At 39.7% G+C, this 121,896-nt stretch overlaps 1 protein-coding gene, 2 long non-coding RNA genes and 1 pseudogene across 4 annotated transcripts; 2 read left to right on the forward strand and 2 right to left on the reverse strand.

Annotated features, from left to right (window-relative positions):
- Nucleotides 1-11,931: 11,931 nt before the first annotated feature.
- LOC148118236 (uncharacterized) lies at nt 11,932-31,255 on the reverse strand. 2 transcript variants are annotated; one of them, XR_015736402.1, is made up of 3 exons: nt 31,176-31,255; nt 13,106-13,238; nt 11,932-12,093 (listed from the first exon to the last, which is right to left on the reverse strand). It is a non-coding gene; the product is annotated as an uncharacterized LOC148118236 (long non-coding RNA). The 2 variants fall into 2 exon arrangements; XR_015736403.1 differs by lacking the exon at nt 31,176-31,255 and adding an exon at nt 24,501-24,579.
- A 34-nt stretch (nt 31,256-31,289) lies between these two features.
- Nucleotides 31,290-87,561, forward strand: LOC148118237 (uncharacterized). Its single transcript, XM_087901367.1, has 16 exons — nt 31,290-31,356; nt 31,409-31,679; nt 33,814-33,928; nt 34,080-34,253; nt 40,226-40,332; nt 55,879-56,016; nt 57,946-58,007; nt 70,270-70,300; nt 73,809-73,881; nt 80,619-80,709; nt 82,589-82,617; nt 82,708-82,768; nt 84,004-84,032; nt 84,123-84,183; nt 86,078-86,172; nt 87,544-87,561. Exons 1-16 carry the CDS (start codon nt 31,290-31,292, stop codon nt 87,559-87,561), a joined length of 1,422 nt encoding a protein of 473 aa, XP_087757493.1.
- A 2,874-nt stretch (nt 87,562-90,435) lies between these two features.
- On the forward strand, nt 90,436-99,441 carry LOC148118238 (uncharacterized). Its single transcript, XR_015736401.1, has 2 exons — nt 90,436-90,627; nt 91,430-99,441. It is a non-coding gene; the product is annotated as an uncharacterized LOC148118238 (long non-coding RNA).
- Nucleotides 99,442-116,361: 16,920 nt separating this feature from the next.
- LOC148118239 (high mobility group protein HMG-I/HMG-Y-like) lies at nt 116,362-116,971 on the reverse strand (annotated as a pseudogene).
- Between the last annotated feature and the right edge of the window lie 4,925 nt (nt 116,972-121,896).

The following is a 121,896-nucleotide window of genomic DNA, read 5'->3' on the forward strand; positions in this document are numbered from 1 at the left end:
ACCCCAGGAGATGTCCCCCTACCCCTGACTACTTGTAGCAGGTGAGAGGGTTGACTCTGAGGTCTTGAATCCTGTGAGATAGTCATGCACCTCACTACCTGCAATAGTCAGGAGAGAAGGACCTGCATCTCTCCTAGGTAACCCAGTAGTAATGACACTGCTGATGGGGACACAGGTGAGTGGGCCCCCAAGGACATAAGCATAAAGAGCTGGCCCTTGTACCCATCTGTCATCAACAGACTTGGGTGGGAGAGAGATGCCACCCTTTGTCCTTTACCTCTCATTTCCTGTGGCAGATGGGAAAGCAGGACCCTGATCATGAGAATAGAAGACCTGGCTCTGCCCCTCAGCAGCTACAGAACTCAAGAGAACAGTTGCTGGACCGCACCTGGGTAGCACAGAAAGCTGGGCCTGGTGGTGTAAATTTAGATGAGCTGTCCCTAAGCAAATGAGAGCAGAGGAACCCACCCTGCCTCTTATGGTTTACTGTATGTGGGTGGGAGCCAGTAGAGGACAGTACTGGAGAGCTTACCCTGGTGTTAAGAATGAGGGAGGGTTGACGATCTGACTAATCCAGCAACCACCTAGGCCACAACAGTGGTTATGAGTTGGCCCATACCAATATCCAACCCATTTATAAACTACTGCAGCTTGTGAAGGGGCCAGTCCCAAAGAAACAATTTGCAAGATCTCCAAGACACAGGACAACAACAGGACATCCAAGAGGAGTCCAAGTGAGGGCCCAGGATCAACAGTGGAGCAGAAACAAGAGCCCTCAGTCCAGACCAATGATTCATTGCTATGAACACTTGCAAGTAAAGATGTATGGACTGAAGGGTATATTGTTAGTCAGTGTGTCACAGTAGATCTTCCATGACAAATTTTCTCTTAACTTCAGTTTTGTTTTATCTGAAGTGGGGCTTGAAAAGGCAGAAAGTGGATGTAAAGGAAAAGGTAGATGAATGGGATTGAGATGTGTGATGTGAAATTCACAAGGAATTAATAAAAAAAATTTTATTACAAAATTGTACAAAATACAATTTACTCATCCAATGTGAATCATGTCTCACAGACTACATTTCAATTGTTAATTACTGGATGGAAATGACATGTCTTCCAACCTTTTGCATACCCAATTTCAAAAATTTCTAACATGCTTCCAAAGTGTCATTAGATTTAAAAATGTGATAATAAGTGTGTGCTTTTCACTACAATTTCTTCAGTATAGTGAAGAATGCATCATTCATAAATTTCTGTCTTGGAAAAGAACAGTGTTTCATTTTTCTTCTATCATATATACATATATATGTGAGATACACACACACATCATATATCCAATGTGGTTACTATTTCTCCACAGAGTGAAAATCCACATAGACCATCCTTCTTGTTCATGAATTGTGCATCCTAAAATGCGAGTAAAGTATCTTGTCACATCAAAGAGAATATATTCATTTATGGTTAAGTTTAAACATAAAAAGTTTTGTCAGGAAATGAAAAAATAAAAGCACACCATGGAAATGGATGTTTTCTAGTCACAATGAGACTGATGCACAAGTGAATTCACAGAGACTGAGCCAGACTACAACAACCATACATAGGTACAAGCTACATGAGGTATCAGGAATGTGTGGCAAATGGACATGGGTTCCTATCTCTAACAAAGACGGTATCTGTAATTTACACCTGTCAGAAAGGGAAAACCTGTTTCCTGTAATGGAGTGAATCTATGTATACAAAAACTCCAATGTTTATGAGTAGCTGGCCAACATAAAATAAATTCAAGGTTTTTTATGATGTTTCAGAGATAATTTTGAATTTTTTCACTTTTTCTTATTTGTTTTTATGGTATTTTTGAGAAAAATAGAGAGAAAAGATAAAATCTAAACTTGGACGCATCACATAGAAGAGAAGATCTGGAATGATTTGGGGATGAGAAAACATGATCAAAATATCTTGCATGAAACTTTGATGACTATTGTAATTGTTAACAAAAAATAATATGATTCTGAAGAATCAAATATTTTAAACATTGAAGAATAAAACATGGGGGCTGTCTGAGAAGCCATTGATAATGGTACTGGGACTTGTTTCGTCTGCATGTACTGGATTTTGGGATCCTAGTCTGTTTGGATGCTCACCTTCCTAGACCTGGAGGGATGGGGGAGGAACTTGAACTTCCCACAGGGCAGGAAACCCTTTCTGCTCTTAGGACTGGAGAGGGAGGAAGATAGGGAGTGGGGGGAGTGGGAGGGTATTGGGAGGAGGGGAGGAAGTGGAAATTTTTCTAAATTAATAATAATAGTAAAACAAGAAAAGAAGAAGAAGAAGAAATGAATGATAGACAGCTAACAACTATTGAAAGAGAAAAAATTCGGTCATGCAACAGAAAGTAATCACACGCTCGGCACAGACAGACATCCCTCCTCCTTCTGAAGGGTCTGTCTCATTCAGTTTCTCATGACCTTCCCTTACATACCTTCCCTCATCCATGCCTTCTCAATCATGTTCATTCCTACTCTTCACACAATAGCTAGAAAATGGAAACAACCATAAAGTAGTTCAACTGATGAATGGATGATGAAAATGTGGTACAGACATAGAAATGCAATATGAAATGGCCTCAGCAGGTTTCATTAATCTCTGTATGTCTCTCTCACTCCTCTCTGCATATAACAGTAATACTTTCAAAAAGAGGCTATCACTTTAAGAGGTAATGGAAAGGCATAATTGTGACGGTGGAAACATTGGGCGATATCATGTAAAGAAAGAAAGGGGTAAAGTGATGTAATTTATATGTTAATTAAAATATAAAATGGAATTTTAAAAATCTGTATATTGAGAACTGGGGATATTTTGCTATGGTTAAAGTGTTACTTACTCTTGATCAGAACTAAAGTTTAGTTCCCAGAATGCAGTTCAAGTCAGTCAGAGCTGCCTATTATTCCAACTCCAGGGAACACAACCCCTTGTTCTAGTCACCCCAAGCACCTTTAGATCCTAACAAATAGAAACACACACAGAGAGAGAAATTTAAATTTTGTCAGAATAACTGTTACAAAAATAAATTTTAAAATAATTAGAAATGAAACATCCATTGCTTCAATGAAGACACACAAAATAGCTGAATATATAAGGAAAAGGACCCAGAATTTGGATGTGAAATACAGGAGAACTAATGTGAAAACTTGCTGTAATTTTTCCAATATAATATTTTTATGGATAATCTTGAAATCTCATACAATGCATCCCAATCAAACTAACTTCCCAAAGTTCCTAGGTTCACTCTCCCACACTTGTGCCAACCCTCCAAATACACCAAAGATAATTTGTGTTGTTATGTACTTGTTCAGGTGGCTGACCATTGGGAGTTTGATTTTTGCAGTTTTTAATATGGAAATCTATCTCTATATACAAAGCATAGAAATTCTGTCAAAAGCATCAACAGTAGAGAGAATCCAGTAGACAGGGTTGGATACTAAGGTACATGTATTATTACATTAAGACACTAATAACTTAAAAGTAATAACTGCATCTTTCAAGATCTCTGGGATGCTGGTATTCAAAGACTGTATTTGTCAATTTTCTGTTTCTGTGATAAAACATAATTGCCAGAAGCAACTTGTAGAAGAAAGTGTATTTGGGCCTCCAATTCTAGAAACACAGGCATTGCCATGTTGCGGAGACTCAGCAACAAATGGCATACACGGAGCCAAGATAAGTAAACTTAGAGATTCCATCTCAACCACAGTCAGGAAGCAGAGAGCAAACAGTGGGCAGAGATTGTGAACATTCAAGACCTGCCTGCATGGATAGATGTCATTTTTTTCAAAGCTCCATTTCCCAGATGTTCCACAATCTTCCCAAATAGCACCACAACCTGGAACCAAGTGTTCAAATATCAGAATCTGTAGGGGAAATTCTCATTAAAATCACCTCAGATCCCAAATATAAATATCTGAGTTGCAGAGAGTGTGGAGATACTCAGTACATAGGAAGCATGTTCTTTGAAATAAGAGCAAAAATCTCCCCATATCTAGAGAAATATATCAACTTAGGTGTATAGAAAATATTCAGAATCATAGCAGCCACGGCTGGACAATAATTTCTTCACATAGAGTTGTAATAATATTAAATTTAATTTTTTATATCTATTTTAGAGGACATTGTTACTATGCAGCTCTGGCTCAGTAGACCATGCTTATCTCAAGCTTACAGAAATCTTTATGTCTCTGCCTCCTAAAGGTGTGTACCATAATTCATGAGCTCAGAAAAGTTTCACTACGTTGAAAATTCCAAGAGCACAGAACCAAAACACCAGAGAGAAACGTCAAGAAAGAAGTTCAATTTCCCTACTAAGGAATCCCCACCCGTGACCTCTTTGTGAAAATGCAAACAAAAACAAACAAGCAAAAATTAACAACAGCAACAAACTCAAGAAAAGGATTTTATAATGAATAATTGCATCCCTGCATCCCAAAGAAGCATCAAGCAAGATACTGTGTAGAAAAACAGGAATCTACCAACCCTGAGGGATCAATGTAGACATTGCAGGATATGCATATAATAAACCCAAGGAAGACCACAACACTTATCGCATATGTGCGCAGTGAGCATGATTTGCTCAATGAACCATCAGTTATGCCTGAGGAAGAACGAACATGCTTTTGTTTACCAATGTTACTTAGCAATGGCGGTTCCATAACTGAATGCTTCTATTTGACTGGTCAAACCAGAGTCTCGCAGTTGGGACAGTGGTGGAGTTTGACTCTGGTTGTTAGGCGGTCAGTGGTTAAAAGTTCATTTTGTAAAATTATTTCGAGTTGAGCTGACAGGAGGGTGGTCACAGCGGTGTTCTCCACTCTGAGGAAGCTCTTCTGCTTTAAGAAGGAGCCGAAAACCCCCTTGGGGTTTTGTGATGGCCCAAGTGGTGAGAGAGAGACCTTGTTCTGCGGTAACTGCAGAATTAACCAATGCCAACAGCCATATGGGGCAGAGAATAAATTCCATCAAGCAGTGTGCGCAGGAAACCTCAAAGTGGCGCTGCGTCTCCATGCGAAGGAGGGTTTTCAAGTGAATGATGAGGACCCAAGGAAACGGTGAGAACATATGGGCTAAAGATGAGGGGCCTGATGAAATCGGGTGATGGGAGAACCCCAGCTTTCCCAGCTTTATGGCCAACGGGGTGAGGCGAGCTCAGCTATGCTTTCTGTGCTCCCGGCTCCTTGGCACTTGTGCTCACACAGATGTCCATGTCCGGATCCTCTGGAGCAGGAGGAATGTAAGACCAAAGCTTCAGCAAGTTTGTTGTCAACCCATCATTGCTCCATCGGGCATTTTCTTAAGTAACATTTAATACGGAATAGAATAAAAACAAAATATAAAGAAATGAGATTTAATTTCTATATACATAACACAATGTTACATAAACGATAGAAAGTGCAGAACTCAGATAATCTTCCTCAAAATTTTTCTTCCACCAAAAATATCCAAAAGATATTTGATATGTATTTTTAATCAGTGTGCACTAACGTTTATATTTAACAATATTAAATCAAGATCAGACAAACAATTTAAATAGCACAATGTCACCTAAGGAAATAGATATAGTCCCTTCCCCACAAAAAGGAGTCTAGGGACAGAATGTTTGAATGCAGAATTCTACCAGACTTTCAAGGAAGAATTAATAATACTCTTCAAATTATTCCACAAAATTGAAACAGAGCGAACATTGTGAAATTCCTTCTATGAGGCCAGAGTTACCCGGATTACCAAACGACTCAAAGACTTACCAAAGAAAGAGAATTACAGACTAATTTCACACAAGAATAATGATGAAAAAATACTCAGTAAAACACTGGCAATCTGAATCCAAGAATGCATCAAAAAGATCATCCAATAGATTTCATCAAAGGCATGCAGGGATGCTTCAACATAAACAGTCTGTCAAAGTAATCCACCATAGCAACAACTGAAAGGAAAAAGCCACATGATTATCTCTTTGGATGCTGAAAAAACCTTTGAAAATATCTAACATGTTTGCCTGATAATTGACTTGTAGAGATCAGAGATCCAAGGGACATACCTAAACATAAAAAAAGAAACTATAGAAAGCAAAATACCAGCTTCAAATTAAACAAAGAGAAATTCAGAGGAATTCCATCAAAATCAGAAAAGAGACAAGACTGTTCACTCTCCCCATGCCTATTCAATATATTACTTGAAATTCTAGCTAGATAAATATGACAATTAAAGGAAAATAAGGGGATACAAATTAGAATGGAAGAAGTCAAAGTATCACTATTACCAGATGACATGATAGTATACCTAAGCTAGACCAAAACTGCCAGGGAACTCCTAACGTTGAGAAACACCTTTAGTCAAGTGGCTGGATATAAAATTAATTTGAAAAAAACTCAGTAATCCTCCTAGAAACAAATAATAAAAGGACTGAGATAGAAATCAGGGAATCAACAACCTTTAAAATAGTCTCAGTGATAAAAAAACCCACTGGTTATAATCTAACTAAGGAATGAAAGACATGTATGACAAGAACTTCAAGTTTTTGATGAAAGGAGTTGGAGAAGATATCAGAAGATGGTAAATTCTCCCATGCTAAGGGATTGGTGAGATTAACAAAGTAAAAATGGCCATTTTACCCAAAGTAATCTACAGATTCAATGCAATCACCAATAAAATTCAAAATAATTCTTTATAGACCTTGAAAGAACAATATTCAACTTCATATGAAAAATTCCACAGATAGCTAAAACAACTCTGTACAATAAAAGAACTTTCAGAGGTATCACCATCCCTGATTTCAAGCTCTACTACAGTGCTATAGTAATAAAAATCACATGGTTTTGGCATAAACACAGACTGGTAGACTGAGGGAATTGAATCAAAGGCTCTGTCATAAATCCACAAACCTATGGACACCTGATAATGATAAAGAAGCTAAAATTATACATAGAAAAAAGAAACCATCTTCAATAAACAGTGATGGAATAACTGGATTGTTAGCTACTGTTAATATTGTTATTAACAGTATTGTTAGCATACTGAAGAGCACAAATAGGTCCATATCTATCACTAGGTACAAATATCAAGTCCAAGTGGGTTAAAGATCTCAACATAAATGCAGACATCCTGAACCAGAGATAATAAAAAGTGGGAAGTAGCTGTAGTGCAACAGGTCCATCTGTGCTCTATGTGCTACCATACAGTTCGTGAACTGGGCAAGGGGCTGGAGATTGAAACACACAAAGACACATAAACAGAGACATGGGTCATCCTTGAAACAGAAATGCCCCCTTTATTGTATCCTGGAGTAGCTTATATAGGGATCCTTAACTGATAGCCACTCCCCAGCCAAACCACCAAAAACCATTCCCCTGACATCAGGAACTCCTGAGGGGCTCATGCTCAGAGCATCTGCAAGCATTACAAGTTGTTTACCAGAAATTCAACATCTGGGGGTTCACAGCTCCCAACAAGTAGCCTTGAACACACTGACACAGGAGACAACCTCCAGAACAAGACACCAATAGCGCAGAATCTAAGATCAACACTTAATAAATGGGACCCCATGAAACTGAAAAGGTTTGTAAAGCAAAGGACGCTGCCAATAGGAAAAACAGCAACCTGCAGAATGGGAAAAGACATTCACCAACTCCACATAAGACAGTGAACTAATTTTCAAAGTATATAAAAAACTCAAGAATCTAGATAACAACAAATCAAATAATCCAATTAAAATGGGGTACAGATCTAAACAGAGAATTCTCAACAGAAGGATTTCAGGTGTATGAGAAACACTTAAGGAGAATTTCAACATTCTTAGCCATCAGGGAAGGGCAAATCAGAATGACACTGAGATTCCAGCCTATGCCTGTCAGAAGGGCTAAGATAAAAAACACAAGTGACAGCTCATGCTGGAGAGGGTATGAGCAAGCATAACACTCCTCCATTGCTGATGGGAGTGTAAACTTGTATAGTCACTTTGGAAGTCAGTGTGGCAGTTTCTCAGCAAACTGGGAATCAATCTACCAGAAGACACAGCAGTAAACTCTTGGGCATATACTTCATTCATATCACAAAGACACTTGCTCAACTATGTTCATAGCATCTTTTTTGCAGCTTTATTTGTAATAGCCAAAACCTGAAACAACCTTGATGTCCATTAAGTGAGGCATGAATAAAGAAAATGTAAAATATTTACACAATGGAATACAATCGAGTTTTAAAACCAATAACACCAGCAAATTTGAAGCAAAAAGGTTGGAAATGGAAAAAAATGTCCTGAGTGATGTAACTCAGGCTAAGAAAGACACATTGTATATACTCACCCATAAATCGTGATATAAGCTATAAAATAAAGGATAACTATGCTATAATCCACTAACCAGAGAGGCTGAGTAATAAGGAGGGCTCATAACAGTATGCCTAGATGTCCCTGAGAAGGGGAAAATAGAGGAGATTTCATGAGTAGACCAAAGGCAGATTGGCATGGGAAAAAGAGTGAGTAGGTTGTGGGAAACAAAATCTGAGAGTATTGAAAGAGACTATAGAATAGGGGGTATTTGGGAGCCAGTTAATAATCTGGCACAAGGGAATCTCCCAGGTAACTACAGGGATGGCCACAGCTAACACTGCTAACAATAGAGATATGTAGCCTGAGCTGGCTCTCTCTGTGTCCAGGCAAGACTTCAAGTGGAGGAAGTGGGAAACCAACCCAGTCACATAACTTTCCTGTCCTGCCTATGAAATATGTTGGAATAAGGGTGGCTTAGAGATTGAGGAAGGGGCCAATCTGTTATACACAGATTATTGCTTAGCTCAACTGTCATCAGAGAGGTTTGACCCAACAACTAATCAAAACAGAGGCAGACCCATGGCCAAGCATTAGGCAGAATTTAGGGAAACCTGCAGAGGAGGATAAAAGATTGTAGAAGCCAGAGGGGTGAAGACAAAGCAAGGATACTCACAGAATCAACTAAACTCAACTAATAGTGGCTCACAGAGACTGAACCAACAACCAGGGAGTCTGCAAGGGACTGACTTAAACATTCTGCATACATGTTACAGTTGTATAGCTTGGTCCTCTGGTGGGACCCGTAATTTGTCTAAACTCATGTCGTTTCTAGCTGTATTCTAAGTACTTATCTTAGATACACAACCACACCCACAGACAGGTGGGTGACATCATCAGAGAAGCTTTTTGGCAGAGACAGAGAGTCACAACTGTTAAAATGAAAGAGTAAGTAACTACTGCATGCTCACCACCAACTGCTACCGCACTTCTACACAAGACATTGAGAAAAGTGCAGTTGTGGAGAACATATATTGCAAGAGCCAGAGTACAAGAATGCCTGCTGCTCTATTGTATCTTCTAGGCAGGATAAGAATGTAGTCCATCGAACCTGATGAAGATTATTTAGCTATCCGCCAGGAGGTAGGAAATAGTCAAGAGTCCCAGGTAACCTTGGGTGCATGGTGGGGGGGAGGGTTGTTGGAAGGGGAGAGGGTTAGAGAGAAGGGAGTAGGGGAGGAATGGAGAAAGCTCGGTTGACCGGGATGGGGGGAAGGGAGGAAGGATGAATATGGGATCAGGGAAGAATATATTTCAACTAAGGGAGTCATTTTAGAGTTTACAGGAAACTTGATTATATATGGGATCCCAGGTCCAAGGAGAGATCCCCAGATTGTTCTCTGGACAGAGGAGAGGGTGCCTGAACCGGCCTTGGCCCATAACCATACTGATGAATATTTTGCTTATCACCATAGATCCTTCATCTGGCGTTGGATGGCGATACAGACGGAGACCCACATTGGAGCACCGGACTGAGCCCCCCAAGATCCAAATGAGGAGCAGAAGGAGGAAGAAAATGACGAAGGACTGCGAGGGATGCTATCACCCACTGATACAAGGGGTCGGATCTAATGAGAATTTACCAAGGCCAGTTGGACTGCGACTGAACGAGCACGTGATCCAACCAGATTCTCTGAATGTGGCCGGATTCTCTGAATGTGGCTGGCCTGGAGTCTTTCTGAGAACCCATTGACAATGACACTGGGACTAGTTTCCTCTGCATATACTGGATTTTTGGGATCCAGTCTGTTTGGATACTCACCTTCCTGGACCTGGAGGGAGGGGGGGGGAGCTTGAACTTCCCACAGGGCAGGAAACCCTGACTGCCCTTAGGGACGAAGAGGGAGGAGGAGAGGGAGGGGGGGAGTGGGAGGGCATTGGGAAGAGGGTTGTAAGTGGAAACTTTTTATAATTTAATAAAATTACTTTCAAAAGAAAAAAAAAAGAATGTAGTCCATAAAAATTTCAACAGTACCTAAACAGGACCTGCATAAAGACATTTGCACAAGTTGACATACCTAAGTTTGGGTGGCACAGTCTCTAGTTAAAGAACTGCAGGCGATTCATGGCTGATGAGGGAGTGTGAAGCAGTGTTTAGAAGGGATGAGCTCCCAAAAAGGTTTCCAATCCCAGGTGATCAGTTATAAACATGCAACAGGAAACGGACTTTTGTGTTTCTGTAATAATAATGAGAAGTTGTAAATTTGAGAGGGAATAGGGAATGTGGGGAGTTGGAAATGAGGAGAGCCAAATATATCTACATATATGTGTATGTAAATGTATACATGTATATATGTGTATACACGTGTGTATATGTGTATATATACACATGCATATACATACACACATACATATAGATATAGACAGGGGGCAGAAAGATGAGAGAGAGAGAGGTGGGGGAAGTGAGAGAGAACATAACTCATTTCATTGACAATCTCAGTTTAACTGTTAGATAAAAGTTGTTCTGGCTTCCTTAGTGCTACTTCACTTACATCTTAATTGCTAGGCGTTTACCAGATAATTTTATTTTATTTGGCTGGTGTACCTGGGATAATGTTGTAATCAAATATCTGTCTAATGGTCTTGTAAATAAATCATTCATATCACTGTTTGTTTCTATTATACTTTCAACTGTGCATGCTTGTTTCTATTATATCTTAAAATCCATGCTTTGATGCTACAGTTATATTAAAAGCACAATTTCTTGAATACTTTCAGAAGCATCCAGCAAAAATTAATAGTAGAATCTAATATTAAGAACAGAGTAGGATTCTCTAATTATAATTGAATTAAACATAAACATCAGAGAACAAGTAAAAATTAATTGCATCGATAACCCAACCATACTCTTGAGGTAAACACTAACTCTTACCTTCATGAATCATATGTGCAGAAACCAAGCCTAGAAATTTAAATGGAAAATGATCAACTACAGATTTTGACAAATGAACTAGTTTATACTATGAAACTTATTCTTCATCAAAACTGAAGTGTGAGTTTTAAAAATGTATATTTACATAGACACTTATTAGTATACTTGCTACTCTAATGCCCTGTTTCTAAAAGATTTCTATTGAAAACAATCCTTTTATATTTGAATAAGACATTTGATTTGCCAAGAGAATACAGATTATATAAAATACAGAATGATTAAAGTAGTTTAGAATCAGCTTTGTTTAGGAAAGACTTACAAAGTGTATTGAATGTACTGATACAAATGCCAATCTCAATCTGGGAATATTCATATTCACTTATTGAAATCCAGTCATTATAAATGTTAAATCATTTTTCAAACCCCTAATTCTGATTTAACATTTATAATGACTGGATTTCAATAAGTGAATATGAATATTCCCAGATTGAGATTGGCATTTGTATCAGTACATTCAATACAATGACGATACAGACGGAGACCCACACTGGAGCACCGGACTGAGCCCCCCAAGGTCCAAATGAGGAGCAGAAGGAGGAAGAACATGAAAAAGGAAATCAGGACCGCGAGGGGTGCGTTCACCCACTGATACAAGAGGACTGATCAAATGAGAGCTCACCAAGGCCAGCTGGATTGGGACTGAACGAGCATGTGATCAAACCGGATTCTCTGACTGTGGCTGACATGGGGGCTGACTGAGAAGCGATTGACAATGGCACTGGGTCTTGTTTCATCTGCATGTACTGGCTGTTTGGGATCCTAGTATGTTTGGATGCTCACCGTCCTTGGCCTGGAGGGAGGGGGGAAGAACTTGAACTTCCCACAGGGCACGAAACCCTGACTGCTCTTTGGACTGGAGAGGGAGGAGGAGAGGAAGTTGGGGGGGAGGAGAGGGAGTGGGGGGAATGGGAGGGTATGGAGAGGAGGGGAGGAAGTGGAAATTTTTATAAACAAATAAAAATAAATAAAAGTGTTTATTCAAATGAAAAAAAAGAAAAAAATATAATGTCAGAAACTGTAAAGATGGCTTAACAGTTAAGAGCACATTTTGCTCTCAGAGAGGACCAGGACAGAAATTATCAGCACACACATAATGGTTCATAGCCATGCATAACTTCAGTTCCAGTGCCTACAATGTGTCCTTCTGGGGTCTGAGAGCCACATATGCATATCTATATGCATATACAAAGGTAGAAAAGACACACATACACATAAATAATAGGTATTAACCATGGTATACTGTGTCTACTGAGAAAATACATAACATACCAAGTTCTTCAGAAAATTTTTCAGTACACTAAAACATGTAGTGAGCAGGATGGAAGCAGGATATTTTCCATTCCAACTTGCTAATAAAAATAATTTATGCAAAAATCTAAGATTTAAGATGTTTTTAAAACTATACATGTGAGAATCAAAGGAATATTTGGAAAAATGAATACATGACACCAATTCTCTCCCACACATGGGGCTGATTTGGAATAAAATGGAAAATGCTGTATCTTTCAAAGGTTAAAGATGTCAAAGCTTCAGAACAGAAGCTAAGGAGGCAATTCAGTGGTAGAACACTTGCCTAATATGTTAATGTCCCTGGCATTGATTTTGGAATCACCATAAATTAGTCCTGAGACATTTATCCTTCACCCATGGCTGCTTCCCATGGACTTCCCTTTTGCTTGCTCTTTGGCCAAAAGGAGTTGAATAAAACCCTTTCACTTCACTCTCACCTTGTGTAAATACAACAGCTGTAAGTATTCTGTGCACAATTTTGTCTTCATTAGCACTGTGATGTGTATACTTACATTGTGATTTCCTGCTAGCATAGTGCAGTGCACTTCATCCAAATGCACTCCATAAGAAGTGAGCCATGCCTTGTTTCAATAGAAGTTCAACAACACCTTTAGAATCCCATTTATCTCCACATGTAGTGTTGTTCTGGAATGACAGACCAATGGAATAACTGATTAAAATGTTCAGTGAACGTATTTTACCACTCAAATGGCTGGTCTGTTTGTGTATAATTGATCAGTTTTTAACAGACTTAAGTATCTTGAAGGCATGAGTGCAATTTAATGTGGGAATTTGTGTGCTTATGATATCATTTATTAGATTTATTCAAAGATTTACATAAGAAACATTCCATTCCTTCCTGTCAAGTAAGAAATAGCCATTTGTATGATTAAAGCAATGCTAGTGATTTTATAAAAATAATACACTTTGTTTAAAAGAATCCATAGAGATTTCAAATATTGACACTAATAAGCACAATGCTGACACTCATTCAGCATTGGACTGTGTGCTATATAAGTAAATTTGCCACTTTTCTTCTCCGCACATTCAAAAGCACATGTGGTGATTAAATCATGTTCAGGGCTTGCACACCTCGAAAGTGGGGAAATAGGAACGAACACCACTGTGTCACTCCAAAGCTTCTCTACAACTCACCTAGTTTCATCTTCAGTAAAGTTTATGTAGTTAAAGATGACTTGCTGTCCTTAGCAGAAGTGAGACTTAAAGAAGAATTATTGGGACGGGACCCCTCCCTCCCCCCACTGCTGCGGGTCCTTTGTCTCCCGGGTCCTGGGAAGACCAGCTAGCCCTGTTGCACTGCTGAGGAGCTCTTCCCAGAGAGGTGAGTGGGTGCTCGCCTGGGCAGCCTGCCTGTCCGGGAAGAGAGCACAGCCCCTCCCCCCTCAGCTTCTACGACAGGGTCTTCGGTGTTCCACAGGACCCCTCCCTCCCCCCACTGCTGCGGGCCCTTTCTCTCCCTGGTCCTGGGAAGACCAGCTAGCCCTGTTGCACTGCTGAGGAGCTCTTCCCAGAGAGGGCTGAGGAGCTCTATCCAGAGAGTGCTGAGAAATCCTACCCAGAGAGTGTTGAAGAGTTCTATCCAGAAAGTGCTGAGGAGTTTCATCCAAAGTGGAGGAGATGGGCAGGCGCCAATGCAAGAATTCCTCCAACAACCTGAAAGGCAACATGACATCTCCAGAATCCAGGGAGCTCGAAACTAGAAGAATTGAACACCCTACTCCAGAAGAAATAGAAGAAATTGACTCAAAGCGCTTCTTTATGAAAATAATAGAGGAACTTGAACAGAGGTGAAAATCTGCCATAAAGAAATGGAAGATAAGTATAACAAAAAGATTGAGGAAATGAGTAAAGAAATGGAAGAGAGATATACCAAAAAGTTTGAAGAAATGAGTAAATCCGTAAATGAAATTCTGGGAAACCAAGAAAAAAACAATCAAACAGGTAATAGAAACAGTTCAAGATTTGAAAACTGAAATGGAGTCAATGAAGAAATCACAAACCGAGGGCCGGCTGGCTATGGAAAATCTAGGTAAACGAACAGAGACTTCAGAAACAAGCATAATCAATAGAATACAAGAGATAGAAGAAAGAATCTAAGACTCTGAAGACACCATAGAGAAATTAAACACTCTGACCAAAGAAAACAGCAAATCCAACAAATTCTCATCACAAAACATTCAGGAAATGTGGGACACAATAAAAAAAACCAAATCTAAGAATAATAAGAGTAGAAGAAGGAGAAGAAATGCATTTCAAAGGTACAGAAAATATACTCAACAAAATTATAGAAGAAAACTTTCCCATCCTAAAGAACGAAATTCCTATGAAGGTTCAAGAAGCATACAGAACACCGAATAGACTGGATCAGAAAAAAACATCCCCTCACCATATAATAATCAAAACACAAAGCATTCAGACTAAAGAAAGGATATTGAGAGCTGCAAAAGAAAAAGGTCAAGTAACTTATAAAGGTAAACCTATCAGACTTACACCAGACTTCTCTATGGAAACCATGAAAGCCAGAAGGTCCTGGATAGAGGTACTGCAGAAACTAAGAGACCATGGATGCAAGCCAAGACTACTTTACTCAGCCAAGTTATTGTTCACTATCAACGGAGAAAACAAAATATTCCAGGATAAAAACAAATTTAAACAATACATAGCTACTAATCCAGCCTTACAGAGAATATTAGAAGGAAAATCACAACCCACAGAATCCAACATTCCCAACACTGCCTACATTAATTCAGACATCTAGCGACCATTCACAAGCAGAACTCAAAGAAGGAAAACACATACACTCTACTACCCAAAAAAATGACCGGAGTCATCAATCACTGGTCATTAATATCACTTAATATCAATGAACTCAACTCACCTATAAAGAGGCACAGCCTTAGTGATTGGATACGAAAACAGGATCCAACATTCTGCTGTTTATAAGAAACACACCTCAACCACAAAGACAGACACCTACTCAGAGTAAAGGGTTGGGAAAAGATTTTCCAAGCAAATGGACCAAGAAACAAGTGGGTGTGGCCATTCTAATATCTAACAAAATTGACTTCAAACTAAAATCAATCAGAAGAGATGGAGATGAACATTTCATACTCATAACAGGAACAATTCATCAGGAGGAAATCACAACCCTGAATATCTATGCCCCTAATATAAAAGCACCCACTTATGTAAAAGAAAAACTTTTAGAACTCAAGGCAGTCATCAAACCACACACACTAATAGTAGGAGACTTCAACACTCCTCTCTCACCAATGGACAGGTCAATCAGACAGAAACCTAGCAGAGAAATAAAAGATATATTGGAGGTACTGAAACAAATGGACTTAACAGACATCTATAGAACACTCCACCCAAATAGGAAAGAATATACCTTCTTCTCTGCAGCTCATGGAACCTTCTGGAAAATTGACCACATACTTGGTAACAAAGAAAACTTCCACAGATACAAAAAAATATTAGTAACCACCTGTGTCTTGTCAGATCACCATGGATTAAAATTAGAATTCAACAACAATGGTACCCCCAGGAAGCCAACAAACTCATGGAAGTTGAACAGTCAACTACTAAATCACCCCTGGGTCAAGGAAAAAATAAAGAAAGAAATTAAACTCTTCCTTGAATTTAATGAAAACAAAGACACAACGTATTCAAATCTATGGGACACTATGAAAACAGTGCTAAGAGGAAAGTTCATAGCACTAAGTGCCCAATTAAAGAAAACGGAGAAAGCACACATTGGAGACTTAACAGCACACTTGAAAGTTCTAGAAAAAAAAGGAGCTGATTTACCCAGGAGGAGTAGAAGACTGGAAATACTCAAACTGAGGGCTGAAATCAACAAAATAGAAACACAGAAAACAATCCAAAGAAACAATGAAGCAAAAAGCTGGATCTTGGAGAAAATCAACAAGATTGACAAGCCCCTATCCAAACTAATCAACTGGCAGACAGAGAACTTGCAAATTAATAGGATCAGAAATGAAAAGGGGGACATAACCACAGACACAGAGGAAATTCAGAGAATCATCAGATCTTACTACGAAAGTTTATATGCCAGAAAGTTGGAAAATGTAAAAGAAATGGACATTTTTTTAGATGAGTACCATATACCAAAGTTGAACCAAGACCAGGTGAACAATCTAAATAGACCTGTTAGTCGTGAAGAATTAGAAGCTGTTATCAAAAATCTCCCTACCAAAAAAAAGCCCAGGACCAGATGGTTTCAATGCAGAATTCTACCAGAACTTCCAGGAAGAGCTAATACCTATACTCCTTAATGTATTCCACAATATAGAAACAGAAGAGTCACTGCCAAACTCCTTTTACGAAGCTACAATCACCCTAATACCAAAACCACACAAAGACACAACCAAGAAAGAGAATTAGAGGCCAATCTCACTCATGAACATCGATGCGAAAATTCTCAATAAAATCCTGGCAAACCGAATCCAAGAACACATTAGAAAAAGTATCCATTATGATCAAGTAGGCTTCATCCCAGAGATGCAGGGATGGTTCAAAATACGCAAATCTATCAATGTAATCCATCATATAAATAAACTGAAAGAAAAAAAACCATATGATCATTTCATTGGATGCTGAAAAAGCATTTGACAAAATTCAACACCCATTTATGATAAAGGTGTTGGAGAGACTGGGGATACAAGGATCATACCTAAATATAATAAAAGCAATATACAGCAAGCCTACAGCTAACATCAAATTGAATGGAGAGAAACTCAAAGCCTTTCCACTAAAATCAGGAACACAACAAGGCTGTCCACTCTCTCCATACCTCTTCAATATAGTGCTTGAAGTTCTAGCAATAGCAATAAGACAACATCAGGAGATCAAGGGGATTTGAATTGGAAAGGATGAAGTTAAACTTTCGTTATTTGCTGATGATATGATAGTGTACATAAGAGACCCCAAAAACTCTACCAAAGAACTCCTACAGCTGATAAACACCTTTAGTAACGTGGCAGGATACAAGATCAACTCCAAAAAAACAGTGGCCCTCCTATACACAAAGGATAAAGAAGCAGAGAGGGAAATCAGAGAAACATCACCTTTCACGATAGTCACAAATAGCATAAAATATCTTGGGGTTACTCTAAACAAGGAAGTGAAAGACCTATTTGAAAAGAACTTTAAGCCTTTGAAAAGAGAAATTGAGGAGGATACCAGAAAATGGAAAGACCTCTCCTGCTCTTGGATTGGGAGAATCAACATAGTAAAAATGGCAATTCTACCAAAAGCAATCTATAGATTCAATGCAATCCCCATCAAAATCCCATCAAACTTCTTCACAGACCTTGAGAGAACAATAATCAAGTTTATATGGCAAAACAAAAAACCCAGGATAGCCAAAACAATCTTATACAATAAAGGAACTTCTGGAGGGATTACTATCCCTGACTTCAAACTCTATTACAGAGCTACAGTATTGAAAACAGCTTGGTATTGGCATAAGAACAGAGAAGTAGACCTATGGAATCGAATAGAAGACCCGTATACTAACCCTCAAACCTATGAACATCTAATTTTCGACAAGGGAGCTAAAGGTATACAATGGAAGAAGGAAAGCGTCTTTAACAAATGGTGCTGGCATAACTGAATGTCAACCTGTAGAAGAATGAAAATAGATCCATATCTATCACCATGCACAAAACTCAAGTCCAAATGGATTAAAGACATCAACATCAATCTGTCCACTTTGAACCTGATAGAAGAGAAAGTGGGAAGTAGTCTACAAGATATAGGCACAGGAGGCCACTTCCTAAGTAGGACCCCAGTAGCACAGACAATAAGAGAATCAATGAATAAATGGGACCTGCTGAAACTGAGAAGCTTCTGTAAAGCAAAGGACACTGTCAGTAAGACAAAAAGGCTGCCTTCTGACTGGGAGAAGATCTTCACCAACCCCTCATCAGACAAAGGTCTGATCTCCAGAATATACAAACAACTCAGGAAACTAGACACTAAAACTCTAATTAACCCAATTAAAAATTGGGGTCTGAACTGAACAGAGAATTCACAACAGATGAACTTCGAATGGCCAGAAGACACTTAAGGTCATGCTCAACCTCCTTAGCGATCAGGGAAATGCAAATCAAAACAACCTTGAGATACCATCTTACACCTGTCAGAATAGCTAAAGTCAAGAACTCCAATGATAGCCTATGCTGGAGAGGATGTGGAATGAGGGGAACACTCATCCATTGTTGGTGGGAATGCAAACTTGTGCAGCCACTGTGGAAATCAGTGTGGCGGTTTCTCAGGAAACTGGGAGTCAACCTCCCTCAGGACCCAGCAATTCCACTCTTGGGAATATACCCAAGAGATGCCCTATCATACTACAAAAGTATTTGTTCAACTATGTTCATAGCTGCACTATTTGTAATAGCCAGAACCTGGAAACAACCTAGGTGCCCCTCAATAGAAGAATGGTTAAAGAAGGTGTGGAACATATATACATTAGAGTTTTACTCAGCGGTAAAGAACAATGACATCTTGAATTTTGCATGCAAATGGATGGAAATAGAAAACGCTTTACTGAGTGAGGTAAGCCAGACCCAAAAAGAGGAATATGGTATGTACTCACTCATAAGTGGATTCTAGCCATAGTTAAAGGTCTTTGGGTCTATAATTTGTGATCCTAGAGAAGCTAGATAAGAAAGTGAACCTGAAGAAAATTTATATAGTTATCCTCCTGGATAATAGAACTAGGCAAGATTGCCAAGCAAAGTCGGGTGCATGGGGGGTGGGGGGTGGAAGTAAGGGAAGATGGTTAGGGAGAGGGGAGAGGGCGAGAATAGGGAATGGCTTGGGGGAATGGGAGGGGGGAGGGAGGAAGGATGGTTATGGGAGCAGGGAAGAATATATCTCAACTATATATATATACATATATACATATATACATATATATATATATATATATATATATATATATCGCAACTAAGAGAGCCATTCTAGGGTTTGCAGGAGACTTGATTCTTGAGGGGTTCCCAGTAAAAATTAAATAAATAAATAAATAAATAAATAAATAAATAAATAAATAAAAAAGAAAAATAAAAAAAAGAAAAAGAAAACGCTTTACTGAGTCAGGTAAGCCAGACCCAAAAAGAGGAATAAGGTATGTATTCACTCATAAGTGGATTCTAGCCATAATTAATGGTCTTTGAGCCTATTATTCGTGATCCTAGAGAAGCTAAATAAGAAGGTGAACCTGAAGAAAATTCAGGTAGTTTTCCTCCTGGAGATTGGAAATAGACAAGAGTTCCAGGTAACCAAAGGTGCATGGGGGGTTGGGAGGGTAGTTGGAAGGGGAGGAGGTTAGAGAGAAGGGAGCAGGGGAGGAATGGGAAATGCTCGGGGGACTGGGAGGGGGTGGGAGGAAGGATAGATATGGGTTCAGGGAAGAATATATCTCAACTATGGAAGTCAGTTTAGGGTTTACTAGAGACTTGACTGTAAATGGGATCCCAGGTCCAAGGAGAGATCCCCAGATTGTTCTCTGGACAGAGGAGAGGGTGCCTGAACTGGCCTTGGCCCATAACCATACTGATGAATATTTTGCTTATCACCATAGATCCTTCATCTGGCAATAGATGGAGATAGAGACGGGGACCCACGTTGGAACACTGGACTTAACTCCCTAGGTCCAACTGAGAAGCAGAAGGAAGTAGAACGTGAGCAGGGAGGGCAAGATCAGAGGGAACCTTCATCCGGCGATGGATGGCAATGCAGACGGAGACCCACATTGGAGCACCGGACTGAGCCCCCCAAGGTCCAAAGGAGGAGCAGAAGGAGGAAGAACATGAAAAAGGAAATCAGAACCGCAAGGGGAGCGATCACCCACTGATACAAGGGGGACTGATCTAATGAGAGTTCACCAAGGCCAGTTGACTGAGACTGAAGGAGCGCTTGATCCAACCAGATTCTCTGGAGGAGGCTGGATTCTCTGAATGTGGCTGGCCCGAAATCTTTCTAAAAAGCCATTGACAATGACTCTGGTACTTGTTTCCTCTGCAAATTCTGGATTTTTGTGGATCCAGTCTGATTGGATACTCACCTTCCTGGTCCTGGAGGGAGCGGGGAGGAACTTGAACTACCCACAGGGCAGGAGACCCTGACTGCTCTTAGGGATGGAGAGGGAAGAGGAGAGGGAGTGGGGTGAGTGGGAGGGTGTTGGGAGGAGGGGCGAAAATGGAAACTTTTATATTTTAATAAACTAAAAAAAAAGTTTGAACTCCCACTAGAAATGGAGGAGTGTTCTCCTTACTCCACATCTTCTCCAGCATAAACTGACATTAGTGGTTTTGATCTTAACCATTCTGCCTGGTGTAAGATGGTATCTCAGAGTTGTTTTAGTTTACATTTCCCTGATGGCAAAGGATGTTGAACAATTCCTTAAACATTTTTCAGCTATTTGAGATGTTGGGCATGTTGGGGGAAAACCACAGAGACAGGTGGCTGGAGCTAGTGGGAGTTCATTGATAATGGACTGACAGCTGGGGAACCTGCATGGGACCAACTAGACCCACTGAAACGTGGGTGATAGTGGCTAGATCTGTTTAGGCGGGGGGGGGGATGAAAGTGGCACCAGGACCTATCCCAGGAGAATGAACTGGTATTTTGGAACACATTCCCTTTGGTGGGATACCTTGCTCTGCATTGATATGGGAGGGGAGGCTTGGAAGGGGTCAGAAGAGTGTGAGGTGCTGGATGGGAGGAGAGGAAAGGGAAACTGGGATTGGTATGTAAAATGAAAAGCATTTTTAATAATAAAATGAAAAAGTAAAACAATAAAAAAAAGAATTATTGGGTAACAACCTGAGCAGTATCTGGTAAAGAGTAATAGTCACTCAGGAAAACATGACATCATGTTTTTGTGTTCAAAGAAGGCAATTTAAAATAAAGAGTCACACTACAGCCTACAACTTTAAGTTCTATCCATGCTTAACATACTTAAATATGAGGAATACATTATTTAGTGTTTAAGAATTTCATGATCAGTCAGTAAATAAAAAGCTCATAATTTTCAAAATACTAATATGATATCTATCAGCTCCTGGAAGATCATATGACAGACAAAATAATATTCTAAATTAGAAAGTCCTCTCAATATTATTAGGAACATTAATCTGATTATGTATCATTCTTTCCTATATTCATTTCATATAAAATATATATTTTTTGGTTTTTGACATAGGGCTGCTCTGGTAACAACTCTGGCTATCCAGGAACGTGCTTTGTAGACATAACTGGTATCAAACTCACAGAGATATGCCTTCCTTTGCCTTCCAAGTGTTGTAATAACAGTTTGTGCCGCCACCCAGGCATAATAGATACTTTTAAAGTAACTGATGCCTTGCTAACATTTTCTAGTATATTCCTATGATATTTTTATTTGAGTGACTCCTACTGTTCTAGACCACAATTAGTGGTTAGAAAGTACATTACCTCAGATAATCTTGAGAGGTATGCCTATTCACAGAATGAATTGTTCTGCCATGAGGCACTTCCTTTCTCATAGTGCAAGAAACTGAAGTGCAAAACCATCCTGCAGTGCTATCAATTATTAATTTACAATACTGTCTATTCCACAACTAAACTGAAAACCACATAGCTAGTCCTGTGAATAGAATTTTTACCGTAGTCCAATGAGCAGTAGAATTTTACTCCTCAGCCGACTGCACATTGTCATGTTTCTAAGCATTGCAATGTTTCGATCCTGTCTTCAGTTGTCACAAGACTTCTCATTTTAAACTTATTCTATACTTCACTGGCCATCTTATCAAAGCAATCTACAGATTCAATGCAATCCCCATCAAAATTCCAACACAATTCCTGTTTTTATTTTATTTTATTTTATTTTATTTTATTTTCCTCTCATACACTACAACCATAGCCTGGGATAGCCAAGATAAGTGTCCCACTACTGAGCTAGGTAGACAAAGAAAAAGAATGTGACTATTGCGCTGAACTCCTAATGAATATGTATCCTGTTCTAGGATCCATTCTCAGCTATTGACTTCTCACTCAGCCTTTCTGTGTTGTGGTTTCTTTGTCCATAAGTTGGGAGTAAAAGGGATTATATCTCTGCTGACAAATTAGGATGCATTAATATGAACCTTTGCAATGACTGGGAAAAATATACTTGAACAACAGTTGAACATCTTTTAGATATTTAAGTTATTGGTGGTAACACTGCAATAAACACAATTAAAGTCAATATTAGTCCCATTGTTTCTAATTCAGCAGTATATTAAGGAATGTATATTTCACAAAGTCTATGAGAATCATTTTAATTTTGGAGAAACAGTCTGCTTTAAATTTATGCTCCTCCTTCTTCAGCCTTCAGGTAGTTGGAATTGTGGATACACAATGTGGATACACAATTCTTTTGTCACATTTTAACTCATCTAAAATTGCAATGTCATTTACAACTCATAATGTACTAAATGATTGTCAACACTTAAAATCAATCAATACACAAGGAAGAATGTCATCATGTAACTCATGATGCCTTGCACTAATTGAAATGTGACATACATGCATGGAATTCCTAGTCTTTATTCTGGATTTTGAAAAATGCTAGCTATGCAAGAAGCACTAGGGGTAAAAACTGTGAAAACTATCAACAGCAAAATCTAAATACACATAAAATTTTAGATTGATTTTTAAGGATTTTTAAGTCAAAAAAATCTTGGAGGTGAAATGACCAAATATGGATCACTTTGACAACAGTTAAAATCACAGAATATATAGAAATCTCTAGCTAAGTGAAATGAGAAAGCAAAATGACTTTATTGATTTGCAAACCATGAAACCCCCAGCAAACTCTATTTGCTCAATCAGAAAGAAAGATGTCAAAAGCAACTTGCAGAGAACTTGGAGCTTGTCAGCAAATTGTTATGAAAATAGTGGCTGAACAAGGTGGTGCTGAGTTCCTCCTCAGAACAATACGAAGTGGAGGAGCTTAAGTGACACACGGGAATCTGCTGAGATGAGAATGATTTCCCCAGGGCACCACTGAGAAGTGAAAACATGAAAGAGGACGAGGGCGAGGAGCACACAGACACCTTTTCAAATTAGGATTTTTCTATTACTGTTCAGTAAGGGATGGAAATGTTAGTACACATTAATGTAAAATTTATATTGAATTATATTTGTATAGTTTTAAGTGAGAAGAGGACACATTATAAGGAACGGGCCTTGCATTCTGCTCTTTTTAATTTTTACACCCTGTATTTATTATGAACATTTAAATTAAACTTCATTGTTTTATATTTGTTGTATTATTCTATTGCATATTTAATGCTCTCAATAAGAAAATACTCCATATGGGGATTAGGGGGTGACAGCTAGCCTGCTGGAGGTTTGGTCTTACAGTACTCCTGCTCCAGAAAATGATACAGACACTGGAATTCTGTGATCACATGTGCCAAGCAGACTGTAATACAGAAAGCATAGCTGGGCTCGCCTCACCTCTGTGGCCCTCAATGGAGCTAGGAGAGGTACGCTTCTCCCATCACCTGATTTCCTCAAGGCCCCACACCCTTAGCTTCCAAGTTTCTCACCGTTTCTCTTCGTCCTCATTATTTACATGAAACTTCTTGTTATGGATTAGACAAAGCGTCACTTCAATGTTTCCCATGCACATTGCTTCATGAAATTCATTTTCTGGGTCATAAGAGTTAGGGTTACAGGGTTTTCAGCTCTTTCAAAAAGCAGAAGAATTTCCTCAGGATGGAGAACATCGCTATGGTCAGGTTACTCTCAGCTCAACACTAAATATCTTTTGAAAAGCAATGTGAACTTTAAACCACAAACAAAATCCTTCCAAAATGTACACCCTACCTCTGCAGGGTCCAGAAGTAACGAGCCCTCCTTTGCTCAGTTTGACCAGTACAAACGGATGGGGCTTGTTATGGAACAGCCATTGCTAAGCAACACGATCGCATGAAAGCGTGCTCACTGCGCATGTGCAGTGTTACCTCTTGGTCTTCCTTGGCTTTAGTTTATGTTTATCCTGCAATGTCTCTGTATTGCTTCTTCAAGGTTGATGGATTCCGTTATTCTGTACAGGAATCTTGCTTGACGTTTGTTCTGTTTGACAGCTGCAATACTTCATTCTAAAATTCTGTCTCTCTCTCCCCCACGTCTATCTGTCTCTGTGTCTGACTATCTATCTATCCTTACTAAGTGGTCATGAATCGGCTTGCCTTTGTAGGAAAACTAATTCTCTCTTGAAGCTTCTATCTGGGAGATTTTCTTCTGTGTTCTTGGATTTTCAGTGTAGTACAAAGGCTTGATGTATTTTTTGTGAGGCAAGGAGTAGCAGCAATGCCTTTAAGTCCAGCACCAGGAAGGGCATAGGGATATGTACATCTCTGGAAGCTTGAGGTCAGTCTGGTGTTCACAGTGAGGCAGAGGTACATAGTGTCCCAAGAATAAAAATGTGAAATAGTTTTAAATTTTTAACATAACTACAATGCTATGCAGAGAGATTATTATCCAACCGTGACTGTTGTGGTCTATAGATGAGTTCACGAATTTCCCTTGATATGAGGAAATTTCTGCTATTATTTCATAAAAAATGTTTCCTGTTTCCTGCGTATCTCCAGACTATGTCAGACCTTTATATTGGTCTCTGTGGTGCTTTTAATGAGACTGTCTCCCACAGGTTCAGATATTTGAAAAGTTAGTCCCAGGTGGTGGTGCTTACTGGGGAGGATGTGGAACATCTGGGAAATGGGGCTATGATAGATGACATCTGTCCCTGGAGGCAAGCCTTGAATGGTTATAGTCTCTGCCCACTGTGTTTTCTCTCTGCTTCCAGCCTGTGCTAGAGATGGAATCTCTAGGTATCCTCGTCTACCCACTTGTGCTGAGTCTCCCCACCATGATAGACCCTTTTGCCTCTGGAATTGGAAGCCCAAAGACACTATTTTGTAAGAAGCTTCTGGTCATTATATATTATCACAGACATAAAAAGCAAAAACCCTAGTTACAGACAACCCCAAAGCTTAATTTGCTATGGTAACAGGTTGACTATGATAATTTCAAGGAAATTAATAATTTGGTCTCACGTATCAAGAAAAATGAATCCACCAGTTAAAACCATCAGACAAATGTATTAGCAGATATAAATGGGAATCATAGAAATCACACATTTAACATCGTATTTTGAAAAAAATTATGTTTTTTATTCATCATGTTTGTCCCAACTCCTTCTTACAATATTCAGTCATGATAGAAATTTGACCTTAACAAGCAAACAAACAACCTAACTAGGGAACAGTAGGCATAGAAAAATATTAAAGTGTATGACCTTGTGTTTGCATCTAGGAAAACTAGTGCATTCTGGACCTTGTAATCCTTTTCCAGATTCCAAGATATAGGACATATAGAAATGTTACAATATACATTATTTATATATTCCTATTTGTATTTCCAATTCCTTACATAAATCACATATTATAAGACACACTCTCAAAACATTTATATGCGAGGAACGGAAGGGGAGAGTTGGGGAGAGATTGAGGGAATGGGATAGTTGAGATGGAGGAAGGACAGATATGAGAGCAAGGAAAGAGATATCTTGATTGAGGGAGCCATTTTGGGATTAGCAAGAAATCTGGCTCTAGAAAATTTCCTAAGAATCCACAAGGATGACCCCAGCTAAGACCCTAAGCAATAGAGGAGAGGGTGCCTGATCTGGCCTTGCCCTGTAGTCAGATTGATGATTATTTTAAATATCACCATAGAACCTTCGTCCAACAACAGATGGAAACAGAGGCAGAGACCCACATTAGAGCACTGGACTGAGTTTTCAAAGTCGAGTTAAAGAGTAGAATGAGGGAGAGTATGAGCAAGGAAGTCAAGACCATGAGGGGTTCACCCACTGAGACAATGTGTCTGAGCTAATGGGAGCTCACCAACTCCAACTGGGCTGAGAATTAAAGAGCATGGAATCAAAAGAGTCCCTCTGAATGTGGTTCACAGTTGGGGCAGACTAAGGGGCCAATGACACTGGCACTGAGATTTATCTCTAATACATGTACTGGCTTTGGGGGCTCATATTCTCTTTGTATGTATACCATGCTCAACCTTGATATAGTAGGGAGAACCTTGGACTTTCCACAGGGCAGGGTGCCTTGCTCTTTTTCAAGATTGGAGAGAGTTGGGGGTGGGTGTGGGGAGGGAGTGGGAGGGGAGTGGGTGGAGGGGAGGAAGTGGGAATTTGGATTGGTATTTTTTAAAGTAATAAAATAAAAAACATTTATATGCATATAATTTATATATCCTATATTTGAATTTTAACATTAAAGAGAAAAGTAACAATATGGAATATTTTATCTTAAAAGTATTAATCTAGAAAAAAAGAAAAAAATGTATTAATCTAGGTTCTTCTGTTGGCACAGCTTCTGGAAAGTTTATGGATAAGGCACTGAGAAACCGTTACTTTACAGTGGTTAGGAATCCGGGTCTGTCATCTCCTGATCCTGTGCAGACATAGCCGAAGTTGCCATGCTGAAGCAAGTATCACCAGGAGTCAGCCACCTGTTGTAAAGTCTGTCAACAGAGGAAAAGGCACCTACCAGGACAGTAACAAGCTGCCACAGATCCAGTTGATAAACATTTCTACGGCCAAAGTGGTTGCTGATGCCAACTAAGCAAGCCTTGGTCCCAAAAGAATGGACCAAATGGTTCAAACTAGAAAAGACAATGTGACCATTACAGTTTTTTAACAGCTTGCAAACCTAAAGCTCAAAGTCTTACTAAAGTATGGTTGTTCCTGATCTTGAAGATGCTACAGGTTGAACTTCAAATGTTATTGTGCTGCCAGTCATGTTTGCAAATTCCCTGAATTAGATAAGGTTTTGTTTGCTAAAGAAAATACCCTGAAAAAATGAAAGTTGAAGAGTAAAGGGTATGTTTGACTTACACTTCCATATTGATGTTTATCCTTGAAGGAAGTCAGGACAGCAACTCAAACTGGGCAGGAACCTGGAGTCAATGAACTGATTCAGAGGACATTGATTGGTGCTGCTTACTGGCTTTTTCTCCATGGCTTGCTCAGTCTGCTCTCTTACAGAACCCAGGAACACCCAGGATCAACACCCACAATGGGCTGGCTCCTTGCCATCTGTCACTATTTAAGAAAATGACAATACCTATATTCTTCAAAGTGTTCCACATAGTAGAAACAGAAGGAACACTGCCAAACTCTTTTTATGAGGCTACAGTTATCCTGATACCGAAACCAACTCAGAATTACAGACCAATTTTACTCATGAATATAGATGCCTAAGTACTCAGTAAAATACTGACAAACTGAATCCAAGAATACATCAAAGACTCAGAATTTCAGACCAATCTTACTCATGAATATTGATGCAAAAATACTCAATAAAATGCTGACAAACTAAATCCAAGAATACATCAAAAAAATCATTCACCATGATCAAGTCAGCTTCATCCTAGAGATGCAGGGGTGGTTCAACATATGAAAATCTATCAATGTAATCTATCTTAGAAATAAACTGAAAGAAAAAACATATGATCATCTTATTTGCTGAGAAATCATTCAAAAATTCCAATACCCCTTCATGATAAAGGTCTTGGGGAGACCAGTGATGCAAGGAATATATCTAAACATAATAAAAACAATATATAGCAAACCAACAGCCAGCATCAAATTAAATGGAGAGAGACTCAAAGTGATTCCAATAAAATCAGAAACAAAACAAGGCTGTCCACTTTCTCTATATATCTATTCAACATAGTTCTTGAAGTTCTGGCTAGAGCAATAAGACAACAAAAATGAGATCAAGGAGATTCAATTGGAAAGAAAGAAGTAAACTTTCATATTTGCAGTTGATATGATAGTATACAAAGTGACCAAACCCCTCTACTAGGGAGCTCCTACAGCTGATAAACACCTTTAGTAAAGTGACAGGATACAAGATCAACCCAAAAAAAAAATATCAGTAGCCCTCCTATATACAAATGAGAAAGAAACTGAGAAAGAAATCAGAGAAACCTCACCCTTCACAATAGCCACAAATAACATAAAATATCCTCTGATAATACTAACTGAAGAAGTGAACAACCTTTTTGACAAGAATTTTAAGTCTTTGATGAAAGAAATTGAAAAATATGCCAGAAAATGGAAAGATCTCCCATACTCTTGGATAGGAAGGATCAACATAGTAAAAATAATCAATTTCATATGGAAAAACAAAAATCCCAGGATACTCAAAACAATCCTGTACAATAAAGGAACTTCCAGTGGCATCACCATCCCTGACATCAAGCTCTATTATAGAGCTACAGTAATGAAAACAGCTTGGTGTTGGCATAAAAAGAGAGGTTGACCAAATCAAATCCAAGACCTGGATATTAATGCCCACACATATGAGCACCTGATTTTTTCTGAAAACTAAAATTATACAATGAAAAAAGAAAGCATCTCCAAAAATGTTAGGATATACCTGAATATCAACACGTAGAAGAATGAAAGTAGATCCATATCTATCCCCATGCACAAAATCAAGTTCAAATGGATTAAAAACCTCAATACAAAGTTCTCCACTTGGAACCTGATAGAAGAGAAAGTGGGAAGTAGTCTTCAATGCATGGCTATAGGAGACCATTTCCTACATAAAACCCCAGTAGATCAGACACTGAGAGCAACAATAAATAAATGGCACCTCCTGAAACTGAGAAGCTTCTGTAAAGCAAAAGACACAGTCAATAAGACAAAAGCAGCCTACTGAATGGGAAAAGGTCCTCACTCACTCCACATTACACAAAGGCCTGATCTCCAAAATATATAAAGAACTCAAGAAATTGGACATCAAAAGTCCAAATAATCCAATTAAAAATGGGGTACACAAGTAAATAGAGAATTCTCAACAGAAGAATCACAAGTGGCCAAAAGACACTTAAGTAAATGTTCAACACCCTTAGCCTTCAGAGAAATGAAAATCAAAACAACTCTGAGATACAATATTACAATAGTCAGAATGGCTAAGATCAAAAACACTAATGATAACTCATGCTGGAGAGGATGTGGAGTAAGGGAAGCACTCCTACATTGCTGGTGGGGATGCAAATTTGCATACCACTTTGGAAATCAGTATGGCAGTTTCTCAGAAAATTTGGAATCAACCTGCCCCAGGACCCAGCAATACCACTCTTAAGCATATCCCCAAAAGATGCTCAATCTTACCAAAAGGACACTTGCTCAGTTCTGTTTATAGCACCATTATTTGTAATAGCCAGAAACTGGAAACAACCTAGATGCCCCTCAACCATAGAACAAATATAGAAAATGTGGCATATTTGCACCTTAGAGTACTACTCAGCAGTACAAAAACAATGCCATCTTGAAATTTGCATGTAAATGTATGAAACTAGAAAAAAAAACATCCTGAGTGAGGTAGTCCAGACCCAGAAAAATGAACATGGTGTGTGCTTACTCATAAGTAGATACGAGTTGTAAAGCAAAGGACAGTGAGCCTATATATAGTTCATGATCCTAGAGAAGCTAAGTAACAAGGTGAACCCTAAGAAAAACATACATAGATTCACCTGGAAGGGGGAAATAGATAGACCACCTGACAAAATTGGGAGGTTGGGGTGGGAGAAATAAGGAGGATGGAAGAGGAAGACAAGGAGAGAAGGAGAAGGGGGAGGAGAACTTGAGGGACTGGATAGTTTAGATGGAGAAAGAAAAGAGATGAGAGCAAGGAAAGAGATATTTTGATTGAGGGAGATATTATTGGGCTAGCAAGAAACCTAGCACTAGAGAAATTCCCAGGAATCCACAAGGATGACCCCACCTAAGACTCTAAACAATAGAGTAGAGGGTTCCTGGACTGGACCTGGCCTGTAATCAGACTGATGAATATCTTAAACATCACCATAGAACCTTCATCCAGAAACTGATGGAAACAGACACAGAGACCTGCATCGGAGCACTGAACTGAGCTCCCAAATCCAACTGAATAGTGGGAGGAGTGAGAATATGAGCAAAGAGGTCAGGACCATGATGGGTACACCCACTTAAACAGTTTACATGAACTAATGGAAGCTCACCAACTCCAGTCAGAAAGGGAAGGAAACCACATAGTTCCAAACTAGTCCCTCTGAATGTGGGTGACAGTTGTATGGTGGGGCAGACTGAGGGGCCACTGGCAGTAGCCCCAGGTTTTATCCCTACTGCTCGTACTGGCTTTTTGGGAACCTGTTCTTTTTAGATGGATACCTTGCTCAGCCTAAATATAATAGGGGGGCCTTGGACCTTCCCCAAAGCAATGTGCCTTATTCTCTCTGAGGAGTGGATGGCGGGTGGAGTGAAGGAGTAGATGGAGGGAATGGAAGGAGGGGAGGGAGTGGGGGAGGTAGGGAGGGGGAGGAAAAAGGTAGGCGGGGAAGAGGTGGAAATTTTTAATAAATAATAATAATAAGAAGAAATATGTCAAAAAATAAAAAAATAAATCTAAAGAAAACCGCAACACTTACCGCACACGTGCGCAGTGAGCATGATTTGCTCAATGAACTGTCAGTTATGCCTGAGGAAGAACGAGCATGCCTTTGTTTACCAGTGTTACTTAGCAACGGCGGTTCCATAACTGAATGCTTCTGTTTGACCGGTCAAACCAGAGTCTAACAGTTGGGAGAGTCGTGGAGGTTGACTCTAACTGTTAGGCGGTCAGTGGTTAAAAGTTCATTTTATAAAATTATTTCGAGTTGAGCTGACGGGAGGGTGGTCACAGCGGTGTTCTCCACCCTCAGAAAGCTCTTCTTCTCTAAGAAGGAGCCGAAAACCCCCTTGGGGTTTTGTGACGGCCCAAGTGGTGAGAGAGAGACCTTGTTCTGCGGTAACTGCAGAATTAACCACTACCAACAGCCATATGGGGCAGAGAATAAATTTCATCAAGCAGTGTGCGCAGGAAACCTCAAAGTGGCGCTGCGTCTCCTTGCGAAGGAGGGTTTTCAAGTGAATGATGAGGACCCGAGGAAACGGTGAGAACATATGGGCTAAAGATGAGGGGCCTGATGAAATCGAGTGATGGGAGAACCCCAGCTTTCCCAGCTCTGTGGCCAACGGGGTGAGGCGAGCTCAGCTATGCTTTCTGTGCTCCCGGCTCCTTGGCACCTGTGCTCACACAGATGTCCATGTCCGGATCTTCTGGAGCAGGAGGAATGTAAAACCAAAGCTTCAGCAAGTTTATTGTCAACCCATAATTGCTCCATCGGGCATTTTCTTAAGGAACATTTAATATGGAATAGAATAAAAAACAAAATATAAAGAAATGAGATTTAATTTCTATATACATAACACAATGTTACATAAACGGTAGAAAGTGCAGAACTCAAATAATCTTCCTCATAATTTTTCTTCCACCTAAAATAGCCAAAATACATTTGAAATGTATTTTTATCAGTGTGCACTAACGTTTATATTCCTTACTGAAGAATAAAAAAATCAAAATTTGAAAGTTGCCTATATGCTCTCCCTTCCCCTCCTCTTCTCTCATGTTCTTGTTTTCTTCCCACTAGATACCTGGGATCTCACTCTCCCATCTCACTAGATTTTCCTGATTTCTCTTAAGTTTCTTCCCTCTTCACTACATGTTTTCCTGAAGGCTAATTCAGCTTTGTTCTGATCAGTCACCATTTTTCATAACACAATGTGGTGATGAGCTCCAAGTTCTTGGAGAGTTACTTCTGACATCTTTGCATATTTCTGATAGAGGCGAGTAGAGCTTGCTGAGAATTGCATGATTTACAAATCAACAAACTATCTTGCTTTCCCAGTTTTTGCTTAACTTGGAAGACCACAGTATCCTAAACCTCCCTTGTGAAATTCATATTAGATACTGACATTAGGCAGAGAAACATTGAATTTCTATATATTCAATGAATTTAACTATTGTCAAACATGAACCATACTTACTTATTTGACTTGAAGCTCCATACTTAGTTTCTTTGACTTGAAGTTATAAAGTTTGCTTATAAATCAAAGCAAATTTGCTAGGCATTTAGATTTTGCTGTTGATACTTTTCAGTTTTAAGCAATAGTACTTTACATAACCATCTTTAAAACATTCTATAAAGACTAGGATATACATATGTGTGTGTGTGTGTGTGTGTGTGTGTGTGTGTATATATATATAAAATATGTATACAGTATAAAGACTGGGAATGAATACATATAATAAACATAATAAATTATATTTAATTTAATAAATATAAATTTATATAATATATAAATTATAATAAATATAAAAATATATAAATATTTGTGTATATATAAAACCACACTTCACTTAGAATAGATACCATGGATGGTATGATGACTTTATGTACCAAGAATTGCTTCTAAGTGTTGGTAATGTTTTTTGTACATTATGAATTGCAAATGACATTTTAATTTTAGGTAAATTAAAATGTGACTAACACAAAATCTCAATCTTAGTACTGTGTCATATATACAGTCCAGGCTACCTGGACACTGAGGCAGCAGGAGCTTAAATTTAAAGCAGAATATGTCTCAAGTTTTAAAGATTGTCTTAAAATTTGTGAAATACATACTCCATAATATACTTACAAAATAGATATAACACTGACTTGAAATGCATTTATTTGGGTGTTACTGTTAATAACAAATTTCTAAAAGATGTTCAGCTGTTGTTTCAGAATATTTTCTGAATAATTGCAAAGTGTTCTAACTGATGCATCTTAATTTAATAAAAGTATTCTTCAACTCATTTTATGGAGAAGAAATCACAGCACAGTAAGACTGAGAAGTAGTTGTAGTGGAGTCTAGAATAGGATACAAAATCAAAAGGAGTACAACCCAACAGTCATATTCCTTTTCTTCAAATAGTCTGCTCTTGACTACACAGCTCAGTGATGGAGCATTTACTGAGGCTGCAATGGCTGTGGGTTTTATTCAAACTGCAGTAATAGCTCTGTATAGTACAGTTTTAATATAGCAAGTTATTAAAAAAAAATACAAGTTTAGAATGAAGTTAAATATTTGTTTATGGGTCAGGGGACTTAAATGTTACAAACTATTTATAATTACATGTGAGATTATGAATGTTGGCATACTGCCCTAGAGTTTTCATTAAAACACCTCTCATTCTCACAGAACTGCGCTCCACTTTGCCTGCTTTCATGGTCATCTACATTTGGTTTATTTTCTCCTATTCAATAAATGCGAGATAAACGTCCTGGATGATGAAAACTCCACACCACTAATGAAGGTAAGTCAAAGATTCAATTTCAGTAATTAAGTTGATATAAGAGGTTAGAATGAAAGTAAATTCAATATCTCTTAAGTATAAATCGTGGTGAAGGGGGAAGTTTATGTTGATCTCTGAATTTACAATGTTTTCCTTGTTACAACATCCACAGGCTGTGCAGAGTTTGGAGACAGAGATTGTCTCTCTCCTGCTTGATAAAGGAGCAGATCCCAATATTAAGAACTGCAATGTACAAACTGCAATACATCTCGCAGTCTATGGAGACAGCCTAGAAATTGCCAGCAGTCTTCTTGAATTTGGGGGAAATATTGAAGAAACTACAGAGGTAAAGAATTTTCAAAGTGAATTCCCAAGTATTTGACAACTGTGCTTTCACAGTGTTGTGTCCAGGGACAGTTTCCATGCTTAGAAGTTCAAGGATTCCTTGACTGATGGTTTGAAGTAAACTGAGTGGTGTTCAGTTAAATATTGATAATTTGGTATTGTTTATTTGCTTTTTAACCCTTTCAGTCATATTTATGCTGCCCATATACTCTTGGGTGTAGATGATCCAGGGGAACTTGTTCAGTCCACTCAGGCCACACCTTTAAATGAAATGACCACCCCCTCTCAGCAGCTATCAGCTGTCACTAAGACCTCAGCTAAGAGAGGAACTTCATGATAAATTCCTGTTTGCATAATAAAATCTTGTATCACTTGAGCTTCCATAGGTCTTGTGAATACTTTCACAGTGACTATGACATCATATGAACGTCTACTCTCTTGTACCCAGGAAACACTGTTTCTTCTTTGTCATGCAGTTTTCCTAACTCTTACAGACTTTACCCTGATCTTCCAGAGTGACCCCAGAGACCTGAGAGGAGAGTTTTAGGAACAAGGAAGGAAGATGTGTGGGTACAGAAGTGGAGTACATTTGAAAAGTAGTTGAGGGAAATGGGCAAACATGTTCCAATAATACTAAATGGAGCTCTCAAAAATGGTTTCACATGGGGGGAGACTTAAATGTTGATTTATTGAAAGAAGTATTAGAGAAATTAGCTTTCTTGTATAAAGCCATGGCAAATATTTGTAAAAATATCTAAGGGACTGAAAGTTTTATTTGACTTACAATTCCAGGTTACTTTATATTGCTGGAAAAAGCACAGGTGCAGGATCTTGAGAGAGCTATTCACCATTGTCTATCCTCAAGAGAGGGAAAAACGTATGAGCCTAGGCTGCTAGTTTTCTTAGTACTCTGCCATCTTCCTAAAACCTTACAGTCATCTTCCCAAACCAGGCTATGGTACCACCCACCAGGTCCTGGGCTCTGTTCATCACTTAGCCATCAAGGTAACTTCCCACAGGCATGTCCATGGATTAAACAGAGGTAGACTATTCTTCAATAGAAAATCTCTTTCTAGCTCACACTGGTTGCTTTCTCTGGTCATTAAAAATAATCGCCATGATGGTTTTATTACATTTGGGAAATCATGTTAGTCACTTTTCTCATTAATGCTCAAAAAGGAATGTAGAAGTAGCATAAGTCAGAAAGAATTTGCTCTGGTTCAGAGCATAGAGTCTTTTCTTGGCTGTGAAACACAGCAGCTGGATATAGCTTTATCCATGATATCAGGAACTTGTAACCCTTCCTCTTTATCTCTTCACAGAATGAGAATCAGTAACCTTTTGAGAAACTCATAACAGGTGCACCCCAAAACTGCCTACACACCAATAGCTCACCCAGCAAGTTTCTATATTCACAGGTTGAACAACTACGAAAAACTATTACTAGTTGTTCGAGGATATAAATGGCTTGAGACTGTGGGTGATATTTCACCTTCAAAGTGCTATCATGACTGCTATCATGGGCTGAATTTGTGCAACTAAAGCATGGTAGATTCCCCTATCAACACTTGATTTACACACATCCCTTGGGAAGCATGCAGCAAAGGCTAACTTTTAATGAATTAACCAAAGGCCCATGGAAAAGCACAGTCCATTCATATGTTGAAGGGAGAGGGCCCTTTTGTTTTGGCTGCCCGGCTAGCTGACACCCAAAATAATCACACAGAAACTGTATTCATTTAAACACTGCCTGGTCCATTAGCTCTAGTTTCTTATTGGCTAATTCTTACATCTTAATTTAACCCATTTCTATTCATCTGTATGTCACCACGAGGCCATGGCTTACCGGGAAAGATTCAACATGTCGGACCTGGCATCTCCATGGCGGCTCTCTGTCTACCCTTTTCCCCAGCGTTCAGTTCTGTCTACTCCTCCTACCTAGGCTCTGCCCTATCAAAAGGCCAAGGCAGTTTCTTTACTCAACCAATGAAAGCAACACATAAAGTGATGATGGAGAGATCAGATGATGGAGTAGGCAAGTAGTCGCTAACTATACACCTTCCCGCAGCATTCATACCCTAAATTTCTTTCACAAATCCAGTGCATACAAAATCTCCAGGAGAATTTAAAATCCCTGGCTTCATCCTGATTCTAAGTAATCAAATCCTTTCTCTATTGAGCCCCTCTGATGGAATTGTTCCCTGTAGGAAGCACTTTCATGATCCAACATCCAAGTGCTTTCTGTTTACTCACAAACAAGAGCAGTATTTTCCCATTTCACCTGCTTTGCCTATATAAGTGTTTCAGTGTACTTGACACAGACCCTGGAGACCAGTCCCCAGATCTGCCTGAGGGTAGTAAAAAGAAGACCTCAGAGTAGCAAGGACTTAGAAAAATTTTTGCTTACCTCAAAAGGCCTTTAGGAAAAAACAGGCTCACATGATCTGAAGATTACTTTCATTATAACTGTTTCTTGAAAAATTCTTATCTATCTGAGTTTGAGGTTTTTTCTATTTGAGGAGAAAAGTAACAAAACACACACTTTCCTGGTGGTAAACTTTTCCTTTACTTCAACTTAATCTCTCTTGACAATCTCTCTACACAGTTCTATCCCTTTACATACAGCTACATATACATACACTATCTCCTGCACAGTTAAATATTTCTATATTCAGATACATCTTTTTCACATGACTACACATCTTTCTTTTACACACATTCCTCTTCTACATCTCTTTTTGATACAGGTTCCTTTTTCTTGTTTCCGCACAGTTACAAATCTCCCCAGAGCCATAGCTATACATCTCATTTACATAGCTCTCTCACCATACAGCACTTTACACAGTTCTTAGGCACGGCTCCTCCACATAGCAGCAGCTCTTTCACACTACTCTCTCTGTGTCACACTCACTCACTCACTCTCTCACACTCTCTCTTACACTTCTCTCTCTCCACACTCACCCTCTTCATAGCTCTACACACTACTCCCCTACAGTGCCGCTGCTCCTCTCCCAGCCAAACTCTGGACAATAGAAATTACATTTTCAGGGCCTGATGCATTCTCATAACACAGGATAAGTCACATAGCTTCTCTTATTCTTGTAATGTCAATATGTCCATGCCTGGACATGCCATAGCTCAAATGGTTATGGTTCCCAGACAGAAAATGACATTGAAATTCAAGACTTAACAATAACAGTTAGTTATCTGGATTTTGAGTGATAAGAAGTACATTCACACTAAAGTTGCTTCAAACTCTGACTTTGAATCAACAACAAACAACACCTGGGAAAATTACTTCATGTATTTGTCTCTATGGGAAACCAGATATTCTTCTCCACAGGTAACCAGCCTGCTTGGAATTTGTTTGATAGTCTAAAATTAGCTGTCTATGTAAAAGGCTGTCTTTGTGCCTGAGAATCTTATGTCAGTCTGAATAATGCAAAATATCCTAGTATTATTATTTCTATTCATTAAAATTTACAGCTTTGGCAGAAATCATATTGCTGTCCATACACAGCTATATTTGTGCCCAAAAGATGGAATATTTTCATGACAAACACACAATCGGTGGGCAAAACCCAAAACTGCTTTTATGGAAGAAATGAAGTGGCTCATGAGAGAAATTACAGACAGCCAGTAACCCATGACCTCTCCAGGTGTGGCTCCCCAACAGGAAACCACTCATCTGTTGGGGTGATGTGTACTCCATGGCTCTCTTCATCTAATAGTCTTGTTTCTTAGTGCTTTTGATAGAAATTTAGGATTTTTGAAGATCCCTTTTCTTCCTTCACAATTTTCAGTACACCCTCCGATGCTTTGGGAGATAGTCTTTGGTAAAAATTCTTGGTTTGGTTCCAGTTTTATTCTTTCCAATCCTTTCTATAAATTATTTGCTGTATTTAGTAACAAGATCTTACACTTAGGTGCTTGGAAGAAACCAAAAGCAGTGTTAATACCTTATAACACTGGAACTCCAAATTTTTCCAAGGAAGTTTTCCCTTTTCTTGCTCTAGGTACTTTGTTAATTGTGGAGTTGTGGAAGGTTTTCAAACCCTTGTGTCAAACTCCATGTAAACTATAGTATTTTGTTTTAATTTCACAGATAATGATTATCCTAAAACCATGATAGATAACCAAAATTAGTTTTTTAGCTATAGTCTCAGTATGTAGCCAAGACTTACATAGAAATCATGAGTCTCTTTAAAAACCTTCATCTTTTTAATGGAACTGCAATTGTGCCTTCATTCTGAATCATCTAACACTTGAAATACTTTTACATTATTGTTCCATTTTAATTTAAAGTTGTTTTCTAAGAAAAATACAAATCAGGAATAAAGCAATGCCTTGCTTATTTCTAAAACCTCAATTACATTGATCTCTATGCACTGGCTATAGTACAGTACAGTCAGTAGCATGGACTTAGATGCAATGCTGATTAAAAGTTGGCAAGTACAGAATATAACAGAAATCTACAACTGGAGAAAAAGCAGAAAGCAAAGCCCCATGGGTGCCTGACCATAAGAGGTTCATCTAGAATATAACGTCCAAAGTTAAGGTTCAGGCGCCATTGAGAAAAAAGACTCTACATAACTCTCAGATCTAGTGACCGGGATGATTTTGCAAGTTAGTGCCTTCTGATACGAAACGGATATTGCATCTATGAAATCTCAGTAATATGGGTGTTTAAACAAGATCTGCACAATGAAAACACCACACCAGTTGACATGCAAACACTAATGGGGGATACTTCAAAACTCTACTTCTAAGTCTATTCTTTGTCTACTATTAATGAGGGATGGAAGAAGTCAGTTTTCTTCAGGGTTAAATTCTAAACTCCCCAGTAGGTTATCCAACCATGATGACCAGCCATACACACACACACACACACACACACACACACACACACACACACATATGTGAAAACACAGAGAGAGAGAGAGACAGATGGGAGAGGCAAAGAAACAAAGAGAGACAGGTACATATAGAAATAGACAGGTAAATTAGCAACAAAAATTTGTTCATTGACATGTATGTGTGTTACAGTAATGAAGATGTCCTAAATTTGAGAGGGAATTGGGTCACATGGGATAGTTGAAGGAGTGAGGGCTTAGACTATGTCTTATGTAGGAAATTAATCCAACAAATAATTTAAATAAAAATATTTTGTAAATGATGTATTTGATTTTCTAAATGCTAAGACGGTTTTCTACTATAAAAGGAGAGAGTCCATTTCAAGTAAACAGTCAAACTTTGTTTGAGGTCTTGCTCATTTTAAGTTTGTTACATTGGTAACCTGTTCTGGTCAAGAGGCTGACATTGCTACCCTGGTCCCTTCTTCAATGGAGAATCAAGAGAGCTTCCTCTGTGTCCTCAGCAAATTCCATGTCATTACAATGCTCTGAGATTTACATCTCTTCAACAACTTCTGCCATTGCTAATCGTTGCCCCACAGAAGATTTGACAAAAACTCCTTCAGAAACAAGTTTTAAAATACTGGACAATTCCATTTTTATCATAATTCTGAACCAAATTTTTCTGTTGGGAAATGGTACATCTTCCCCATAAGTGTCTGGAAATGTAGGAGAACTTCTGACTTAGAGAATAATGTTTTCCTCATTTATGCAACTAAGGTTTGAACATCTTTGCTACTGTGTGTTGGTTTAGGTCTCTTCAGATCAATCTCTGGGGCCATTTTATGACCCCAAAATACCATGATAAATTCCATGACAAAAACCAAAATTTCATGGGTTTCACATGAACTTTGGAATGGACTGGAGGATGTGTGACATCTGTAGGCAGGGCTGGAGTATTGCAATCTTGAGGAACATGAGAATGTGCATAAAACTGAGGAGGAAAAGAGAATTGTTGTCAAGTCTGTGGTAAACATTATGTTCCCAGGGTTACATACATGATTTTTAGTTCAGTTATGGAATATGAAATATTGTGAATGATTAATTGATATCATTACAGGATGGACTTACCCCTCTGATGCTAGCACTCCAAGAAAGGAAACTCCTTATTGCAGAATTCCTAATCACACATGGGGCAAATATTCATGTACGTGATGGTCATCAAAGGTACTGTATTTTGATTTTTGTAAAACAATATCTATGTTTTAAAATAGTCTAGAATAGTAAAAATCATTGACTTCAAAAGTATTAAAAGAATATACCAGAAAATGTCAACAAAAAAATCAGTTGCTTATTTGAAAAATATGTATTTCATAAATAATTATAGGAAAAAATGATATATAGTCAGGTTCATATTACCTGTTGTAATGAAATGTTTTTTAACTTAATTTTTTTAACTTTTCAAAAGTTCTTTATTTATTTCACTATTTTAACCACTGTCAGTTAATTTTGAGGCCAGTTAATATACTAAGTTCAATATTCCCCCTTGAAGTACAAAATCAGACTTTACAGTACTACACATGTAGACAGACAACATAGTCACCTCTAGTACACTGTGGGAATCACTTCTAGGACCACTCTGGGTACAACAAACAATACGCAGATGCTCCAGGTCCTTCTGTAAGATGTGCAAAATTTGCATGTAACCTGTACACATCTTCCCACACACTCAAGAGCTGCAGACTACTTCCAACACCTGAAGGAATGTGAGCTTTATGCAAACCATTGCTATACTGTAAGCTTTAGGGAACAGTGATGAGAAATATAAGTCTGTACGTGTTCACTGGAGATGCAAAGTTTTTCTCGATTATCTCTTAATGAAGTTTGGTTGGATCCTAGGAAACAAGCTTCTTAGAGCTCAAAGGCCCAACAACTAAACTTGATAAACAACTACAGACAGAGTGCAAGCTGTTTTAGTCTTCCTCAGCCTCTGAGGTTTGGATTTAGTTACTACCTTTCTAAGAAGTGTCTGTGTGCGCTTGCACTCCCAGTATAACAGAGTGAGTGGATTATCCCAATGAGGTAGTACGGCTGTTACAAAATAAGAAAAATCAAACTTAAAAAATAGGCGTGAATAATGATGTCTCGGGATGTCCAGCTGTTCACCTTAGCCTTACATTCACTCTTCATAGTTCGACGTCTGCTACAATGAAGCAGGTATCCCACTAAGGGAAAGTTCTCCTTTCATCCCTTTCCTCCACTCATTTCTGCAATGATCGAATGTATCAAGGGAATGTTTGGGAAAATAATGTAGGCCAACCCCACACTATTTACTCACACTTCCTACTCTGCTACACTCCTGTTGATATCTAGGCAGTAATAACACTCGAGATGAGAAATGATAAAACTTGGCCAATCTTTTTTTTAAGATTAGGTTCCTGAATAGCTGTGTCAAGCAGAGCACTCATCTGGCCCTGCTAAACAATTAGGGTGAGTGAGTCACAGGCTATTTTGGTAAATGTTATCTGGGTTCATTTATTCTCTAGTCTACCTTTTATACCACTTACTACTAAGAAGATTCATACCTTGTATCTTCAAGGGTCTGTGCATGAGAAATAAGAATGATTTAGTCATAGGTAGATTTTTGTTATAAGATATGGCAACAATTTTCAGTATCCCCCAAAGAAATGTGATTAGTTCAAAATTTAAAAAGGAATTAAAATTCATTCTAATTCTAATTTATGGGCACCTGCCCATAAACCCAGTACCTGGAAAAATGAGGAGTTCAAGATTAGTACTGGCTATCTATTTAGTGAATTTAAGACTAGTCTTGGCTGCATGAGACAATTTTGCAAACTGAACAAAACTGAAAACAAATTAAAAAATAAATACTGTGGAAATATGAAGTGGAGCTACATTGGAAGATGAGGAAATCAGATGGATGGTTCATGTTCAACTACAGGAATTCTAGGCTATTCAAATAACAAGGTCTAGCTGCAGTCTACGCAAGCAAGTGCTCAGTCTTTCACAAGCCAGGGCCTGCCACAGCTCTGAGTGGAACAATGGGGTGAGTGCCGTATAAACTTTCCTCAACTTTGAACTCAACCCATTTCTTTCCCAGGTCCTGGAGCAACTATTTTATGGAGAGGACTTTGCGGAAAATGACCACATAGGATGTCCACAGTCTTGAATTTAATACTGTATATTAGTGACCTTTCTTCTCTCTGAAGCTTCCCCAGTGTCTTCTTTAGAAGCCTGAATGTGGGGATGCAAATACTATTATGATTACACTGACAAGCCAAGTTAAACAACAAACTCTGAAGAGAATTGTAAGCCCTTCACCAAGGAGATTTTATATGGACTGTAGATTATATAGTAGAATTGCAGCAATTTAAGAGTCTCTGTGTTTGACGTGGTTGACACACAGTAATGTGCTTGGGCCTGTGGTTAGAATGTATGTAACTGAAGTGTTGGAAGGAGACTTGATAACCTTGGCTTTTTTAAATACAGGGTTTTGCTCAATCTGTACGATAAACTGACCTGAGACTTTCTGGGTAGCTTATACTGGTCTTTTCATCCCTCTGCTTCATTCTCTCAGATGCAGAGATTATGAGTGTCTGTCCCTGGGCCTGCCTTGTATTTGACTGCTACACTCTCACACCGCACAGTAGTTACATTTGGAAATGTACACAAAGACGAATTAATTCCATTTTATTCTCAGTCCTTCAAAAACCGAGATGTGATGGGGCTAGAGAAAGAGAGAGAGAAGATGAGAGGGAAATGAAAAGGAAGCAAAATACTGGTACTGTATTCCTACACTAGTTAGGATTTAAAGGGGTAATTATTTTAGGGGTAAAACCTACAAAAACACCAACCGACAAGAAAGGAGTCTAGTTGCTGGAGCAGGAGCCGGAACCAAGATAGCGAGTTGAGGCTTGCCACTCTTTTTTAAAGAGAACTAGACTATGCCCCAGTGGGCTGGTATTTCAGTGGCTATTGGCTGAAGGAGCGGAAGGTGCTCCCGCAGCACACAGAAACAAAAATTTGAGGCAAGAATAAGCAAATGGAATAATATATTGATCACTGGGTAATCCTGGTGAAAATCCTGCAGTATTTCTGCCTTGGCCCTTGTAACTTATCTATACACCTTGCAGAAGACGGAGCAGAAGGACTGTAAGAACCAGAAGATTGGGGATTTGCTGTGAGATTGTGTCTCCTAGTTATGTCAGAAGCTACACCCATAAAATGCCACCAACATGACTGCCCAAACATGAAGTAAACAAGGATAACAGTAGTAGACATGCCAAAACTGGATGGGGGAAATCCCACGGGGCCTCAATAGTACACAAAGCTCAATAGGCAACTGAGAAAAGCTGGGAATGGGAGGGGCGACCTTTTCCAGGAAAGAGTATATCAGGTTGTCTAGTGCCAAGTGGACAACATGAGAACTTATATACAATTACAATATAATATACAATTGACAGTATATAGACTGAACAGCTTGTATTTAGGAATATATAGGTATATACAAGTACATAGAAACATGCAAAAGCAATCAGTGAAAAGAGAGACCATGAATATGAAAAAGAGTGGAGGAAGATGTATGGGAGGGGTTTGTAGAGAGGAAAGGAAAAGAAAATTTTGTAATTAAAATTTTTTAAAAAAAGAAGAGCAGAGATGCCATTGTCTAGACTGCTTTTGCTGTTGGAGGAAATGACTGAAAACTTTAGAATTACTGTTGAAGACAGTAACTAATGTTTCAGTGCCTGATCCAACTCACTTGGACACCTGTGACTGTTGTGAAGCTTCAGGTGACCAGCTGTGACATTCTGTATTGCTTTAACCCCAAAGTTCCATTAACTGTTACAAAGGTGCGTGTGGGTGGACCTACCCCATAGGTATCTAGAGTGAGGTAGTTTCTAGCAAGGAAACCATCTTAACCAAGAGTGTGAAAAGATCACCTGGAACTGAGGGAATGCTGATGTACACTTCCTTATTGTTAGCTCTTTCTTCCCTCCACAGGGCTTCACATTCTGGTATCATTAACCTCTCTCCCCACAGTTTATTTATATCAGTTTCTTCACATCACAAATAAGAACAAGGGTTTACTGATACACAACACCCTGTAGCTATTATTTTATTTTTCTCCTCTCACCGTCAGCAACCCATGGTCAAAATTTCGCGTGGAGTCTTTGCTCCATTTTCTTCCTCACACAACACAGTCTGATTAGTGGGTGCCTTCCCAGACCTCTGCTTTGACCACTGACAAATGTGCACATGAACATAAAATATATCCAGGTGCTCGGCAGAAGGCTCAGTGGTAAAGTAGTTTCTGTGCAACCAGTGCACAGATAAAAAGAGCTCTCTGTAATCCCAGGGTTAGATGGACATAGGTGAATCCTGACCAGACAGACTAGCTAACTGCTGAGCTCCAGGTTCAGTGAGAACCTTTGTCTCCAGGATACATGTTGGAGAGAAATAAAAGAAACCACCCAGCATTAACCTCTAGTCTCCACGTGCACACACATGTGCATACAACATACATGCACACACACAATCAACAACAAGCAAATAAATACAGCTAGATGAATACATCGATCAAGGAATATTGCTCTCTCGGCATAAGTTATCAACAGTGTCTTTCATGTGGCTCATTTTATTGTCTAAATGGCTGGTTTTATAATATATGAAGGTAGATGGGAGGTATTCTCATGATGAATGCTACCCATCCATTTTTCCTTCACCATTAAAATTCTGAACATGTTAAATATGATGATTATAGTCACAGTCATAAAGATGTCTGGTAACTTCTGGAGGTTTAAGTCTCTGTGGTAGTCTCTAAAGTTAGGTTGAATTTCTTTTGAATAGTAAGTGCTTTCACACAGATGGAAGGGACCCTGGTGAAGTTCCAAAGCAAAATGTGTAATAGACTCTTGCTAAATTAATTCTTAAATGGAGCGATTTTCCTCCACAAATATAGGCTAGCCTTGGGCGGTCTTAATGCACTACTTATTCTTAAGTGATTAAAGGTAACTCTCACCAAATCAATAGAAGAGGTGATACCAAAGAGAGAACATTAAAATTGAAACTACCATTGACTGGGAGAAGACATAAAAATAGCATGAGATCATGTTTTTCTTTCAAGCGCAGCAAAATTATTGGAGGTTACAGAAAAAGAAATGAGAAGATGAAAATGTAATTGGATTGGCAAATGTCCTCCCTTACAAATGCCTCTTAGAAGAAATTACCATCTTCCGCAAATTGTCTAAAAGACATGCATGTTAACCCCAACACAAGTGAAGCTCCAATGTCTGGGCAGAAGAACTGTGAGTGACTCTCAGCTGGCAATTTAAAGAGCAAATATTGCATGAGATCAAGAATCAGGACTACATCTCTTGGGGATGGCACAAAAGAAGATGCAAATTACTACACTTCACATTTTCTGAAATGTTATCCTCATTAGGGCAGCTTGAATGGAAACACAAGGGCAGATGAATCCATACCCTTGACACAGAAGATCTGAAAGGAATACATGAGGGACTTCACACCCCATTTCCCACTTACGGCTTATAGTAGATGGAGATGCATTTAAAATGAACTAAACATGGGCAGGCAAGATGGTAAAGGCACCCACTGCCATGACTGATGGTCTGGGTTCAAGCCACAGGTTGGACGTGGTTAGAAAAAGAAATAATTTCCACAAGTTGTCCTCTGACTTGCTGTGTGCACACTGTAGCAGATGAAGTCCATCTTCTTGCCTGCTCCTCAGACCTCCATCAATGGAATAAACTGACTAGGATAAGCATGAAACCTTTACAAATGATTTTCGTTTTGGAACAAGTGGGTATCATGCCTGTGGAACGCAATATCAAAAATCTAAATAATCCTTTATATTAGAGATTAATTTTTTTGAATGAAGTTTGAAGCAATCTTTAATTCAATACTGGCCAGGATGATGGGCTCTAGCCAGGTCTATTCTGGTGTTCCCAGAAAATGACCCAGAGATTCATTTTAGACAACCTTGTTGACAGATGAGAACTAACAAACAAAAGCAAAGTACATTAAGAGCTAACATAAAAGAGAGAGAAGTTTCACAAGGCATGGCTTATAGAAGTCCCTGTGAACTAACTATGTGAGATTAAAGAAAATCCAGTGGAAATAGCGAGGGATAGAAAAATGGAGAAGAGAGCATCTATTGTCCAAGATACAGTATGTCCTCCATCAGCAATGCAAAGATGGGCTCCACTGTTCCTAGTTAGAGAGCTGGCAGGAACCTTCATCCTCTACTCCACTAAAAGAAATTCTGCTAAGCCTAGGATGAAGACACCAGCTACCTGTGTCTGTCTCTCTTCGGTTCGTCACAGCCATCCTATTTAAGTGTCTTGCTATGGGAGTACCTTCCGCTCCTTCAGCCAATAGTCGCTGAAGTACAAGCCCACGGTGCTGCGGAGCGCCTTCCGCTCCTTAGCCGCTGAAATACCAGCCCACTGGGGTGTGGTATATTTCTATTTAAAAAAGAGTGGCAAGCCTCGGCCTGCACTTTTGCTTCCAGCGCGTGGTTCAGGATCCTGCTCCAGTGATCACGCTCCTTTCCTGAGAGTCTGCGTCTTGTAAGTTTTACCCCCCAAAATAAATACCCCTTTAAAACCTAACTGGTGTGGGATTATTTCGCGCATTAGTGCCTCAGAGGAAATATCTTGCCATTTGAGTTTGAAGCTTGTGGTTCTTCTTCTTTCTCCTTTCTGAGTATTGTGAGAGAAAACCATATAGATCAATCCTAAAAACATTTTTCTGAGCTTAAAATAGCCTTGATTATAGATTACTTATCTCGTGCTTTTAACAAAATATTCCGTGACTCAAGTATCAGTTACCAACTATCTACAGAGGTTAAAATCATAACCAGAGCTAAAATATGATATCAATATAAACTCCAGGGAATTCTCTATTTGAACCGTTCTCAATCCTGATCAAAATAATTCTGAGATATGTAAACACCTACGTAGTTCTGTCTACACAGAAGAAAAGTAAGAAAATCAACTTAATGCATTTGTTGTTGCAGCTTTCCTAAATAAGGGGGAACCATGCTTCTTAATGGAAGTGGGGTAAACATAGAAACCTAACCTGGAAACCATATGTCATAAAAGGAAAATACCTCTTTCTTCAATACATAAATCATCTACTTGCCAGATTGTAGTGGGAGAAAAAAACCCCAACAAGTCCTGTCAACCTCCAATGAGTCTTAGTAATTAGAGGCCAATTAGTCTCAAATGCTTACTGCTTTGCTGACAACATATATTTCTCTTACCAATTTGTCTTAGGTTTGCTCATAAAACCATTCTTTTTTTGTGCTTATGAATGTCACACAAAAAAATCTCTTTTTAACAACATCATAAAAAGAAAAGTGTCATGCACCTACCTGTCTCCCCGGTGGGATGTGTGTTTTAGCCTTGTACATGTTACCCTGGCAACTCAAGCGGGTGACCAAAAGGCTCTCAAGTTGACATTTACTGTAAACTTCTTGTCAGACATCATAACATCAACATAAATGAATAAAACGCATAAATCATTCATTGGATACCAGGGTGGCAGAGAATAGTGATGTGCTCTTCATGCAATATTGTGCAGGCTCTGAAAGTGCTTCTAGACAGGTAATTGCTTCACTTCTTTAAGCCTGGTCTTGCATCTATCAAGAAGTACTAGTGCTAATATTTGATTCCTCTGCTTCCTAAAGGGATGCAGTAAGACAGAACAAATGACACTGTGCACTTTAACTTAATTTTTTATATTTTGATTGCCATCTGATCTTATATGAGTTGATAGAGGTTGCATCTGATTTTACATTTACAACATCAGTTGCGAATTTTTCCATTTTGCAATCACAAAACCTTGTGAACACTTTTAAAATTCCAAATGCTTTTTGGTGGTGAGCAACATGAATTGTAGTTATAAAGTTATGTGACATGATATTAGTGTCAGTATTTGAAAACACTCATTATTTTTACCATTAAAGTTACTTGATAATTGTATTGCTATTTTCATGCAAGTGGAAATTCCTTATTGGACAGTGAATTAGACTAAGAAAGGAAATGACATTCGTCATATAAATCTTTCTATTTTTCTTTTTTTGTTTTATTTTTTTGTTTTTTTTAAAGTTTATTAAATTATAAAAGTTTTCATTTCCGCCCGTCCTCCCAACACCCTCCCACTTCCCCCACTCCCTCTCCTCCTCCCTCACCATCCCTAAGAGTAGTCAGGGTTTCCTGCCCTGTGGGAAGTTCAAGTTCCTCCCCCCTCCCTCCAGGTCCAGGAAGGTGAGTATCCAAACAGACTGGATCCCAAAAATCCAGAATATGCAGAGGAAACAAGTACCAGAGTCATTGTCAATGGCTTTTCAGAAAGACTGCGGGCCCGCCACATCCAGGGAATCCGGCCACATTCAGAGAATCTGGTTAGATCACGTGCTCATTCAGTTCCAGTCCAGCTGGCCTTGGTGAACTCTCATTAGATCAGTCTCCTTGTATCAGTGGGTGATGGTGCGTGTCGCAGTCCTGATTTCTTTTTTCATTTTCTTCATCCTTCTGCTACTCATTTGGACCGTAGAGGGTTCCGTCCGGTGCTCCAATATGGGTCTCCATCTGTATCGCCATCCAACGTCGGATGAAGGTTTCCTCTCCTCTTGCCCTCCTTGTTCACGTTCTCCTTCCTTCTGCCTCTCGTTTGGACCTAGGGAGCAAAATGTTCATCAGTATGGTTGTGGGCCAAGGCCGGTTCAGGCACCCTCTCCTCTCTCCAGAGAACAATCTGGGGATCTCTCCTTGGACCTGGGATACCCTTTATACTCAAGTCTCTTGTAAACCATCAAAATGACTCCCTTAGATGAGGTATATACTTCCCTGATCCCATATCTATCCATTCTCCCTCCCCCCGATCCCAGTCCCCCGATCTTTCCCCATTCCTCCCCTACTCCCTTCTCTCTAACCCTCTCCCCTTCCCACAGCCTCCCCACCCCCCCATGCACCGGAGGTTACCTGGCACTCTTGTCTATTTCCAATCTCCAGGAGGATAGCTACATGATTTTCGTCAGGTTCACCTTCTTATTTAGCTTCTCTAGGATCACGAATAATAGGCTCAAAGACCTTTAATTACGGTTAGAATCCACTTATGAGTGAATACATACCATAATCCTCTTTTTGGGTCTGGCTTACCTCACTCAGTAAAGCGTTTTCTATTTCCATCCATTTGCATGCAAAATTCAAGATGTCATTGCTTTTTACCGCTGAGTAAAACTCTAATGTATATATGCTCCACACCTTTTTTAACGATTCTTCTATTGAGGGGCACCTAGGTTGTTTCCAGGTTCTGGCTATTACAAATAGTGCTGCTATGAACATAGTTGAACAAATGCTTTTGTAGTATGTTAGGGCATCTCTTGGGTATATTCCCAAGAGTGGAATTGCTGGGTCCTGAGGGAGGCTGACTCCCAGTTTCCCGAGAAACCGCCACACTGATTTCCACAGTGGCTGCACAAGTTTGCATTCCCACCAACAATGGATGAGTGTTCCCCTCATTCCACATCCTCTCCAGCATAGGCTATCATTGGTGTTTTTGAGTTTGGCTATTCTGACAGGTGTAAGATGATACCTGAAAGTTGTTTTGATTTGCATTTCCCTGATCGCTAAGGAGGTTGAGCATGACCTTAAGTGCTTTTTAGCCATTCGAAGTTCATCTGTTGTGAATTCTCTGTTCAGTTCAGTACCCCATTTTTTAATTGGGTTAATTAGAGTTTTAGTGTCTAGTTTCTTGAGTTGTTTGTATATTTTGGAGATCAGACCTTTGTCTGTTGAGGGGTTTATGAAGATCTTCTCCCAGTCAGAAGGTAGCCTTTTTGTCTTACTGACAGTGTCCTTTGCTTTACAGAAGCTTCTCAGTTTCAGTAGGTCCCATTTATTTATTGTTTCTCTTATTGTCTGCGCTCCTGGGGATCTGCTTAGGAAGTGGTCTCCTGTGCCTATGTCTTGTAGACTACTTCCTACTTTCTCTTCTATCAGGTTCAAAGTGGTCGGATTAATGTTGATGTCTTTAATCCATTTGGACCTGAGTTTTGTGCATGGTGATAGATATGGATCTATTTTCATTCTTCTACAGGTTGACATCCAGTTATGCCAGCACCATTTGTTAAAGATGCTATCCTTCTTCCATTGTATAGCTTTAGCTCCCTTGTCAAAAATCAGGTGTTCATACATTTGTGGGTTAATACCTGGGTCTTCTATTCGATTCCATAGGTCTACTTCTCTGTTGTTATGCCAATACCAAGCTGTTTTCAATACTGTTGCTCTGTAATAGAGTTTGAAGTCAGGGATGGTAATGCCTCCTGAAGTTCCTTTATTGTATAAGATTGTTTTGGCTATCCTGGGTTTTTTGTTTTGCCATATAAACTTGATTATTGTTCTCTCCAGGTCTGTGAAGAAGTTTGATGGGATTTTGATGGGAATTGCATTGAATCTATAGATTGCTTTTGGTAGAACTGCCATTTTTACTATGTTGATTCTCCCAATCCAAGAGCAGGGGAGGCCTTTCCATTTTCTGGTATCCTCCTCAATTTCTTTCTTCAAAGACTTAAAGTTCTTATCAAATAGGTCATTCACTTCCTTGGTTAGAGTTACCCCAAGATACTTTATGCTATTTGTGGCTATCATGAAAGGTGATGTTTCTCTGATTTCCCTCTCTGCTCCTTTATCCTCTGTGTATAGGAGGGCTACCGATTTTTTGGAGTTGATCTTGTATCCTGCCACATTACTAAAGGTGTTTATCAGCTGTAGGAGTTCTTTGGTAGAGTTTTTGGGATCGCTTATGTACACTATCATATCGTCTGCAAATAATGAAAGTTTAACTTATCCTTCCCAATTCGTATCCCCTTGATCCCCTTATGTTGTCTTATTGCTATTGCTAGAACTTCAAGCACTATATTGAAGAGGTATGGAGAGAGTGGACAGCCTTGTCGTGTTCCTGATTTTAGAGGAAAGGCTTTGAGTTTCTCTCCATTCAATTTGATGTTAGCTGACGGCTGGCTGTATATTGCTTTTATTATATTTAGGTATGATCCTTGTATCCCCTGTCTCTCCAATACCTTTATCATAAATGGGTGTTGAATTTTGTCAAATGCTTTTTCAGCATCCAATGAAATGATCATATGGTTTTTTTCTTTCAGTTTATTTATATGATGGATTACATTGATAGATTTGCGTATGTTGAACCAGCCCTGCATCTCTGGGATAAAGCCCACTTGATCATAATGGATAATTTTTCTAATGTGTTCTTGGATTCGGTTTGCCAGTATTTTATTGAGTATTTTTGCGTCAATGTTCATGAGTGAGATTGGTCTGTAATTCTCTTTCTTGGTCGTGTCTTTGTGTGGTTTTGGTATCAGGGTAACTGTAGCCTCATAAAAAGAGTTTGGCAATGATTCTTCTGTTTCTATATTGTGAAATACATTAAGGAGTATAGGTATTAGCTCTTCCTGGAAGTTCTGGTAGAATTCTGCATTGAAACCATCTGGCCCTAGGCTTTTTTTGGTAGGGAGATTTTTAATAACAGCTTCTAATTCTTCACGACTGACAGGTCTGTTTAGATTGTTCACCTGGTCTTGGTTCAACTTTGGTATATGGTACTTATCTAAAAAAATGTCCATTTCTTGTACATTTTCCAACTTTGTGGCATATAAATTTTCGTAGTAAGATCTAATGATTCTCTGAATTTCCTCAGCGTCTGTGGTTATGTCCCCTTTTTCATTTCTGATCTTATTAATTTGCATGTTCTCTCTCTGCCGTTTGATTAATTTGGATAGGGGCTTGTCGATCTTGTTGATTTTCTCCAAGAACCAGCTTTTTGATTCATTGATTCTTTGGATTGTTTTCTGTGTTTCTATTTTGTTGATTTCAGCCCTCAGTTTGATTATTTCCAGTCTTCTACTCCTCCTGGGTAAATCAGCTTCTTTTTTTTCGAAAGCTTTCAAGTGTGCTGTTAAGTCTCCAATGTGTGCTTTCTCCGTTTTCTTTAATTGGGCACTTAGTGCTATGAACTTTCCTCTTAGCACTGCTTTCATAGTGTCCCATAGGTTTGAGTATGTTGTGTCTTTATTTTCATTAAATTCAAGGAAGACTTTAATTTCTTTCTTTATTTCTTCCTTGACCCAGGGGTGATTCAGTAGTTGACTGTTCAACTTCCATGTATTTGTTGGCTTCCTGGGGGTAGCACTGTTGTTGAATTCTAACTTTAGTCCATGGTGGTCTGACAAGACACAGGTGGTTACTAATATTTTTTTTGTATCTGTGGAAGTTTGCTTTGTTACCGAGTATGTGGTCAATTTTCGAGAAGGTTCCATGAGCAGCAGAGAAGAAGGTATATTCTTTTCTATTTGGGTGGAACGTTCTATAGATGTCTGTTAAGTCCATTTGATTCAATACCTCCAATAATTCTCTTATTTCTCTGTTAGGTTTCTGTCTGATTGACCTGTCCATTGTTGAGAGAGGAGTGTTGAAGTCTCCTACTATTAGTGTGTGTGGTTTGATGACTGCCTTGAGATCTAGAAGTGTTTCTTTTACATAAGTCGGAGGCTTTATATTAGGGGCGTAGATATTCAGGATTGAGACTTCCTCCTGATGAATTGTTCCTGTTATGAGTATAAAATGTCCATCTCCATCTCTTCTGATTGATTTTAGTTTGAAGTCAATTTTGTTGGAAATTAAAATGGCCACACCTGCTTGTTTCTTAAGTCCGTTTGCTTGAAAAACCTTTTCCCAGCCCTTTACTCTGAGTAGATGTCTATCTTTGTGTTTGAGGTGCGTTTCTTGTAAACAGCAGAATGTTGGATCCTGTTTTCGTATCCAATCTCTTAGTCTGTGCCTTTTTATAGGTGAATTGAGTCCATTAATATTAAGTGATATTAATGACCAGTGATTGTTGACTCCGGTTATTATTATTTTTTGTTTATTTGTTTAATAGAGTTTGTATGTGTCCCTTTTTTGAGTTAAGCTTGTGAAGGGTCGCTAGATGTCTGAGTTATTGTAGGTAATGTTGGCAATGTTGGATTCCTTGGGTTGCGATTTTCCTTCTATTACTTTCATTAAGGCTGGGTTTGTGGCTACGAATTGTTTAAATTTGTTCTTATCTTGGAATATTTTGTTTTCTCCATTGATAGCGAACGATAGCTTGGCTGGGTATAGTAGTCTGGGTTTGCATCCATGCTCTCTTAGTTTCTGCAGTACCTCTATCCACGACCTTCTGGCTTTCATGGTTTCCATAGAGAAGTCTGGTGTAAGTCTGATAGGTTTACCTTTATAAGTTACTTGCCCTTTTTCCTTTGCAGCTCTTAATATTCTTTCTTTAATCTGTATGTTTTGTGTTTTGATTATTATATGGCGAGGGGATTTTTTTTTATCAAGTCTATTCGGTGTTCTGTATGCTTCTTGAACCTTCATAGGAATATCATTCTTTATGTTGGGAAAGTTTTCTTCTATAATTTTGTTGAATATATTTTCTGGCCCTTTGATCTGCAGTTCTTCTCCTTCTTCGATCCCTATTATTCTTAGATTTGGTTTTTTAATTGTGTCCCAGATTTCTTGAATGTTTTGTGATGAGAATTTATTGAATTTGCTGTTTTCTTTGATCAGAGCATTTATTTTCTCTATGGTATATTCAGACTCTGAGATTCGTTCTTCCATCTCTTGTATCCTATTGGTTATGCTTGATTCTGTAGTCTCTGTTCGTTTACCTAGATTTTCTATATCCAGCCAGCCCTCGCTTTGTGTTTTCTTCATTGACTCCATTTCAGTTTTCAATTCTTGAACTGTTTCCATTACCTGTTTGATTGTTTTTTTCTTGGTTTCCCAGTGTATCATTCATGGATCTACTCATTTCTTCGAACTTTTTGTTATATTTCTCATCCATTTCTTTACTCATATCTTCAATCTTTTTGTTGTACTTCTCATCCAGTTCTTTAAGGGAGTTATTCATATCCTGTTTAAGGGACTCTATTGCTTTCATAATGGCATTTTTGTCCACTTCTTCTGAATTAAGAGGTTCAAGACCTTCTATTGTAGGGTCATTGGTATCTGGTGTTTTCATGTTGTTTTTTAGATTGTTGGAGAAGTTCTTGCCTTGGCATCTGCCCATCTCTTCCTTCAAATGCTCTCTATTGGATCTTCTGGTCAGGTTCCCTTGTTGGGCAGGGACTTCACTGACAGAAGGTCTACCTTTCGGCAGGTAGTCTATTGAAACACAGGCACTCCCTCCTGCCGAGTTGCACTCACAGCCCCGGCGCAGCGCGCAAGGGAGCTGCTCTGGGGAGATCTTGTGGCCCCAGAGGGAAGGGGGGAAGAGAGGAAGGTGTGCCTGGATAAAGACTGGGACAGGATTCGGGAGAGCTCGCAGGGAGGAGCCTCCTCTGCCTGGTGACCAGAAAGTCGAGGGGGGCGGGGGAAGTATGAATTCCTCCTAGCCAAAGCCCTCGGGACAGGAGAAAACTCACCCCTCCTCCAATGGATGACTGCTAGAAGATCACTGTCTCTTGCTGACCAGAAGCGTGGCTGAGCTGAGACAGAACTTACCTGTCTTCAGGCAGGCTCTCAAAGCAAAGGAAATGCCCCTGCCGGCCTGAGCCCACAGCCCAGGCCCAGCGTGCAAGGGAGCAGCTCTGGGGAGATCTTGTGGCCCCAGAGGGGAGGGGGAAGAGAGGAAGGTGTACCTGGATATAGGCTGGGATAGGATTCGGGAGAGCTCCGCAGGGAGGACCCGCCTCTGCCTGGTGATCAGAAAGTCGAGGGGGGCGGGGAAAGTCTGAATTCCTCCCAGCCAAAGCCCTCGGGATAGGAGAAAACTCACCCCTCCTCCAATGGATGTCTGCTAGAAGATCACTGTCTCTTGCTGGCCAGGAGTGTGGCTGAGCTGAGACAGAGCTTGCCTGTCCTCAGGCAGGCTCTCAAAGCAAAGGAAATGCCCCTGCCGGCCTGAGCCCACAGTCCAGGCCCAGCGTGCAAGGGAGCAGCTCTGGGAAGATCTTGTGGCCTCAGAGGGTAGGGGGGAAGAGAGGAAGGTGTACCTGGATAAAGGCTAGGACAGGATTCGGGAGAGCTCGCAGGGAGGGCCCGCCTCTGCCAGGTGACCAGAAAGTCGAGGGGGGCGGGGAAAGTCTGAATTCCTCCTAGCCAAAGCCCTCTGGACAGGAGAAAACTCACCCCTCCTCCAATGGCTGTCTGCTAGAAGATTACTGTCTCTTGCTGACCAGGAGTGTGGCTGAGCTGAGACAGAGCTTACCTGTCCTCAGGCAGGCTCTCAAAGCAAAGGAAATGCCCCTGCCGGCCTGAGCCCACAGTCCAGGCCCAGCGTGCAAGGGAGCAGCTCTGGGAAGATCTTGTGGCCCCAGAGGGTAGGGGGGAAGAGAGGAAGGTGTACCTGGATAAAGGCTAGGACAGGATTCGGGAGAACTCCGCAGGGAGGGCCCGCCTCTCTAAATCTTTCTATTTTTCTGAGAAATGGTCTCCACACAGTTATTCATCACAAACAACTTAAAATAGGAATCCTGCTGTATAAATTACCAGAAGGGGGCAACAAATTTTCATGCTTGTTTTCTTCTTTTAGCTTTGGAAATACTTTATGAGTCTTAACTCTGTGCTTTCATGGTGCTTAAATATACTTAGTTAATGGTCAGTCTTATAGAGATTTGGTAAAATATATAAAGTCACTGTTTAAATAATTTAATCATCTCTGTCATTCTAGAACAACACTCATGTATGGAGTTAAGTGGGATTGTCAAGACATTGTTGAGCTTTTATTGAAGAGAGGTGTTGATCACACCTTAAGGGATGAATTCAGATGGAGTGCAATGCAGTATGCTGTTGAGGGGAAACGCAAAGTGTAAGTAAGAAAGTTAAAGTGCTAATTGAAGCTATATGTAGGCATGAAATATATACCAATGTCATATTTTAACCAGGTATGAGTTCATTATTTTAATTCTTTTGAAATGGAAGCATTTTAGTCAACTCGAATTCCCATGGGAAGGGAAAAGGGATGGATTGGTCAGAAAAAGCAATGGATGCAGGAGACTATCTCAGGGCTGATCTGTGATGATGATCATAGTGCCCAACAACCCAACATGGTCCCTCAGTACAAGAAAGTAAAAACTCTTACATATATCAGTTGGGTGTGGCAGACATGAGGAAAACTTAGAAAGCACCTATTCATGGGAATTAGGTGATTATGTCTGTGCTTCAGTCTGTTGTTTATGAAACTTCACTATCAGGTTTCACCTACTGATTATGATCTCTGTGTCTCTATCATAATAATCATGGAGCCGTGAGAGCTGTGTAGTCCACATGCTCATGTGTTTGTAAATTCAGGCTTTCTCCTAATATAACAGGTGGCAGGTGGGATTCTTAAGATTCCCAAAGCCATTGCTAGTTATCTGAACCTTATTATGTATCCAAAACATTCCAGTATCTCCAGCATGGTACTTTGGAGAAGTCTTTCTTTGAAACCATCAAACAGGTTTATGGATATACTAATTATCACACGAGTTCAAACACTTGCAGCAGAAGACAGAGTCTTTCTCTCTCTTTTTAGTACTCTGTATGCAAGGGCGCCCTCACATCAGCCTCTGTCCACAATCTGTGTGTGTGACACAGCTCTAGCTCCCTCCTTAGGGAATGTGAAAGGGAGTGATTGGTACCAAGTGCTTCTTCCCTACCAAGGAACAATTTAAAACCCTGAGTTTGTACCTCAAGAGTTCAGGATATACCACAATTCTTCCTCAGAAGATAGACACTGAGTATAACTCTCTGAATCTAAATTGTATTAACTCTATTTAATAACTAAATCTCATTACAGCTCATGAGTATACTGAATACATTTATTAAAGATTATTTTTTATTCTCTTCTGTATGTGACTTGTGAAAATGTGATTTGTATGAGTTTTTACTCAACATAGCATTAAATCATTTTATGCCTTCCTTTCCTAAGTATGTCATTTAAGGAAATGTTTGCTTTTATGCATTTTACATAAGTATAATTAGATCATTTCCCCACCTCCCCATCTTCCCTCCCGCACTCCCCACGCTCAAGCATCTTTCAGGTTCCCTTAAATCTCAAATTGATAAAATTGATAGTCTCTTCCTCCCATGTTCTGTAAGCATGGAGATTCAGGATCATTATGACAAAACTCAACTCCGTGTTTCTCTTCTTGACTAAAAGAAGACCAGCAAAAGAACTGTATCTTGGAATTCATTAGTCTTCTCACGTTGGGTCTACTTTTCAGTTCAGTAATACCAATTTCTGAATTCAGCAGCATTTGATAATAGGGCCATTCATGAATTATATAATGGTTTTCATTTAGGATTCTAATGAGTTCAAGATTGAGAAGTAAATAGAATACTACTTTACTAGTTCCGTGTATGTTTTTAGTTGGTGAAATTTTCATAGTTACCTGGTAAACTAAAGTAGTAAAATCCTGAGTTTTGGAAGCCCAAGTTGAAGCTTAAGTAAACACTGTCCCTGAACAAGCCGACTTAGGACTTTTTCCAATATCAGGGCACTTTTCATCCTGTCGAGACAATCTAGATGGTTTGAACTATAATGCTCTTGACTCAACACCATTTCACTTTGTACTTTCCCTCAAAAATGTGAAACTTTATAAAAAACCTTTTAAAACTCAAATATATGAAGTATATGTCCAAATGACCTGACACAATCGCTCATAATTTATGAAATATTCTTGAGTATTCACTATTCTGATTAATAGCTTCCTATCCATATTTACCTTTTTTCTACACCCATTTCTGTATGTGGCAGAAAGAGGCTGATTTTCAACCATGTGGACTCACTCCTCTCAAGGACACACAACACCTTCATAGGTAAGTATTCTTGTAGTTTTCTTCTCTGTAGTCATTTCTTAGATTAAAAGTGTTGGATTCAGAATTTTTGATTCTCTGTAAATTAGCATTGTTTGTATATGTCCAATAGTGGTTTAATTGGACCTTGAGGTAGATCTTTAAACAGCTTCCTGAATAACATATATGGAAAGCCATATAGCTTTCCATAATGGCTCTATATAAATTTGTATTTCCAGCACCAGTGGATGAGTGATCCCCTTACCCTATATCTTCAAAGAGCAGATTTTATTTACCAAATGCATTTTAATTATGATATAATTATTTCATGGTCTCCTTTCCTTTCTTCTTTCCAGCTATTCCTAGGCATTTTTTAAAACCGGTGTCTATTGAAGTCTGAATTATTTAGGAAATAGTTATATGAAAATGTGTTTTATACTACATTTATCAGTTTTGCACTGGAATTATATACTCATGTGTAGAAATATTTTTAAATTACCATTTTGTGATGAGAAGCCTGCCTCTATCCAACACCAGCACATTTTAGTATACATTATACATTTTTATTATAAAAATATTGACATAGTGTATATGTCCTTAATAGTACACTATATTAGAATTCTTCATTTTATTTATTGATTTAATCTTATGTGTGAGGGTTTGCCTGCAGGTACATCAGGCATGTATACCATGTTCATGTCTGGTTCTTATGACACTGAGAACATGCTGTTGTATTCTGTGGAAATGGAGTCACAGATGAATGTAAAATACTGCATAGATTCTGGGAACTAAACCCAGGTTCTTTCAAAGAGCAACATGTGCTGTTAACTTCTAAGTTGTCTTTTCAGCCACTCACACACATTATACTCCTATAAAGAACACATTTTTGTTTCACAGTTTGAATGAGTTTATTGCAGTAAGTGAGCATGACTGTTCTGTTATACATATCACAGAAAATCTGATTTGCACAAGTAAAATAACACAAAATATTAAATCATCTAATGACTTTCTTTCCTATGTATGTTATTTAAAGGAAAGTTTTATTCTATGCATTTTAACTAAAGTATAATTACGTCACTTTCCCACTTCCTCTTCTTCCCTCCAGCACTCACCATGCACAGGCTTCTTCCATGTTCTCTCAAATCTCAGATTGATAAAATTGATAGTCTCTTATTCCCTTGTTCTTGGTAAGTGTACACACACACACATGAACACACACACACACACACACACACACACACACTTTGTCTCTGTTGAACTCTGTTTTATATCCACTTGTACATTCTGGTGATGGTCTGTTTGCTATAAAGAAGAAAAGATTCTTGTGAGTGAGTCTGTGGATCATCTTTATCTTCTTAGAAAAACAGCTCTTGGTTCTTTGCATTGTTTTCTTTGCTTTTATTTACTTTATTTCTGCTTTATTTTTGATTATTTTTTGCCATCTTCTGTTTAAGGGCTTGTTTGTTCTTGTTTTTCCAAATTCTTGAGTTGCATCACTAGGCCATTTATTTGTATAAATGCATACTAGAGTTTCATTTGTTGTCAATTTTAACTTTTATTATCCAATGATCATAAGGGATACATGGCATTTTTCAATTTTATGCACTTTTTAAGGTTTCCTTTGTCTCTAGACATATGTTGTATTTAAAACAACCCTCTATGAGCTGCTGGGTGAATTAAATATTATTTGATGTTTAGGTGGAATTTTAAGTATCTGTTAGGTTCTTGAATGAGGATATCATTTAGTTCTGAGGTTTATTCATTTATATTTTCTCTTTATACCCATTTATTGAAAAAAATGACATTTGAAATAATCTGCTATTATGGAATCTGTATTGATCTGTACCTTTCATTCCATTAGATTTTTCTTATGAAATTGGGTGCACCCAAATTTGATGAGTGTATATATATATATATATGTTAAGTATTCTAATTTTTCTTAATTGGCACTTTAATGAGTATGAAGTACACATTTGTCTTTCCTGATTCATTTTAGTATGATAACTATAGTCCAGATATTAGGACAGCAATACCTGCTTGCTTCCTGATATTATTTACTTATGAAACTTTTTCTGTACATTCATTATAAGATAGTACCTGATTGTAAAACTAAGATGAGCTTTTGTGTAGACAATAGATATTTGGATTTTGTTTCTTAATTTGTTTAGGTAACCTTTGTCTTTTGATAGGAGTGATTGGAGTGTTGAGGCCATTAATATTTGAAAGCTGTGCCTCAACTGGAATATTTTCTTTCCTTTCTGTTTTGTGATGCTCAGTGTCTTTTGTATTTCCTTAAATTATCCCTTTGTTTGTTTCCTTTCTGAAAGTCTCCTCTTACACTTCTTCCTCTCTTCAGTTAGAAGCAGACTCGGTAGTCTGTTTAGAATTTTTTATTTGATATGTGTATTTTAAGTTGCTGGTATCATGTAAAATTTTTGTTTCTCCTTCAGCTAAGGCAGACAGTTTCACTGGGCACATGAGTACTGGTTGCCATACATGGTCCTTTAATATTTAATGTTCATTACTTCAGGCTCTTCTGGTTTTCAGAGTTCCATTTGATAAATCAGAGGTTGTGACGCGCTCCCTGACCAGCAGGAATGGACGGTCACAAAATCAAGAATCCTTCTCAATCACAATTTATTAGAGCTCCTTGCTTGAAAGGGGGAATGGGGAACAGGGATGACGAGAGAGAGCGAAAAATCCAAAGACAGCCGCTTTTCTAGGGTGAGAGGCTCGAATGCTGATTGGTTGATGCCATTCTACTAGGATCCAAGGCCACGGGACAGGTCAGGAGACCGAGTCTCTTGAAATGCAAAACAAGGCTCCAGCACACCGGCCTAAGGCGGCAACATCAAAGGATATGTATACCTCCAGGCTGTAGGAGTGCTGGCACTATCTGGCCAAGGCCACATCCAGGCGGCTCCCTACAGCTCCTCCTTTTATTGTCTTTTAGAGCAATAAGGCAAAACTATTTTCCAATCTGGTCCCCACCTCATGATGTGTGGACTGATTAAAGAAAAGAAAAGCAAGACACACCCTTCCCGTGCAATGGGACAATTACTTCCCTGGGAGTGCTAGGGCTGTGTCTGCACACCCTCCGCCTATGCATACCTTCCTCTGTGCCGTGGGACTATCTGGTCCCTAGAGGGTGCAAAGGCTATGCATGGCTAATTGCCTGTGAGCTCTTTTGAGGCTGAGAGCCAAACCTGGGGTGAGGATACACATTCCAAGACTGCCAAGGCTTGTGCCACAAAGACCTTGTCCCTCCTCACTTGGGCTAGCAGGTAGCACACCAATCAAAGACATACAGCACTTCCACCTAGACACAGCATGCCAAGGATATCTCTGCTCCCACCCATCCCCAAGGAGGGAGAAAGGCAGAATAGAGTCAGTCAGAAAATTGTTAAGAGATAAGAGGTTGCACAGGGTGCTGCTCAAGGTGATAACGTGAAACAGTTGCTCTTGACACCGCCCAGAGGGTCATCACTGCTGCCTCCGCACGAATCTTCCACAGCAGGACACTCAGCATCCACTGGATCATCTTTCTTCTTTATTTCTCTTGTCAGTCTCGTTGGCACCCAGATTGGATCTTCACGATTCTGAGGGAAAATGCAAATTGCTCCCCTGGATCTGGTAATTACCTGATCCGGTCCACACCATTTATTAATCAATACATCCTTCCACATGACCAAATCTCGCTCTGTAGAGCTTTCAAACAGGGCATGCCTGTCTGCTGCTGTTTTTCCAGCAATATTTTGAATTAAAAAATTAAGTGTAAAGAGTGCAAGAGAAATCCTTTCTCTGGGGGAAGCTGCTATAGCTATTCCCCCTTTTTGCTTTCGCAAAATTTCCTTTAAATTTCTATTTGCTCTTTCTACGATACCCTGGCTTTGAGGATTGTATGGTAGGCCAGTGGTATGTTCAACTTGTAATTGCTTGCAAAAGGCTTTAAAGCCCTGTGAGGCATATGCTGGGCCATTGTCGGTTTTTAAACGACTTGGCTTTCCCCAAGCTGCCCAGGCCTCTAAGCAATGCATTTTTACATGAGTTACCTTTTCCCCTGCCAGTGGGGTGGCATGAATTATTCCAGAGCATGTGTCCACCGACACATGAACATACTTTTGTCTGCCAAACTCCGAGATGTGAGTCACATCCATTTGCCAGAGTGAGTTTGGCTTTAACCCCCTGGGATTTACCCCAATATGTGGGGGATGTAACATGGTCACGCAGGAGGGACAGGCTTTTACTATCCTCCTGGCATTTTCCCTAGAGATCTTAAACTTTAAGCGAAGTGTATTCGCTGGAACATGATAAAGCTGATGGAAATCTCTAGCTAGCTGGAGTGAATCTGTAGCCACAAGGGCGAGTGCTCGAGTAGCACCATCAGCTTGAGCATTAGCCTCTGCCATAGGTCCTGGCAAGAGAGAATGGGCTCGAATATGAGCAACATAAAAGGGATTTTCTCTTTTTAAAATATGTTTTTGTATTTGTAAAAGAATATTAGACACTGTACTTGAGCTGCGAATTGAGGCTGCAACCTCAAGAGAGGCCACAGCATTGACCACATATTGTGAATCTGAAATTAAATTAAATGGCTCAAGAAATCTCTGAAACACCTCCAAAACCACCAAGCACTCAGTGACTTGGGGGGAATCAGGCCGAAATTGAAAGACCACAGGTTTAGCATTTCCTGCCACCAGAGCCCCTTTTCCGGTCTTTGAGCCATCTGTATAGATAGTTAAGGCTCCTTCTAATGGGTGGGGTGAGGTAATCCTGGGAAAATACACCAAATTTTTCTCCACAAAATTTATTAAGGGGTGCCTTGGCACATGATTGTCAATAACATTAGGGAATGCACAAAGCAGGATAGCCCAGCCATCTACTGTGGCTGTCAAAACTTTTACCTGTTCCCTCGTATAGGGAATTATCAACTTGCTAGGCATTCTCGCAAAGTGGGCTAAGCAAAGCTTTATTCCCATTAATGCTTGGCCAGCCACCAATTCTGGATAATATTGAACAGATCTTGCTCCTATGGAATTTCCATGCATCCACCAGAGGGGTCCATCTTGCCATAACACTCCAGTGGGATAATTTTTTGTTTTGAGAATGCATAGCAAAATTGGTAAGGATGGATTCACTCGCTGTAATTGAGCTGTAGTAATAGCAGATTCTACCCTCTTAAGGGTCTGCATTGCAGCCGGGGTCATGGCTCTAGGTGAACAGATATCAGGATTGCCTTCTAAGATGGAAAATAAAGGCAAGAGCTCAGATCGAGGTATATTTAGATATCCTCTAATCCAATTTATATCTCCCAGCAACTGCTGGAAATCATTAAGAGTTTTAAGGTGATGGGTGCGAATAAGCACTTTCTGAGGCCTGATGCTTTCAGGGGTGATTATAGTCCCCAAAAATTTCACCATCGAAGATGTTTGTACTTTATTTGAGGCTATGTGGAGTCCTTGCTCCTCCAAAAGGGATGTAACCTTTTGGAAAACTTCCTTCAGGGTCTCCTGATGTGGGGCAGATAATAATAAATCATCCATGTAGTGAACAATTTTTACCGTAGGAAATTGTCTCCTAACAGGACTCAATGCTGCATCTACATATAACTGACATATGAGGGCGCTATTGGCCATTCCCTGAGGCAAAGTTTTCCATTGAAACCGAGCATTGGGTTGCTCATTGTTAACAGATGGAAGAGTAAATGCAAACCTTTCCCGGTCCTGGGGACACACGGGAATTGAAAAGAAACAGTCCTTGATGTCCAAGGAAATTACAGGCCAATTCTTTGGTATTGCTGAAAGCAATGGAAGACCCTGCTGGGCTGGGCCCATGACCTGCATCTGAGCATTGACTGCCCTAAGGTCATGCAGTAACCTCCAACCTCCAGAAGCCTTTTTAATCACAAAAATAGGCGTATTCCAACGCGATACAGAATGTTCTAAATGTCCTAGTTCTAACTGTTCTTGTACTAATTGTCTTGCAGCTTCCAGCTTTTCCAAGGAAAGGGGCCACTGAGGGACCCATACCGGCTTATCTACTAGCCAAGGGATGGGCAATGTCTTTTGTGTGGAAGCTACAGCTTCAGTGGCCCCTATGAAAAACCCAAGCCTTTTCTATCTAACTTGGAGACAGTCTCAATAGGATTCTGTCTACCTTGGAGACATTTACCAAGTCCCTTATTGGGAACATAGCCCTGACGTGCCATCATTTGCTTACTGGTATCAGAATAATCATTTGTAAGTCTCAATCTCATTTGAGACTGCACATCCCTGCCCCATAGGTTGATGGGCAAATCAACCACAAAAGGCTGAAAAGTCCCTCTCTGATCTTCTGTTCTCCAGACTAACTCCTTAGCACTTATATGCGGTGTTTGTGCATACCCCAGCCCTTGAAGGGACTGGGAGGCCTGTTGTAAGGGCCAGCGTTTTGGCCATGCTTGGGATCTGATGATACTTTTATCTGCTCCAGTATCCACTAGGCCTGAAAAAATCTTTCCTTCTATTTCTAAATTTAAGATTGGTCGCTGATCAAGCTCCAAGGATAAACAAGCCAAATCTACTCCCATGGGAGCAAGGCTTTTGTCCTTTAAGACAAGCCCCTCCGCTGGAAGCTTATTACGCCCTGAAGGCAGAACTAAGAGTTGAGCTATTCTGTCTCCTGGGGCGATGGAAACTACCCCGTATGGAGAACGGCAAAGAATTTTAATGCAACCTTCATAGGCAGGGTCTATGACTCCAGGATGGACTATCAGGCCTTTCATAATTGAGGATGAATGTCCCAAGACTATGCCAACAGTATCTTTTTCTAATGGCCCAAACACGTCAGTTTCTATGACCTGAACTCCCATATCCTGAGTTAATAGCAGTTCGGAGGTGGCACAGAGGTCCAGCCCTCCGGAGCCTTTGGCTGCCCTTCTTGTTGGGACGATGGAGTCATCTCGGGGACTGCCATCGTGTTCTGAATTGCCCCAAATATTTTTGGGCCCTGGGTGCATGGGCCCCTCAATCCGTTTTTTGACAATGACTGAATAGGCATAGGAATAAGTTGTCCATTTATATCCCTAGCTGATCTGCACTCATTAGCCCAATGTTTCCCTTTCTTGCATCTGGGACAAATGTCTGGCTGCCTCTGCGATGTTGCAGCTGAGAGCCCTGAAGAATCTGAGGCATTATGACTATTGGGACATTGTTTTTTGAAATGCCCCAACTGTCCACATTTAAAGCATGCCTTTCCCTTATCTCCTCTGACACCTCTGGCAGCAGCAAGCACAGCAGCCGCCAGCCCTGCATTGGTTAGAGGCCCCCCAACTTCACGGCAGGCTTTGATCCAGGCTTCTAATCCCTTTCCCTTTACTGGACCTATTGCTCTTTGACATTCCTTGGTGCTCTGCTCAAATATTATTTGCTGGACAAAAGGCAATGAAATATCTAAATTCCCAAACATTCTTTCAGCTGCCTCTGTCATCCTAGCCACATAATCAGAGAATGGCTCTGCAGCACCTTGAATAATCTTGGTTAGGTTACCAGCTGTTTCACCTTTATTAGGGAGTGATTTCCATGCTCTATAATGAATCTCACTAACCTGCCTATAAACCTCCCAAGGATAATGATTCTGATTTCCAGCAAATGCCCCCTGTCCAAGAAGCATATCAGCCGTCCACTCTGGGTGGCCACTTTGTATGTTAATGCGCTCTTGGGTCTGAGCCTTGTCCTGGACTATAGATTTAAAATCCAGGAACTGCCCTGCTGGAAGAGCTGCTCTTGCAATCTCCTGCCAGTCTGTAGGAGTCAGTGCTACTGTAACAATCCTTCTCAATAATGCGATTGTATAACTGGCATTTGCTCCATAATTTCTCGCAGCTTCAACCAAATCCTTCAGCTGTCTGTATGGGATTGGTTCATACCACCTATTGTAATTCTGTGGCTCCTCAAAAACAGGAAAGGCAGCAGCCAGTTGCGACCAAGTTTGCCTTCCTATGAAGCTGTGACCTTCTGTAGCTACCTGCTGGTACATGGGTGGAGGGGCGGATGGGGGGAGGGCAGCAGGAACTGGCGCCTCGTCTCTTCTGCCCTTTGTAGTAAACACATCAACATCGCCCCGCCTCCGGCTACCTTGCTGCTCTTTCTCGGATTTAGCAGCCGTTCCCTCTAGTTGTTCTTCCTCCTCTGATAAATCTAAATCTACAAATTCTTTCACTACTAAAGCTATGGGGCTTCTCTTCCCCTTTTCTCCTTTTTTTATTTCCGGATCCTTATCTTTTAATTTTTCCTTTTTCTTTCTAGGCCTACACTCTTGTTCCTCCTTCTGATCTGATTCTGAAAAGCTGTCCTGATGTTTCTGTAATGCCTTGCGACCCTGTTTTAATATCTCTATATTACGTTCTTCCTTCAAGCAGTCCCGCACCATCCTCCAAAAAGGAAGTGTGCCTCTCCCAATATTTCCTTCTGCTTGTTCCAAATCCCTGCCTAGCTTATTCCAAGATGGTAAAGTTAGGTCACCTGAAGCTGCAAACCAAGGTGAGACATCAATAATGTCTTTTACAATGTTAGCGACAGTGCTAGAAGAGATCTTTAAATCACGCTGTCGCAAAAGTGCCTGGATTGAGCGATAAATCTCCCTGGGGTTCGAACTGGCTCCATAAGAATTGCCCATGGTGCGCACTTACCCCCTGGGCTAAAGAAAAAAACCTCCTTTTTACTTACAAGGAAGTCCTTTTAGAAAAATGCCGCTTGATCTACTGCGGACTTATTTTTACTTTTGACTAGAGCTGTAGTCGCAGCAGCAAAGGCACTCACCACCTGGTTAATCACAGCGCAACCCAAAGCAACAGAGAAGAACAAATGCACACATTACCACTCTGGACCAGCCTTAGCAATCAGCTTACATCTGGAGGATTTCCTGACGTCAGTCACCGCTCTTTGTGTTGAGTTCTGAATTCTGCTCCCTCCTTGGCTTGTTCAAATCCGGCGTCCCGGGTTTCGGCACCAAAATGTGACGCGCTCCCTGACCAGCAGGAATGGACGGTCACAAAATCAAGAATCCTTCTCAATCACAATTTATTAGAGCTCCTTGCTTGAAAGGGGGAATGGGGAACAGGGATGACGAGAGAGAGCGAAAAATCCAAAGACAGCCGCTTTTCTAGGGTGAGAGGCTCGAATGCTGATTGGTTGATGCCATTCTACTAGGATCCAAGGCCACGGGACAGGTCAGGAGACCGAGTCTCTTGAAATGCAAAACAAGGCTCCAGCACACCGGCCTAAGGCGGCAACATCAAAGGATATGTATACCTCCAGGCTGTAGGAGTGCTGGCACTATCTGGCCAAGGCCACATCCAGGCGGCTCCCTACAAGAGGTTGCTCAGGTCACTTTTCATTTCTCAATGATTTGCATGCTCTCTTTACTTGTATCTTTCAATATTTTTACTAGTCCCGTATTTTGGAGGTTTTATTACTATATGTTTTGTAGTCTTCTTTTCTGATCTTGTCTGATTGGGATTTTGTTTAATTCTCATTTCAGTATGTGTATATCTTGCCTTACCTGGGTGAAAAAGCCCTCTATGATATTTTCATAGATCAGGTCTATGATATTGATATAGAATTCTTTTTCCTCTTTTATGCATATATAATTCAAAGATTTGATCCTTTGAACATATCTCAAATTTTGTGCCTGATCCTTTAGTGTGCCTTTTTATTTTTTCATATTTTTTGATAATTTTGTCTAAATTTTCTACTTTTTACTCACATCCTCATATTCTGTCTTTTATTTGATTCATTAGATTGGTAAGACTTTCCTCTGATCTTTCTAATTGGGATATTGAAGCTTTCAGTAATATCTTTATTTCAGCCAGTGTTCTGGATCTAGTTCTTTGTGTATGATGATGAACCCAAAGGGAAAGTGTTAGGGGACAGAAAGGGGAATAAGTGACTTAGCCATCCAAGATCATGATCAAATAGAGGGTCACAGCATTGGGTCTGGAACAAGCTTGTTGGCTTCTAGAGAAAATAAAGTAACAATCTAGTCAGCAAAGGTATATGGGAAAAAATGGAAACCATGCTTCTTGAATGTCTAAAGCAAGACATGTGGGGTCAAAGACAGAAGTAAGGCATAGTGGAGTGGGACAAGGAAGAAGAGACTTACCCAGCAATGGAGACTCACAAACCCAGAGGGTTGTAAGCTGGGATCTGGGTTTATAGATGGCGTTGTTTGGGGCAAACGTGTAGAGAGACTTAATCAAGAAAGGTGGCAAACAAACCTAAAACTATTGCAATTCTGTATTTAGACAAACATATCATTTATTATTACTAAAATGTTTAAAAACATGGTAATTACCCCTTGCTCTTCTATACGGTAGTGATAGGGTTCCTAAATGTATAACTAAAAAATTAATATTTCTATCTGTGAGGCATTGAACCCAAGGTTTCATTTTTAAGAGGAAGGGGTTCTATGCATCTGCTACTCCAATGACACTATTTTCCTTTTTCTTTTTGTTTATCATCAAAAATAAGATGAACTTTTGCATGATACAAAATTCTTATTTCTTTAGCTATCTCATTCTTAAGAGGGGTGGACAAAAATGGTTACATGTTTTTGCAACATACTTCTAACTAGATCTTCCTGCTCTGTGTTTCCATATAGAGTCTTGAGCCCTGAAAGTCAATCTAAAGTGATCATAGTTTTCTAAACTGCAGTCAAGACTCTCACATGAGTTTTCCATGTGCAATAACGTTTAGAATGTGAATACTATAGGTGATGCAAAAATGAACCTCTGCTTTTTATGAAAAAGAAAAGTTGAAGTCAGTCTAACCATGCCAGATTTAAATTCTGTTTTTGTTGTGAGTGATATCTGTGGTGTGTATCATTATTCAATCCATTTTTATAAGACAGGGGCTCTATCACTTGGGAACATATTCAGTCTTCATTTTTCCATAGGAAGGGTAATGTCAATAGTATCCCATGTGTTTTCTTTCTTCTTTTATATGAAAGGAGAACTGTGTTATTTGGATTATATTTAGAAAGTGGTCTCCCATGCCAAAGCATTCAACTGTACTTGCCACTTTCTCTTCTATAAGGTTCACTGTGGTTTGTTTTATATAGCAGTCTTTGATCCATTTGGACTTGAGCTTTGTGCATGGCAATAGATATGGTTCTATTTGCATTCTTTGACATCTTGACGTCCACATTATGCTAGGACCATTTCCTGAATATGCTTTCTTTTTTCCATTTTAAATTTTTAGCTTCTTTGTCAAAAAATAGGTGTTCGTAGGTGTGTGGATTGATATCCGAGTCTTCAATTCAATTTCATTAGTCCTCCTGTCTATTTTTATGCCAATACCAGACTGTTTTTAGTACTGTAGCTCATTAGAAGAGCGTGAAGTCAGGAATTGTGATGCTTCAAGAAGTGGAAAAGTAGTTTTCTGTCCCAGTAGAAAGACATTGAGCGAGTTATTAAGTGATATATGTGCATATCTACATATGTAGTTATAATTTTATAATAAAACAACCTCCATAGCGACTTTCTCAGGCCTAGCTTTCCCAGTACTGTATATGAGCAATGTGCAGAGTAGATAGTTTATTCAGGAGATGATTTAACTAGTGGCTATGTCCATGGGTGACGACAATAGCAATTGAGGTTTTACCTCATTGCATCATAGGTAAGAATGGGAATTGCTGTCAGATCTAAAAATAGCTCATCACGACCTAACCTCAGAGGCAACCAGAGAGGGCAGGCAGCATTGATTTCACCTCTCTATTTACCTCTGACCTTTCTTTTCTGATACATTGCAAGTCTTTAGGAGAAACATTGTCCTGGTTTCCATCATTTTAGAGAAGATTGAAAGTTATGATGACCATTGATTCAAGTTCTCTCTGATATACTGTTCAATCCCTACCTGAAAAAGTGCACCCTTTTATCTGGGAAAGACTTGTTGTGTCATAACAAAATACTTATACTATCTTCAGATTAATTATACTATCATTATTCCAGAAAAATTCGTCTTTTTGCTACTTACTTATGACAGGCTCTGATCTGAGTAATGGCCCACTTTGTCGTTGGTCGGAATTGTTGTCACTGTACATGGCCACATACTTTACGGTATCAAATACTAATTTCTTTCATTCTTTTACTCAAAGTAAAAGAGTACAATAGAGATAAAGATTTCCTAATGCATTTGGCATATTTTAGTACTATAGATATTAATTTACTCAAAAAGAGACTATATTTATAAATATTACATTTTATAGACTAATTTACTGATTTATGTCTTTACTATTGATTCAATCATAGGAAATCAACCTAATGACATCTTTTCAACAGGGTAAGATTTTAAGGTCTTTGAATATGAATATTAAATTGTAATTAGAACCAGGGGAAAGAAAGCTAGTGTTTACTGAATGTTATTCACTAGATTCCATCTGACTCAATTAATGTACATGATGTATTAATATAATCACATGTTTAATGGATTTATATCCTTATGACTAAGTGTCTTACTACTGTAGCAGAGGACATCTAGAGAGTTTTATTAATTCCATGATCCCTTAGTTAACAAATTTCCAACTCATGACTGAACTGTCAACCTATTCATTCTCTTCCTCCTCTGACTATGTTGAGTTGGTCACACATAGAAAGCCAGTTTTCTTATGACTCAAATCTGGGTTAGAGTTTTCCTGAGAAACATACCCATAACTCCATAGTTTGTGTTAACCTTTTGAAAGTTGCTGGTAGACACTACATGAGTATGTTGTACTGCTGTCAAAGATTAGAGGGGAAAACCTCTCATAACTATGTCCATTGTGCCATAGTTTTGAAATGAGCAAGAAGAGAGAAGGCTTATAAGAATGGTAGTGCATGTCCACCTTCACCAAGTTCTGTTTATCACATTGAGCATCTTTTTATTTTTTTTTTGAGAGTAAATTTTATTAAATTATAAAAGTTTCCATTTCCGCCCCTCTTCCCAACACCCTCCCACTCCACCCACTCCCTCTCCTCCTCCCTCTTCGTCCCTTAGGGCAGTCAGGGTTTCCTGACCTGTGGGTAGTTCAAACTCCTCCCCCCTCCCTCCAGGTCCAGGCAGGTGAGTATCCAAACAGACTGGATCCCCAAAATCCAGTATATGCAGAGGAAACAAGTCCCAGTATCATAGTCAATGGCTTTTCAGAAAGACTTCGGGCCAGCCACATTCAGAGAATCTGGTCAAATTCCGAGAATCTGGTTAGATCACGTCCTCGTTCAGTCCCAGTCCAACTGGCCTTGGTAAACTCTCATTAGATCTGTTCCCTTGTATCAGTGGGTGATAGCATCCCTCACAGTCCTGATTTTCTTTTTCATGTTCTTCCTCCTTCTGCTCCTCATTTGGACCTTGGGGGGCTCAGTCCGGTGCTCCAATGTGGGTCTCCGTCTGTATCTGAGCATCTTTTTAAAGTACATTTTTAAAGTATGTATTTTTTTCATCAAATTACTGGACCTTTTTTTTTGAAAGTAATTTTATTAAATTATAAAGAGTTTCCATTTACTGGACCTTTTGAGTGAGGAACATTTGTTCTTTTTTTCAAGTCTTTGTTTCCCTGTGACATTACGCACCTTGAAATTTTTACTGTACATTTATTTTTCTTCATGTTTCTGGATGTGTTGTTTAGAATTTTTAACTGCCAGATGTTGCTTATTGTTTTACTAGAGAATCCCAGATCTCAAATAAAAAAAAAATCTGAGCACAGCAACCTAGATTCACCATTGTATGAAAATAGATATTTTTATGGAGAATCCAAAGTTAAAAAACAAATTCTGTGATGGTGGATATACAAATGACCCAATTTAGATCCACATGTGTTCCTTCACTAAAAGACCTGTCCTCGCTGATCAGTATTTTGCTGATATTTCAGTAGGAAAATATGGGAGTGGGTCAAGTGTTCCCAGTGAAAAAGAACAAGAATGGCATTAAAAAGTGAGCCCAATGGTAGATGATTTAAATGCCTTTTCAGTGGAAGGAAAATTTCAAAATGAGCATCATGGAGATCAGTACTACTAAGAGTTTGAACTCATGATGATCTTTTTACCACAAAATCATTTACATAGGACAAAGAATGATGAAAATCATCTAGGACTGGATAGGCATGAAAGCAATTTGAAAACTATGAAACCTTTTGTGCTTAATTGATAGAAATGCCACTATCCAGGTTCTCCTAGTGATCCTTACTTGGGCAACATGAGTATTTATGGAAAAGAGGAATGTGGTGTCACAGAAGGCATGCTAGAGAAAGATCAGTACCAAGGGCTTCAAAGAGCTGAATAAAAATTCTCTGCTGCTTCTTTCTGTTATCTTTGCCAAAGTCTTATGTATCTTTTCCAGATTGGAATGTGGAGCAATGTAATTTTAGAAATTAGTAACATGTATAGACTTGGGATATATGTTGCTGATCCTTTGGCTTATTTGCTGGAACCAGAGAACTTGCTGCCTTTCAGTTTCTTTGAACCTATACTTTCAGAAATCTGTGCCTTCCTGGGATGAATATGTAATAGCTGGAGAGCATCACTGAAGACTGCAGAAGAGGGAACAAGGAAGTGGTATTGTATGGAAGGAAGCTGTTTAGAGAATATAGAGGGAAACAGAGGCGAAAGTCCAAGGCATCTGTTTTTCTAGAAGTCTCTTGTCCCGCACTCGGCCTTGCCAGCAAGAACGATGCGGGGCACTTAGGATCCTTCTGCAGTAAAGCTTTAATGCCCCTTGGGAGAGCGAGCATCAGCCAACATGGCGGAGACCCAGAATGAGGGGAACCCAGCCCTTATAAAGGAAACAGTCCTCGCTTCTGACGTGTCACTCTTGGATTGGTCCGCTGCCCATTATCCCAGGTGATGCCTCGGAAGTAGGCAGGGACGCAGCGGTAGAGAGTTACCAAGCACATGCGCTGGGATTAAAGGCGTGTGCTACATCACCTTAAACTCACAGAGGTCTGCCTGTCTCTGCCTCCCAGGCATCGGGACCAAAGGCGTGTACTACCACGCCTTGAGGTTGCAGAGGTCAATCTGCCTCTGCCGCCCAGGCATCAGGACTAAAGGCGTGTACCACCACACCTTGAGGTCACAGAGGTCAATCTCTACCTTTGTTCCTAGAAGCAATGGAGAATGTGGTCCGGCCCTCCACAGTCTCTGCCATCAACCAAGCACACATGAAGGTTTTTAAGTGCTTGGTAGTTTTGGAATAAGCCTGCACCATGGAGGAATCACAACTGAATTATTTATATTGCAATCTTCTCACACCCCTATAAAAACATCCCTAACCTCGATGTGTACATTTGTTTGCTTGCTTATAACTTTAGTGGTCAAGGATTTTACATGTTTTTCATGACTTCATTAGCTGTTTTACAATGAACGGATGGGATGGTTTCATTTTAATAATTATTTTCCATGCTGAGTAATGAAGGCTTCCATTTATTAGTTACATAGCTTGGTGCTTTGTTAATAGAGTAGAATGAGGGCATTTTGTTATTTTGCTTTATTTGGGGCTATTAGTTTTACTTAAATTAATGACGAAAGAGTATGTGAACAATTGATTGTAATTTGTGTGCAAGCATCAGGGCAGACAGTTTTTAAAACAAGCGATTTCAGGTTCCAGAAATAGGTTGACTGACACTATTTGATGTAGAGGAATCTTTCTTAACAAGTACAGAGATTAGGGGAAGTGGAGGCACAAAGTAGCAGCTGAACAAATTTTATAAACCAGATGTGTAATAACAATAGAAATACCATTTACTATTGTAATAACTAAACAATTGAGGGAAGTGTTTGACCACTACTCACATATTTTTCTGTGTGCCTTTGTTTTGAAGACATCACTTCAATTCGGAGTCACCAATTTCTATGTGTTCAAGAACTGAGGACAGAGTTAATTTGGAAACTCAGGTAATCACACCTTTTTTGTGATAAATTCTTGTGCTGAATTTCTCCTTTGTGAAGTTTGACAAGTTAGAACATAGCAGTTGTCAAAATTTAGATGGACAATTGACTAGAATTTTAATAAATTTATGACAGTATTAATGTATTGACTGTTTAAAAGGCCAAAACTTAATAAACACCTTAAGATAATGAAGCCAAAATGAGATAAGTATCCACAGAAAAATTATACTTGTATGGTACAACTACAGTGATGGGAATTTAAAGTTTCAGGATATTTGGACAAATAAACAATAGTGGTTTGATTTTTATTTCTCATAGCAAGACTTTCATAATTTTTAGACTCCTCTAAATACATAGAATAGTCTGTTTTGTTACTTAACATATCTCATCAATAGCTCATATTTTAAAACCATGTATCAAAGAGGACAGAAATTAACATTACTTAAAGTTTTTCGTAAAAAGTCTTTTGCTTATGATACTAACTTTTAAAGAGTTTTCTGTGTCTTGATACTTCATTTAGAAAAAAATACTAAAGTCTGCAAAATTTAGAAATTTAGTATCTTTCTCTCAAAGTTCGCGTAATGATAGCTTTTCGTTATTTGCTTTCATGATATGTGAGAGCCAGACATCATGGCACACACTCTTTATCCTTGAATTCAGATAACAGAGGCAGGTTTAACATTCCATGAGGTCCAGTACTGCCTGAACATAATGAGTTCCATCTCAGGTTTGCAGTGGATATATAATGAGGTACAAAAGACAATGCTTTACAGCTTTTCATATACTTGCACAAGTTTGCATGTCCTTCAGCAAGGAACAAGCGTTTCCCTTTCTTTGCATCAGCCCCAAATGAGCTGTCATTTGTTTTATTGATCTTAGCCATTGTGACTTAGGTAAAATGAAATTTAAAGTGGCTTAGATTTACATTTCTTTGATGACTAAGTATGTTAAAGATTTCCTGAAGAATTTTTCAGCCCTTTGTGTTCCATATTTTGAGAACTCTGCTTAGATCTGCACCCTGTTTTTAAAATGTGCAATTACTTAGTTCTTGGTGGTTTAGATGCTAATTTCACTATCAGATATATAATTGCCAATGGTCTATTCATTCTCATTCTACTTTGTTTGCATGATGCTGTCCTTTACTTTCAGAAGCGTTTCAGCTTCACAAGGTTCCAATTGCTTGTTTTGGGTCTTAATAACCGTGCTATTGCTATTGTACCAGAGTACAGAGCTCATTGCCTGAAACAGAAAAGCTTTTTCCAGACATTTTATTCCTTCTCAATCAGAGTTTATGGTCTTATGTTAAAGCCCTTGATCTATTTGCAATTGAAATGCATGCAAGGTGATACATATGGATCATTTTAGATCTTCTGTGTGCAGCCATCCAATTTGACCTGAACCATTTGTTGAAGATGCTGTAACCACATAGAATTCTTAAGACATAACAGGCTATGGACAAGGCCATTGGTCACAGTCCATACAACAGTAACCTTCCAGCAACATATGCTGGTCCCATAGCAACACAAATGTTATGGGTGTAATGAATCACATTTTGGTTGGATATAAGGACTGCATGAGATGGAATACAAACCTGCTCCTCTTAAAGAGGCCATGAACTTGTAACTAGAAGGGGTATGGCCCTACATTCAAACTTAATACTACCATTCTGCTAAAGGAATATAACATGAAACCAAGTCATATCACTAAACCCATATTCATTGCTTTGCCCAATCCTTTTCAGAGAAGTTTTCTCTTGCAATAACGGGAAATCAGCAGAGAGACCAACAACTGGTCAGAATGCAGAGAGTGAGAGACTTTAGAGTACCTAGTGATAAATTGGATGTTTTAATCAAACCTGAAGCTTCAAGGCTCAGCTTTTGTGTAATAAAGGAAGTGGGATGATTCTAAGAGGCAGTGGTTATGGAGAAGGTCAAAGAAACAGTGTCATCCATGAAAGACATGACCAAGACCAATGAACATATGAGCTCAGAGACTGTGTCAGTACACAGTTGACCTGCACAGGTTCTGACCAAGCAAGGTCCCAGCATGGAGAGGTGGTAGATGGTACAGGTTGCTACACATTACCAGGATACTCTTTGCAATTGATACCTGTTGGCAAAAGGAAATTCAGCCTTCTACTGGGAGTATCACTGGGTGATGTGTGACTCCCCTCATTATGTTGTGAATACCATAGATTAATGGGAAAAAGAAGCTGCTTTGACCTGTGATAGGGCAAAATAGAGCTAGGCAAGGAAACTAAATTGAATGCTGTGAGAAAGAATGCAGAGTCAAAGACACCACGTAGGCGCCAGAGGAGATGGGTGTCACGTGACAATACACAGATTAATAAAAATGGGTTAATTTAAGATTTAAGAGCTATCTTGATATTGGCCAAGCAGTGATTTAATTAATATAGTTTCTGTGATTATTTCGGGTCTGGGCAGCTAGGAACGAACAAGCAGGCTCCACCAACAAATTGGTGCCAACATGGGTAACTACATCCACACAAAAACCAAAGAGAGCTTGAAAAGAAATTCTACACACACACACACACACACACACACACACACACACACACACACACGCAGAGATTTTATCACACTTTCTTGGTGGACACAATTATTTCCTATGGTCTCTCAGTGAGTGAGGGTGCTGCGGATCCATTAAGAGAGATGGAATAAAACTGCTTGGCTTCTTTAAAAACAATGTCTTCCTGGTTCACCAGCACAAATGGTTCTGACAATTTCAGGAGGCCTGGCTATGGAGCATTTAAATGTGGTTTGTGAGCAGAGTGCTACAACTTGCTTAACTGCAACATAGACCCACTATGCCTGAAATTGGGACAATGGGCCTGGCATCTGCCATGTTTGACTGGACAGAGCCAACAGGCAACACTGCTTAGCATAAAAAAAAGATGCTCCTGGTCAGAAAATAATTACAGATATGCAAGTAAAACATACCTCTAAATGGGTAAGAGTGTATTTCATAAAAATGGGTGTAGGCTTGAGAGAGAGAAGAAAAAGAGTATAGAGTTATAAATGGAAAGAAATAGTTTTAAAAATAAAACAAAGTTTTTAAGAGACAGAGTACAGAGAATCATAGATTAAAGGAGTAAAGTAAAATAAGTCATGTAAAGATGAAAAATACAGAGAGCATAGATTATGTATAATATTGTGTTTTCTTTAAATTTTTGACTGTGAATGAGCTAAATACCAAGAGACATTTCATTGTACAGACTACTCAGCTAAACCAACGTATATATTTTAAAGGTATCTTGACTTCAAAATTTCAGTCTAAAAATATTTTGCTTTGAAAATGAGGTTCTGCTTCTGTTTCCACTGAGGATGAGAACCTATGGATTCCTTCCAGGGTAATGTGATTAGATGGACCAAGAACCCCAAAAGATCTCTGTAAACACCTAAAATTAATTCATCCAACAAAAATCAGGAAGTAGTTTGGAGAGAACTACACACAAATTTCCTAAATTATTTATATATTATTTATATAAATAATATATATTTTATTATATAATTTATTATACAATTTATTATATAATTATATATATATTACATTTAAAGGGAGATACGCTATAGAGATGAATACTTTGCCTTGGTATGAATGTTGGTTTATTGATACAAATTTAAGGTCAATTTTGTTGTATGTATATTTCTGCTCTCAATTAATGTATTTTGTTTGTACAGCTCATTTAAAATGTAATGTGTAATAAACACATGTTGAAAGACACACATACACACACACACACACATACACACACACATATATATCTGTATATACACACATATATATGTCTGTATATACAGAGATGTATTTCAGATGACCAGATATTCTTCAAACCTTTCAAAGACTAATAGAATATGGCATTTAAAACATTTTAAGAACTTAAGACTTTTCATGACATGAGAAACATCTGCTCCTGGCAACATTAATCTACTTCAAAAAGATAATGGGCATCAAAAAAGCTCCTTACAGACTTTGTTAGCCATTTGGACAAGAAACTGCCTTTGCCTGTGCTGCTTGATGTTATGCTGTATGACCTGAACATGAGTATTCATAGAAAAATGACTGGTGAACTTGAGTAAAGAGGGTAACACAGTTCTTCAGGGTTCCTGCTTCATGAAAGAGTCTGTCAGACATTCTGCAGGAGAAAGAAAGAAGCAACTGATGGACTTTGCCATTACAAGGCAGAACAGATCTTCAAATTTCCTGCTTCATGGAAAAGTCTGCCAGATACACTTGTCTGTACTTTAAAAATGGATGCCACAAGATTACAGAAGAACCCTGGGTGACTGTCCTAAAATGACTCTATCAATTCTAGAGTGTTGGAGGTTGTTTACAAAGCACTTCCTGTTAATTTAGGTAATTTTATATCTTTCTGGAGTCTTTGATGGAATTGAAGATAGTTACAATTATAATTTTCCTTAGTTATGATAAACAATAAAATCTATAAACATAGTAATTATAATCTTGCTTGATACTTGTTTTATATGTAATTTTACTATGCTAAAGTTAAAACCTTCCTCTTTATTTAGACAGAAAAGGAGAGGTGATTTGTGATTCCTGTCAGTATGCTGTGAATACTTTTAGTTAATGAATGAAGAAGCCACTTTGTCCTGTGATAGGGCAGAATAGAACTAGACAGGAAAACTTAGCAGAATGCTGGGAGAAAGAAGGCAGAGTCAGAGATATGCCATGTAATTGCTGAAAAAGACAGACGCTAGAACCTTGCCAGTAGGCCATGACCTCGTGGTGATGCACAGATTCATAGAAATGGGTTAATTCAAGATGTAAGAATTAGTCAATAAGAAACCTAAGCTAATAGGCCAAGCAGTGCTGTGGTTATAAATTCTGTGTAATTATTTTGGGTCTGGGTGGCCAGGAAATGCAGGAACAGCTAACAACTGAGTAAGTCAAAGACACTCAAGGACAGACACTATGACCAGCAGTAGTAGATCAACACAAAGCAAACACTGTTGGATTTTGTGATTGTGGTATCAGTGGGGGCTGTTGTTTTTGGTTGTAGCATTTTTGTCTATTGGTTATAAGTTTGTACTTTCAATTTGGGTATAGATTTAAGAGAGAAAGATTATGAACTTGGATGTGTAGGAATATAGGGAACAATCTAGAAGGCATTGGATTGGAAAATATCAAAATATATTGTACATGTAAACTTTTTAAAGCACAACTGGAGGAAAACTCTTCAGATATTTGAAGAATACATGGTTTTCACCAATTATACCCAGTTCTAGAAACAGGCCCCTGGTACCTAATTTCAATTTCATCTTATTTTGCACTTAGAATCTTTATCCTCAAATTCTTTGCATCATATTTAACATTTCAAGTTTTAAAAAATGTATACAAAGAAGTTTCAGTGCTCATTTAAATCTCAAGCATCACTGTGAGATCCAGGAATTTAGGTATCCTGATTCTGGGTGTACTAGGTCACCTATGATTATAGTGTGCAGGTTTCTTCCTTTTTGTTTTGTTAATTATTGAGTCAGCTTTGGAATTAGTGAATTCAATCAAATTCTCTACCATTCAACCATACATGCTGTCCTTCTAGGCTTATTGTGAATAGCTATCCATAAATTCTTTAAGGTTGATTTCAGGATACAGTCAATATAGACTTTATTATTGATTTCTTTATCTATTTGATGAATGTTAGGGGCAGACTGATGTGTATTTCAACAGTATGTGAAGACTTACAAGTCCTCCACTGTCATAATAACACTGATGTTTCATCACAAAATCTTTCTGTTTAAGGCTACCAGTTCATGTGACTTAAATACAATATGATAACAATCAATGTTATGCTATTTCATTGTTATGATATTTAAAGACTAGGGAATCTGCTTGAGTTTTAAATTGTCTTTCCAATCTCATATTGATGCATTAAAAGGGTCAGTGTATAATTGCAAAAGGATATCTCCTCTCCTACTGTCAAGTATAAGTAAGTACCTGATGATTCCAAACATCAAGTAAATATTCTGATGCTTTCCTTCATATTGATGCTTGTTATGCTCTAATGATACCCTCTCTTCACTGTGGAAGAATTTATGATTTTATTGAATGTTTTATGGAAATATGGCTTATAGAAACAAAAAAGATTCACTGATTCCTTTAAAATTTTGTGAAACTATTTTCTCTATCTCTAATTTTTTAAAAAGAGTATTTTTTGCTTTTTAATTTTCTAAAATTAATTTTCTAAATCTATTTTCTCTCTCTAAAATTTGACAAAACTATTTTTCTTTGTATATCCTACTTTTTGTAAACAAAACTGATTCTAAAATAATTCAGTTTTTCTCTTTATTTTATCACTCTAAGCATCTTATACTCATACTACATTTATTTTATCACAGAATGGTTCTTAAAATCAAGTGTTTTAGTATAGGAAGGACACATCATGATTATTTAAATATGTTTTGTAAAGGTATGATTCAGTTTTGGTTAGGAATATAAGCTCCATTTCATGAGTTTAGTTCCTTGTTGAATTCTATAGATGAGCATTCTCTATTTCTGCTTCCATCCTTGGTTTTTAGCATATGTGATTATATGAAAGAAACAGAAAGGTTGATCAAAAGAACATGATAAGCTTAGCTATGAAAATATTCTGATTTTGAAACATTCTCTTATTTTTAACTTTAATTGAATTCACAAAAAATTTAATTTAATTGAAATTCAGCTATGTTCTCATTATTATGTTTCATTATTGTTATGAATTTTAGCAAGACATTCCTGAGAATATTCTGCAAAATGGTACAGATGACTTCCAAACAATGGCTTCCAAACAGTATGAAAATACAGAAGCACAAGAAGGTAATGCACACACTTATCTTGTAAGATCATTGATCAGGGGCTTAAAACATGGAGACAGATATTTTAGTCAAATAGAATAGCATAGTATGATTCCATATGGTTTTCATATAGACTTTTAGTAAATTCTACATCCCCATACTCCCACTATGCCCCCCTCTCTTCCATTGCTCTTCCTATTTTATCCTCATACTGTTTCTCTATTCCTATATATTCTATTTCCTATTACTTGAGTGATCCTCTCCAGAAGTCCTTTACTTGATGCCGAATCATAGTTGTAGTATAGATTTTAGCATATATGTTGAAGCCTTAAATGCTAACACTCACATAAAAGGGAATACATGCAATATTTGATTTTGGAATCTGACCTCTACACTCACGATGTTTTTTCTAACTTTGTACATTTATATGTAAATTTCATACTTTACTTTTTTGATAGAAGCAAAATAATGTAAATGTATGACATTTGAATTATATACTCAAAAGTCAAAGAACCTCTAGGCTGTTTCCTAAATGTGACTATTGTAACTAGACCAATTATGCACATGTATGAGCAGGTATTTATGTAGTAGAATATAGAGTCCTTTGGGAATATGCCAGAGAGATGTATAGGTGGACGTTGAGAGGGTATGAGAGGGTATCAATATTCAGCTTCTGAAGAAAATCCTCTAGTGATTTCCATAAAAAATGAACTGGTTTGCATTCTCGCAATAATGATTAAGTGTTCCACTTTTGCCATTTTCTCACAAGCATGAATTGACATTTCCTTAATTGATCTTTATTGCCTTTCAGACAAGAGTCAAATGAAATCTCAAAGTAGTTTGGTTTGCATTCTCCTGATGAATAATTAAATTGATCATTTATTTAATAGTTCCTCAGTCATTTTTGTTTCATCTTTTAAAAATTCTCTTTGTATTCATGCACGCCATGTATATTGAGTTATTTATTTTCTGAGAGTCCAGCTTTTTCTTCTTTATATATTTTAGATATGGTGTGTTAGATATTTCAATGTTAATATTCTTTTCCCATTCTGTAACCTGATGCTTTTCCCAACTGATGATTTCCTTTGCCATAAAGAATGTTTGTTTCATGTGATTCCACTTATTAAATGTGGGTCTTAGAGCTGTGCTACAAACCTCTTTAGAAAGCCTTTTCCTGTGCCAGTGAGTTCAAGCCTGTTCCATACTTTATTTTCTGTCATATTTACGGTCTGTGGTCTTATTTGAAATCTTTGATCCATTTGGAATTGAGTTTTGTCAGGGTAAGAAATATTGGTCTATGTACATTTTTCTTCATCTAGTCATATAATATGGTCACCATCATGAATTGGAGATATTTTTTATCCAGTATATATTTCTGTATTCTGTATCAACATTTAGGTGTCCATTGGTGTCTACATTTAGTTTGGACATCAGTTTGATTTCACAGATTAACAAGCCTATTTTGATGTTAAACCAGGCTGATTTTATTAATCTAGCTCTGTAATAATAAAACAAGCAATTTGGTACAGTGATTTCTGAAACTTCATGTAGTACTAAAGATCATTTTAACTCTTCACAGTTCTTTTTGTTTGTTTAATTACTTGCTTTTGTCTTTCTGTATGAAGCTGAAAGATTTTTTATGTATTGTGGCTGTTATTTTCTAATTTCTCTGTCAAATTATGTTGGAATTTTGAAGGGGTTTTCATTGACTACATAGATTGCAATGAATATATACATGTACATTTTGGTATATTTTCGTTACCTGCTGTCCTAAACAGTAAATAATAGGTATTCATTTTGAAAAAAAGAAATGAGAACTTATTGTCATTCCCAGCCTTCATAAAGGTAGCTTTGGAGTTGTCATTTTACTTGAGATTGACTATATATTCTTTTTGTTACAGTTTGGGCCGAAAAATGTCTGCATCCAGAGGTAAATGCCTTTTAATATTTATGCTGAAAAGTTACATGCAGAGTGAAGTCTAAAACATTAAATAAATATGTCATTTCAAAATTCATTCAGCTGAGGGATTATAATCATCAAATCTCCAAACCTGAGACTGAACCACAGCAATCTCAACCGGGTAAGTTTTGTAAGTCACACTCTCTTGATCATTGTATTTTAGTATATTTCCACTGCATATAGTCATCCTGATAACAATTAGATCTTGATGTTAACGATGGTAGGGTTTCTCCTAGGCAATGCCATTACACTAGTGGCATTCATGCCTCAAACTATTCACAATGTCTTATAAAATATTTACAAATGTTTAAATGCCTTCACCTTCCCAGTGTACAACCTCTCTGTTTATTAGTGACTTATACAAGTCAATCAGAAGAATAATGATACTTCTCTAATATTTGAACATGACTTCTTGATATCTGCTTCTCAGAATGCAAACCTATATCCAAAGTTTCCAAAGGACACATATTTGAGCTAAGTGATTTTATTTAATCCTAAACATCCTACAATATACCACATCTTCAGAAAAGAAAATCAGTTTTTTTCTTTTTCTAGAACTCAGAATGCCCACCTTACCTTCATCTATAGTGCATTGCAATTTTTACAAGGAGTAAAAACATATTTATAAATCATATATCAAATCTATGTAATTTAACACAGCCTACACTATCATTTGATCCCTGAAAGTATGGTTCAGCAGTGAAGAGCACTTTCTGGTCTTCCAAAGGTCCTGAGTTCAAATACCAACAATCACGTGGAGGCTCACAACCATCTGCAATGAAATCTTAGGTCCTTTTGAGGAAGAGACTTGGTCAGTCATCCTCATCAACTTAGACCATAAAACCCCAAAAGACAACTGCCCATGTATGCTTCATCATTTCCAAGGCAATAAAAAAGCACTATGATATGGTGGAGCAGTCACTGAGAATCCTATTCCTTATATACATATCCTGCCTTAAAGAAGGCTTCAGTTTCATGGGGTTCCACTTATTAAATGTGGGTCTTTGCTACAGGTGGTCTCTTCTAAAGTCATTTCCTGTACAAGTGACTTCAAGCCTATTCCACACTTTCCCTTCTGGCATATTCAGGGTATCTTGTCTTATTCTGAGACCTTTGATTCATTTGCAGTTGAATAAGAAATAAAGGTCTATGTGCATTCTTCCTCATGCAGCCATCATGTTTGGTCAGCACCCTGTATGAGAGCTGTGTTTAATTCCTGTCAACAGCTGTCATAAACAGTAAAATAATAGGTGTTATTTTAAAAGAATGAGAACTCATTGCCTTCAAATCCTTCATAGAGACAGTTTTGGAGTTCCCATTAAATATGATATTGATTAGATATTCTTTTCCTTTCAGTGTGGGCCTACAAATGTCTGCATCCAGAGGTAAATTTCATTTAATATTTATATTGAATAATTATATGTTGATTGAAGTCCAAAATATTGATTAAATATTTCATTTCAAAATTCTTTTAGCTGCGAGATTATGTTCATCAAATCTCCATACCCAAGACTGAACCACAGCAATTGCAAGGAGGTAAATTTCATGAGTCACATTCTTCTGAGCAACGCATTTTAATACATTTCAAGTGCACATAGTCTTAATAATACCAACTATATCTTGATGATAGTGACAGTTGGATTTGACATAAGCAATGTCATTTCACTGGTAGCATATGTGCTTCAAAATATTCAAAAGGACAGTATGAATTATTTGTAAATGTAAGCATGTCTTTGATGTGGGTATCCCTTCTGTATATATGTTGCTTTTATTGGTTAATGAATAAAGCAGCTTCTTTGAACTTTGTGATGTGGAGAATGGAGCTAGGCAGCAAAACTAAATGAATACTTGGAGAAAGTAGGCAGACTCAGAGAGATGCCATACAGTTGCCACAGGAGACAGATGCCGGACACTGGCCGGAACCTTTCCAGTAGAGCACAACCACGTGGCAATAACAGATTAATAGAAATGAGTTAAGTTAAGATGTAAGGGTTAACTAGAAACATGCAAAAGTTAAAAAGCCAAGCAGTGATTTAATTAATATAATTTCTGTATAATTATTTTGGGTCTGAGTGACTGGGAACAAATGAGTAGCCTCCGAAATATGGTAGCAATATTTAATAATCAGGTTCAATCACTTAAATTTTCAAGTATGTATTCTCTTTGCTTTAGTGACTTACAGAAGTCAATCATGAGACTAATAAGTCTTCCCCAGTGTTTGAATATGATTTCTGGATACATGGGTCTCAGAATTCACACTTAAAATAAACTATCTGGCTGGAAAAGCATAATATATATCACAGCTGTAGTGCATTGAAATTGATTGACAGGCAAAATTACCGATATTTTTAAATCATATCTATAATCTATTTCAATAAATTAAGGCACACTGTCATATGACAGAGTAGTCATTGAAAAATCCCATAATTGACTGGTCTGAAGGTAGTGAGTTATCTCAATTGATTGTTTACAGTTAGTTACAGATTGAACTCCTGTTCTATACTTTCCCCCCTTCTCACTACTGCACTTGACTAGTCTTTTTAAAAAAATAGAAAAGAAAAATCTCATAACTTATATGCATATCTTGTTTGTTTTTTCATTCTTTTCATTTCTCTGTACTCTGTTGTCTGAACTCAATCTATCTGCATCAGAACAGGCATTATATCTCTAAAGAAACCATGTCTGGAGTATCCGACTTTCAAAAGCTAATGTCAAAGCCTGTTGGGAATCACACTAAGAAATTAAAGGGAAATAAAAAACAAAATCAAATGAAATCTTTTGATCTAAGGATAATCTTAAATATATTTCCTGCATGTCAAGGAGAAAAATGGATACACCTGTAATAAAATGGGTTTCAGATGAAGTGACAAAGAAGGGTTTAAGCATTATCTTGAATTAAGTTAGCCAAAAAGATAGCAATGCTCATTTTTCTTGGAAAAATAAGGTGTATAGTACAGAATGACTCCATATGCTAAAATGTGTCATAAAAGAGCAAGTTTTCAGTGTAGACCGTAAGTATGTAATCCTGTTCACAGAAAAATGTTTGGAAAACTAAGTATAATTTTGATGAAGTGATCACTGAGTTATTTAAAGTTACTCTTACAAGGCAAGAAAAGTGTACATGATGAGCGTGTTATTTTCCTCCATTATCTTCATAGTGGATGTAAGCATATATGTCATTTATGAGTTCTCTAACAAATTATATAAAGCAAGTATGACTCAAAACTAGCCAATATATAGTACCTATAAAATGTTAATATTTCTACAATGACAAGATTTCCTGAGGATATAAATATAACCATAATCTATGTGGTTAATGGGAATAACATATAAAAAATAAAATAGTTAACTTTAAATAATTCCTTTTTTAAAACTATTTCTTTTTATTGAGTATTATTTTGCCTAATTGTTTCATATTTTTATGTAAAAGATACAGATTTCTCAGGAGAACTAGTTGAAGAAATACAGGAATATGAAATGGAAAAAGAAGAAAGTCTTGATAAGATTGAAGAAAATCAAGAATTTGTATGTAAAATTTCAATTTCAATTTCTCATTTCCTATTATTTACTTCAATAATATTGCCACAGGCCTACATGATATATTTTAAACCACCTTATACAGTCAATATATCAATAATTTAGTATTAAAATGACAGTATTTAATCACTTACTAATTATAAAATATTCTTAGAATCCCATGACATATTTTTCCTTGGTGTATAGTAAGCAAATGTCTGATAAGTGTAATTGCTTCATTTTTAATGTACCTAAACACATGAGTTTCTTCAATTTTCTTTCATCAAGTATTTAAAGTTCTTGTCATACAAGCCTTCCACTTGTTTGGTTAGAGTTACTCCGAGATATTTTATGCTATTTGAGGCTATTGTGAAGCCTCAAATTTCTCTCCAGCCCTTTTATCATCTATGTACAGGAGGACTTCTGAATTTTTTTTACTTAATCTTGTGTCCTGCTACATTACTTAAAGCGTTTCTGAGTTGTAGAAGTTCCTTGGTAGAGTTTTTGGGATTGCTTATGTAAACTATCTTATCATCAGCAAACAGTGAGAGTTTAACTTCTTTTCTGATTACTATTCCCTTGATCACCTTTTATTGTCTTATGGCTTTATCTAAAACCTCAAGAACTATATTGAATAGATATGGAAAGAGTGGACAACCTTGTCTTGTTCCTGATTTCAGTGGAATCGCTCAGAGTTTCTCTCCATTCATTTTGATGCTGGCTGTTGGCTTTCTGTATATTGCCTTTATGCTGTTTAGGTATGTTCCTTGTATCGCTGGACTCTCCAAGACCTTTATCATGAAGGGATGTTGTATTTTGTTGAAAGTTTTTCAGCATCTAATGAGATGATCATGTGGTTTTTACTTTTCAGTTTGTTTATATGGTGAATTATGTTGACAGATTTTTGTATGTTAAACCATCCCTGCATCTCTAAGATGAATCCGACTTGATCATGGTGGATGATGGTTCTCATGTGTTCTTGGATTCGATTTGCCAGTATTTTATGTAGTATTTTTGCATCAATGTTCATGAGTGAGATTGGTCTGTAATTCTCTTTGTTAGTAAAGTCTTTCTGTGGTTTGGGATTCAGGGTAATTGTAGCCTCATTAAAAGAATTTAGCATTGTTCCTTCTGCTACTATTATGCGAAATAATTTGAGTAGTGTTAGTATTAGTTCTTTGGAAGTCTTGTAGAATTCTGAGCTGAAACCATCTGGTCCAAGGCTTTTTTGGTTGGGAGGCTTTTGATGACTCTTTCTATTTCTTCATCAGTTATAGATCTGTTTAATTTTCTTATCTGGTCTTGATTGAATTTTGGCAAGTGATATTTATCCAGAAAATTGTCCATTTTCTTTAAGTTTTCCAATTTTGTGGACTAAAGGTTTTCAAAATGACCTGATGATTTTCTATATTTCCTTTGTGTCTGTTGTTATGCCCCCCTTTTTCATTTCTGGTTTTGTTCATTTGGATATTCTTTCTCTTCCTTTTGGTTAGTTTGGATAAAGGTTTGTCTATTTTGTTGATTTTCTCAAAGAACCAACTCATTGTCTCATTGATTCTTTGTATTGTTTTCTTTGTTTCTATTTTGTTGATTTCAGCTCTCAATTTGATAATTTCCTGCCATCTAGTTCTCTTAGGTGAGTTTGCTTCTTTTTGTTCTAAAGCTTTCAAATGTTCTCTTAATTGACTAGTGTGAGATTTTTCCAGTTTCTTTATGTAGGCATTTAGTGCTATGAACTTTTCTCTTAAGACTGTTTTGTGTCCCATAAATTTGGGTATGTTGTGTTGTCATTTTCATTGAATTTTAGGAAGTCTTTAATCTCTGCCTTTATTTCTTCCTTGACCCATTGATGATGCAGGTGAACATTGTTTATTTCTCATCTGTATGTGGGCCTTCTGGAATTAGTGTTGCTGTTGAATTCTAGTTTTAAGCCATTGGTGATGTGATAAGATACATGGGGTTATTCCAATTTTTTTGTATATGTTGAATTTTTGTTTCCAAATATGTGATTAATTTAAAAGAAGGTTCCATAAGGTGCTGATAAGAAACTTTATTCTTTTATGTTTTATGGAATAGTCTATAGATGTCTGTTAAGTCCGTATGAGTCATAGCATCTGTTAAATCTCTCATTTCTCTGTTCATTTTTTGTCTGACTGACCTGTCCAGTAGTGAGGGGGGAGTGTTGAAGTCTCATACTATTAGTGTGTGTGGTTTAATGTATGATTTAAGCTTTAGATGTGTTTCTTTTACATATGAGGGTGCCCTTGTATTTGGGGTATAGATGTTCAGTATTGTGATTTCCTCTTGATGGATTGTTCCTGTAACTATTATGAAATGGCCTACTTTATCTCTTTTGATGGATTTTAGCTTGAAGTTTATTTTGTTAGATATTTGGATAGCTACACCTGCTTGTTTCTTAGGTTCATTTGATTGATATATTTGTTCCAACCCTTTACTCTGAGACAATGTTTGTCTTTGAGGTGGAGATGTGTTTCTTGTATGCAGAAGAAGGATGAATTCTGCTTTTGTATCCAATTTTTTCTCCATTTAAGTAGATGTAGGGCATAGACTTGTTGTTTATTGCTTCTATAATTGTGCTATTTTCTCTGTCCATACCTTGCTTCTCTATAATTTTTATCATTAAGGTTCAAATGTTCAACTGTCTTAGTGGTCATTAGTGCATATACTGAGATGATCATGTGAATTCTTTCATTCTACTTATGTAATATATGATTTTATTGATTTATGTACATTTGTCTTTTCCTGAATTCTTGTTTGATACAAAAATGGTCATAATGAGTAATCTTTCTGTTGTGATCTTAAACTGACTTTGCCAGTTTCGTTTTTTAATGTCTACATGTATTCTTATCCACGGCATATGTGCTTGATTCACTCAGAAGCCAGAAGAGAGTATCAAATTCTTTGGAACTGGAGTTAGAGACAGTTGTGAGATGTCAAATGGATGCTGGAAATTAAACCTGGGTTCTTTGAAAGAATAGGCAGTTCTTGTAAATGCTGGGCCATCTCCACAGACCCAGTTTGTCAATATCAGATATATAAGTTTTGTATCTATGTTCATCATGAAAAGAGGTCTGTGGTTTTAATTCTCTTTGTCTGGAGCCTTTATCTAGTTTGGGATTCAAGGTATTACTGGCTTCAGAAAAAGAATTTAGAAAACCTCTTTTGGTTTTCTACTTCATGAAATTATGTGAGTAGCAATGGTGTTAATTTTTCTTGGCATTCTGTAGAATTCAGCAATTCTTTAGAATTTCATCCTTCTACTAGTTTTTGGTTGAAAGGCGTTTCACTACTTACTCCTTCAATCCCAATGGTATATACTCTATACTATACTATTCTCTGGGACTCTCTAGGCTAGCTCATCCTATGCAGCCTATAGCAAGGAGGAGGGCCAGTTCACCCTCACTCATAGTGCCAGAGTCAGAAGTGACATGTTTTAATTTCTATTTTATTATTTTCAGTCCTGCTTTTGATTATTTCAGGACTGCTTGAATATAATCACAATTAATCACTTGAACTCTGTGTCCTGAAGTTCATTGAGATTATTCTCTTTATAGGTTTTTATTATGTGATGAGTAATTTTTCAGAAGATGGTTTAGATTGTTAGTTGGATTTTTCTTCCTCCTTCCCCTTTCTAAAAGACACTCATTTCAATGGACACATTTAAAATCATCAGGAGAGCTTAATTCTTGGTGGGGTTGGAATGATTTTTTCCTCGGTTCCACCAATTTTGAGAGATACAAGTGCTAACCTTGTCCTTATTCTGAGAGTCTGCCTCTCTCTAAGCCTTGAGCAGGGTTCCTCTGTCAATACAGGTGATGTCTGGCCCGTGAAACCTCACCACCTGCAGGAGTGATCAAAAGCAGTGAAAAATGAGAGCGACTCAATTTTGAGGAGGTTGCCCAATGTCATCAGTGAGCCTAATCTCTAGAAGGCAGGGCTCTTCACTTAGTTTGGGAGGTCATGCTGCCGGGGATCCTGAAGGAAAATCCCTGGGTCCTATGATGTTTTAGGAGAACTTTCAGACCAGGCCCCAAGACAAAGTTCACAGGTATCTTATGTGGACCTAAGGAGAAGCCAGGATCTTACATCTGGTTCTGGAGTTTCTGCAAAAGCAGAGGTAGAATTGAGCCTAAAATCCAGACAATCTCCCTTAGTGAAGGAGTTCTAGTAGACTATACACTGGAGCCTAAATACTTAATCCTTACAAAATTCTGAGATTGTGAATATACTTAAAATATGCAATCACCACAGTTGCCCATATCAGTTGGATGGGATGGTTGATATACTTCATGATGTTGTTTAAATTTTCAGTCTATAAGTTCCTTTATACACAATCTCTTTCAGATTGATGCTCTAAGAGCTTGTTTTTGTTCATGTTTCACCAAAAAATTGAGCTCTTCTCCCCACCACAAGAAATAGAAGAGAAAACACCGAAGGGGGATGGTAAGAGTTATATTCTGTTTTAAAAGGAATGGTAAGAAGGTTTATCTAAAACACATGCTCAATCTTCTAGCTCAGGAATATTAATATTCTAGTACATCATGAAGGAAAAAAGAGTTAACTATCAATGGAATGTTTATCTCATTAATCAACAATAGAATAAGTCAAGAGTATCATAAATCATACACACAGATTTATAGATGGAATACATATATTATATAGTTATAGACAATGTGTGTGCTTGTATGTTTTGGCCACATTTTAAGAGTTCAGCAATATTAGGAAAAAATGACAGAAGAGAGAAAGTTGGGAGGTAAAGAATATAGGCAGTTTCAAATGCTGGACATAAAGGAGGAAAATGTGGCGGTGTGTCTGGTAGAGGTGAGAGAATAAATTCTTTAGAAATGGAATAGCAAGGTGTTGTAAATATAATAAGCATATAAATGAGTTTCTAAAACACAGTTTTCATTCTTAATAAGAAAAGGTATTCCTTCAGGTTTTCCTTTCTGCTTTTACATACTACAGTTAGGATCCTGTTTAGAGTTTAAGGTTAGGTTGAATTTCATGAATAGGCTTCAGTTTATATATTTAGAGAATATTTAAGATTAGAATTTGGTGTTAGCATTAAGGTTCACAGCCGTCACTGTGTATGTAGGTCTTGTGAGGAACATGAAAGAAACTGATAATTATTAAACAAAACGTTCATTATAGATGTAAGGTAGATCTTACAAAACAAATTTATTGACACACATGCTGTAGGAACAAATTTATGAATGCTCTAACTAGCACTTTGCATGGTATATAGTTTATAAAGCAGACAAGATCACTGAGCATTTTGAATGGATTATTCTCATCCTGGACTTGGACAAGCCTGCCACAATTGCCTGACAACTTCTCTGACCATCTTCAACAAGATAACGCAGGAGAAAATCTGTGCCTTCCACAATAATTGCTTCAAGAAAAGCCACGTGTTTATGTTTCAGCATATATTATATCATATTATATATACTATATATTATATTATATAATATATTATATTACATAATCATCAGTGTTATTTCCAATTGTTTATTTGGTTTTATTATGTTGCTGTTTATTATACTAGTACTTTATCTTCAGTGTTTATTTTCATGTGTTTATTTTATCTTTTATTTGATTATGTTATATTAATATTTTATCTTTGGTGTTTATTTTATGTTTTCCTTCCTTTTATGTAAATAGTTTATGTACATATGTATATATGTAAATATGTATATAAGTTTATGTGTTTTGTAGTATGACTATTTTTAGAAGACAACATTTTTCTTGTCCAAAGTTATTGAATAAATTTAATTTAGTTATTAGTTCACAGCTGTTTGATTCTCCTTGATTCCTGTAGTTTCCTTTAGCTCTTCCAGTTACTAATGCAGTCATACAGTAATTAGAGGGTCCATGACGGTGCAGTCATAGCTTCTTTACGTAGGTGAGCAGTGCTTCAATTAGACAACTGCATTGGAAAATAATTCTAAGTCATCATTTGCAGTTTGGTGTAAATATACACGCAGGAATTTTCTTTCTACTACCAATGTTATAAATGAAAACTTATATGTGATATGGCATTATTTGTTTTTAAGATGAGTAAGCCTCAGATCTAAGCTATGCTGAGAATTTATTTTAAACAAGTTTTGCAGAGCAGAATTCATTCTTTCATTGGTGGCAAGAACAGAAGGAAAAAAGGAAACTAACTATGGAAGTTTGTGTGTTCTCTGATACTGCATTGGTTCTTTAAGTCATGTGACGAACACCATTTGACAAGCAAAGGATGGTTTGGCATCATTTTAGAGCGTTTGAGTCCGTCTGAAAGAGAAAGGCATGGTGTAGTAAATCAGTGGAAGTGGTTAGACTGTGAGGTGGCAAATACTTATGTTAGACCTATAAGCTGAGAAATTCTTAAACTAAGGATTGGGAATAATCTTCAAAAGACAGTTTTAGTGATCTTCTGTACAGAGCATTCTTCAGTTTTTAAAGACCTCACAGCTTTTCAGAAATGACCCCTCTATTTTGAGGAAAAATATTGCTTCATCATCCTCTGGGAGACAGTTCACAAATAAACCAAACATCCCATACATAAGGCTCATGAATTTCTCATGATGTGAACTGCAGATAGTGCAGCTTGAAGGGTCCCCATTTGGTTAATAACTCCAAAAATGTGCAAAAGTTGGAAGTTTTTCTGAGCCTCAAAGCTTTGATTCTTTGCAAAATCAATAAGAATATTGAGTCTTTATACTAAAATGTCACATATCAAACAGCATTTTTAATGAAAACTTTAGGTAATAGCAAAGAAACTCTTGAAGAAAGCAAGATAAAATACAATTGGGAAAATACCGAAGATTGTATCTCCAGGTCCAGCAACTGGGGAATATGATTACATGAAGTGAACTCCAAAGGACAGAGGCAGAATTTTTTTAGTTATAACTTCCTCAGTACACCTGGCCTTTTTCCCAGACTTGTTCCACTAGTCGCCAGCAAGAATCCTTACACACATTACATCCCTAGCATCTCTAGCTACCTAGCATGTCCATGGCACAATAGACATTCTCATGCATAGTTGCCTTAGGTAGGGTTTTTGTTGTTGTAAATAGACACTGTGACTACAGCATCTCTTATAAGGAAAGATTTAATTGAGGGGGCTCATTTACATTTTCAGAGGTTCACTCCATTACATTTTATATCAGGGAGCATAGGAAAGGGCAGGAAGACATGATGCTAGAGGAGTAGCTGAGAGTTCTACATCTTGCAGGCTACAGGAAGGAGCCTGAGACACTCAGTGGTATCCTGAGCAAAACCGACTCCACACAGACACATTTCCTCTAATAAGGTCCTACCTACTATACCTACTCACTCTAACTAAACCACTGCTCCTAAAAGTGCCACTCCCTATGAGACTATAGGGAATAATTCCCAATTATTCCCCCAGAATTACATTCAAACAACTACATTCCACACCCTGGCTCCCATAAACTTGTAAAAATATGAGGCAAAATTTAATCTGACTTCAAAAGTACCCATAGTCTATCACAGTCTCAAAATTCTTTTAAAGTACAAAGTTCATAGTCTCTTCTGAGATTCATACAGTTTCGCAAATGTAATCAGTATAAAATAAAAATAAAAACATATCACATACTTCCAACATCTAATGGCACAGGATGTACATTAACATGCTAGAATGTAGGCAAGGGATCATAGTAAGGAAATATTGGAACAAAGCAAGCCTGAAAACCAGCCTGGCAAACTCTAAACACTGCATCTCCATTCCTGATATCAAAAAGCTCTTCAGATCTTCCAATCGGTTCAGCTTTGTTGAGTGCAACACATTCCTTTCACTTGCGCTGCTTCCACTCCTGTTAACAGCTCTCCTCAGCAGGGATCCCAGGACTCTGGCATCTCTAACATCGGGTTCTCCAAGTCCAGCCATGTTTCAGCTTCACAGTTGTACACACTTGCCTTTCAACTAGGCCTCAATTCAAGGACACCCCAACACACGTCTGGTCTCAGCAGCTTCCTTAAGGCATGGAGGCAAAATTCAAAACCCATTTCTTCTTTCCTTAACTCTAAAGTCAGAATCACATGACCTAAGCTGCCAAGTTCAGCAGCTTACTGGAGCTGGAACATGATCCACTTGTCCAAATTACATTTTCTCCAGCTTTATTTACTTCATTGCCTAAGCTTGACTGTCCTGAAACTCAATCTCTAGACCAGGTTGGCTTCAAACTCAGAGATCAGACAGCGTCTGCCTTCCCAGTGATGGGATTAAATTGTGGCCCATCCTACCAGTATATAAGCTTTTCTTTAGTTGCTTTTCATAAGTTGGAGTGTTAGCTTTATTAAACTAAGGTTTTATTTTTATTTAATTTCTGTGGTGTCTTGCACTGTTTAACATGTTAAAGGTTTTAAATTAAGATTTTACATGATCTATTAAGATCATGACCACTATGCAGTGTGTTTAAAGTAGATAATACTGTTTTCATTAGCATCACAAGAAGAAACAACACCCAGATATGACAGCTAAAGCAAAACTCTATTCCTTGTAATACTTTTATTAACTTATTTCAATTAATGTCATTGAATTGTCTTAGGATAAAATTTAAATACCTATCCTCTTCAAGATCAACAAAACTGTGACTGTAAAATGTGATTATGAAAATTCTTTTTTGCAATTAAATTAGATTTTTTTATTATTTATTCTTCTCTCATACATTACATCTGACTGAAGTTTGCCCTCCCTCTATTCCTCCCAGTCACCCCTCCATGTCCTCCCTCCCTCAGATCGACTCCTTTATTTCCCTTCAATAAAAGTGCAGGCCTCCCAGAGATGTCAACAAACATGCTAAAACAAGTTACAATAAGACTAAGTGTCTGGGTGGTGGTGGCACACACCTTTAATCCCAGCACTTGGGAGGCAGAGGTAGGAGGATTTCTGTGAGTTCGAGGCCAGCCTGATCTATAGAATGAATTCCAGGATAACCAGGGTTATGTAGAGAAACCATGTCTTGAAAAAAAAACTAGGCTCATACTCTCATATCACAAATCTTCTTAAATGATGAGAACAATAGCTCCTATTTTTAAATGGGGATTATTCTGTTCATTCTGAGGTTGTTCCTAGGGAGTACTGCTAGTAATAGAGGATAATGGAGCCTGAACTATTCATCTTTTGTAACCAGAAAAGGCTTCCAGGTTGGGACTGGAATACCAACCCAGCCACTAAACCTTTGACCTCCAATCTGTCCTACCTGGTGCAATGATGAATAACCAAACAAGGCTGACAAAACTCAATGATTTCAAATGATGTCCTACTGTATTAAAAGTGCTTAGTTCAGTGGTGATCAACCAGACTGCCACTGGAAGCTGATGGGAGAAGATACAGAGATCTACAGAAAAAAGAAAAGACCCAATTTGGAGGTTTCCATCCAAGCCCTACACTCAGAGATCAGAGAATCCCAGGTAAGATCAGGATGAATTGGAGGCAGAGGGTCTGAAGACACCAGGATAGCACAGGTGAGGCATCAGCTAAACAGTGCTCATGGAGGCTCACAGAGATCCTGCATGGGTTTGTGACTGGTCCTCCGCATATCTGATATGTTGTTGACTTAGTCTTTGGGGAGTGCTGCTGAAAACGAGCATGTGGGTGATTCTGACACTCTGCCTGCTCTGGGGACTCTTTTCCTCCTTGGGTTTGTCCCACAGAGTGAGAGTTGTTGCTGGTCTTGTGTCTTGTTGGGATCTCCAGGGAGGCCTGCTCTTTTCTGGGGAGAGACAGGAAGAAGGGATGCAGAGTGAACAGAGGAGGTGGGGAAAGAATATGGTGGAGTAGAGGAAGGGCAACCTGTGCTCAGGTGTACTGTATCAGAGAACAACAGAGAGATGTTTTATAAAAATTATGATAGTGTGCTTGTTAAATAAACCATTACACATAAAAAAATGTTCTAATGAACCAGTTAACACATATGCTATTACTTAGAAATCTTGACTATATGAGCACATCCTTAGCTGCTTCCTGTGAATGTAATTATAATAGATTATGTCTTATTTCAAATGCAATTATTTGAGCCTATAAGTTATGAATATACAATAGAATTGTGTTTTTAACAACCTAATAAAGACATCAATAGTATTTTGTATCTTGGGAAATTGAAATCAAATTTACAAAACTGAGATTTTTAAGTGGTTACTTTTGTTAAGATGGGAACATAGCCCCTAGCCCCTGGCATTCATCCCAGACTCCCTGGCCTGGAAGTTTTATTGGTCTGGACCCCAAATCCCAGCATGCCAGGTCATGTCATGTCAGAGAGGGGTCAGGACCACTCCCACAAAGTATTTAAGTGGGCTCCCATAGGATAAACACATGGTTTGCAGGTCTGCATGGGCTCCCCACTGTCCTGTCTTCCCACAATGCACTCGGCCACCCGAGAACATCATTCTTAATAAAATGATGGGCATTTTGATTTGATTTTATTTGACCTAATTGGATTTCTTGTGCCAGTGGAGCTGCCCTTTTCATATTATTTTTACTTAACACATGGAATATTCACCGAGGGGCCTTAGTTTTTCCATGCAGGGTCCAGACCCCAGGGCCCTGGGGTCCAGGACCATGCTGGAAAAAGTACCTTTCTGTACATGCACTCCACCAGGCATGTTCAGCTTCTCTTGGTGAGTTTTCCTTTTAAACAGCATGCGGGTAGGTTTTTGGGGTGACCCGTTCGTTTTTTCAGGCCTTTGTTGGAGTCATGGGCATGTCGAAGGTCCGACAGGTGGCAGGGGCAGGACCTCCTGATGAGATGGGATTTGGGTGCTGGAAGACATTCCCTCCCAACTTCTCGTGTACCCCATCTAGATTATATTTCGATTGATTCGGTGCCACCACTCTGGTGGATGCATTTGGACAGGCCCGTGTCAGAGGCATGCATTTAAAGTGGGTTTCTTGTAATTACTAGTCAAAGTCAAATGCCCTTAAGCAGGTACTTAAAACCTTTTTTAATTATAACAATCTAGCCGGTAGTGGTACACACCTTTAATCCCAGCACTAGGGAGGCAGAGGCAGGTGGATCTCTGTGAGTTTGAGCCCTGCCTGGTCTACAAGAACTAGTTTCAGGATAGGCTCCAAAGCTACAGAGAAACCCTATCTCAAAAAAGAAAATTATAACAATCTAACTCAAAGCAAATTACACTCCATGTCTGCTTTGTGCAAGTTTGGTGCTTCTGCCCTCTCCTTCCGCCATTTTTTTCTCTTTTCATTGGCATCCACATGCTTTGTCCTGACTCCACTTGCATCTCTGTGTGTTCGTTCTCTGTCCACGCGCTTAGTCCCACCCCTACTTTTGTCTCTCTCTGTCTTAATTTGCCGACCTCTCTTTATACAGCCCGGACTTCTGCCCCTCTGTGGCCTCCAGGGTGCTCTGCCCCTGTACATCTCCTGTGCCTGAAGCCATGCACCACACTGTGCCCCAAAAATAGGCAAACTCCCCATTTAAAATGCTGCATGACCAGTTCCTGGAGCACACTTGCCCATGTGCTGGCGGTTTGTGGAGCCGCATTTGCCCATCAGCTTCTGGGCCCAGCACAGGCCTGGCGCTCAGCCTTAAGTTACCCATTAGTTATCTGGACCCCAGCACACGCCGGGCGCTTACTCCATAGCTGTTTCCCTGGTCCCCCCTGCCCTTCCCTGCTGACAAATCTGCTTCTCCCCCCTGCCACCCTTCCACTCTAAACTCTACAAACGTGTTTCGTCTTTATGTTTCTGTTCTCTCTTCCAATGCCTAGTCAGCTGACACAGGTCTCTAAGTCTGTCCTGTTTCTCTGTTAGAATAATGTGGCCACAATATGTGTTTATATAAATATATAACTGTGTTTTCATAATGTAAGTTCGAGTTTTGTGTTTATCTGTGCTTCCAGAATACAACAGCTTTAAAATTTTAGTTTATATGCCCAGTTTAAAGTACCAGATAATGGTACCTGGTTGTCAAATGCCTTTACAGACCTGAGATCATGGCATTTCATTTAAAAAGAGCTTTTAACACAGAGACATGCCAGCTTCTGCCGCATCTCCTCCTAGAAGATGAACACCTGTGTCTTCATGCTTCATCTGGGTTTGCAAAGCACCCACGCAAAGGCAAAATAGGCCTTTTCTCGGGGAATTGATCAGCTTATCTGCCAAGCCAGGTAAGACATTCTTCCCCTCACAGGCAAAAAGCTCTGGATCTCTCGCACTCAACAGCTAATGGCAAATACTGCTTCTAAGCCTGATGTTCTCCAAGGACCAGGAGAGGACTTGGGATTGCCTGCTGGCCAATAGCTCTCTTGTTTTTTGCTCATCTATTCCTCCCAGATCTGTCTAAAGGCATTTGACAACTCAAGGTAACTGTTCTTTAACAGGCTTCGTAGTCCAGGATTAACAAGTGTCAACCTTCAGAGGTTCAAAGTTCCCAATGTCCTCTAATAGCTTTCTACCAGTTCTCTTACAGGTTCCTGAAAAAGTTCCATCGCTACACCAAAGTCAGGTCTGGTAAAATCCAGGGTTTCCAATTCATTCAATTGTTTTACTACTACACTAACCCCAGCCAGTTTTAAGCATATTTTTCAGGTTACTCCTACTGCATAAGCCGAGACCAACCTACAAAATGCTCCCAGGACAACATCAAAAGCACCTCTTTCCTGGGACTTCACCATTGACACCAGCTTTTCTGGATCATGGACACCTGCCAACTAAAATCTGGTTTCATCTGCTAATATGTCTTATACCATGGCTAGCCCCATTTCATAGAGCCCCTGTACTAACAATATTTTTTTCTCCTAGACACCTGCCTTCTTATCTCCCTCAAGAAACAAATGCCTGACATCTCTGGGAGGACAGCTGACAGGATGCCTTTCCAGCCACACCACCCACTAAAGTGTATCCACCAAGACCCAGCTCTCGCCTCCCCACATCGCCCTATGCTCTCAGGAAGTAGCCAGACTTGAGTCTATGCCCTTTTTCAAAGAGAGCCAAAATGTTTGTCATAACCATCACTTCAATTTTCTGTCACCCCTATATCCAAAGACTCTGGAATGTTAAGTTGGCAACATATCCCCCAGCCCCTGACAACCATCCCAGCCCCAGGCCTGGAGTTGTATTGATCTGAACTCCAAATCCCAGCACGGACTCCAAGTCCTGACCTTCCCCTGGGTCAGGGTATTTAAGTAAGCCCCCAGAGGAGAAACATGTGGTTTTCGGGTCTGCGTGGACCCCTGCTTTTCTGTCTCCCGCTATGCACTCTTAATAAAATGATGGGCATTTTGATTTGGTTTGTTTTGACCTAATTGTGTTTCTTGTGCCAGCAGAGCTGCCCTTTTCTTATCATTTTTACTTAACAACTTTAAATTACTCTAGACTGGGGACTTAAGTGTGTTGTCTCTATCTGAATGATTGTAAATAAATGATTTTTCATTGAATTATATTAACTCACTGATTAAACAAGAGAAATTTCTTCTGATATCCATATTAAACTAGTCTAGAAGGTTCTATAAATAAATAAATAGAGCAATAAATGAATAAATATTTGAGATTATTTTTAACTCTTTTGGGACCACAAACAACAGTATCAAGCCGCATAAAGTAAAAGCAGAACTATAGCCAGTTGTGGTAGTGCGCACCTTCAAAGACAGCATTTCAGAGGCAGAGGCAGGTGGATCTTAGTGAGTTTGAAGGCAGCCTGGTCTACATAGTAAGCTCCAGGACAGCCAAGACTGTTACACAGAGAAACCCAGTGTCAAAAACCAAAAAAACAAAACTAAGGACAGACTGTTGTATTTAAATTCTTACCAAGTCTTCTCATTAAGTTTAGCATGATAAATTTAAGGGAAAATTAAGCACTTAAAATGAAAAACCATTAGAAAAATGTTGTGTGATAGTCTTCCTGGGGAGACAAGACACATATATATTTGTCAGGATCAGTAGTAGATAAAATAATGGTTCCATTCATGTCCAACTTGTGGAGTCAATGAGTTTGTCAGGGTTTTTTACAGGAGCTAAAGAAGGAGATCCCAGCACAGGGAAGCTACCTGTGGGTTCCAAGTTTGACAAAAACCACATCCTAAACCTGTTTTGGTTTCAAGTGCCTTCCTTTGTAGAGTCAGGAAGAAAAGTTAGAGTTGCTGCTCTCTGACGCAAGGATAAACAGTAGCAAATGACCTTGCAGGTGTCATTTTTAAAAAGAGAAAAAGGTAAGGTCTGTGTTAGAATGGGCTGAATGAGGTGGTGATATATTCTGATGGGGCCTGTTAATTGGGTGAACCAAGGAGGACCTTTGATTGCTGGACTTTGATACTTTGATAGCTAGACCTTAGGAGGACAAAGTGGCCAGTAAGGGAATAGACCTTGGTGACTAGTTTGAGAAATGTAACCCAACATTTTTTAGCGAGGCAGTGAGAATTCTGGAGAATGACAAGATCTGCCAGTGCCACATGCTGAAATGGACTAATGTCCCGTCAACTATGATGATTCTAATGTTGCTATATCACCAGAAAGTCAGCCTCAACATGAATGTTATAGCCTTAGAGCTCTCTGCTAGACATACAGGAAGCTCTTCAGGTTGGAGAATCTCCTCCAGGAAGCTTAGCTGGTCCATAAAGCTTGAGGAAGGCTTTTGTGACTCTTGATTCGGCACCCCCGGGACTTGTAAGGTTGTTTACGTACTGAACCTCAGCAGCTTCTTCAATAAGACAATGTTTTTATTTAGAGGAACTGTTACATTCCATTTCTTTGATGGCTCTTGTTTTCTCTCCACCCTCTTTCTGTGATATTCTCAGCCTTAGAGTTAGTGATAAGAATTCCTGTGTATGGTACAGCCACAGTGACTTGTTCTTAAGAACGATGTCAGTGATTGAGTGTGACTGAAGCACACCATCTACTGCAAAAATCAAGTTTTCTTTCAGGACAAGCAGCAAATGACAGCAATAGCAAAAGCACAAATGTTGAGAAGGCAGCTTGATAGGCACATCAAACCATTAATCAAAATGACAAAAGACTCAACACTAGGGTCTATAATCTTTCTAACTACAAATTTTTGTCCTGGATTATATATTACCAGATGTGAATTCCCTGCTATAGTGTTTTATAGGACCGACCTGAAATCTAATCAGAAAATGTTGGTCTTATTCGGGAGAGTTGGGCCTCTATGCAACAATAGGCTGTCTTGCCTGTAATTCTGGTACTGTCGTACATAATGTCAGCAGCCAAAAAGAATGGTTGATGACAAATCTCCTCCTGCACATGACATGAGCAGTCCTGACACAGTGAATGCCACTCACTCAGCAAATAGGGAAAGTCCAGCACAATATCACTCTATCTCCAACTACATCTCTCCCTGTCACTAAACCAAACCTTGTGGTAGTTTCAACAAACGGTGTTGCTGTTACTTCTGGTTTACATCACATAGCAGTGCAAGTAGCCTTTATGGTATGTGGGGTTTTGAGGACCTCCTTGGTTAACAACATGTCTAATGTTGTGTCCAGGGGGGTTGTGCACAGATGGGGACAGACCACCAAAGTCTAATAAACAAGAACCAAAGTTTATTCCAGAGACCAGATTCCAGGAAAAATAAAATAAATCTCCATGGGGCACAGTCAGAGATGAATTCTGTAAGGCTGTGGCAAAGACCAGTTTCTGAACTTATCTTTTCATATTAGGGCACCAGGAATTAGGTCTGAATAAAGGAATTTTTGCAATTTTGAGGTAAAACTCAGATACAGATTGCCTTATTTTATAATCTTCATTAACAGAGTGTTCAGCTAAACTAGTGTTTGTACTTAATTTATTGTCTTCCTTGGTACTTCCAGGTAGTATTTACTGAAGCCTTGTGTTCTCCCCTTTGATGCTGCCAGTTTCACATAGCAGGGGTAATGCGTAACTCAGAAGTCATATACCTACCTCCTAAAACTTAACTCATATCTGCCTTTTATTCATATCCGTATTAACCAAGGATGGCCGTGGGTGTTAGGCTCTCAGTTTGGAGACAGATGCTTTGGCCTTGTAAATAGAGCTGTGGGTTGTAAAGCAGAATAACCCTCTGTTGATGGTAAATCCTTAAGTCTCTGAGAAAGCTGCTGACAGTCTGTTCTAATTTTCCTAGACTTAGAATATTTTATTTATTTATATATTCTTATTTTTGGAATGTACATTTTTATATTCTCATTCTTGGACCCTTCATCTGCCACTGGGATTGTCAATTGACTCTCTGATGATCTCAGTGAGTTCCCTTTTCACATATGCATGGTTTCCTCTGACCTTAAAGTATTTGGCTGCTTTTTGTTTTTTTCGTTTGCATTGTTTTTAATTTCTGAATATATGTATGTGTTTTTTGTGTGTTTGTACACTTGAGTGTGGGGGCTTGTGGAGGGCGCTAGGGATTCTGATTATATGGTGATAGATGAGACTCCTGACATGAGTGCTGGGAACCAAAAGCAATGAGTACTTCTACCCTGAATCATTTCTTTAGCCTGTTCAGCTACTTCTTTAACAATGCTTTCTTCCTGGCCAACCTTTGGGCTGTAACATAGGCCAAAATATCGTTGATCTTGGTTGTCATCAGCCCTGTTCTGTACATCCGAGTCTGTGAACTGACAACCCTACCAAAATTTGTGGACACCTGGAATGACTATTTTATGTTAACTTGACACAAACTGAAGTCATTTGGGAAGACCTGCACAGTTTGGCCTGAGGGCAAGTCTGAGAAGATGTCTTTGGTTGATGATTGGTGTTGAAGGCCCCATCTGACGGTGGGCAATGCCAACCCTAGGTTGTTGATTATAGATGTTATAAGAAACAAGCCATGGGGAGGAAGCTAGTAAGAAGCATTCCTCCAAATAAACCCTTTCATTTTTTCTTTCTGTCATAGAATTTTATCACAGCAATAGAAACCCCAGGGCAGTGCCTGAATATAACAGTTGGGGTGTGGGTACTGTTGATGGCAACTTATGTGCTAGCAGTGAGTACAAACTTAATTGACCACAGCCTCAGTGGAACTGTGTGCTGGTGTGTTTTGCTATAGCCTCCCAGCTACCCACTTCTGAGTTCTGGTGACTTCTAAGAGGAAGGGACACTGAGACAATGGGACACATAGATGTTTAGCATATCTGTACAGGGTTTCAGTGTGTGCAAATCCTCATGAGGTTTTTTTTTTGCCCTAATCCTACATGTCCCTCCTTATCAAATTCTAGAGAAGACAGACAATTTGAACAAACTAGAATGTGACAATTTTAGAATAGCCATGGGAATACCTGAAGCTTTCTTCCAATTTTAGGTAAAAGGTTTTGTGATTCCTTTTCAGTAACTTAGGTTATCATGCCTAACTAAAGTATAAACTGCCCAAGAATATTTGGGCTGTGACTTGTCCTTGCACCTTCTGTGGATTGATCTTCCATTCTTGTACTTCTAGATGTAAGGGTATGTCTTTTAGATGGTTTTTAAATATGCTTAAAACATCTGAAATGTCAGCATAGCCCATCTGTGTATTGAAAGCATTTTCCAGGTAGGTTAACAAAGCAAGGTCATAAGTCACTGTTTCAATCACCTTGTACATGGAAGGGAGACTGAGTGTATACTGCTCTGCTCACTTCTGGTGATTCTTTGTAATCATTTCAGTCTTTTGTCTTGTAAAAACTTCACTCCAAGGAGCCATTTGTTAGGTACCTGTTAGATATTTTACCAGCAATGTCTTCTGTTGGTTAAAGTCTTTAAAAAAAACTCACTGGGGGGAGAAAATATGGCAAAGGGGGCCCTCCAATGAGGAAAAGTATCAAGTCTGCATGTTGCTGTGGTTTAAAATATGTTCTTCCCCAAACACACATTCAGTCTCCCTAAGACATTCCAGAAGGAACCTTCACTGGAACCATCTTGATTTTGAGCTTCTAGCCCCAGAATTGTGGATGAGATGATGAACTTTCCTTCCAAGTCAGAAAAATGTCCATACCTTATTATACTAGCCTCAGGCAACACACACAAAGTGACTGGAATGAAGCAATGGAAAGCGGATTCATTTGTTGTAAAAATACCCTTGAGGGCAGGCAGGGAGTCTTCTGACCAGCGAGGGGCTCTGATCCTGTGGAGGGGGTGGGCACCACGGCCCGGGGCAGGCGGTGAGTGCAAAGGGACGGGAGTCCCTTTGTTCTGATAGCCGGCCTGCAGCAAGCTAAGACCACAGGCAGGGAGTCTTCTGACCAGCGAGGGGCTCTGATCCTGTGGAGGGGTGAGTGTGTTGACCGCCATACAAGTCCGGTTAGGTACACATGGTATTCCTGCCATCCTTATCTCCCTGGCTGCTCCAAAGGGGCAGCTTCCCCCAGCTAATCCATCTCTCCTACTAGGGGTGGGCACCGCGGGTCAGGACAGGTGGTGAGTGCAAAGGGAAGGAAGTCCCTTTGTTCTAATAGCCTGCCTGCAGCAAGATAAGACTGCAGGCAAAGTGATTCCTGGATAGCAAGGGACACTAATCCAGTAGAAGAAGACCCAGCAGAGGGAAGAGCCATTGGAGAGCATCTGAAGGAAGAGATGGGCAGGCGCCAAGGCAAAAATTCCTCCAACAATCTGAAAAACAACATGAAAACACCAGATCCCAGCGATCTTACGACAGAAGGACTTGAACGCCCTATTCCGGAAGAAGTGGAAAACAGTGTCATTATGAAAGCAATAGAGTCTCTTAAACAGGGTATGAATAACTCATTTAAAGAAATAGAAGACAAATATAACAAAAAGATGGAAGAAATGAGTAAAGAAATGGAAGAGAAATATAACAAAAAGTTTGAAGAAATGAGTAAATTCGTAAATGATACCCTGGGAAACCAAGAAAAAGCAATCAAACAGGTAATGGAATCAGTTCAAGAATTGAAAACTGAAATGGAGGCAGTGAGGAAAACACAATCCGAGGGCCGGCTGGATATGGAAAATCTAGGTAAACGAACGGAGACTACAGAATCAAGCTTAACCAATAGAATACAAGAGATAGAAGAACGAATCTCAGATTATGAAGACACCATAGAGAAAATAAACGCCCTGACCAAAGAAAACAGCAAATCCAACAAATTCTCATCACAAAACATTCAGGAAATATGGGACATAATAAAAAAACCAAATCTAAGAGTAATAGGAGTAGAAGAAGGAGAAGAATTGCAGATCAAAGGTCCAGAAAATATATTCAACAAAATTATAGAAGAAAACTTTCCCATCCTAAAGAGGGATATTCCTAAGAAGGTGCAAAAAGCATACAGAACACCGAATAGATTGGATCAGAAAAAAACATCCCCTCGCCATATAATAATCAAAACACAAAGCAGTCAGATTAAAGAAAGGATATTAAGAGCTGCAAAGGAAAAAGGTCAAATAACCTATAAAGGTAAACCTATCAGACTTACACCAGACTTCTCTATAGAAACCATGAAAGCCAGAAGGTCCTGGATAGAGATACTGCAGAAATTAAGGGACCATGGATGCAAGCCCAGACTACTTTACCCAGCCAAGCTTTCGCTCACTATCAACGGAGAAAACAAAATATTCCAGGATAAAAACAAATTTAAACAATACGTAACTACTAATCCAGCCTTACAGAGAATACTAGAAGGAAAATTACATCCCAAGGAATCCAACATTGCCAACACTGACTACAATAATTCAGACATCTAGCGACCCTTCAGTAGCACAATTCAAAGAAGGAAAACACATACACTCTATTACCCCCCAAAAAAATGACTGGAGTCAACAACCAATGGTCATTAATATCTCTTAATATCAATGGACTCAATTCACCTATAAAGAGGCACAGACTTAGAGATTGGTTACAAAAACAGGATCCAACATTCTGCTGTTTACAAGAAACACACCTCAACCACAAAGACAGACACCTACTCAGAGTAAAGGGTTGGGAAAAGGTTTTCCAAGCAAATGGACCTAAGAAACAAGCGGGTGTGACCATTCTAATATCTAACAAAATCGACTTCAAACTAAAATCAATCAGAAGAGATGGAGATGGACATTTCATACTCATAACAGGAACAACTCATCAGGAAGAACTCTCAACCCTGAATATCTATGCCCCTAATGTAAAGGCACCCACATATGTAAAAGAAACTCTTCTAGAACTCAAGGCAATCATCAAACCACACACGCTAGTAGTAGGAGACTTCAACACTCCTCTCTCACCAATGGACAGGTCAATCAGACAGAAACCAAACAGAGAATGAAGAGATTTATTGGAGGTATTGAATCAAATGGACTTAACAGACATCTATAGAACACTCCACCCAAATAGGAAAGAATATACCTTCTTCTCTGCAGTTTATGGAACCTTCTCGAAGATTGACCATATACTCGGTAACAAAGCAAACTTCCACAGATACAAAAAAATATTAGTAACCACCTGTGTCTTGTCAGATCACCATGGATTAAAATTAGAATTCAACAACAATGCTACCCCCAGGAAGTCAACAAACTCATGGAAGTTGAACAGTCACCTACTAAATCACCCCTGGGTCAGGGACGAAATTAAGAAAGAAATTAAAGTCATTCTTGAATTTAAAGAAAACAAAGACACAACATACTCAAACCTATGGGACACTATGAAAGCAGTGCTAAGAGGAAAGTTCATAGCAATAAGTGCCCAATTAAAGAAACCGGAGAAAGCACACATTGGAGACCTAACAGCACACTTGAAAGCTCTCGAAAAAAAAGAAGCTGATTCACCCAGGAGGAGTAGAAGACTGGAAATAATCAAACTGAGGGCTGAAATCAACAAAATAGAAACAGAGAAAACAATCCAAAGAATCAATGAATCAAAAAGCTGGTTCTTGGAGAAAATCAACAAGATCAACAAACCCCTATCCAAACTAATCAAACGGCAGAGAGAGCACATGCAAATTAATAGGATCAGAAATGAAAAGGGGGACATAACCACAGACACAGAGGAAATTCAGAGAATCATAAGATCTTACTATGAAAGTTTATATGCCACAAAGTTGGAAAATGTAAAAGAAATGGACATTTTTTTAGATAAGTACCATATACCAAAGTTGAACCAAGAACAGGTGAACAATCTAAATAGATCTGTTAGTCAGAAATCTCCCTGCCAAAAAAAGCCCAGGACCAGATGGTTTCAATGCAGAATTCTACCAGAACTTCCAGGAAGAGCTAATTCCTATACTCCTTAATGTATTCCATAATATAGAAAAAGAAGAGTCATTGCCAAACTCCTTTTATGAAGCTACAGTTACCTTAATACCAAAACCACATAAAGACACAACCAGGAAAGAGAATTACAGGCCAATCTCACTCATGAACATCAACGCAAAAATTCTCAATAAAATCCTGGCAAACCGAATCCAGGAACACATTAGAAAAATTATTCATTATGATCAAGTAGGCTTCATCCCAGAGACGCAGGGCTGGTTCAACATACGCAAATCTACCAATGTAATGCATCATATAAATAAACTGAAAGAAAAAAACCATATGATCATCTCATTGGATGCTGAAAAAGCATTTGACAAAATTCAACACCCATTTATGATAAAGGTGTTGGAGAGACTGGGGATACAAGGATCATACCTAAATATAATAAAAGCAATATACAGCAAGCCGACAGCTAACATCAAATTGAATGGAGAGAAACTCAAAGCCTTTCCACTAAAATCAGGAACACGACAAGGCTGTCCACTCTCTCCATACCTCTTCAATATAGTGCTTGAAGTTCTAGCAATAGCAATAAGACAACATAAGGAGATCAAGGGAATTCGAATTGGAAAGGATGAAGTTAAACTTTCGTTATTTGCAGATGATATGATAGTGTACATAAGTGACCCCAAAACTCTACCAAAGAACTCCTACAGCTGATAAACACCTTTAGTAATGTGGCAGGATACAAGATCAACTCCAAAAAATCAGTGGCCCTCCTATACACAAAGGATAAAGAAGCAGAGAGGGAAATCAGAGAAACATCACCTTTCACGATAGTCAAAAATAGCATAAAATATCTTGGGGTTACTCTAAACAAGGAAGTGAAAGACCTATTTGACAAGAACTTTAAGTCTTTGAAGAAAGAAATTGAGGAGGATACCAGAAAATGGAAAGACCTCCCCTGCTCTTGGATTGGGAGAATCAACATAGTAAAAATGGCAATTCTACCAAAAGCAATTTATAGATTCAATGCAATCCCCATTAAAATCCCATCAAACTTCTTCACAGACCTTGAGAGAACAATAATCAAGTTTATATGGCAAAACAATCGTATACAATAAAGGAACTTCAGGAGGCATTACCATCCCTGACTTCAAACTCTATTACAGAGCTACAGTATTGAAAACAGCTTGGTATTGGCATAAGAACAGAGAAATCGACCTTTGGAATCGAATAGAAGACCCGGATATTAACCCACAAACCTATGAGCACCTAATTTTTGACAAGGGAGCTAAAGGTATACAATGGAAGAAGGAAAGCATCTTTAACAAATGGTGCTGGCATAACTGGATGTCAACCTGTAGAAGGATGAAAGTAGATCCATACCTATCACCATGCACAAAACTCAGGTCCAAATGGATTAAAGACATCAACATTAATCCGTCCACCTTGAACCTGATAGAAGAGAAAGTGGGAAGTAGTCTACAAGATATAGGCACGGGAGGCCACTTCCTAAGCAGGACCCCAGCTGCACAGACAATAAGAGAAGCAATGAATAAATGGGATCTACTGAAACTGAGAAGCTTCTGTAAAGCAAAGGACACTGTCAGTAAGACAAAAAGGCTGCCTTCTGACTGGGAGAAGATCTTCACCAACCCCTCATCAGACAAAGGTCTGATCTCCAAAATATACAAAGAACTCAAGAAACTAGGCACTAAAACTCTAATTAACCCAATTAAAAAATGGGGTACTGATCTGAACAGAGAATTCACAACAGATGAACTTCGAATGGCCAGAAGACACTTAAGGTCATGCTCAACCTCCTTAGCGATCAGGGAAATGCAAATTAAAACCACTTTGAGATACCATCTTACACCTGTCAGAATAGCTAAAGTCAAAAACACCAATGATAGCCTATGCTGGAGAGGATGTGGGGTGAGGGGAACACTCATCCATTGTTGGTGGGAATGCAAACTTGTACAGCCACTGTGGAAATCAGTGTGGCGGTTTCTCAGGAAACTGGGAGTCAATCTCCCTCAGGACCCAGCAATTCCACTCTTGGGAATATACCCTAGAGATTCCCTAGCATACTACAAAAGCATTTGTTCAACTATGTTCATAGCAGCACTATTTGTAATAGCCAGAACCTGGAAACAGCCTAGGTGCCCCTCAATAGAAGAATGGTTAAAAAAAGGTGTGGAACATATACACATTAGAGTTTTACTCAGCAGTAAAAAATAATGACATCTTGAATTTTGCATGCAAATGGATGGACATAGAAAACGCTTTACTGAGTGAGGTAAGCCAGACCCAAAAAGAGGAACACGGTATGTATTCACTCATAAGTGGATTCTAACCATAATTTAAAGGTCTTTGAGCCTATTATTCGTGATCCTAGAGAAGCTAAAGAAGAAGACGAACCTGATGAAGATTATTTAGCTATCCGCCAGGAGGTAGGAAATAGTCAAGAGTCCCAGGTAACCTTGGGTGCATGGGGGGGGGGGTGGGAGGGTTGTTGGAAGGGGAGAGGGTTAGAGAGAAGGGAGTAGGGGAGGAATGGAGAAAGCTCGGTTGACCGGGATGGGGGGAAGGGAGGAAGGATGAATATGGGATCAGGGAAGAATATATTTCAACTAAGGGAGTCATTTTAGGGTTTATAGGAAACTTGATTATATATGGGATCCCAGGTCCAAGGAGAGATCCCCAGATTGTTCTCTGGACAGAGGAGAGGGTGCCTGAACCGGCCTTGGCCTATAACCATACTGATGAATATTTTGCTTATCACCATAGATCCTTCATCTGGCGATGGATGGCGATACAGACGGAGACCCACAATTGGAGCACCGGACTGAGCCCCCCAAGGGCCAAATGAGGAGCAGAAGGACGAAGAAAATGACGAAGGACTGCGAGGGATGCTATCACCCACTGATACAAGGGAACGGATCTAATGAGAGTTTACCAAGGGCAGTTGGACTGCGACTGAACGAGCACGTGATCCAACCAGATTCTCTGAATGTGGCCGGATTCTCTGAATGTGGCTGGCCCGGAGTCTTTCTGAGAAGCCATTGACAAGGACACTGGGACTAGTTTCCTCTGCATATACTGGATTTTTGGGACCCAGTCTATTTGGTTACTCACCTTTCTGAACCTGGAGGGAGGGGGGACGAACTTGAACTTCCCACAGGGCTTGAAACCCTGACTGCCCTTAGGGACAAAGAGGGAGGAGGAGGGGGGGAGTGGGAGGGTGTTGGGAAGAGGGGCGTAAATGGAAACTTTTATAGTTTAATAAAATTACTTTTAAAAAAAATACCCTTGAGGAACAAGAAAGAGTCTTACATATGTCAGCATGCTTCACACTATTATAAAAACTTTGTTGATGGTAACGGGGAGTGGGGTAACATGTGAGTTACTGTCAGAAATTAGTAAGAAAGAGGTCACAACAGTTACTTGGTGATCAGAAGCAGGTCCTAACAAATGCATCTGTAAAGTTCCAATAAGTTGAAACCCCTCCTCCTAACAGCCTAGGAGGCAGCGTGGCTATCACCACTCATTTGTTTGTCATTTCCCATCATTAAAACAGACAGATGATGATTTTGCTGCTCCAGATTAATTTCCTCTTTGAAATCTAAAGTGCTATGCTCAAAATAAGTGGGGTCAGCAGGGCCCATTTTGGGAAAACTGGGACGTGCATTTGACTCTGTAGCCCGAGGAAGCAGCATCACTGGTAACAGTTGTGCATCAAGACTCAGCAGCAAGGATGCTCTGGAAGCCCCAATGTAAACTTTACATTTCAGCAAGGCAGCATTTCCCACCTTCCCCTCTTAGATGTATGCAAGCTGAGGCTGTTGAAAGTTGGCTTATTGTGTGCCATGGGGAGACTGGCTGTAAGGTGAGAATCTATTTGCCTGAGATGGGTGATGTGAGATCCCCTCTGTATGCTGTGAATGTCATTGGTTAATAAAGAAACTGACTTGGCCTGATAGGGTATAACAGAGCTAGGTGGGGAAAACTAAACTGAATGCTGTGAGAAAGAAGACAGAGTCAGAGAGAAGCCATGTCGCCTGTGGGAGACAGATGCTGAAACTTTACCCAGTAACCCATAGTCACGTGGTGATGCACAGATTAATGGAGATGGGCTAAATTAAGATGTAAGAGTTAGCCAATAAGAAGCTAGAGTTAATGGGCCAAGCAGTGATTTAATTAATACAGTTTCTGTGTGATTATTTGGGGACTGAGAAGCCAGGAACCAAAAAACAGCCTCTCACAACAGACAGGTATAAATCCTGAGTCTCCCAGACCTCTTAAGAAATAGTTAGCACACTCTTCAAATGATAGCCCTGTACAAACTGACATTTGTACTGAAAGAGAAAGGTGGACCAGGATGGTTATAACTGAGCACAAGGCACATGCCTGGCTCTCATGCTGTACCCTTGTACCAGAGAAGCTGAGATGATCACAGAGCACAATGGCTCATCACGATGTTGTAGTTCTGCAGTATTCAAAGGTTCACCAGTATGACTCTCAAGTTTGGTTTTAGTAAATTAGAGGCTCTTTATTTAAAATAGACTGGCAAGGACCCAACCAGAGAGAATTCTCTAGGTAAGGTTTGGCTACTGTTAGTCAGAGGATTACAAAGGCAAAATCCACAAAGCTATAATTTAGGGGAGCCAAATTAATTCATTTTTTGCCTGGGTGTGGGGAAGTCATGGTTATTTAACAGATGTCTCAGCTATCCAAGACAGCATGAAGGCAGAAATTAGCAGTTAGCCTGCATTATCTTGTGGTCCTTTCTCTTATAGGAATAGCAGAGGCAGTGAACTATTTTTTTAACAATCAGTATTTTTTTTAAGAATAACACAACTTCACTAGGAAATGATCTATGTGGGGCCTGATGACAGAGTACATTAAAGGTAGGACCAACTTCCTCACGGCTTATACAAGTTCAAAACAATTTTGGTTCTACAAGCCTAACACTGTAAATTCTTTCTCTAAATATGTTTACCCTCAAAACTATCCCCCACAACCAGATATTCTGCTAAGATCAGAGAACACAAGCCACTGGTGAGCTTTTGTACCTAGGATCTTAACAACCAAGCATAGGACATGTGCCTGGCTGAACCTGATTTCTTGCACTCAGGAAAACAGAAATCAGCACAGGGTTTTGTGCAAGACTCTTGGCTCATCAGGATCCCTAATGGCCACATATAAAGCAAAAATGGCAAGACACAATCACTATTTATGTTAGCTATGAGAGAGTATGAAAAGAGTTGAACCTGTGTTTTAAAATAACCACAAGTATACCAAGAGCATGGCAGGTTCCAAGGAAGTGACATACTAATATCACTAAGGAAGCAATTGCTGTCTTTGGACTTCTCCTGTATTTTCTAAATGGGTTCAGTACCCTCTAAACTTGATTTTGTTGAAAATGAAAATAAGATAGGCTGCCATATTTATTTCTTCTGAACAATGAAAATAGCATTGTTATTAATTCTGTTTTAACTCATATAAATTTATTATACCATGCTGGGTTTCTGAGTCAGTCCTGTTATCTGAGCATTCAGGAGGCTGAGTCAGGAGTATTACTGTGAGTTTGAGGCTAACCTAGGCTACATAGTAAGTTCAAATCTAGCATGAGGTATAGAATGAGACCTAATCTCCTTAAAAGACCTGACCAATATTTAAATTAATTTTTAATAATATTATTGTGGACATTACTTGTTCTGAGCTGTAAACAGAGACTGCACTTTCATTTTCCAGTCACCCAGACATGAATAATCACACAGGATCAATATTATTTACAATACTGTTTGGCCAGTGGCTGAAGTATATTCTTAGGTACCTCTTACCTCTTGAATTAACCCATTTCTATTTGTCTATCTGTTGCCACGTGGCTGTGACATTACCTCATTTTCTATGTGTCTTGTTTCCTTGGCAGCTGGTTGGTGTCTACTTAACTCTGTCTACTCTCTATATATATCTTTACTTGGATTTCTCACCTGGGTTTACTCTGATAAGCCATTGGCCAACACCACCCCAGGAAGTGCAGGATTGGACCTCAGTACCTCCGCACAAGCAGTCCTGACAGCCCAAATGGGGGTTCAAGCTTTACCCACTAACGTTTTTGTGCCAGACCCTAAAGGAACCTCAGGGCTTATCTTAGGAAGAAGCAGTACCATCCTGAGGGGAATTAAAATTCATCCTGGGGTTGTTGATGCAGATTATCAAGGAGAAATAAAAGTTATGACATTGGTTACTCAAGGAGTTACAGTAATTCCTCAGGGGGATTGTATTGCCCAATTGGTCTTGGTACCCTTAGTTAATACCTCCAACCCCATGGCCAGGTCCAGTCAGGGTGCTAAGGGTTTTGGGTCAACTGACCCTGCAGCCTTTTGGGTAGCTCATATGAAAGAAAGCCCACAATTAGAACTGATTATTGATGGGAAGTCATTTAATTGAATTTTAGACACTGGAGCTGATGTCTCCATCCTGTCCTTACAATCCTGGCCTAAGAAGTGGCCATTAGAAAGTAGTACTGCCGCCCTATAAGGAGTAGGTCAAGCAAATCCCAAGAAGAGTGCCAAAATATTAAAATGGCAGGATAATGAAAGCCTTGACAGTTACTTTCAGCCTCCCAGGACTCCCTGTTAGTCTCTGGGGAAGAGATGTCCTGAGTGAGATGGGAGCTGTTTTGACCACTCAGCCAACATCACTACCACCAGTGGCCCAAATTATGCAGCAACTGGGATGAAGTCCAGGACAGGGGCTGGGAAAAAACCTGCAGGGCTGGTCACAGCCAGTAACACCAGATAAATTACCAGGCTGCTTGGAGACCAAAGCTGTCTGGGCCATTTTTAGTTAGGGTCACTGCTCCCAAGCCTGCCCCAATTCCTATAATTTGAAAATCTGACGATCCAGTTTGGGTGGAGCAGTGGCTCTTGACTCAAGAGAAATTGCAGGCTGCTCATGCCTTGGTCCAAGATCAGCTGCAGGCTTGGCACATTGTCCCCTCTACTTCTCCTTGGAATACACCCATTTTTATTGTGAAAAAGAAATCTGGAAAATGGAGACTATTACAGGACCTCCGGGCTGTCAATGAGGTGATGCAGCCTATGGGTTTCCTTCAGCCATATCCCGGGGCTGGCATATAAATACAGTGGATTTAAAAGATTACTTTTTTACTACTCCTCTAGTCAAACAGGATTGCCCTCGTTTTGCTTTGAGCCTCCCTTCAATTAATTTTAAAGAACCAGCTTCATGATTCCATTGATTTATACTCCCACAGGGCATGGCAAGTAGTCCTATCATATGTCAAGCTTGTGTTGCTACTGCCTTGGAGCCTGTCCGCTGTCAGTTTCCACAGTTATATATTGTTCATTATATGGATGATTTATTAATAGCAGGGCTTGATCAAGATCAACTGCTCAAGGCTTATACTCAAATGCAACAGGATTTAGAGAAGGCGGTGCTTATCATAGCTCCTGAGAAGATCCAAATGCAAGCCCCATATTCCTACCTTGGGTACCAATTGGCCATGGATAAAATTAAATCAAAAAAAGTAACTATGGATACCTCTCATCTTAAAACCTTACATGATTTGCAGCAGTTACTGGGAGACATAGAATGGATACGCCCCTGCCTAGCAATCAAAACAGGTGACTTAAGACCATTGTATGATATGCTCTTGGGAGATCCCGACCCAACCTCTCCCCGAAATTGACACCTGTGGCCAGACAGGCCTTAAGGCTTCTTCCTGACAATATTAAAAAGGTCCATCTCCAACAGATTAATTATGATCAATCATTACATTTTGTAGTTCTTGCTTCCAATTTTGCCCCTACAGGAGTCTTTGGCAGGATTGACCTATTTTATGGGTACACATGCCTGCCTCTTCAGCGAGGGTAGTCACCCCATACTATGAAGCTATATTACAATTGCTTTGGAAACATAAGAAGGTTGTTGCCCAGATGTTTGGGAAGTAACCTGACAATATTATAACACCTTATACTAAAAAACAGCTAGCACATTTACAGCAGTACCTTTTCCTCACTTCCTTTTCCAAAAGTGAAAATGTCCCCCCTCTCCTCATTCTGCTGCAGCATCCAAGGGGCAGGGCCCCATTGTCCCTGGTGTGGGGTGGTTGGTAGCCAGACTGCTGTACCCCAGCCCCCCTTCCCCCTAGTGTCTTGGGGAGAATGCAGGCAGAACAGGAGGATGAACTTTTGGCACTGGTAGCAGCAGCAATGGTGGGTGTCTAAGAATGAACATTGAATGAAAACCAACACAACTGTCCAGAGGTAGTTTGTGAACAGAGGAGAAGATGGAACCGGAACCTTGGGGGGCAGGAAGGAGCAAAAGGAGGGGGGCAAGGCTAGCTCCTTGGTGCCCCACTGGAGGAAGTGGGGGAGGTGAGTTAGTGCCCCATCTGCCTCAGGTAAATGTCAGAAAATAGAACCTCACCCTGGAGATGGGTGTGACCCCCATCTGTCACTGCATTGGGTCCCAAGTGAGAACAAGGTGGGCGGGCCATCATGTCCTACTTCCTGTGGTCTAAGGGACTCTAGCCAACCTAATGCAAGGTCTAGGTAAGGTGGGGCAAAAGTGACTGAGAAACCTACCTGTTGACAGTTCGGTGAGGGGTGGGGGCATGCCGGGATCTATGTATCCCTGCACGGACCACACTTGCTGCGGCCAGGTCAGCCAATGGGGCTTGTCTGAATTGAGATGGGGCTGGGGCCCTTTAAGGCCAGGGAATGCTCCCAGGACTCTATACAAGGAAGCCAGGAACAGCAGAGCAGAGGGGACCTGCAAAAGAAAGAGCCCAGAGAGCAGGTCTCCAGGGCCGTGCGCAGCAGGGCCGTGCGCAGCAGGGCCGTGCGCAGCAGGGCCGTGCGCAGCAGGGCCGTGCGCAGCAGGGCCGTGCGCAGCAGGGCCGTGCGCAGCAGGGCCGTGCGCAGCAGGGCCGTGCGCAGCAGGGCCGTGCGCAGCAGGGCCGTGCGCAGCAGGGCCGTGCGCAGCAGGGCCGTGCGCAGCAGGGCCGTGCGCAGCAGGGCCGTGCGCAGCAGGGCCGTGCGCAGCAGGGCCGGCTGCGGCTAAGTGGGAAGTTAGCCTTGTCGGGAGAGGGCAGGTGTGTTGGGAAGGAGGGCACAGGGACTGAGCCAAACCCTGCTCCCCGGTGGGTGCTGCAGAGCCTGCAGCTGGTGCGATAGTGTGCAGTGGGGGTGGGGAGGGGGCTGGAAGCAGGGCTTCCGGTCCCAGGGGAAGCAACTCCTGTGATGGCCAAGGAGCAGGCGGCACTGCGTGTGGTCACTGCTCCTCCTCCGAGGACTCCTGGGAGATGCCCTCCTCTTCCTCCTTCTCCAGTTTCTTGGGTCTGCCACTCAGTTTCCTCCCTGGAGCTGTGGCAGTTTTCTGTCTTGGCGGCACCCTTATTTTTGCTTCTGTTTGGTCGGCCCTGAGGTCTCTTCAGTGTTGGCACTTCACTGGGCTCCTTCGGAGGCTGCTTGTGTGGCCTGCCCAGCCTCACTTCTCAGTCCCGTCCTTCTCCTGCTTGGAGGCCAGGGACTGGCTGGACTTTGAGCTGGACTCGCTCATCTTTCTTCTCTACGGGGCAGTTAGGGGGACTGGCTGTGATGGCCTTCTTGGAGCCGCGCCAACACCAGAAATAGCCCCGACTCGGAGTCCAAATTAGAGGAGCACAGTTCCGGCTCAGGGGAGCTTAAAAATCGTGGGCTGGTATCTTAAAGGCTATTGGCGGAAGGAGCAGAATGTGCTCCCACAGCAGGCTTGTGGTCTCAGCGATGAGTTTCAGAGATAGGAAACTGGGGTCTGGAAGGGAAGGAGGAGGGGTTCTTAAGGTGAACTAGGAATGGCTGGTGGTTGAGTAGCAACCACCGGGGTGGAGGTATCCCATACTTGGGGGTCTACTGGACTCAGAAAGGTAGGGACAGGGCAGTCTGGGGTAGGAACCTGTGAGGCTATTAAGGGGAGAAGAAGGTGGGATTCAGGAGAGAGTGTGGTGGCCAAGGCAAGTGTGACACCAAAGCAACTGAGGATATCATGGCCAAGTAGAGGTACAGAACAGGCAGGTTAAGACAAGAAAGGAGTGTGAGAAGAGTTGCCCTGCAAGCATGCAGGGAAGTGGCAGGGTCTTAAGCGGAAAGGAGAAGGTCCCATCCACTCCCATGAAAGAAACTGGTGAGGGAACTGTATGACCTGAGTGAGGGGTTACAACAGAAACCTTAGCTCCTGCATTCACGAGAAAGGCAAGGCACTTACCCACCACGTGGAACATTACGAGCTCTGTGAGGGTGATAGGAGTCACCAAGTCTGGGTGATGTCAGCCCTCTGCCATGCTAAGGAGCCTGAAGGCTGGAAGGGTCTCTGATGCTGGTATTGGTGAGGCTGGGTCATTGTGTGGCATAGATATGATCCCTGCGGGGACATTCGCTTTCCAGTGGCCAGGTTGCCAGTAGATGGGGCATGCCTTGCATGAGACCCAGGGGCATAGTATCATCAGGACCAATCCTTTCTGACCGCATTTGAAGCAGGACCCTGGTGGAGTTGACTTGGATTGAGCTTCACAGGATGGAGCCTTGTGGACTTGCCCTGTTCCCTCTTGTGGGAGTGCTGATGGCTCCAGGGAAGCAGCCAATGAGTGCACTTAGAGCGTAGCATTTTGTTGTAGCCGAGCCTATCAGAAAGAATCAACTGCCTCCTTTCAGGCATTAAAAACCTTAAAAGCCATTTTCACCAATTCCTATATGGTGGTTTGGGGACCATCCTTAGTCTTTTAAACTTTCTTTCTAGTATTGGTGCTGACTGAGAAATAAATGGGTGCCAGGATCATGACTCCTGCTAGGGAGTCCAGGCCAAGCAAGTATATTGAACCATGGTCTCTTGTAATCAATTTAGAAAAATGTCCCACCCGAATTCTGTGAGCCCCTGTCCCCCGATACGGTGCACGTTTTCTGTATTGAGCCGCGAGCCTGGAACAATGTCCTGGGAGTTAAACACAGACGCATAGACACAGAGAGACCTAGATCATTTGCCCAAAAGGTAAATGTCAGCTTTATTCAGCGAAATTCCAGGTTTAAATACTTGGGGGCCAAAGGACAAGAACCCCCTTCCAGCCGGGAGTGAGATCGAGGTGTTGAGCTCTTGGCGCCAGTGACAGGAGGAACAGGGCAGGGGGGCTCGAGCTAGCAGCAACGACAGACATTTTCAGGCTCCTTTTCAGGCTCCGCTGCGAGAACCTTTGTTTGCAGGTGGAATTACCATGTCAGTAGAGGATAAAGCTCTCTATGCTAATTCCCCTAGCGAGTGGGGTGAGCAGAGGAGGTGACAGGAAGCTTAGACTGGTGGGGTAAACAGTCCTGCATAGAGCCTCGAGGAGCCGGGAAAGGCCTGGGATCCAACAGACAGATTTTCACCAGCTTGCTATGCAGTGTCTTGAAGCTTATCAAAATTAACAGTTTTGTCCGAGATCATTTCCATACCCCGGAGGAGGCGGCCGACCCTCAGGTCCTTCCCCTGGTGGCCGTTCTGACCGGGTTGATAGTGCCAGTAGGCGCTGTAGCTGGCACCGCCATGTCACCCACAGAGACCCGATCGTCTACTAGGTGGGTTGGGTCTGCATATCGTCTAGATGGTGCCTGAACTTGACCTCCTTCCTCAGGAGTGAGAGTGGAGGCCTGGATGACCTAGAGGTCATGCCAGGTCAGGTCATAGGCTTGGGAAAGATAACAGAACCCCTTGATAGAAACAGAAGGGTTAGCAGAGAAGAAGTCCAACTGCTTTTCTGTTTGTGAGCCATCCTGAAGGGAGAAGGAGACGTGAACTCGAACAGCTCTCTCGGTTCTGGCCACCTCTCTAAGGGGGAAGAGGAGGGCAAGAATCTGCTGAGACTCAGTATAAAAAGTTACTGGAGAAGATTGGGGAGTGATGGGCTGGTATACCGATGGGGACCAGGGTGTGGGTTGTAAGACTGAGGGATAGGGAGTGGATATGGAAGGAGAAGGGGCGATGGGATTGGGGAGGGAGAGAGAAAAGTGGGTAAGGAGGAGGAAGTTGGCCCTCTACCATTGTCCTGGACAGGGAAGAAATGGAAGGGAGGGATAAAGGGGAAAGCTGGCCACTAAGTGGAGCATGTGGCAGTACAGAAGGGGTAGGGGAGGCAAGGTTTGGGCAACCCTAGCAACAAGACCTCAGCAGTGGGACACTGGCTGAAGGAGGGGCAGGAGCACAGAACCTAAAAAGCATGGATGTCGGGGAGTTCAGACCATTTGTCTACCTGCAGGCAGAACTTTTCAAGATCACAGAGGATGGTAAATTCAAAAGTTCCTCCAGTGGCTGTCTTGACTGGTTATCAAGAGCATGTTGAGGAGTTCCAGACATACAGTGTCAGAGAGCCCCAGTATGAGTAGATACGTTTGTGGATCAGGCCTAGACCCACACGCCTGTTCCAGACATACAGTGTCAGAGAGCCCCAGTATGAGTAGATACGTTTGTGGATCAGGCCTAGACACACACGCCTGTTCCAGACATACAGTGTCAGAGAGCCCCAGTATGAGTAGATACGTTTGTGGATCAGGCCTAGACCCACACGCCTGTTCCAGACATACAGTGTCAGAGAGCCCCAGTATGAGTAGATACGTTTGTGGATCAGGCCTAGACCCACACGCCTGTTCCAGACATACAGTGTCAGAGAGCCCCAGTATGAGTAGATACGTTTGTGGGTCAGGCCTAGACCCACACGCCTGTTCCAGACATACAGTGCCAGAGAGCCCCAGTATGAGTAGATACGTTTGTGGATCAGGCCTAGACCCACACGCCTGTTCCAGACATACAGTGTCAGAGAGCCCCAGTATGAGTAGATACGTCTGTGGATCAGGCCTAGACCCACACGCCTGTTCCAGACATACAGTGTCAGAGAGCCCCAGTATGAGTAGATACGTTTGTGGATCAGGCCTAGACCCACACGCCTGTTCCAGACATACAGTGTCAGAGAGCCCCAGTATGAGTAGATACGTTTGTGGGTCAGGCCTAGACCCACACGCCTGTTCCAGACATACAGTGCCAGAGAGCCCCAGTATGAGTAGATACGTTTGTGGATCAGGCCTAGACCCACACGCCTGTTCCAGACATACAGTGTCAGAGAGCCCCAGTATGAGTAGATACGTCTGTGGATCAGGCCTAGACCCACACGCCTGTTCCAGACATACAGTGTCAGAGAGCCCCAGTATGAGTAGATACGTTTGTGGATCAGGCCTAGACCCACACGCCTGTTCCAGACATACAGTGTCAGAGAGCCCCAGTATGAGTAGATACGTTTGTGGGTCAGGCCTAGACCCACACGCCTGTTCCAGACATACAGTGCCAGAGAGCCCCAGTATGAGTAGATACGTCTGTGGATCAGGCCTAGACCCACACGCCTGTTCCAGACATACAGTGCCAGAGAGCCCCAGTATGAGTAGATACGTATGTGGGTCAGGCCTAGACCCACACGCCTGTTCCAGACATACAGTGTCAGAGAGCCCCAGTATGAGTAGATACGTCTGTGGATCAGGCCTAGACCCACACGCCTGTTCCAGACCTACAGTGTCAGAGAGCCCCAGTATGAGTAGATACGTTTGTGGGTCAGGCCTAGACCCACACGCCTGTTCCAGACATACAGTGTCAGAGAGCCCCAGTATGAGTAGATACGTCTGTGGGTCAGGCCTAGACCCATACGCCTGTTCCAGACATACAGTGCCAGAGAGCCCCAGTATGAGTAGATACGTCTGTGGGTCAGGCCTAGACCCACACGCCTGTTCCAGACATACAGTGCCAGAGAGCCCCAGTATGAGTAGATACGTCTGTGGATCAGGCCTAGACCCACACGCCTGTTCCAGACATACAGTGTCAGAGAGCCCCAGTATGAGTAGATACGTCTGTGGATCAGGCCTAGACCCACACGCCTGTTCCAGACATACAGTGTCAGAGAGCCCCAGTATGAGTAGATACGTCTGTGGATCAGGCCTAGACCCACACGCCTGTTCCAGACATACAGTGCCAGAGAGCCCCAGTATGAGTAGATACGTTTGTGGATCAGGCCTAGACCCACACGCCTGTTCCAGACCTGGAGTCGAAAGCAGTCCCAAGTGCTGTTAGCTTGGGACGAGGGTGGGTGTGCAGTGAGCTTTGTGTGAAACGTCTCCTGGACAAAAAGTCCCACAGAGGGGCTGGCTGCTCTTCCAGAGGTTCTCAGTTCAATTCTCAGCACCCACATGGCGGCTCACAACCATCTATAATGAAATCTGGTGCCCTCTTCTGGCCTGCAGGCACACAGACAGACGGAACACTGTACACATAATAAATAAACCTCAAAAAAAGAAAAGAAAAAGAAAGAAAAAAGGCCCCACAGAACAAAGACAGTCTTGGCTCTGGAAGGGTCAGGGTTGTCCTGGCATGATTGTATTCAGCCAGGGTACCCCAAAAGTAGGCTCAGGAGAGGTGGTGGACCTCTAGAGGCAGTAACTTGGAACTGGTGACTTACTGAGCCAAAAGTCAATCCAGTCTGGTGGGGGTAGGGCAGGGAGAAGAGTGGTTTCCCACATGGCGAG

Source organism: Myodes glareolus, chromosome 24 (assembly GCF_982192425.1).
Source record: "Myodes glareolus chromosome 24, mMyoGla1.1, whole genome shotgun sequence".
NCBI classification, from domain to species: Eukaryota; Metazoa; Chordata; class Mammalia; order Rodentia; family Cricetidae; genus Myodes; species Myodes glareolus.

What these genes read in the sequence shown, in the direction of transcription:
- LOC148118237 (XM_087901367.1), top strand. Translation starts at nt 31,290, where the DNA reads ATGCTTCTGTTTGACCGGTCAAACCAGAGTCTAACAGTTGGGAGAGTC. An exon ending in GACACACAACACCTTCATAG is followed by an intron (nt 58,008 to 70,269) that starts GTAAGTATTCTT and finishes ATTCAATCATAG; the next exon opens with GAAATCAACCTAATGACATC. An exon ending in ACAAATGTCTGCATCCAGAG is followed by an intron (nt 84,033 to 84,122) that starts GTAAATTTCATT and finishes AAATTCTTTTAG; the next exon opens with CTGCGAGATTATGTTCATCA.